This window comes from Corvus hawaiiensis, chromosome 26 (genome assembly GCF_020740725.1).
Source record: "Corvus hawaiiensis isolate bCorHaw1 chromosome 26, bCorHaw1.pri.cur, whole genome shotgun sequence".
NCBI lineage: Eukaryota > Metazoa > Chordata > Aves > Passeriformes > Corvidae > Corvus > Corvus hawaiiensis.
In genome coordinates this window covers 19,714,760-19,858,938 of record NC_063238.1, presented here as the reverse complement: position 1 = coordinate 19,858,938, position 144,179 = coordinate 19,714,760, and the positions used below count along the sequence as shown (strand labels likewise).

The following is a 144,179-nucleotide window of genomic DNA, read 5'->3' as shown; positions in this document are numbered from 1 at the left end:
TCTTGACCACACAACAGGCTTGATGAAATCCTTATTCTTTCTTCTTAAAATTCTGTGCAAACCATGTGAGAAGTATGCTGTGTATAGGATAGCTGGTAGTAAACTGTCACACGCCAATAGAACTTGAAAAGCAACCTCAGAATCCAGAAGGCCAAAATGCTGCCTTCTGTTTGATCACAAAGGCATTACCAAACTGCTTAATATCTCCATGTCCATTCCAGCAACTCTCTAATGCTCAAACCACACATGACACTTTAAAACGAGATTGTTCCCACTCAAAGGAGTTTTCCTAAAACACAATTCATGCAGACCCAGCAAAACCAAACCGCTTCCCTGAGTATCACTGTTGGGGTATTAGGAGCTCTCCTGGCTTTTTTTCTGTTAAAGGAATTTTCCCCATACATGTTGCTAGGGGGACAAATTGCTGGGTAATTAAGAAAAACAAAAGACCTAGCCACTGCAGTGGGGTGCATCGGGCTACTCTTTTGCTTCACTTGGGTGTGTGGGCAGTTGGTCCCCAGCGTTTGGACAGAGAGGGAGGCTGCTTTCTTTGGCTGATTTTCCTTCTGCCAGAGAAACCCCGGGATCCCAAGCCCGCCTTCCCTGCCCCGCTGGGAGCTGGGCCATGGCCATCCTGCCCCCGCCACTGCTTCGAGCCTTCGCTGCGTTGTAGCCGTGCTCGTCCTGCCTGCCCAGACCTCTGGGGGTTCCCACTGCAGCTCTGCAGTTCGGATACACCTTGTCTGCCACCCAGGATTCGTGCTCGTCCCTGCCGTTCCAGCCTGCTGTTCCAGACGGTCTGGCCGGACACCAGGACCGGCTGCCCAGGGGTTTGTGAAGCCTTTGTCCCATCCCTTCCCGGGATCCCGGGGCACCGGTGCCGCGTGCTCCCCGAGCTCGCTCCGGAGCGCCCCCTGCAGCCGCGGGGGAACCATCGCACCTGCCCTGCTCACCGGGAGCCGCCAGCGCCCCTGCCGGCTGCGAGCGGAACTGCACCCGAGGGGAAAGGGCCTGACAGCCGAGAAGGCTGGCACTGGGTTTGTGATTGTTTGCTGTTACTGCCAGAGTTATTGTTGTTTGTTTGACTGGTTATACACATATAGATATATAATAGTAAAGAACTGTTATTCCTATTTCCCACATCTTTGCCTAAAAGCCCCTTGATTTCAAAATTATAATAACTCAGAGGGAAGGGGGTCGCATCTGCCATTCCGATGGATGGCTCCTGCCTTCCTCAGCAGACACCTGTCTTTCAAACCAAGACAATCACAAACCCTCCTAATAGCATTGATGTGATGAGAAAGGCAACATGAATCTAAATATTCATAGAAGTTTGTAGAGGGCACAGTTTAAACAGCTGTGAAGAGGCTTATGCTGTATATGCATCAAATCAATACCAGTCTTCGGTGTGTGAAACAGGAACATCTTCACTCAAACCCAAACTACATAACACATCAAATTCATTCTGCTTCCTGATAAGTCATATATTTTCAGATCTGTCTCTCATAACATTTTAGAAGTACTCTTTGGTGAACATGCAATAAATAAGGATTGTACACTACTGTGCATGTGCGTGTATGTGTTCAAAGCAACAGTATATTAGTTCCAGGAAAAGATTTGACTCTTATGCATCCCTCCTGATTCCTTCATGGTTGATATGGACATATCAATGCTATTTCTTGGAACAGTTTATTCTAAGCTCCTCTTTCATTGCAGCCAACAGGCTATTTATGAGTAATTCACTGTAACAACAATGACAATCTTCTTATGAGTCTATTATGAGTCTAAGGTGATCCTGCACACACCTTTTTAATGTCTTTTTTTTTTTTTTTGCTAATAGGTAGATAAAGGAAATCATAATCCAACAGAGATTAATGTTATTTTTACCACAGAAGACATCCATTTTATTCAGCAGTTTCACTCGGACTAGGACAAGCAATACATAGAAACTAATGAGGGTGGCACAATGCAAAGACTGACAAAAAAAGCCATGGGGAATTTTCTGGGACATTTTAAAGCCTCTAGATGCTCACAGTCATCTGCCAGCAGTTATCACCCCACAGCAGAGATGGCAGAAGTGTGTGCCAGTGAACACCCCCAAGCGCTACCCTCAGACACAGCACAGTCACCTTTGCTGACCAGCTGTAGGAACGGTGGCCCTGAGGCTCAGGCACGTGTTCCCTCCCACTGCACACAGCAGCCCCGGCAGAAAAGAACTGACATGGGGGAACATGGGGGATTTTTAAATCAGCACAGCAGCCTTCTGCTCATGTTGACCAGCACATATTCATCATTGCATCCACGGGACAGAGGCAGCTGGAGGAACAGAAACTCAGCAAGAGGGCAGGTAAAGGTAATTACCTTCTGGGCTTCCCAGCGAGATTCAGCAGAAGACCTGTATGATAATCCTTGGAGACATTTGATACAATGTCTGTGACTGTTTGTTTTCTTCGGGATCAGCTCTGGACCCCAGATATTATGTAGCTCTAAGGAGGACTATAATGACTATGTATAGAGCCGAGAGAATTATTCACATCCTGATGTGGCTGGCAAATACTCAGCTATTCTGGCCTTCCCTTCCAAATGAGTACAAGTGTGGGATGTTTCACCTATTAAAGTTATGGCAACAGCTTCCATGATATGCACAGGTCTGGCTGCAGCATTTAGTCTAGACATGCCATCATCAAGGATCTCACATTGTTTCTTCCTTAGCACTTTCTATGTCAGACAATTGCTCGGAATATAACTATATCTTATAAAGAATCTCCCAGTAGGTAAAGTTGCTCAGCCACTGGAGGTACTGAAGGAGAGAAAATGAGAGGATGTAGCTCATCCTGACAAAGTGTCATCCTGACACTTTCAAAACAAATAGCACATTGTTGTAAATGTGTTGGGGAACAACAGAGTGAGTGATTCATGTTGAGTCATTTCTTGTTGCCTCTTTAGGAGAGAAAGGCAAAGTGTTTTCTTGTTTGCTGAGCCTAGCTAGATTAAACAGGTCAGTTATGGCAGCACCATCTTGTGGTTCCCAGTTAATACAGCCTGACCCAGGGCAGCCATTAGCTGACAATTTCTATTTGCACACTAAAAGTTACAATACCATTTAACTGGTGTTCTTTCCAATTTGTTAGATTTCAGATCTTGTTCAAAATAAATCAATCTGGAGTATGCAAACTCTGTAAAATCAGGAGGCATTGGTTCAAGACAGAGTGAAATATGGAGAATCTAATTTTTGGTCAGAAATCCAAATGTCTTCTAAGAAGGTTTGGTTTATTGTCTGCTATGCAACAGTTACAGAGAATTTTACTCTGAGTAAGGAGAAATTAAAGGATATTAGTGCTATCAGAAGGCACAGGGTGAGAATAGATGGCAAACTTCAAAATGGACTGACAAAGAGCTGGATTTCCTCTACTTTTGAGCAGAGATGGGGACAAAACATGATCAGTACCATTACAGTTAAAAAGTCCTGACTGTGTGAAGGGCCTTTGCCCTTGCAAGTATTTATATTATTTCTGATGTTCAATTAACACAAGTTTTCACCAGCCACTTCCAGATAGATTTAAATTTCAGAGCACAAACAAATACTTATTATAAAAGTAAACCAATAACTGCATGCTGCAGAAAAACCAGAAAAATGTTTCTGTTATCAAAGCTCATGTAAGAATTCTTCATGGACAAGCTTACAAGGAGTATACCATCTCTTGAAACAACCTGAAACAGATGCTGAACTACTTGAGGCTTAGTTCCTTGAGGCAATTTTTGTACTGTAAAGTAGCACAACCAGATGTCACTACCTGGAAGGCCTTCAACATCCATTGTACTTAACATAATGTGAAGATGACCAAACATTATTCAGAGCTGAAGAGTAAATGCAGCAGAAAATATAATTCACCGTTAGTTCAGCATGGTCTTCTCTGCAGAATCAGTAATGTTTGGAAGCTGACCATTAAAACATGTGTGAGTGATACGGCTGAAAAGTAAAGCGTGGCTCCATAATGCTCCATAATCAGAAAGGAAAATACTGGAGCAGAAGACTTCACTGGGAAAAGTGTTAAGCCTAAGCGCTGGAGAACTGTGAGCTCCAAAGTTATTCCTCCTGCACTGATACTATAGTGTCATTGTCCAATAACATTTTCACTCCCTTCTAAGAAGAGGATGCAAGATCTTCCATCATGTTCCAAAAAGGGCATATCTATACATACTGCTTTCACAGTACCTTTTGGGTTTTTCTCAGTTGCATTTTCCAATAATTGAGGTGAAGGAGGGTCTTTTCACTCCAATCCTGTTCAGAGTCTGATGAAACTTCACAACAACATGCTTCTTTCACAGATCAAACTTCAGTATTTAAAGGAACTGCAGAAAAATGAGATTTCCTGTGAAAAATTCTCCTCTTGGAATTTCATCTCCAATCTAATTCTTATTTCAAGTAATAGCAAATCATGGGAAAAAATAGCTTCATTATACAAATCACTGACTTGAAATTATTCCAAAAGCAGCCCTAGATGCTCTTCTATCATCTTGATACAAATCAGAAAAAAAAAATGGAAGAGGCACAAAAAAAAGTTTTGATATTCTAAAATCTTATTAAAGAAAATAGACAGTCCATTTATTTCTCTCCTTGCTGATTGAAGTTCAGGGGTTATCTATATTCATATACCACCTATTCAAATTGATTTTATTTTAATTTAAAGAAAAATTGAAAAGCATTCACTTTTTTCTAAGCTAATCACATCAGGAGAGTTTGTCAGACTTTCCAAGAAGTATCTGCTTTGCAAAACCCGAGCACAATTCAAGATTGCAGGACCTCAGAAGAAACCCACAGATAATGAGTTGCCTATTGTAAGGACACCAAGGTTATTTTGTTTGTCAGAACAGTGGCTTGAAGTATAACCTAATTCCCACATAAAACAGTAGAGTGTGTGGTGTTGTACCCCCTGCAAGTCACAGCAAGTCTACGCATTGGTCATTTCCTCAGAACTTATTTTTTCTAAACTGTAAAAAATGCTCCCAAATCAAACCCATGCCAAAGGCTCAGAACTGAGATGCAGTAATACATACAGCAGAAATCAGGGTTAATATTAGAGGAGCATATACCACCTTAACTGTAGCAGTGTTTAATAAATGACACTTCTGAAATACGGCAACTGAATTCTACCGGTGCTATTAGTAAGCTGTCTCCTGTACTGAAGGAGTGAACAAGGACAATATTGTTACTTATAATTCAGAGCTAGCTTGTATGAAAAAGACATGTGGCATCAGGAAAATGTAATTAATTTGGTGGTGTAAGCCTTCATAAATTATCAAGTATTCCCAATAGCAGTCCTGCAAAACTTACAGAGAACATGAGCTGCCTTTAAATTACTTAGTTTGCTTGCTACCAGAATTCTTTTAAGGTGGTTAGATACTGACACAGTATTAAAAATGCTCAAATTATTGCAATGGCTGACATATTGAACCACCTTTAATTAAGACCATAATGTTCCTTTGGGCCATACCTAAGACAGTAATCTGTGTCCAGAGGCTGTCACTCTCTTCTCTAATGGACTACAGCACACAAAAATTAATTATAGGGGAAAGGTTGCTGCTCCAACTGGGACTGGAGATTCAAAGGCAAACGTTTTGCTGTTGATCAAAATGAGTAGCTCCTTTTGCAACAGCTAATACAGTTTCTGTCACACAGCACTTAACCCTCTCTTCCAGCATTAATATGAGCAAATTTGTTGCCCAAGGGGAAATTTTTACATTTTTATGTATTCATTATTTTTTTCATTATGATGCCATCACAATTTCACCTGTCCAAAAGTCAGGAACAAAACTTGATTTGAAAAATTCAAAAGGAAACATCAGATCACCGAGCCACAAGATTCTTGTAAGCCTATGTCAATAGAAACAGACTACAGCTAAACAAAGATTTCAAAATATTTTTAACTCTCAGTTGTTTAAATTTTTAAACATATTAATATAGAACTTGATAATGCTTTTTGTGTTTGTTTTCAGCAAATATTCAATGGTAAATCATTTTATAGGAGGGGTTGCTTGTAGACACAGTAGATTTTAAGCAAACAATATAATGTATTGGTTAAGAGAGAATTTCAAATCATGGATAGTACCACCCATTGCCCAAGACTGTTAACTTTTCGACTCTCTGAACCAGAGAAAGGAAAGTTGCAGGAAACAGAAAGAAAAACATTCCCTGACAAAGATACCTTCATGGTAAACTCCAGTTACTTGTGTTTATCAAAGAATCCTCTTCTGTTGTGAGCCAACCACAAAGATTTAATAACTCACCATCAAACTCACCAAAATATTCTGCTGGGTTAAAACACATCTGCACAGTGTTGACACTGTGTTTGTTCCTGCCTACAAGAGGAATGAGGGAGAGGGAAATGTGAGTTATTGCAAATATTTAAGCTGAAGCAAGGGGTTAGGGATGGAGGAGAAAAAGGCATAACCTAAGTAGTAAGCTTGAAGACAAATTGCTGGCTAAAAGGAGGAGACAGCAATGATTGTCTTGACACAGGATAGCCCCTGCAATTTTTCAACAGATGATCATCAAAATTCAGAGCAGCAACTGCCAGAACATATCTGCAGGCCCCCTCCTCCAGCCTCAGGATACAGGCAGCTCCCATGAACCTCAGGGGAAATCATTCAAGCACCAGTGTACCGTATTTCAGTAACACCTGAGATGATTAAATGAACAATGAAACTCAGCTGTAAATTTGCAGCAAGGTTGTAGTCTGCAATCTGAATAGTATTAAGAGGAATGAAATAAAAATGAAATCAATGCTCATAGGATAATGTAAATCAGATGCAAATAAGCTTCCATTTTATTTGTCTTTTCTTTGTTTCTTTCTAATAGAGGCATATTTAGCTCACAAAGTGTTCAACATTTATTTTAAAACCCAGTGACTCTATTATTTTGGAGATTTCTTGGAGGATAGGAACAGAGTAAGTTCCCATTCCCCTGAATAAAATGAACCCATATCTTTTCCTGTGAATAAGTTCAAAATGCAAGTCAGAATCAAATATATGAATATGACATGACAAAAATACAATTCTTATTGCCAAAAAATCACAGACATTTGTCTCTCAGGGTCTTCTTCACAAAAGCAATGCCAGCGTGGGCAGCATGGTAGCATGCTGTAACACCCTTTTTTATCAGCTCTTTGCCTGTTATTTCCACCTCACACAAACACAGATGTGTCATATATGTATCAGTGATACATGCACCATGGATCCTCATTTTGCCTGATCAAAGTGCCTGAAAAAGTATCCTAATTATTATCCTTTAAAAAGCAATCTAAACATGCAGAGCGTGTCTCTAGGACCTTAAGGGTGCAGGTTTCAGGTTTGGTGCTGCCATCAAACTATAGTACGGATTTAGTCAGATTCCTCAATGTCAATAAACCAGCTTCCCACTCTGCTGTATGGAAATATTCCACAGTTCATTTTTTTTCTGAGCTGCAGTTTAATTTGCCTCTCTAACGTAAGCCCAGCCCTCATGAAAGTTACCTATTCATCAACCCAGATATCTGACCTGTAACCCTGAAGATAATGGTTAGCAAAAAAATCAAAGATCAAAATACCTACAGAATTTCCTAATGTCTCTGTAGCATCACGTAAGTACTTCAGTCCTAGTAAAACTGTTTTGAAGCTAGCACTCATTCTTCAACCTGCTCCAGGCCAGCCTGACACAAACCACTGTCAGTTGCCAGAAGCTGGCTGGAAAGTGTTGATGAGAGTTTGTGTTTTGGTAGATCTACTGCTACAGCAGAGGCAATCTTTCTCATATTTCCTTAATTTCCAAAATTAACCCCTCCTTTGATTGACCTTAAAGCAATAATCAATAGCTGAAGAAATCATCATTCAGCAAGATTTCTCTACATTTCTGTTCGTGTTTTCAATGTCTGAGTAACAGACAAGACTACATAACCAGTCCTTCAAGTCCGTCATAGCTCCTGGCTCATGGCATAGGCAGACATGACTGTGGAGCAAACATTGCACCTCTGTCTCAAAATTTCACTTTTTAATCCCAGTTTTAAAACTTTCTTGGTAAGGTGTAATCTGTTCTAGGACAAACACAAAAGCAGGTCCTTGGTCTTCATGGTGGTTTTTTACATTCAAATAGCCTGAGCAGTTTGAGGCCAACACAAGTACTTTAAGAATGCCCTGAAAACCTCTCATGGAGCTTGTCAGATCAATATCAATAACCAGCAGGAAAGATGTTTGAACTGAGAAAATTGGAAGCAAATCTGTTATGATACTGCTTTAGTCTTTGAAGCAAAGTGTACAGCTGAGCTGGAAGCCAGGAGAGAGAATAGGAATTTTAAAGTTCAAAGGAACTTCTCTTTCTTTTCACTACCACTCCTTGCTCAGCTACGTGTTTCTGCCAGAACAGATTGTTCTGATACCTTGAAATAAACAATGGCATCATCATATGCAGAACTGGTCTCTGTCAACTGTACACACCAATAAGTACCAAAATAAATCAAAAATCTCAGAAAAGATAGGCTGTCAGAAAAAATAATCCCAGACACAAAAAATACTTCCAGACTTCTCTGTATCAAATGTTTTGGGATTTGTATTTTCACCTATTATCCCCAATCGAGGAAATAAGGTAATGAATGGAAAAGACCACTAATCTATTTCATTAATGTCCCAGGTGTATGAATACACTTTAAAATTGCTTTGTTCCTAGAGCCAAATAGCTGAAAATCCTACTTTGGTTAATCTTTGCCTAAAGGATTGCTCAAACTCATCCTTTTTGATTAGCCCCCACTATGGGAGAATAGCAAGGTGAAGTGTGAGCAGAGACACTGGGAAAGAGCATGTGCAACAGCAGCCCAGGTAGCTGGCATCAGCAGGGAGGCATTCCTGCCGCCTAGCCCTTGGGGAGACTGCATGGCTGAAGAGCTTTGGTCAGGAGCAGAAACAGATCAGCTCGGGCCAGCCCCTACTGGACTGCCAGGAGCACTGGAGCAGCAAACAGGCAGCTCCTCCTGCTGGGTTATTCCCCATGCAGACCTGCTTTTCTTCGTGCCACCTGTACATCCTGCTATTCCAAAACCTTTGCATCACCTGATCCTCTCTTTTTCACAGTCTTGAATTCTTCCTCCAGACTTTTTCACTTTTATTGAGTTATTCAAAGAGCATGGATAAAAGGGCCCTTTCAAAACTCAGAAGGTTGCTGTGAGATTTAATGCAGGCAGAGAGTTTGGGCTGTTCTAGATAGTGAAGCTGGAGTGAAAGAGGGATCTACCACCCATTATCACTAACATCCTATTTCTTTGTCATTATCACTTAATTATCTTGTCTTGTTTATTTAAACAACAAGGCAATTAAGAGGCATTGTCAATGGAACAGAACCCTGGCACAGGCGAATGGTCTCTGCTGTGAGATAAATGCCAAGATATTTAACAGGCAGCAGCATAACAGGAGAGAAATTGTTTCTAAAGCACTGGGCAGTGATTGCTGTAAAATGTGTGCCATTGCTACTGCAGGATACCTTACAGTCCTCCTAATAGTCATTAATTGTCTACTGCAGGGAAGTCCCTTGGTACTTTCTCCAGATATGGCTATACCTTGTGAATATACCTAAAATACTCTACTGGAGTCTGGCATTACCATAAGAATGCTGTAAATACCAAACACCACTAACCAGAAAAAACTCAGAAAATAACAACTGGAAGTATCAGTGACTTACAAGAAGTAGCTAAATATAATTTTATTAGGAGATTACTTATGGGACCCACGGGATGGAGTAAAGGCATTGTTCTATCTCATCAGACCAACAATTCATCTAATCCAGTGGCTGTTCTCTGACAGCACCAAACAGCAAATTGCTCAAGGTTCATAATATCTTTGCACCAGGTCATGATACAAAAATATACCTGTAGGAGAAGTTTCTGCCCAAGATGTAGAACTAGTGGTATTTTCCATCCTGAAGTAGCAAGAATGATTTGTCATTTCGTTGTTTATTCTAATGTAATCCTGCTAACCACTTGAACAGCTTAATGTGTTTTGAATGCTTTTCATTTTGTCTAGATTTGCATCAAATCAGAGGGGAAATTTGCACCTAGTAGATGTGAAAGGAGAACCAACCACCTTTGGTAAGCACAGAATGCTTATGGGAGAGGAGCTGGTGGGAGTGAAGACACTTTGCATGGGCTGGTGGGAAGGAAAGGAGTAGGTCTGAGGTTTGAGGAACTTTGGAAGAGAAGCAGTTGGGAGCAGGTGAGATGAGCATTCCATGGGGAGCATTTCAGATACACACACTGAAGCCTACCTTCCACCCTTGCACCAGCCTCACTGTCTGCTTTGTTGATGGAAAGGTGGTCTTTGCAGGAAATGGTTTTCATTAGTCTAGTGGAAAAATGTATATCTGTGGCAATGATTGACAAGAATGCCCTGAAAATTTCTTTTTCAGTTGTTCTTAAGGGTAAAAAATTAATGTTTTGGGTTTATGTTCATTTCTGTATGACCGTTTAATACAACAGAAATAATAGCAGACTACTCTGTGGGTTAGTGCTTTAAAAATGAATGTATTTATTTATTGATATTTTGAAGTGCTTACTTTTTCCTTGTTGCTCTCTAGGGCCAAAGGTCCATCTCTGGCAGAAACACAGTACTTAGGAGTCCAGTTTTGAGCCTAGAAAATACAATTGCAGAAATGGTGTACACTTTGGGATAGAAACAGAGAATAAGAAATGGAATGAAGGGATGGAAGGAACTGGGAGCTACCAACAAAGAAGCATAGTTTGTTCTTTAATACTGTTTTGATATTCTACCAGTAGTTTTATATTTTATTCTTTTTTCATCACCTTTTCTCAGTGATTCCAAACACTGGAGAAATACTGGTGCTGATGTTGCATAGATTATTATGACAAATGCCACCACCACTTCTTCCTGCTCTCTCAGATGAGCGAGCTCCATTGCTTGATTATCTAAAGATCATGTCCAACTCCAATTAGCATTACTTATTAAATCAAGTTTAACTCAGAAAAATAATTAAATGTTTAAATTAAGGCATTCTACTTTGTCACACACTTGGGTCAGCTGGCAAGTATATGGAACAGTTGTTAATATTGAAAATGAGATGAAAGATGTTCTAAATTTATCTCCCCAACATTTCCATTAAGCATAATAATGGATGTTTGACAGTAACGCATTGTTGTTGAGCCAGTGAGAATCATTTGTGAAATGAAGTGATCACACACCTTTGAAAGTAGTCTCACAGAAACCTGGAATCATTCAGGGTGGAATAGATAAATTTTCATTCACCTGGGAGCTGTATTTTAGCTGCCTTATGGCTCAAATAAAAATGAACAATTTTCAAATGAATATAAAAATCATACTTAAAAGACTTCAAATGCAAAGTATATATGTATTTTTCAGCATCCGTATATGGACTAATATGTACCATCTGGGTTACATCTGGTGATATTAAAGTGTTGTCTCATGAGCAGAATAGGTGTGAGAACCATGAAGCAAAGCTTAGCAGTGCTGGCACTTACTGCAAAGGAGACAACATTCATATGTAACTCCAAAAGTACACTGCCTTGTCCCTTCACTGCTGCTGCTTTTAAATCTCTATCTCCCTGCTTTTGTCCCATATTTTTCCCTTAATTTTCATTTTATTTTTCCTAAGGATGTCCAACAGCATCCATGATGCAGACTGCCATTTTCTCTAGGTCCTGGGTTCAGCTTTTGCAGCAGGCCTTCAGTCAGGGCTGCAGTCACGCTGTAAGTGAAATCCATGGGTCTTCCATTCTCCATGGTGTTCCCACAATGACCCTCATCCTCTTCTCACCATTCTCTGAAAATTCTGCTCAGAAAAGCATACACCTTGCATTCCTCTGGTTGTCTTCAGCTTCTCAGTAAACATTTCCAGTGGCTTGACTTTCTGTATTCCATCCTTTTCTTTAAAGACTGTTACCCATATGGACCTTTCCTCACCTTCACCTCCCTCTCTTTTGCCTCAAATTACCATCTTCCCCAAACCATATGTGTAGCTGCTTCATTTCTTTCCCTGGTCTATCTGGACCCTTAATCACGAGGGCTCTGAGGGTTCCCAAAGAGCAGTTGTCTGGCAATTTTGGTTGTCTCCTAAAGCACAAAGACCTTTATTCTCTGGCCCCTAATAATGCCAAGAAATCTCCAGGTACTTTATGAAAGTCTGTACTATGAACTCAGCACACATTCTATAATCTCAAAGTGAAAACTGAAGACAAAATAAAACAAATCTTCATTACTGATTGTAAGAGTAATCTACATATGACCTTGGATAAGATGGTCCACAGTGTAGAACGTGCAAGATGGAAACACGGAAAGATGAAAGGGTTACCTGATGTCTTGCTACAGACCTCAGATCCTGAGGGATGGTGGACTGTACTGCCTCTCAGAAGTCAGTTCTGCAGTTCAAAGAGAAAAATTTTTATCATCCTTACACATAGCTATTTTTTGTTTTCAGAGGGAGTCAGATGAGGTGTAATTTGCTAACATTGCTCTTCCCATGAAACAAAGGAGTGGTTTAGATGGCCTTGCCTGCTTTTTTTCAGAACTATTTTCTTTGCTTCTGTGGGCTACATAATCACACTGTAAGAATGGCCTTTTGCCATGTGCTACAGATCAATCCACCCAGTTCAAGAACCTGCACGTTTCAGAAGAAATGTATGTAAAAGCTCTATATACAAATAAAATCTCAGCCACTCTGTATTGAGCAAAGTGCAGGAGAAGATGCCCAACTTCTGATTTACCATGTGTGAAATTAAAGTACTTCAGCACAAGTCCTCATACAAGCAGGGGAGAACAGCACACAGTTACTCACCTGAAGAGATTAATCTCTTTCTGCACATAAACAAAAAAGTATATCTGTTCCTCTGGCTTTTCATACAGAGTATGTTCATCTGTAGGATCTGATCTCACCAATGGATCTTCAGGTTCCACACTCAAGAATTCAACATGTCAAAAACGTGCCTAGAAATGTGGAGAGAAAGCCTCATTTATCTCTGACTCACCAGACGCCAAGTTATAGACAAGTCTGGCATGTGTCTCTCCCTTTGCAATGCATGTAGCAGGCCCTGGGCTTTCCTAACATGCTGAAGCTTTTGGGAGATCCTGTTTGCTTTCTTTAGGTCCTCTCCTAAAAACCACTTAGAGAGGGAAACTGTTTGCTTTTAACAGTTCAAGATATTATTCCCTTTAACTTATTTGATTAAGCAGATGGACACATTTTAACCTTCAGAAGTAGATTTTCAGACTGGCATCAACTGCCTTGAATTATGTCAAAAGGTAGGTAACTCTGAAGGTTTCTCTGCAAAAAGCATTATATAAAGACACAGTGGCAGCCCAAATTACTTCCCAACGCACCTAAAGGAATCAGATAGAAAAAAGAACATTTTCACTGCATTTTAAGTGCAAGAAACTGAGGCTTGCAGTTGAACAAAGAGACTCATCATTGTTATGGACCAAGGACTGGCCCCAGTGCCTTTGCTGTTGTTCTCAGCCCAGAGCTGGCACTTTCTTTACACAAGACAAGTTGTCTTGAGTTTGGGCTCATTGCAGCAGAGAGGGATGAAATGAAAGGTGTTTCTTTCACTTGGATGAACTATGGTACAGGTGGAAAAGTTACAATATTTTTTATTTTACTTTTAAATGAAGCGTTAAAAAATCTGCCAGGCAGAATATTTTTTCAGCTTTCTTTCCTAACCCTAGAGTGGCTGTAAAACCTCAGCAGTTAAATATGTTTTCTCTGGCTCCAAGTCTAATGCATCCATAAAAATTACATTTTAAATAAAGAAAACATGTTTTGTTCCAGCTACAGAGTGGCTCTACAACACTACGTATTTTCTAAAAATGCATTTAATTCTCATTTAAAAAATCCTTCAATACACCGTGACTGAATAATTTGTTGAAAACCCTATATATGTTCTAATCTTCAATTTATCAACCTTAAACCAGCATTTTGGGATCTGGTAGAAGAAAAGCCTTAGATTAAAAACCTTTCATATTTTCCCCTGACCACATTTAGGTCATGGCCTCTCTGGGGGTTTCTGGGGCTGGATTTTGTGTTCTGTGAGAAGCAGAGCTCCCCTTGTTTTTACGTCAAGTCCAGATATTTTTCAGACAGCCTGAAGAGGTTTGAGACCTCAGGACTAAGAGAAATGTCACCAAACAATTCTACGTCTTTGAGTAAAACTGTGATTGTCCTTCTCTGAGCAGAAGAGAGGGTCTCATGAGATGTGTGGCTCTTTCAGAAAGGATCCATCCTAAGAAACGAACTGCATGATTTCCATTGTTCCTTCCAAGCTCCGGTAAAGGCTCCCTCTTCAATCTTGAGCAAGTCGCTTAACCATTTTCATTTCATTTCCTTCTTTGCAGAATGGGAAAACTAATTTTTACTGGCCTTAAGGCATATCGTGAAGAGAGATCAATTCTCTTGCTTTCAGCAGGCAGCATTTTGCAAATGCCTGTTTTAATGGAGCTGTTCTGAGTGAGGACAGGGGAGGTGAATAGACGCTCAGATTGCCCATGAAGACAGGTTGTCAGGGTTTGCAGTGCACAGAGCCTGTGCCCTCTCTCCCTGCTGGTCCCTGAGCTTTACTGTGTCCCACTGGAGGCAAGGGACAAAGATGAAATTCAGGGTTAGAGGGGAAGAGCTCCCTCCAAGAATGGATATGACTGTATAAAGTTGTTTTCTGCATTGTTCTCCATTCCTAACTCTTCTATGAGCCTCCAAAACATATTCCCTGAGAGATTACATACAGTATGGGTTATTTTTCCCTTGTTCTCCCTCCTTGTTCTTGCCAACATGTTCTGCAAAATTCTCCCACAAAACATCACAGGCAGCTTGGGTCTTGCTTATCACTCAAAATTATGTATGACGAGGTAACTGTCACCCCACTCTTCATTCCTCAGATAAAATACATCCCAACCAGAACAGGCTGTGGTACATATCAGGTTCATGTGGGGCTTTGAAACAAAAATTTGGGAAGGGAGTGATGAGAAGAGTCACTCAAAAGAGTACAAGAAATCATCTGGATGTCTTTAGGTTCAACCAGCCCCTTCCCACTGAAGCTGACTGGGAGTACTTTGCCCCCGTGGAGTACAGGTTCCAGCCCCAACTTATCTTCCTGACTCACAGCATAAGTCAGTGAGAGCCGTGGGATAAAAACTACTGCCTCACAAGAGGTAGCTCCGTCACTAGCTCCTGTGAGCTCAGAGCACAGCAAAACTGTGCCCAGGCAGCCTCTGTCTCTCCACGACCAAAACACAGGGCACACAGGGCCTGCAGTGCCCTTCTTTCAAAGGTAGACTTGCTGCCCACCTCCCACAGAGCTCAGCCAGTTCCCTGCTGTTGGAGCTCTTCCGGGGACTCCTGGAGATGGTCTGCATTTGTATGCAAAACTTCTTAATAAGCCTTTTTAAATATTGAAAATAAAAAGCTGCCAGCAAGAGCAAATGGACTGCAGTCAACTACAATTGGAATATAGTGAAAGGTATACATCTTCTTTATTTTTTTACATAAAGTGATTTTAATTTAATGCCTGGAAGAGTCTGCTGTTGTCTTCTAAGATTCTCAGTTCTGCTTAGTATGAAGTGTTATAAACATGTTTAAGCAGAATCTGTTCATGTTGGAAGTCTAAGGCAATAAAAATATTTTTACAGGTTTGCTAAAATAATGCCATGGTCAGCTCTGTCTCATGCTAAAGAGCACTGATCTTAGGGCTGGCCATAAAAGCCACAGTCTCTTTAGCAGAGAGGAGCTGGAATACTTATTTCTTCCCTGAACAAAGGACTGTCACATTCTCTCTAAAATAATGAGCATTGTTTATTCATATACAAATAATTTTAGTTAAGTGCTGAATGAAGCCATCACAAGCACTGTCTACTAGTCAAAGACCAGGGAGATAGGTCTCAGTTACCACAGAGCTGTTTTGTTAGATTCCTGATTCCTGCATCCTAACCAGAAGCAGCACTTTGTCACCTTTTTGCTAGAGGTGACTGCGAAAGCTGAAGGAGTGAAAGACCAGAGTGGTTTTGTGAACTGTGTACAGGGGACCCTGCATTTGCTGCTTCACCTGACTGGTTGTTTACGAGATCTCAGCAATACCCCCACTGCCGTGGGGCAGGGTGTCTGTGACGTGAACACAACCAACGGCAGTACCAAATGTTGCCACTGAGAATTAATTGTCTTTTGCTACATCAGTTTAATGAACTGTTTTCGGGGACATCTGGCTTCCCTGCCTGAGGGTGGGGGAAAAGGTGGACTACCAGGAAGGCAGGAAAATGCTGCTCTTCAGCACATTTTGTCTCCAAATATTCCTGTAGTTATTGCTTGCTGATATGGCCCTGCTCTCCTGCATGATTGATCCACGCTGCTACGTGCTCTCTTCCAAACACCTCCATGCACAATCTCCTCCCACGTTCCTGACATTTACACTAAATTACGCTGCAGAGTCCACTCAAGGCTTTTCCATTGGTTTTCATGGTCTCTGCTAAGCTCTTTTCTCCTCCAAGAAGACCTCACTACAGCACACAGGAAGCACAGGCACTGACCAGGGCAGAGTGATTCTTGCCACCATTTCCTGCATTAGCACAGAGGATCAGTGTCTCTCTAGGAGAAGTGGGACCTTATTTTTACTAAATGGCCTGTGAAGCATTTCCATTAAAGATGGTTTGGTGTATTATAACTAAGTGGACGGAACAGAGTGAGCATATATTTTCCCAAGAAAGTTTGGATCACACCACACATCTGGTTTTCATTGAAATTCTCAACTTTAGCAAAAAAAAAAAAAGAGTCCAGCTGAGTTAATAAAGACTCAAGGAAGGCAGGTGGTTGACGTGATTGCAAGAGAGTTGAAACAGGATCAAAACATGAGCATCCTCCAAAGTTTTGGTTCAGATCATTCCTGGAAAGCATTTTAGCATCCAGTTTGTAGGCCTGAATGAGTGAAAGGATTGCTTATAAGTGCTGAGTGCACAAATAATCATATTTTTTCCCTGAAATGTTTTTGTTTTCTTTCCTTTCTTTGTAAATCTTACTATCAGGTGGGTCAGCCTGACCATTGCACAAGTCTGAAAAAATACATGAGCCATTTCCAGTGGGTAACACTACCACACTCAGCTTTGTAGCAGCCATGCCAGATAGACCAACTGCTACTTGTTCAGAGGCACAGGACATCCAACTTAGCTGTCAGTGCTTGGGAAGAGTTTCGAGAAGGATGAATAATGCTAGGATTCAAGCCTGGCTGAAAGCTTTGTTCTGAAAGCAGTCACAATATGGAGCACCTGCTGCTACAGCTTCAGGAAATAATGGTGATGAATAAAGAATTTTTCCCTCAGTCTGTTAGTGCTCACCACTGTCCCCAGTGATATGACATCCCAGGACAACGAAGTCCTTCCATTTCTAACAAGGTTAAACCTCCTTCGTAATGTGGGAGATGTGTCCTGCATAGCAGGCACAGTAGGCCCTCTGGCAGTTTGTCCTGGCTATCGCAATAAATCTGGAAAAAATTTATTGAGGAAACAGAGATGCTGCCATAGGAAAAAAATATTGTGACTAACAGGGACTGTTGAACATTTTTCTCAGACACCAGGTGCTTTGAAATGGTGTTTTGCACTTTCTAATGGTAGACTTATGTCTTGGCACTGTGCTTATGTGAGAAATAATGTAAAGAGGTGCCCTGTTTATATATGGGCGTATGTGCCTCCTTTGCTGGCTGTGCTGGGCTGTTAGCCTGGCCCTGACACTGTGGGACAGGACCAAGTAGTACCTTTTTGTGATTGGTACCATCAAACTAATATTTCAGTTAATACTTTTCACATCAGCTAAAGATTCAATGAAAGACTCAAAGAGAGAACTAAGGCCCCTTGATCCTCAGTCCCTGTTCTAATAAAGTAGTGATTAACGTTACAGTTCATTATTACTTTCAATTTCAACTCCCATATGAAGCTAGAGGAGCTGCAGTACTAGCCAGAATCCTATTTTCTGTCTGTCAGTTAAGCAAATGAAGTCCCAAGACAGTTTGACTCACCTTCATATATGAAAGAAAATTCTTTATTCCAACACACCTGTGTCTTTCTTAAAATGTGTCTTTATTCTGAAAAGCGACTGTTAAAAAGTCTCATCCTTTCACTCAATTGATCTATTCCCTGTCTGTATATTTATCCAATGTATTTAGTACTAAAATTAATTTTTACAACTTTTTTTTCTTTCACTTCTTAGTGTTGACAAAGCTATGAGAAAAAAGCTGGTTTCCATCCTGACTCATGTGTCACCAAAAGAGTTGTTAAATATTTTTCATTTCCAGGACCAAAATGCTGCCTCCTCAACTATTCCTTTGCAAACTCAGAGGAAAATTTATTTGCAAAGGTTTAATTGTGAGTAGAATTTGATGTAACGAAGCTTTAATGGCAAAGCTGCATGAGCCAGAAAATGCACAGCTTGACTTTCAGATCCCAAGCTGAGTCTGCAAGTGGAGATGCTTCTAAACTGAGAAAATGTCATTCAAGTCACTCAGGCACAATAAATGTGAATCCCTTACCACCTTTTTTATAGTAAAGAACAGGCTCATATGAACACTAATGGAGGACTAAGACACTGATGGCTACTTCTGCATAACCAGGGTAGTATTTAACAAGAAGACTCAAAGAAGCATTGTGTAAAAACTGTCAAGCTCAATACACACAAATGGCCAAATGTGTTTTCTTCAGAGCAGAACAACTGTGGTGCACCAAAAATGCCCTATTTTTCCAGCTCTACCAGTTTTTCTAAAGAAAAATGACTCCCTAGAAATCTTCCCCTGGGTTGTCATGGCTGCAGTGACATTTCCACTTTTGCTCAAGAACTCATCTGGAGAGGCAAGTTCTAAGAAAGCCTCAGGGAGTGATGGCCATAAAAATCTCTGATTTCCTATGAAGGATAGTGAAATGTGCCAACCAACCAGGAGTTCAATCTGGGTGACTGTTCTAGGTGAAAATAATAAGTACAGTTCATTGGAGAAAATGACAAAAAAGAAATTTTATCAGCTAAAAGTGCTCAACAACCTTTCCCATTCCTCATTCACTTTACCAGTGTGGTCTGAATATTATTTTTGTAGAAAATTTGTATTTAGAGTCTGCTTACTCAGTTTACCTGCCTTAGGTTCTTCCTCCAGGCAAAACCAGCCCAAATAAAGTAGCTGACAAAGTCCTTGCTTACATAGGCAAGTACTGAGTATCTTGAGTCTCTTGGCCCCCGGGAATGCTTCCAGGCAAAGCCAAGCTGGTTAAACAGCCGTCTGAAGTGCCGGAGATGGAAGGTAAGAAGGTAAGGGCAGACTTTGATAACTGGGTACCTCTAATTGTTGGGAGAACATTTTGTTCTGCAATTATTTGTTGTTCACTGCTGTTACATTGTTGCCGAGGACTGAGTTCTGGCTGTAGGTTTGTAATTTCTTGTGTGCTGTGAGTCAAATCATAGAAGAGTTTGGGTTGGCAGGGACCTGGACATTTTCAACCAGTTCATGTTGCTCAGAGCTGCATACAGCCTGGCCTTGAATGTTTCCAGGGGTGGAGCATCTATCACCCCTTTCGGCAACCTGTTATAGTGTTTCATCGCTCATCACAAAGGATTAATCCCTCTCATCTTCCTTATATCTACTCTGAGTCTACCCTCTTTTTAGTTTTAAACCAATACCCCTTGTCCAATCTCAACAGGCCCTACTAAAAAGTCTGTCTTCACCTTTCTTATAAGCCCTGTGTAGGTACTGAAAGGCTGCAGTAAGGCCTCCCTGGAGCTTTCTCTTCCTCAGACTGAACAACCCCTACTGTCTCAGCCTGTCCTCACAGGAGAGGTGCTCCATCCCTCTGATCATTGCTCTCCTCTGGACTGCTTCAATAGGTCCATGTCCTCTACTGAGGACTCCAGAGCTGGGTGCAGCACTCCAGCTGGAGTCTCATGAAAGCAGAGCAGAGGGGCAGAATCACCTCCTTGATTTGCTGGCCATACTGCTTTAGATGTAGCCCAGTATAAAGTTGGCTTTTCTAGGCTGTGAGCACACATCGCTGGCTCAAGTCCAGAATGAATATCAAAGTGCACTTCATACAGGTGCTTTCTAATGCCATATTTTTAAACAAGCACATTAAATAAAAGGAATTAGAGGCCAGCTCTGAATCTTGTTAAATTTATTTTCATCTTGCAAATTGATGAAGATATCTTCAAAACTGTCCCATAGTAGCTCAATTCAGCTGTCATGTAGTCAGTTATAACTTGCCCTATTTTTGCATAATTAATTTCCCCTAATATTTTGATTTATTTGGCTAAACATACCAGTGTTACTGTATTTCTGACATATTTACTTGTTTCAAAAACTATACATAGTTCCTGGCTGGTTTATCAGTCATTTCAACAGAATAAGAGATACCCCTGTATCTTCAAAGTGCTGCATGAGGTTTTAGCACTAATCTCTCCTTAAATTCAATGATACTCAGGCTGAAAGCATGAATAGTTCCCTCTCTTTACTTCCCTCTTACCTACAGCTAAAAGACAGGCAAGCCTGTGATCATTCTTTTCTTCAGGTGCCCCATGTTAACCTGAAACTCAGTAAATACAGTTTTTATAACCCTGTCTTTTCGAACGCTAGTTCATGCAGCACAATGCTCTTTGTTCAGCTTCCACATACACTGAGAGAAGTACTCTGATGGGTTTGTTCATAGTCTCTACATGGTTGTCAGTCATTCAGTGGTGATCTGTTATATATGCTATGAGTAGTGCCTAACAGACACTTTACTGTATATGGATGCACGTAACTAGCACTATTTAAGTGGAACCTCAAATTTCTCAGCATTTTCTAAATGGCCACACTTTATTTAAAAGAATTCCAATGTATCAATATTGTATAATAAAGAAAGAATATCTATTAGCATAAAAATAGTTTCTCCCTGAGGAGTTTGTTTGGTTTGTTTTAGGGTTTTTTTATTCCTTATATAGAAAGGGATCCCAGAGCAGTAATTATCAATCTTCACCTGACAGAAAACTACATGCACCTTTAGCCGTTTTTTACTGCCCTCTTAACCCAAGGTCTTCCCTTTCCAACGATGCTTTTACACCCACCTAGGAGTGGTCCCATTTTTCCTTGTGTTGTGCTACTGAACGAGTGGACACAGAGGCTCAGAGGGATGAGCTCTTGCTCAGAGCAGCCTGTTAGGCCCCTCTAAGAAAAGATAAGCAGTGACTTTGCCAGCTGTTGTTGGAAGCAGCTCTGACCTATGCTTCTCCCAGCCTGCTTACCCAAGACTATAGGGAATAAAACCTGAGCTCTGTGTGTCACCTACTTGCCTTGTGTGCCAAAAGAACATCTCAAAGTGAAGTGCAGTCTCATCTAATCAAGCGGTTTCCCTCTTTCTCTCCCCTTTTCAAAAAGCAGAAACATTATTCTGTTCGTGGCTGTATTTAAAATCTGTTTTGCTAATTTTGTGGCCAAACTATAAAAGAGTGAATGACACTGTGTGAATTAGAGCTGAATTATGCTAGTGCAAAAGTACAGGTAAAGCCTCTGGTTTTCTGTGAAAACTGAGCGGGAAACCCAGAACAGGAACACAGAAGGCAAGTTCTCATCCTAAATCCAAAATACAACACTATACCAGCTACTGTGAAGAAAATTCACTCTATCCCAGCCAAAACCAGACAACAATCATTTCTAAAACATAGAGAGGTGATGCTATTCCCAGCAATTAAATATTTCATCACTGGAAACCTTAATAAAAATGTGCTAATTTCAGTTCAGAGTAGATGCTCAAAGGCAATAAATTATAATTCTCTATCCCACTCACATCCCTTTCATGATTACTGTATGCTATGGAACTAATGCTAAGGCTAAATGTTTTCTGTTACCACAACCTTATACAAAACATTCTTAAACCTAAAAGAAATTAACTGTTGGTTATGACATGTGATTTTCTGGATTCTGTTAGATAATCTCCAAAAATATTGATGGTAAACAAACAAGAGACTCGCATCAAGGAATTACAGCAATAAACAGGAACACATTTCATTTACCATTTTTTCCTCCTGATGGTAAGAGCAAAAAATTCCAAAACTAAGGAGGAAATATTTGTCATGAATATCATCTTTCACGTGCCTGACTGCTTCTGAACTGATCTAGAGTAGAGCCCCATTGACCCACTGCTTTTTAGAGAAAGGGAATCCTGGTTGCCCTGAAAGCAACCTAACAGATGTTAGCAAGACTGATGCAAACACCAGAGGAAAAGCACTTTCTGTTCAGGTTCTTTTCTTGGCATTTTTGCTCTCCCAAACACTTTTCCACAAGTCCATACCCACAGACCATTATCACCCAGAATACATTAAACGATTGGATGTTGATGTGCTTGTCTTCCCTGTTCCCCCTCCTTTAGTCCTTCCCTTCACTCAAATATCTCATATCATTGAATTAGAAATCAGTTGAAGGCAAGCTGTTGTCTTGCCTTTCTATATCCTTTTTAAATGGATAGCACAAGAAGCACTCTAGTCCTCTCACCTTATAGAAAATATATTGTTCCTTCCAACTTTTCAACTTGGTGTCATTGCAGATTCATTTCCCATACATTGTCACAGTGAGGGGTAACTTGTATATAAATCCATGGCTCTTGAGCCTTATTTTTACCTTAAAGTACCTGCAATGTATCCTCCAGATTGCTGACAGAACTGGAAGCAGATGCTTTGGAAACCATTTGGATTGCAATAAAGGAAGGATCCTTTATTTGGTTAATAGATTATGCACAGATTTCAGCGGTTGAATTGGAGTCATAAACCATAGAACTTGAGGTGACAAAATTCAGCTTCTTCTTCATTCAGAGGCTTTCTGAAAGATCTAGAGCAAGCAGTTTAGTCTGATATAGAATGTAAGCATTTCCAGTATCTTTAAGGAAGTGTGTCTAGCTTTTTCTGTTTTTTGGGGAGTAGACTCATCTCACAGCAGTGTTCATAATTAAATTCTCTAAAGGTCCAGAAGTGCCCAGATACTATACTGACATTCCAGCAATTCTTTTGTTGGAGCCTCCTTTCCTTTTCTGTGACAGTATGTGTAGGATAAGGAAACTTGTTTTTTCTTCCTGGCTTCACCTGGCTAACCATAGCACCCATTTGGCCACTTTCTTCAGAGAGGTTTTCGATAGCCACCTGCAGGAATCTGTGTTCTAAAAACTCTGAAGTACTTAGGGCTTATTGTTGCAATGCCTAAAAATCATTTGACCAACTCAGCTTGCCACTAATGCCTTTTGCAGATGGAGAGGGACAGGCAGAAAATACAAATCAAGTCTTACGACTAACAATCATTAAATAGCTTAAAAACACCCGAGTTTCTAAGATGTTTACAAATTGCAAGAGGAACATTTTGCAGAATAAAACTGCAGTCCTGGAGCTTAATACTCACTCTACTATTTCATTACTGCTCCTGTTTTATATTAGCGCACTGAGCAATTTGTATGCGTCTGTGGACCTTTTAGTAACACAGACCCAAAGCTATTGCCAAATGTTATTCAGGGCTGCTAATACGTAATAGTTCTAATGAATAATGTTTTTGTTAAGAATGTGGCAAACTGCTATTTATTCAGATGAATTCCAACCAACCATAATGCCTGGGTCTTACTTCTGAGGTATGAATGCAATAATTACCAAACACAGTTCTAAAATACAATTTGTTAACTTAGAGGAGATTGTGATATCATGACATACATTTATAGTGTCCCCAAAGGTGCTTTTGGTTGGGTTTTTTTTCCCCTTGAGTCTTCATTTATGTAAGCAGGATCTACACTTACTGAATCCACCAGCTGAGTGTCTCCACATGCTTTTCTGCTGCATGCATCAAGATTCAATGACTGAACATGAAGCAAGCACTAAGGTTACACAGAAGATAAAGGAGGAAAGGAATTTTCGAAACTGTCAAACTCTTTTTCGTTTTTAGGTTTAGGCTCCGAAGTAACTAACGCTGATTTTGAAAATGTCCTCAGAATATGTCCCAGAACCAGCAGTACGGTTAAGTTAGCAAGAAGTAGCAGCACAAGCAAAAGTTGTGTATTGGAACTGAAAGCCACACAATTTGCTTGTGGGCCCAGGGACAGAGCTACACAGAGCTGTCAGAATCAAACAGAACCAAGAGCAGCATGCTGAGCCTGTGGGGATGCAAGGAGAACAAGAACAGTGTTGAGGGGTGTCGTCGACTAGACAGAATCAAACCAAATACAAAATCCAGCAATTATGTATTTATTAATTTTAAATAAGCATATTCAAGGTTGATGTCTTAGTGTGGCACAGTAGATTGAAAATTAATTCAAAATGTTATAAAATTATGATTAAATATTTTTATTGGAGATTAAACTAGAACTAGCACTGACAAATTAGATATAGAACAAAGTAAGTAAACACAAAAAAAGAATAACTGAAACTAACATATTACCATGGAACTAACATTGTATGAGCATAAAAATATGTTGGAGACTGGCCTAAAACATTTTAAATCACATGGTTTTAAATCTAAATCTAATCATGCGAATCCGAATAACTTGTATGATGTTTTATGAATTTCCCATCAGTCAGGACTGTTCCGGCCATACACTTTCTCCTGTCTCTCTGCAGAGTTTCTGCTGAGCTTGCAGAGTTGCAGACATGTTTTTTTTCTGGCAGAGACTTATAAGCATTTTAACTTGTGCACTGATAAGTGCAGAAATTTGCAGCCTCATAGCTGGGAGACAGATGATACTGCAGGTGCATTAGTACGAATATAAATGCCACACTATTTTTATCATGACTCATCTGGGAATTTAAAGAAGAGGCAGTCTTCCCTTCTGCAGCTGAGAAAGGCCAGGAAAAAAACCTCTGGAGAATTCAAGCAGCTGGGCTGGAGAAACACTTTGGTTTTGTGCAACTTGTGACTTCTAGCATTTGAAAAGTACAGTAAATACAGAGACAAGGGAGGAAGAAGACTTGGGCATACAACTAGTTAGTAAAGGAAGAGTGTTCCAAAAGAAAGGATGGTAGTACTTCTCTGTCTTACTGCTCTGAAAGTTGTGTATAGCCCTGATCTTTCCCATTATTACTGTAGAGTTTTTTAACACTAGATGAAGTGTTAAAAATAGATTGGAGTAGCTTGTCACATACACAACCACAAGAAGGCAATTAACAGTTGAGGTTGGCAGAATCTACTTCATGGCAATACAGACGACAACATCTCTGTAGCTGTGACCCTGATTATGCTGAAGCCAGCTCTCCCGTCTTGGGATCCACAGGAAGAATTTGAGTTCAAAAAATCTGAAAAATGTTTTAGCAAAGTCGTGTGTGTCTGAATCCTTCTCCTGATTGTTTGACATTGCTCTCTCACAACCCATTAAATCAGCACAAGTGAGGGCAAGCAGGCAGACAGATGCTGATGAGAGGCTGGTGGGAAAAAAGTGGAAACTTTTAAAACTAGTCGTGCCTCTTTAAAAATACTGTGTTAAATGGCACCAGGGAAGACCTGATCTGGAGAAAGGAGACCTCTGCATCCCCCTTCAGGAAAAGGACAGTGATCTAGGCTTAACTTGAAAAGTCTGTGGCTCAACTGATCCTTGTTGCACTGTCATGAACCTTTGTGGCAATCCACTGAGTTAGAGAGCACTGTCCTCACCAAGAGAATAAATGGTCTCATGATCTCCAGCCTTGCAAACCAGAGTTCACCTGGATACAGCTGTGGTCAGGAGAGCAGAGTAGAAAAAAACGTTATTTTATTAGCAAAGGTCAACTTTTGTGCCCTGGTTTTGTATATGGGTGCAGAAAATTGTTTTCTCCATCACATTTAACTTCAAATTGTACATTATATATACTGGTATAAACTTGTCAGAACATTTGCATGCCGGTATTTTAAAATGGAAATTAATTTTAGAAAAATCAAAAGAAATTATGAGCAAGCAACTTCTGATGAAATTTTTCTCTCTCCCTGTAAATACACTGCATGGGCTGGGGGCTCTCTCACAGCCTGCCATGCCCCACTGCCCCAGCCAGGGACAGGGCAGGACAGGGGACAGACTGGGCAGACCCAGCCCTGGGCGTCAGCCAGTTCCCTGGGGCAAGTGGTGGCCAAGGCTGGAGCAAGAGCTTAGGCTGTCTGGGACCATCTTCCCATGTCTCCAAAGGAATGGACCACCCAAGGCTGCCCTGTCTCTAAGCCAGCCCTGGTCTGGCAGCCCAGAGGGGGATGCTCCCCCTCAGAGCCCTCTCAGAGACAGGTAAGGATTCCTGGGAATGCATTTCTTTTGCTGAAAGGAGAGGAAGGAAAAGCCCTTTTTGATGCCTGTGTGATATTTGCTGTTGTGATCCATGCCATCTCAAAAGAAGAGTGGGAAGACTGGAGGGTGGTAATCAACAGAGCAGAAAACATGGAAGGAAATGAGAAACTGATTAATTGCCAAAATTATGCTGCCATGAGCCATGGAACCATTAGTGTACTGCACCTCCCAGTAGAGCTCAATCCCTCATTGCAGTACCATGTGCTGCTTTCCAAAAGATTATGGAGTGATGTGATTGGCCTGTGTCATATATGTGACATTCTCTTACCTCAGAAGGATTAATTTAGTAATGCCTTAGATACTCCCTAACATAACAAAGGCCAGGTGAATTTGGGGTGTAGATCTTGCCGAGGGAAACACTAAGGATGTCTATCTTGCCCATGAAGGTGTGACACTCCCCTCTGCACACCCACTGCACGGGTTTAGCACTCTAATGAAGCCACCACATTGTTTTCATCCTAGAGGATCCCACTCAGTACCTTCTTCAGTGTTCCCCATTCAGCACACAGCCCACAACTCCCACAACAGCTTTAGCAGACATCATTTAAATTAAATACTGATCACATCTTCAATTGTCACAGAGCTCTTCTTTCTGGTTCTTCCATGGACATTAAAAATATCAGTTGTATGGCATTCCTGCCACCCCTACAATTTAACCTCTGAGGAACTGAGTCACAGGTAAGTGCAAGCTCCTTCCTTTGGACGAACACTGGAGGTGATGAGGTCCTGATTCTTCAGATTTTTAGCCCATAACCCATTCTCTCATGGCTCCAATCCATCAGTTCTACCTTTGTGAGCACCTTGCATCTCTGTTAGCCTGGTCTTAAGGAACTTGCACTAGGAGACCAGAAAACAAGGAGCAGACAGGTTAGTGAGCCTCAGAGGAAAAAAAGGTTTTATGTGGTTTTTCTAGCATCACAGAGGAATATTAGGCCATAGATCCAGCTCTCTAAATTTGCATTTCTTTGAACTGGCATGAAATAATTTCTTTGCTACAACACATCCAATCAGATTCCCAAATTCTTTAACAAGGGTTTTCCAGGTAATGGCACCCTCCTTCACTGCAGCATCATAACACCAGAGCACCTGAAACCTCTTGAAAGTGCACACACAGTGCAACAAAATAATCTTAGACGCAATCTTAATATAGCAATTTTTTAAACTTTTGAATGCTAAAATTGAAACTTATTTTTTGAATTTTGAAAGGCCTAGCATATTTTTAATGTCTCGTCCAACAATTTCAAGTTGTTAAATCCTTGTAAAATATGCTTTATTTGGTAATATGCATGCTGTTATTATGTTCCACAAGAAAACTGAATGTGAAGGACCAATTATACACTGCCTTTTATATTAGGTAAGTAGTTTTCAAGTGTGGGAAGTGTAATAAATACATTTCTTTCTGAGAGGGGAGTTCTAAGTAGTAGTTTTTTACATCCACTCCATACTTATATTTCCTTAGTGGCGATGACTGTGAGGAGCTCAGATGAGAAGAATCAGGACCTATAATCTCAAAGACAGATTTTGCAACCTTCACCCACTTGAATGTTCTTTCCTCAGTTGTGTCCAGTAAGACAAGAAACCTGAATTTGGGAGGTACTGAAGTGAAAGCCATCTGATGAGTGAGAGAAATTTGGCATAAGAGAATTCAGGGCTTCTTGATACCATCCACACCAACAAGAATTTAAGACTCATAATGTGAGTCTGGTCAGGACTAATAAACTGATGGAGAGCCCTGGGTGGGCTCAGTCCCTTTGCAAACAAGGGAGATAAACAGCTGATGCCTGCAGAAACAGCAGGAGGCAGTTGCAGTAGGCTGGAGGCAGGACAAAGAGCCTGCCCTGCAGGGATGTCCCTGGCACCCTGCACACAGCATGCGTGACTTGGGAGCCACGGGGAGCTGTTCAGCTCCTGACACTTCATCTGCCAGCAGCATGGTGGGCCTGCAGGGTGAAGGAGGTACCTCCTCCTAACATGCCAGGTGTGAGTCAACACCTGCATCCTCTTTGAAACAGTTCCTACTTCTCCATGCCATGGAAAAGTTGTACACAACATGGGATATGCAGAGTGACAGCAGTTGGCAGCAGCTTAAGCCCAGGCAACTATTTCATCATTAGTCTGAGTGCACAGTCATGCAAACTGATCACGTTTATTGCTGATTTTGTTTATACTTCTCTATACTAAGGGGTTTTCAGCCAAGAGTAACTCCCTTGTTCAGACCCAACTCATTTGCAGCAGAAGTGATCCTCAACCCTGCTGCATCTGTGCGCACCCTTGCGAAAACAGAGGCTGGGTGGCAACAGGATTGGGAGCAGTGCCAATCTTGCCTTGCCAACATGGATGTATACTCTAAAATACCCAGAGCTACTGTACATGAGGAACTGTGGTAAAAAGGACAAGCAGATGTGATTTACCTAATTGATGGCCTAATTAAGATCTGAAGAAGAGGTGGGTGATTTAGTGCTGTTGGAAAACAAGTTATTGAAAGGATTGAAAATTGATATAAAAGGTCTCAATGGTGTTTAATAAACAGAATTCACTCAAAAATGTTTTTAAGTGTTCCAGACCTCATTTTCTACTGCAGCTCTGCCAGACTATGATCTCCATGTGCAGTACAGAGCCAAGAGAGCACAGCTGGGGTGAGTGGGGGTTGCCACTGAGTTTTCTTGCGCTCTGCTGATGTGATGCCTGTCCCTTAGACTGTGGCATTAGTCAGTAGATAAAATACTGTGCAACATGTCTCTCACTTCAGTGAAACTCCCATGTTCATTACAATGTGTTTTGTTCAGCAATTTCCACTCAATTGCATTTTTAAGTGCTTCAAAACAAGTCACTCTGGGCTGGATGTGGTTTAAAGAGCAGAGAATCACTATGCTCAGTCCTGAGGTGATCCTCCTGGAGTTTACCTCCTCCTTCTATTTGCTCCTTTGCCACTTTTCCAATTTTTTTCCTGTTTCCCATAAAAAGAAATAAACTGCTGGATCTCCCACTGTGTTGTCAAATTCTAGCCATCAGTCATAAGGTGGTGCTGCACCACAAAGGAAGACAGATGTCTCTAGGCCAACCTTGCTCTTAGATTTGTAAAACAGATATTTGGGCAGGGGAGGCTGGGAAGAGAAAACTTCTGCTTGATTGTTTGGAAATTCAGTAGTTTGTTTAATAAAGACGGTCTTGAGATGAGTGAGGAGCAAAGGCAACGTGTAGGTGACAAGGAAGGATCTTGCACAGTCTGAGTCACTTAGCAGTTTACCCCACAGGAAAGGAAACCATTCAGTCCAGGGAATCACTGGTGATGGGATTGCTGACAGAGCTACCTTTGAAGTCAGCTTTGGTGCCACAACAGGGCAAAGGGAGTGAATGTGAGTGACAGCAAATCTGGCTTCCTGTGTAAAATGATCCTACTTGCAAGTCACCTCTCATTGTGTATCTGGATAGCTCATCAAGCTATGTCATGTTCATACCACACTTGTGTAGAGGAGGGATCCCACACCTGTGGGATACTGCCTTAGCCACCATCAGCAAAGAATGGTCATCTCTTATCACTTAGAAAGGGAGATTATTAAAGAATCTGGGTTTCTAAAAATAGAGTCTGCAGGTGTTTTGCAAATCCAGCTTTCCACACAGACACAAAGGATTTGATCCTTCTGGACTGATTCAAACAAATTTGACACAGATGCAGGGATTCAAAGGTAATTAACATCTTTAAAAAATATGAGAAGTTAAGGAGAGACTCCCTATGAGACAGCCACGTGAAAACAACCAAAGAATCTATTCTGGAGAGAGACTTCATTATTCTATCGTTGGGGGGGGTGGGGATAAAACCCCAACAAGCAAGAAACAATTTTCCCCAAAATGTCGATCAAAATAGCACCTTCTCAGATACCAAATTCAATCATAAGACATAGTTTAATAGAAACTCTTACTCCAGTAGCTCAGATGTTCACAGGATAGTTTGTTCTCTGTGGGAAGCCTTCTTCTTTGAACCTGTTTCTTCCACTTGGTCAAAAAAAAGTTCTAATGATCTTCCCAGTGCCTTTAAAGACTTGAGGATTGTTACAGGAAAGGCCTTGAAAGAGTAAATGAAATATATGTTTTGCTGATGGTTGAAATTAGTTGTGGTTTAGATTGATTTTATTTTAGTTTTATGACAAAGAAATCTGGATGACAAAGAAATCTGGATGTATTTTCTTGTATATTTGTACTGGAAAATGAAATATAATAAATTCTGAATAAGCATCACCCAGTCCTTGTTTCATAAGCCTATAGAGATCTAGACCATAAAATAAATGAGCACAATATCACTGAAAGCTGGACTTAGTTCAGAGTTAGCTGAAAGATGCAAAATCATAATGAGACCTGCTAGCTTAAGCAAGAAGGACATTAGTATCCAACCACAAGTATTATTCCCTTCTCTTCTGCACCCTGTTTATTTCAGGAAGCCTGTGAAGTTTTGATCTTCAAAAATGTGGCCTATGTACTTCTGAGTGGAGAGAAACATGCAAAACTGTTGATGTGGCTTCATCATGGGTTTTGAAGTGAACCAAGGTGTTTATTTTTTTCTCTTGCTATTTGTACCCAGTTGAGAACTGATCTCATTCAGCACAATACAAATGTCACTTTTCAGCTGATCAGAAAGATTTACACATGAATCAGGGTTGTTTTTCTTTTTTTTTTTTTTTTTAAGACATCAGTTACTGTTCCAACATAGTCTTGATATTGGAGAAAAAGGAGCTGGGAAAAATTATTTATGAATTTTTCAGGTATAGGTAGAGTCAGGAGGGGACTTGGCAGCTATGTCCATTCCCCTCACTTGCTGCTTTATCTTGGAGGTGCCTGAGGTACTGAGGATACTAAGTCTCTGACACTGGGAACTGCTGACATGCCATCAAGCACCAAACAAATTTTCTGTCTCTCAAGTACTGGCAGAAGTCCCCAAGGAGGCCAAAATCAAGCTCCTGTGGCCTCCATGGCTTGGTAACAATGCTCCAGCTGCAAAAAATGGAGTTTGGCCCATTTTCTGCCACTTAAAACTCCATGAAATGTTTCTTTTCAGCCATCACTCTTGGCTAGACTATGAGTCAAATTTAGGATTTTCCATGCAAGTTCTTAATTTGCTTCCCCACCGGAACAATTTGTGAACAACATTGAAAGCACAATGTGTTTTGGATACTCCCTTACTGACTAAGACCTCGTTATCATCTGACACATTGTACAGCTGGGGACACATCTCCAATGGGATCTTCTAGTCCAGCCATAACATATCAAAAAAATCTATGGTAATTTTCTCTTCAAACCAGAACGGCTTTCCACACATCCCTAAGATCAGCAAAACCAGAACTCATTGGATCTGAAAGCCCTCAGAGTGCTCATTTGCTCAGATTTGGAGAGATTTTGACTGGTGTAGGTCATAATGACTGAAGCTGTGACTGTCTGGACAACAGAGGATTGAGAAGACATTAAAGGGAACAGCCTTATATAAAAAGAGGTAACATTTCAAAAATACCTTATTTCTGCTGGAAGTCAAGCACATTTCCTCCACGCTCATCTCCAGTGAGAAATACCCTGGAATTTCCCCCCCTGGAGTGCTAACTAGTCTGCTATGAGAGAAAGCCCAGTTGACTTTGAAGTGGTAAGTATGCTTAAATTTGCTGCAGGCTTCAGTACCCCTGAGGGTCCTAAGGACTACAAATTATTTTTATTCATTTAAAATGAAATAGAAATTAAAAAAAAAATCAATACAGCTGAAAAAAAGACGCTGCAGAGTTGTCTTTTTTTCAGCCCCCTCAGTCTCCCTATGGTGTTTTGTCTTCAATCTAATGGGATCTCCCTTGTCTTTTCTTCTGGAGAAAATTCTGCTTTCATTCAAAGCAAAGTAAAATTTGACACATGGTCTGGAAAAAGCAAAAAATATTGCTGCCGTAACTGTGTCTGTTGTGAAATTAGGACTGTTGGTGTGTTTATTTGCATATTCTGCCAGCAGTGTATGTGGAGAAAAGCTCCAGTGAAAGTGCTGTCACAGAACAACTTATTACTGCACCACAGGGTATGACTGCAGCAAAGATGCCATGTTTCACCAGCCCCAGGAATGCTGCAGTGGAGACCATGAGTTACACTTTGTCACACAAGAGGAGTGTTTAGCTGGTAGCCTATGTTGATATCTGTGCTTCCACATCTTCCATTCTGCTACTTCTATTTTAGCCTTGATGAGGCTACTGAAGATGCATCTGTCACATTGCTGTCAGACACCCAGTTACTCTGCAGGAGTAGCATGGGCTGACCCATGGGAGCACAGATTTAGTGTTTGGAGGCAATTTTCCTTGCAGTTTGTGGAAACAGGAAGCTCAAGGAGCAAATGTGTCATCCAGCCAACTTGCATCAGTAGATTAAATGCTGTATCCCTGTTGTCCAGCCTATGGTTACCTCTGTGCAATTCAGCTAAATATTCCCCAAAATATTGAAATATTTCTAGGAAATGCTTGTAACCGCATATTTAGTTTAGGTCCTACAAACCCTTTTAATCTTCATGCATTTTCTCCACACTTCAAGTACATTAGCTCCTATGGCAATGAGGTGTCATTGGCATGGCAGAGTTCAATGCCATTCATAATAACCTCTATTTAGGGGGAATTATAGAGTCCATTTATAAAATAAAAAGTCGTATATAATACAGTTTGTCAAATAAAGAATGTATTTATGGGCCAGGTTTGGATCTGGTGGTGTGGGTGGGAATTTTGCTACTGCCTTGAGTTGTATCCAGTATGGTCCTTATGTTGCACACCATATGTCTTGCCAACCACCACACAATCCCTCACCCCAAACTGCTACCTCCTCTATTTTTTTGGAAGAATATCTACGAAGACAGATTCATGTGAAGTACCCTCATTGTTTACAATGAAGGTTAAAAGCGTAATTATTTTTAGGAGTTCCTCAGTGATAGGAAAATCTAGAATTCAGACAGAGATGCCAGATGATCTAGTCTTGACTAGGAAAAAAAATGACTTCAGAAAAAAGATTTCTGCAGGTACTGCACTCTCTTCTATTTCATGTCTCTGCACCCGCCTCTCACTGACTCCTGGCTGCCATTTTAAAGAATAGTATGGAAATTATTTCAGACATGTAGAAGATGGGGTGTGATTCAGTTCGAGATCTCAGTGGGCTGCAGGGATGAAATTGGCGATTGTGAAAAGTCTTCCTACACATTTTCCATATATTTTACATGTCATCCCACAAAAGGAATGAAAATAGAAGAGTCCATTTTACCGAAGCTGTGAGGAGTATAGAAACCAGAAAAGTGAGTAAAACATGCCAGAATGCCTCCATTTTACACAAGCCATTCCAGAAAAACCAGGGAGCAGTCATCTTCCACACAGAATATTTCTTAAAATCTCTGACACTAATCCAATTCCTTCATCGTGTATCTTGTGCAATCAATGTGCTTGGGATAGAGAAATAATTCAGAAAGAACAAGATAACTCCCTAAGAAAATGCAGGAAATCTAAAAGTGGAATCAATAGCCAATAGTAATTGAAAAAACTGGATTTGGGCTTGTGTAAACTGGCAGATCAATATTACTGGAGTTTTGAACAAGGTAGTTTCAAAGGAGATTTGAAGGGAGTGAGGGAGTCTTCCCATGTACTGTGATAAGAAAAGACCTGGATAAAATAAACCTGATACATTGATTTAAAAGGTAATTTCTTCCTGAGGTCCTTTTGCGCTATGTTGTTTTGGTCATTATGGAATTTCTGATGATCCTGTACTGATAGAAATAGTATCTTTAGACAGACACATGGAAGTGTGTGAAGAAAAGCACCAGGATGACCATGTGAAGAGGACTTTATTCTGCAATGCCCTCAGAGGCTTATGAAAAACACTGCCTGAAGCACACTGACATCCTAAAGCCTCTCTGAGCTAGTTTCCAGCAGCCTACTGGGACATCTAGGATGGGGAACTCTGTATATGAAGGCAACCAAGGATCTTATGGAGGGATCATATTAAACCTCTAGAAGCAGCATGTGTTTGTCAAGATCCAGCTTTGTGGTTGCAAAGGGTGCTAAATTTTAGAAATTCAGTGCTAACTAGGGAAGGCTACAAGAAGTTTTAATGTCTTACACTAACTTTCGCCTGAACTCTATTCAGCTCTGCCTGACTCTTTATGCAATATGGGACATATTGATATGTGTCAGTTCTGTCTGGAGGGATGTACCAAAAATATATCAATCTTGGTACATGATGAGACTGAATTGAATATTAAATTGTTATTCTACATAGGCAACACATTGCCTAGATTGACTCACACATACAAAAAGAAATGTCTGACTTAATTTCTGTGCTTTTTATGTCATTTTTGTGCATTTCGGTAATTTTAAGAAGAATCTGGTCTACTTTCACAGCTGAAGTTTGTTTCTTGTGAAAGAGGAACAGTGACATCCTGTGGTTCAACTATAGGAAAAGCATACATTTTATCGCTATCTTTTCTTGGATGTATTTTCTCTTTTTCTATATAACTTAGCAAGAATAGAATCTAAATTTTGGCTCTGAAAAAAAAAAAAAAGGGATAGATAGACCCTAACAGCATTTTACATGGGCAATAATCTTTCTGTATATGTGGGATTACAGGCACAAAGAAATTGAAGATATTTAATAAATGTGATGTTTTAGCTTCATGCTAATTAAAATAGAATTATTTTACATTATATTAATAATAAAAGAAAATAACTTAGAACAAAATTTAAAAATAGGTATGAAAAGTGGCTTTTGAAAAGCAAAGTCCCATCAGGCCTAGTATTTAAGCCTTTCTTTCATAAGCACCTTTGGGCTTACTGTCTTTGGAAATACTTTGATTACCACTTTTGCCAGGATGTATTTGAAGGACTAGACTTTATTCAGAATATGATGGCATATCTCCAGGGTAAGCTGAGAGCACAAGCAAATGTAATAACAGAGCAAAGCATGGCCATATTCACGAAGAAAAAAAAAAATCTGATATATTGATTTAAAAGGTAATTTCCTCATGAGACCCGTTCACACGACGTTATTTTGGTCATTATGGAACTTCTGATGATCCTATACTGATAGAAATAGTATCTCTAGATAGAGCTGAAACACTTTCCAAAAATTGTACTAACAGAACTTTACAAAGGCCTTGCAATAACAACAGAATAATTTTCTGTAGAAGAAAAGAACTTCAGAACTCCTTCCCTTTGGCATAAACTTAGCATCATATACTGGTGACATCCTGAAGAACTTGTCTTAAGGCTCTGTTTTCTTATCAGATATATGAATCAGAAACATTGTTTCTGCAGTTGTCTTCACATCAGGTTCACACTCTAGATTTTCTTCCCAGTATATTTTGCTCTATTTGCATACTTATCAGTTGTGAGGTTGTCCCTTACTTGGTTTGCTTTTATTAAGATTCTCAGTCACTGGAACTGTTACATTACAGCTCTCTATGACGGTGGCAGCAACACAAAGAGCAAACGTTCTCCTGTCCCCTGACTTCTCAAACACAAATGGCCAAGTGGATGGGTGACAGTGATGAAGAATGAAGTTGGAATAGAAAACAAACCTGTTCAGACAGAAAGGCTGAAATGTGTTTCTTGAGCATAAGTGATTTTCTCCACAGCTTCAATTTCATGACTTTCTTCCCCTTCGATGCAAACAACCTCCAAAGGCAGAAATGTGTTTATAGGAAAGGGGACACCTCAGCATGATGTCGATGCTGTGCATGATGCAGACATTCATGATGGAAGAAAGGAATGCCAAGCCTTAAGCTGTAAAGACAGCATTGTTGACAATAGATTATTTCTTACCTTTCTTATCATTCAAAAGGTATGTACTCAGATAGGCACTTCTTTAAATATAAAGAAAAAAAATAGAAAATCTCCACATACAGCACAGAAATTGTTCACTGAAATTGTTAATTTCAGAGACAAAAGAATACACCATCTAACATTTGCATGTATTTCATTATGTTTGACTGGCATATGGTGATCCATAAGCTTGCTGCTAATATAGAGCCTGTGTTTTTTAATTAAATTGATGGTCTTAAAAAAGGTACCTAGTCTCCTGAGTAAGGTATAATCTTTTCAATTTTGAATATTGCATGGTCTCACAGCAGCGCTGCAGTAGCCTTAAAATTGCTTCAGCCTCTAGAAGTTGCTTCAGAATAATTTTTAAATATAGGCTTGTAAAATTATAGTAAAGGACAAAGCAAAACTATAAGCAGGGATTTCCCCAAAGAAAAATGAAACAAAGAACAGCGCAGGCTATAATTCAAATTGTCAATTAGATTTGACTCAGAGGAGTTTGAAAATTAGGTTTTTAATTTCTATGTATTCCTTCCACTAATCTGTTTGTGAACTTTAGACTGTCAGCTGAGAAACAAAAAGAGAGGAAAACTAGACTCTTTTGAACCAGAGATTTAATAACTCCCCCAGGTCACAGTGCTCATTATAAAGGGAATGAAGTGCTGGTTCTTGGGCAACAGAGCAAACATCTGCATCCTGAAACAAGCCAGGTGCTCTAAATCAGGGCAAAACCAAGGCAGCCCAAGCAGCAAAATCTGAGCATGTCCTCTGTCTCTCCTGAGTGCCTGTTATGATTGTGTCTGCAGCTGGAGCGACCTCCCAACCAAATAAGCACACCTGGAAGCACTGATGGGCAGCAGCTGTCTGGCACCCACAGCGAAATTCCCAGCAGGCATCAGGTGTTTGCCTGACTTTTCCTAGGGGAGCTGGATGCATGTGCACTGTGCAAGCTTTAAAATGTCATTGTTAGTTTGTGTGTCAGTGAATAACATTTAGGTCTTGAATTGAAATGACAAGGGAAAGAAACATTCTGAAAGAGGTTCTGCTTTTGGCAAAAATGCTCACTGCATTTTTATTGTGAATTTTCTTCCAGTAAATCTTTCAAGCCTCTCTCCTTGTGAACAATAAAATGTTACCTTACAAACAGCTGAAAACTGTGCACACGTATCCCTATAAGCAATGCATTGTCTCCTTTATATTCCCTTTCCCAGACAGTGCTTTACCAAAGTACAGAATTTTCACACATTTCTTCAAATATTTCTGTATAATGGCAGTTTACATGAACTGATTATCTGCTCTGTTCTTCCAAGTCTGCCTTTGCTCATCAAAACCATATATTACCTGCTTCCTGACTCCTAAAATGAAGAGATGCATTCAAGAGAATCACTACAGGAGATGCCTATTTACACACAGGTTTGTATACCTACATAATTTTTAATATCAGCAGTGCATGTGTAGGAGTATTCACAGCCCTGCAGATATACTCATGAACAAAAGCTTTCACACTTGAATGTTTGCAAGTCAAAGGCAGAGCAAATGCCACCAAAGGCTGGTTTTATGAATGGGGATCATGTGGTTTTATTTTACTCCAAAGGTTTATGCATCTGGGAGCTGTTTTGCATTGCTTGAATGGTGCATTTTTGCTTTGATATGATTTCATTCTCAGTTTGGTCCAGGAGTCATGTATTAAACACTTTCTTTCTTTCATTGGGTGAAAAATGCATTGCTTTAGCTCATACAATACTGTCTGTTTTGAAGTCCATAAATGTACAACAGGTTTTTTACAACTTCTACAAAATCACCTTTTGGGTAAATCATACGTAAGAAAGAACATTCCCCATGTGTCTGGGTTGTCCCAGGCATGTCGTCTTTTTACCTCCATAATGAATCTTAGGATGCAGGAAGCCCAAAAGCAAGCAGAAATCCTACGCTGTGTACATGTGTCATTTGCTTGATTCCCCCAGTAGTTTATAGACTGTACAGATGACAGTGTAAACGCAGCGTGCACTGGATCCATCTGACTGACTGTGTGTGCACAGCTGCACAGCACATGCAGAGCACATCAGACATGCTGAGGTTGGGATGCACTTCCAGTTCATATGTAGGCCACCTGGGTGGTTCATGCACACATACTTCTGGCCAGGAAACCCTTGTCACAAATACAGCAGTCCTAATCTAATCCAGGAGCAGATCTGGAAACAAGTGCCAATCACCACAATTCTTCTGCTTCCTCCCTTAGACATGTCTTTGGCATTGCAGATCAGAGATGAACTCCTACCTGTACACACTGAACTCTTATGTTTATCTGTTTTGTAACATTGCTATTCAAAAGGTTTCCTGTCTTTCCCAATTTTAATTTATTGTGACTTCAAAATTTATTAGCTCTGTATCATATTTTAAAGGTGCCTATATGAAAGGAAATATTTAATGCGTTTATTTTCTAGAGACTGTATTTGGCATTCCCAAAAGGGGTTTCCAACTCCATGTTCCTAACCATCTGAGAGATAGCAGCAGCCAGAAACCTAATACTTTTACACAGGCAGACATGGTTCTAGTCCTGCATGCAGAGCCCAGGATCAGTCACGAAGAATCAGTTAATTGCAACATCTCCAGCAGAGCTTAGCCGTGTACTGGCAAAGCCACTCTGAAACCCTCTTCCACACTGAAATCCTCCTGTAAATGATTTGGCTTGTCTTTGACCATTTCACTGGATTATTTGCTATAAACACTATGCATTTTTTGCTTGCTGTTACACAGTCATCTCCAATTAGTCATCCACAAATTAGTGGTCAAAGTAAACTAATGCTTTGTTGGTCTTTTCCTCTGGTTTTGTGTTCACTGATGAGAAGAACCTGCTTGTTATGGATGGATGAGTTTTTCTCAGAATTTCTGCTTTTTCTCAGGATGTTGTCTACAGAATTGGATTGTGGTTTTAATGTGACCTCAGCTCTGCATTTCTGTACTGCAAAAGACATTCAGATTTGATTTAACCTTTGTCTACATTTGCACACGACTTTTGGATGAGATATTTTTTTCTTAAATGGTATTTAACACCAGATTATAAAGACATCTTTCAGGCTTAGAGTCACCAAAGCAAATATATTTGCCAGAATTACCATTATTCATTAGCCTTTCCGGGAAGTAAGTACCATAAAGTGTATGGCACTGCACCTAGATTTATAACAGTTGCTCATGTTGCAAATTTAATTTTAGAAAACTGTATATGCACATACATATAAATATGCAATGATTTTCAAGAAAAATCATGCAGTTTGATGCAGCTTAATAAGCACTAAGCCAGACGATATTACAGCAACATTGGTACAACTCATCCTACAAACTTAAAAGCATTGAAAAGCTAGAGCTACCAAGGCAATCTTGACTGTGATCCGTATCTCCTTAAGTCACCTGGTATTGCAATAGACCATCTGATCACTGTCTGTAAGTTAAAAGGTGTGTCCTACAGAGATGTGGGTTTTCTCTCAGAGACGGTACATTGGGCTCTCAGCATGGGCAGCAATGGTAGTAAGTCAAAAGATAAAAATCAAGATGTTTTCTTTCTTCTCTTGGCAGCAGAGATCTGCAAGCTTTGGTAATGTTATTTCAGAGTTAAGAATGGCCTCAATAGCTCCACCTCTTTAGATTTTCTTCATTGCTAAAGCACATGGTCAATATCATGGATATTTTCTGGAAAAGGCCAATCTGGTATGGCTCTGATTGATAGTGCTGCTGGTGAATACATAAACAGTAAGTGTTGATAAAAGATCAGAATGATTCTACTTAAATTATCCACTCTATTTTAATGTAATTTGTGTCTGAATAGCAAAGATTATTATCAGGTAACACCTAGTTTTATAAGGAAGTCCTCATGAAGTTCAGCAAGGGCTTATCAATGTCTATAGGAACTTTTCAGCAGTGCCCAGTGACAGGAACAGAGGAAACAGGCACAAAGTGAAGCATCAGAGGTTCCCTCTGAATACCAGGAAATACTTTTTTACTGTCAGGATGACCAAGCACTAACACAGGTTGCCCAGAGAGGCTGTGAAGTCTCCCTCTTTGGAGACATTCAAAAACTATCTAGACATTGTCCTGGGCAACTGGCTCTGAGTGGCCCTGCTTGAGTGGGGTGAACTGAACCAGATGACCTCCAGAGGTCCTGCCAACTTCAGCCAATCTGTGAATCTGTGATTTTGAAAAGAGATGGATTTTTCAGCAGCAAAACTTTGCCGTTTGTAGTGTCCCGCCATTCATTTTAATCATCAAGTGCGGCTGTTCATAAGAGCTGTAACTTCAGGAAGGGACATATCCATGGAGAAGAATTTTAAGAAAGCTCAGGTCTCCAATCCCTGCAGCTCATGACCCAGCAGTTAGTCAGGCACACACAAGGACCACTGCAGTGTTTCCCTCGTTGTTTCTAGCCCTCACACTGCTGGCGTGTCTGCTTGCTCAGAGGAAAGAGCAGCACTTATGTGCTGTGAGCATGAGGAGAATAACCCGAGGGAATGGGACCCCAGGATAAAGAACATGCTGTTTCACTTAGACACTTTTTCAAGAAAATGAAAAAAACTTAAAACAACATGTATGCAATCGAAGCAGTTTCCTTTGGATTAAAAACAGAACATTAGACACATATTTAATCAGTTTTCCTGTCCCTGGGGGTGTTAATATTTGGCACTCTCCCCCTTTCAATTAAGAGCTGGTTCTCTAGTTCTTAAATAAAACTAGTCAGGAAATTTCCACAAATGCTTTCTCATATAAAATGCATTTTCTGCAAAACTGAACTTTACTGCAAGGAAACAATAATATTCCTTGAAGTTTCTGAATCTTCACTGGGAAACACTGACTCCAAGAAAAATATTTTGGCTAGTTAAAACACTTCAGACCAGATCAGTTAGACCATACCTCATGGTCACAAAAGTCAAAGAAATGTCTCATGGCAGTTTAGTTCAGATAATACATGCCCCAGTTCTTTTTTGCAAAAGCTTCTTTGTCTGAGTTACACCACAGACATTCCTGAAGCTGAAACACCAGACCAGGTGCAATTGAACTGGGGACCCCAAACCCCAGAAGAAAAATGGGGATGCTGCATTTGAACTACAGTTCCTGTGAGGAATCGAAGTCCCTCTGAGTCCTGAACTAACATTTTTATGATATTTTGATAAATAAAATTAGGCAGTTTTTATTTGGCATTGTTAAGAAATTTAACTTCAGTCAAAGGAATTCAAAGGATCTGCTGAAATGCATTTTAACTAGTTCTGTAAAAATATTGATATTCATTGTTTTCCCCCTTAAAATACAAAGACAAGTAATGTCTTGGGGTTGTTCCACCTTTCTTTGTGAAGCAAGCTGTAACAGAAACCTGGCCTGATCCAGAAAGTCACCTCTCAGTTTGCTAAAGTTTAAGATAAGGATGAGCCAACATCTCTTTCAGTCTGTTCTCCTGAACGTCCCAGAGCACAGCATTTTATTCAGTGTCCATGCAGTGAGTGAACTCAGTAATATGTATGACTAAAGTAAAACTTGTGTGAACACAGGTCTCCCAGAAAAGCATTCAGACCTGTTTAGGCAGTATCGCTGGGCTTTTTCAGTATTGTGTTGCAGTAGCTCCTTGCCATTGCTGCTCAGGGCCTGTTTCACATTTTCTTCCGATTTCATCTGGCCAGAGCTTCCAGCCATAACTCTTGCTGTAGCCATATCTGTTTGATTAAAGATTACTTAAACATCCACCTTTTCACTTGAATAAACACACTCTGCTTCCGGTCCGTGAAGGGAAAGTAACTTCTCGAGCTTTCAGAAAATTTTGTTTACTCTTTTTCCTAATTTTCCTTAACTCTTTCTTTTCTAATTGCTCAACACATTGTTTAAATAGCTAACTCTAGTCCTATGTGTCATGTTCTCATGCTAGTCTTAAAATGCACACACAGGAGAAAAGTTACTCCTGATTTCTACTTATCACTGACCTGGTTGTATACCTGGGGACTTCATAAGTCATCTGGCCTCAATATCATGGCAGTAAATTGTCATGAACTTTAATGAGTCTCCATGTCCTTTGCCTTGTGTTCCCTGCCTTATAGCTACAGTTGCTTTCCAATACTTTCTAACCTTACTAGGGCACTCTAACTTTTTATAGAGTACTACAATTCTCCCTTGATGAATTTACCACACAGGAATAAATTTAATATATTCTGTGATCCAAAAAGTAATCTGAACTTTGACTTTTTCTTTCATAAAATATACAACTCTCTTGAGAAAAGGATTTTTATGAAGAAGTGCTGATATATCCATTCTTTCTTCCCTCTCCTTCCCCTGCCTTTTTTTTTTTTTGATAGAACAACACAAAAAAAAAGCAAAACAGAATACATTCAGATTAAATGGCAGTGAACATAAGTGTTCAAGTTCTTCTATCTTTTTCCCCTTTTTCCCCTCTTTTCCCCCTTTTTTTCCCTAATCAAATTTTCGTCCCCCTTTTTTTAAAATTTTCATTTCTAGAAATTTATGTAATCTGAAACTATGGTCAATTCTGAAAGAAATGAAAGAAGCAAAAAAGTCTGGCATTGCTTTCCATAGGGAAAGTAGAACCTGTGAACTTTCTACTTTGTTGAAAGACAGAATAAAAAGGAGTAAGTACAAAATACATAGGACCTCACCAAGAGACAGACTGGGGAGGCTAATAAGAAAAAGAGATCTGTAAACTCAGAACTACTCAGTTCAAAGAAAGGCCTATGTATATTCTCAGAAAAAACTGCATTGCAGTCAGTAAAGGTAAAGGAATGGGATGCACTGGAGTCCTGGTGTGGCCTTGCAGGTTGAGGTGGGAGCAGAAGGGAGCACTGTGAATTCTTTCCAGATGGAGACAGTGTCTAGAAGGTCTCAAAGATAGCACGAGGACAGGAACTCTCCCTGAACTAACCTTTGAAGAATAAACACCAGTGGCTGGGCTTGCAGAGTGGCTTTTGGGAAGAGGATCTAAACCTATGGCAACCCCTGATTGCACCACCGTGACCCCCAGAGCAATCCTGACTTAATTTACTGAGAGCAAGTACTCCTTCCATGCACTTGCTAACCTTGCAATCCAAGCCACCTCTGCTTCCAAACTTTGTTCCTTAAAGCCTGGGCTCTAATAAAGCCACCAAGAAAATTCCCATAGATTTCAGTAAATACAAAATTTTACCCATTGTGCATTTGTGCTGTACCACCATTAATAAAAATTCTATGAGCACATTCAGTAACAGATGAAAAGAACCCAGTCTCCTTCTATTGTCCTTTGTTCTGCATCTGGCAGTGATCAAAACCAGCAGCAGGGTCTCACTAGTCAGGGGGAGAAACAAACACTGTGTGATGAAATATACCCATGCAAGGCAGTGTTCTTGCCCACCTCCTTTTCAGCTGAGGCAATGCAAAGTTGATAGACAGGTAAGAGTGACACTCCTCAGCTTTCAGTGATCAAAGTATTTGAAGGGCAGGCAAATAAGAGAAGGTGATGTTCCCAAATCTTTTCATGCCATGCACAAACAAGGACCTATCCCTCTTCACCTAGTGTCATCAGGAAGTGGCTCTCCAGAATTTATTAGACCAGTTCTCTAGTACATCAGCTGGGAATCAAGCTTCTTTTGTTTGCACTTCTGAATTTTAAAGGAGGAGCATACGGTTTATGTGTTGACTTCATGTGCGTCTGCATCTGTGTGTAAATCTATGTAGAAAAGCTTAGTGTAAAAGCTTGGAATAATCATTATAATATTAGGCAATAGAAGCAAAAAATCTACTCACTTCCTTCACTTCACTGACAGAAAAGTATGACAGGGAGCAAAATCCAAAGCAATACTTGACCCTGGTTTTTGGATGCTGGCTCTGAACTGTCAGTGGCCATTAAATCAGATAAGCCACGAGCCTAAGCCAAAGTCTAAAGCATTATAAGGCCAGGAAGGTAAAAAGAATCAGGGCCAGTGCAAGCTTTAAAAGTCAGTAAAGAATTTTAAAGCCATATGCTGCTTAACAGGCACCAGGGTAGAGGGAACGTGAGACTGGAGAAATATGATCTGCAGATCAAGTCCTAGTAACAATTCTGGCAGCAGCAACATTCAAAACCATCTGCAGCCAGTTTAGCAAACAATCTGGAACACCACCAGGAACAAATTAAAATAGTCAATCCTGGAAGTCATGTAAGTCTGTATGAACAAGAGCCTGAGCAAATGAAATGGTGTTTTCATGAGAATATCTTGCAGTATTCTCAAAAAACATCAAAAGATTTTTTTTTTTTGCCCTCTCTTTCATGTGAAGACAAAAAGCTGAAAAGAGAGTCACATGGGTAGGCAGAAAGAAACGTGTTTCAGCACTGGAGCTCCAAAGCAATCAAAATGCCACAGATTTCACTGGCAGCAATATTAATACAAGTCAGGAAGAGTCCTCCTGTACACTGTAGGACCTTAGACCCGGATATTCCACTACACTTTGCAGCACATGTTGAGTGCAGGAGCTGGGAAGCAAATGTGCTGAGAAATCCCACGGAGAGGGGTGTGGGTGAGAAAACTGGCTAGCATATGCCGTGCTCCGACATGTAGCAATTGAACTCTCACTACATGGATCTCATTGTGCAGCACCTCCCCCAGCAAGAGAAAAAAAACAGTGCATGTGTGTAAGAGGTTAGGAGCTTAGGATGCGGCGCCAAGAGGAAACGGAAAAGGGGAGACAAGTAGAAAAACAGACAGTTGTGGAAAATGCAAGGAAACACAAGTCCATTAATGCTATCCACTGAGCATCGTGAATTGTCTGGGGTGAGAGAAACAGCAAGAGAGAAAGTGCTTTCACAAAGGCCCACACACTGGACACAGCACCATCAGGGACCTCTGTTGTGGACTAGATCCCCTCTTTTGGGGGAACTTCTGTCTGCTAAGTCACTCCAGGCATGAGAGGCATCTCTCCCCCTTGCTGCTCCAGCACCATGACCTGCTCTGCTCCAGCAGAGAAAGCAAAGGCTTTCCCACATACTCCTCCAACTCACTCTCCTTTTTAACCTGGGAAAGACAGGAAGGTTTTCAGTTGGGAGTTTGTCTGGATTTTTTTGAGGCAAAAGGAAAGCTGAATTCAATCCAAATCCCTGGCACTTCAGATTCTCACTAGTTTAGCTGAATACCAGGAGCTACTGGAGAGCTCTTTTCACAGAGCAGTTTGACCCACCAGCACAGATGGAGACGCAGAACATACGATCTGGGCCAGGTTCTTGTTCAGATACTGCAGGGTGTGAACAGGCAAGTTTCATGCAGTGTCTATTAAAAGGAACATTAACATGATATTAGCTTGTTTTTGAGTAGCCAGGAGGACAACATGAGAACAAAAAATTAATTTCAGATTAATAGTGCTGTGACTTTTGTTTTAGTCACTCTACTCTTAGCTTTATTACTCCAGAGTTAATAGATATTAAAGCAGAATTGTGTCCACTTTAATTGCAAGTATAAGTCCTATCCTCTTTGGCTTTGACAGGCAAGGTGAGACTGAACCCTTGGTCCCAGACCTGAGGAGGGTTATGTCCCAGGGTTTCTGGCATAATAACAGAGCTGTGATGGAGCTGGCTCATTCCCAAGCCCTGCTGCTCCTTTACTTTGCCCAGGAGAAGGGTGGTTAAGCTCACAGCAAGTCAGGGCTGATCTCACACTAGGTGACCATTGCCAATGAGTCCAATTGACCAATGAGACCATTGCCATTCTCTTTCTGTTGGTTATGCCATGATTATTTTCAATCCAGCCCTAAATCTACAGTCAGAGTAAAATAAAACAAAATATAAAATAAAATAAAATAAAATAAAATAAAATAAAATAAAATAAAATATGATGATAAAATAAAATAGTGATTTATATCCAAGAAAACATTTGCTGACAGTCTGGGGCAGAGGAGGGGAAGCCAAGAAGGCATCTATAAAATACCATTGCAATTTGTGCATCGAGGCTTTTTTTTAGTGAAGGGGATGGCAGGCAGCACTCCGGGCTGATGAAGCTCACAATAAAAAAACATAGAGACCATTCCCTGGCTTTTTAATTGTCCTTTCTAAATCACCCACGGTATGGATTTGGGAATTAAGTGGTTTAATAGCTGACTCAGCCCAATGGTTTTGATGCCGGCTTTATTCAAACGGGGGCGCGGCGCGGGGCCGGGCGGGGAGCGAGGGCGGGCCGGCCGCGCCGGGGGCTCGGGGCTCCGGAAGGGCCCGTGCCCCGCAGAGCCCGCCGGGGCCGCGGCCGGGACAGTAGCTGGGCAGCCGGGCCCGGGCCCCAGGGCAGCCGGAGAGCCGAGAGGGCCCGTCCCGGCACCCTCGCACACAGCCGTGCGCCTGGGAGCAGCCGGACAAGGCTGGTCACCGCGGCCTTTCGGGGCTGGGCAGCTGCCCTAGCCCCTCAGCAGGAGCCCCGTCTCTGCGCTGCTGAGGGATGGCCCGCAGACCCGGGCGAGGGGAGAGCTCGCTCCTGCCTCTCCACGGGGCCCCGAAACACCGACGTGGCCCCGAAACACCGACGTGGCCGATCCTACCGAGCAAGGCAGCAAAGACAGGTTTAAAAATAGAAGGCAAGTTCCATTTTCATTCTTATCTGCGTCCCAGCTCCTCATTTCATGCCCAAACTTCAGTCCATCCCTATACCCCACGGTAGCAAAGCTACTAACAACACAAGTCCACACTTGCTGGGGTTGATACCAGAGTAGAACCAAGAGAGCAAGATGTGAGCCAAGAAAATGCCTAGTGAAAGCCAAAAGTCCAGCTCATGCTCCCTGTCTCTGCCCTTGTCCTCCGCTCCTTACAGCAGGAGCAAGAGGGATGCAGGATTCGGGCAAGGGGGTCACCAAAGATGGTGATGTATAATCAGTAGGAAACCCCAGATTCCCCCTCAAGCCCTCAGAGAGGAGGTCATTAGATACCTCAACCTGCCAGAAAAGACCTGCCTCTGGAGGTCTTCAAAGCCCCTTATCCTTCTTGGTCACCTGCTTAGGGAATATTAGCGCTGAGTTTAGCAGGACTGTTTCATTAGGTACCCACAGCATAAATCTACATTTGGCAGACAGTGCCAGACCTATCATGCACCCTATTTTGCATAATATTTTTTCCAAATATAAAAATGCTTAGTTTATTTTTACATCTGTTTTTCTTTGAAGGACTTGAAGTCAACCAAATAAACTTGTGAAAATAGATATGAGTATAATTTCTTGTTTTCTGTAAGGCTCTCAATTCACCATAATATAGGCCACAGGAAAAAAATATTTTTCCACAGCTTCTAAATCCCGAGTAAATTAATTAAAGAAGTAGAAATAAAGATAAAAATGCTTAATCACTTTTACCCATATTATTGTATCATTTTTTTCAGGGTAGAAAGGCCCAGAACTTTGTAAAGCTAATAGACCACAATATTTAGAGCAGATCTGTTGCAGTGGGGATACTGCAACACGCATATATCAAACCAGGAGTCCCGTGGAAAGGAAATATATACGGACAGACAGATTCTTGATAGCTGTTTCAGAGAGATGTTTATTTCTCCAGCCGCATGGCCGGAGCTCTGCCGAGGAACTGTTCCAGTCACAGGACCAAGGGTCCTTCTGCCCGCGCAGGGAACACAAACCAACCAACGGGAACGAGGCTGAGCAGGGGCAGGGTAGCCCCGTGTCTGTGCCCTCAGGGCCCCTCTCCCAGGGCTACACGGCAGGGGAGGGACCCCAACACCTCACCCGTTTTATTTTAATAAAAGGAGAATGAAAACAACTGGATAAACATAACAAGAACAGTTTCAAAACAAAACAAGCCACTCTCCTGAGTCTTTAAATGTCCAAACAGATTCTGTGGAACATCTTAGGGCTGACAGAAGGGAGACAGAACTCTGAGCATGCTTTGTGGGGAAACTGAGGCAGGAGAGGGTTTAACTTCTTCCCTCCCCCTTTTCATCCCCCACTCGGCATTGGAAAGGGATTTTTGGGGACACAATTGGCAAAAGCATGGTTTTGTGAGGGAAACCATGGATGAAAAAGCGGATTGGGAATACACTGGGGGTAATAGGACATAGGGTAAAAGGGAAAGGTGGGATTAGGAAAGGGAAACTGTAGGGGGGACTTACAATGGAGATACTGTCTAACACGACTACGATTTTTTGCATATATACTGCCTTTTACAGGAACACCATCAGGCCCAGTGACCTGCGATGCTTGTAACCCTTTTCTCCCTAGTACAATATTAAATTCCACCACCTCTCCATCTCCCAAGCTTGGGATGCATTTTTCAGGGTTATTCTTTTTAATAGCAGTTCTATGCACGAATATGTCTTGCTGGTTGTCACACCTTGTTATAAAACCATAATTTTGCTTAACATTATACCATTTTACTACCCCTAAGGTCTTAGTTACTATGATCTTTTCATTTTTCCGAGTGGCTGCTGTTTTCTGTCTCGCTGCGTCTTTGCTCTCTCCTTCGGTCGCTCCCGTGTTGGAATTCTCGGAGCTGCTGGTGCCTGCGCGCTCTTCCCGGGGTCGCGTTCGGGGCTGCGCGGGCCGGGCCGGGCCACGCCGCTCAGTTCTCCGTGCGTCGCCTCCTCTGGTCGCAGCTTCGCTGCCGCTGCCGGGCGCTGCACCCACGTCTCGGCCGGGCCCCCGAGCGACGACTCCCCCGCGCCCCGCTCCAGCGCGCGTCTCGGCTGGGCGCGGCTCCGTTCCACCGCCACCGCCTCCAGCCGCCGCCTGCGTGCCGCCCCTCTCGGTCGGGCGTTCACGGGGCTCGCTCCACCACGCGCTGCACGGGGCCATTCGGGCACCGCCGGGTCCCGCTGCTCCCGCCGCGCCTCGCTCCGCCACCGACACTGCGGCTCGCCTGGCTCCGCCCGCGCGCGGGAACTGCCTCGCTGCTGCTCGCAGGGCGCTCGGTGCACGTGGCCTGGGCCGCACGGTCCCTGCGCCACGCTTCCCTTCACCAGGACACAGCTGACATTGCTCAACAGTCTCAGTAACTAAATAATATTCACGAAAATATTCTTCCATCGGCATATATTTTGACTCCAGTATTAACTGTGTCCAAACGGTTTTCCAAAAGCCCTTGGTAAGAATTAAATCCCAAGAAATATAGAAAAAGTTCTTAAAGAACCATGCCAGGAAGTGTTTCAGTTCTTTTTGAGCTTGAATCAAGCTAAAATTTACAAATCGTTGTTCAAGAATCATTTTAAGTTTAAGATAAATGTCCATATGCGGCTCTGAGAGCCAAGAGTCTTCCCACGGTTCCTCCATAGTTCAGATATGGAATAGCAAAGCAAAACCAAGAAGAGGAATCCAAAGTTTCCAGGGTTTACTCACACAAATCAGTCGCTTAGGGATCGGGGATCGTTCTGCTCTCAAATCTCCACCATTTGTTGCTGCAACACGCATATATCAAACCAGGAGTCCCGTGGAAAGGAAATATATACGGACAGACAGATTCTTGATAGCTGTTTCAGAGATGTTTATTTCTCCAGCCGCATGGCCGGAGCTCTGCCGAGGAACTGTTCCAGTCACAGGACCAAGGGTCCTTCTGCCCGCGCAGGGAACACAAACCAACCAACGGGAACGAGGCTGAGCAGGGGCAGGGTAGCCCCGTGTCTGTGCCCTCAGGGCCCCTCTCCCAGGGCTACACGGCAGGGGAGGGACCCCAACACAGATCGCATGATTTGTGAGGTATAACAAGTCCTCAGGAGCGAGACATAAAATGAAGTGAAAAAAAAAGATGAAAAGGAGTAAGGAAGCCATAGCTAGAGTTCTTACCATTTTTGTTGAATAGGATATCCTGCCTACAACTTTCAGAACAAAATTGCCAGCATAAAAGAAACCTGGGTTTTCTCACTTCTCTTTAAAGAATTGTATTTTCATATACTTTCTTTATATGTTGAGAAAGGATGAACGAACTGTGGATGTTTTTAAAGAGCAAATGGATGACCAAGTTGGGTTAGGCAGAGCTGTACGCCAAGAAGTGATTACGGAGATCCCACACCTCTTAGATACACACAGAATTCCTCACTGATCTTAAGAGATAATTGAGGTTCTCATATCCACAGGAGAGGAAAACCTGAACTCCCGGTAGGTAATTTGTGGATGAATGAAGTCAACACCCAAAAAGGCACAAGCAGGTGATTGCAGCAGGACTACTTTGTTCATAGAAACACTTCATGAATCCTGGGTGAAACTCTGAGGCTGAATGTAAAAAAAAAAAAGTATTCTTTATTCTCTATTATACTTTACTAGTGAAATAGTTTTATTTCTGGGGAAAAAAAGTTGAAATAATTTAAAATTATTGTAATTAAGTACTTATGAGCCTATGGATTAAGAAATAGACTAATCATGGTATTTCAAATGGAAAATTTGTTCAATGGAAGAAATATCCATTATTTTCTCATTTCAAAATTGTCCTAGTTTTCTGGCCCCCAGAAGGGGCAATTATGACTTGAACTGTTCAGAGGTCTGCTGTTGAAAAAATGCATTAAACCACTGTTTCTCTTGTGTACTGGCATCCATCAATCAAGATCATTGCTTCACCATCAGTCACCTGGTAAAAGAAATAGTGCTGTGATTGTAATAGCATATGATCGATACCTTCTGCTTTGAAGATAAATCTCATTCCAGTAAACGCCTTGTCTGCCACCAGCAAGAGACTATTACTCTACAAAAATATGCTGTTTCTTTCAGATTACCTCTTAATTAAAAGTTTATGGCTCTTCTATTAAAAGTATGGTCAGGAAGGCAATTTCATATGTAAAGCCAAAGCTAACTAGGTCTGTGGTACAAACGGAAGGAAGACAGAAAAGCTGCTTCCCCTGGTTCTTGACTCCAGATGTTGCCTCCTGGTTATACTCACACTCCATTCCCAGGAATGATGCTTCACACAGGCTATCTAAAATAGCTTCTGATAGCTTCTGACCTGTACCTATATCTTCCAGCCAGATACGTCTTTAAAAGTGGATTTTCCACTCTAGCCTGACTTTATTTCAATTGGAATTAAAGTTGTTAAAACCAAGAAAACACTTCTATTTAAACAATGAAACTAATATCTCAGAAATTACTTCAGAAAAAATATTTTGCAATTAATTTGAAGTATTTTGTACAATGGTGTCATTATTTTTGATGGAAAGTAGAGATAATTTGGAATTTAAAAAGTCAGAATAAGCAACATGCTTATCAGTGTTTCTATGGACTCTTGAAATAATATTTTGCAAGAAATTTCCATTTCATTTTTTTTCCTCACATGCTCTAAAGATTCCACTGGCAAGAGAGAAGTCCCAGACCTTGAACAGAGTGAAATTTTGTCCAGCACAAAAATCAGTGACAAAAAAATCTATTGACTTGGATTGGGGTAAGCACTAGTCTGGAACAACTGGAATTTCCATCACTGTAGTAATTTTCCTTCTAAATACTTCTCTGGTTAATACCATAGCCTTGCTGTTTTCTTATAAAGTCTGTTTTGTTTTAAAACATTCCCCATAATGTTGTAGAGTAAAAATACTTTGTATGAGAGTAGACAGTTAAGAACTAAGTTTTTTTTCCCATAGTCCTTCCTTTCTTGGCAGGAAGACCATGTAAAGCTCACAAAAAAGAGAGGATTAGCACCATGAAATTGAAGTAATTTATACAAATGGAGATGTAGAGAGAAGCTGTGGTTCTGAAAATTTACAGGAAGTGAAAAGCTGTGTATCAAGTATCCAAACTCTCCTTCCAGATAGTGAACTGGGGACAATTCATCTTTCCATTAGTCAATTCACATGATATATGTCCAATTACTTCCAAGATATAAATGGATATAAAGCTTAGGGTACTCTGAGATTTCAAGACAGCTTTAATTGATTTCGGTGGGAATTGCATTTATGTATCTAAGGGGAGAATTCAGCTGTTCATATTTAAAATGTAGAATCTCAACATCCTAAAAAAATGTTGCAAGAATCTGAAAGAGTGGTCAGCTTAGGTTTTTTTCTCAAGAGAGATAAGAATGCTGCAACTTACATGACATATATAACAATAATTTGAAAAGATGGATACTCACATCAACAAGGATGTGGTTTTTTAAGTGCAGTGATGCAATTCAGATAGGAGGCCTGAATCTCAGATCAGAAAGAATTCCTGCGTTTATGCCAGTTTCATTTCAGACAGATTTCTGAAAGAAATAACAAAGCACACTTGGGAGAGCTAAGGGTTAAGGACTGCTGCTTATTTATTTTTCTTTGGAGCACTTTGTTAGGCTGACTTGTAATGCCCTCATGCCCCTCTGCAAGGAATGGACCTGCTTATCTGGTTATAACCCTTTAGAGTCAGGCGACTTCAGCCAGCTCTGAGAAGAGTATTGTGCTGTCCACCAGTACTGCAGTTGATTTAGTTTGGGAATGGAGAACCTGTGCCTCCTTCAGTCCCAGATACTCTCTCCACTTTTTCCTCAGTAGGAGGAGGGGAGGAGCAGCAGCAGTGTGGACCGTCAGGGATTTACAAAGCCCTGCGCTTTCTGGCTTTGGAAGGATGGCTGCAGGTCGTGCACAAACTGCGTGGAGGGGAGAGCTCAGCAGCTGAACTGTGTGAGAGCCAGCGAGATTAGCACTTCTTAGCATACGCGTTTGTGCGTCTTACTCTCAGCAGATGCCAAGTCAATGGGCACCAGGACAGGAACCAGTAGTTACTATTTTCTGCTGATATTTGTTTCTCAGTGTAATGTACAGTTAGTAGAATTACTCATTTCTGTCAGTATGGTTGTGTCTGGTGGAAGCAAGTGCACCCTGCTTAATTTCAGACTTGCGAAGGACCTTTATTTCATGGTATGTTTTTCTTGCAAGAAAATCCAGACAATATATTAGAAGGAAAGCTTTTCTGTCCCGTTTCACCCTCTTGCATTTAGTCACTTGACTCTCTTTAGCTCACTTGTGTCTCACAAAATCTCCTTTGGGCAGTGGTAGCATAGCTAAAAGCTCAAAGATTTATGACTTCAATTGTTTAGCTTGCTGGCAATAATGCATCATGATAGAAGCAATTGTTGGAACAGGCAGCTATGATACCATTCTTTTATGAAAAATTATAGCTGGAGATAAGGAAGGCAAAAGAAGTCTCTTGTGAATATTATTATCCTCTGGAAATTATCCTAAAAAGATTTGCAGTTTCTCTATAGACTGTGGCTAGAATTCATTGATCCACAGACTATCATCCTGAATAAAGATTAAAAACAGATGGCCGTAGATCTCGGCTTGGCTACAAATCTCAAAAGAAGTAAGAGGGAGTACAGTGGTGACTGACCACAAATGAAAGCATTGAAGGGATTCGTCTTTTTTTTCTTTAATTCCCTATTTCATTCCTCTGTAGTTTTATACAAAGTCTATTGTACTTAAAACTCAAATAATATCAACACAGAGAAGGTATGCAAAGTATACTGAAGTAGATCAAAATTATACAAAGTATCTTAAAAATACACTACAAAGTCTTTTATGTGGGGCCTTTGTGAGGTTATTGTGCTGGAGCAGTGCATTGTCAGTGAAAAGGATCTTTGTATAAACTGACTTGAACTGATGGTAATCCATTTGCTTTAGTGGCTCAAGTCAAGTGAAGAGTAGTTATAAATTATGTGCCCTCATAAAAGTGATAAATATACTCAAGTTAAGACAATACAGATTATGAACCCCCGAATATTTTAACTGTCAGGCCCAAATCCTTGGTTTTATTTAACATATGCACATATGCAGATTTGTTAATATAATAAGAAATATCAGTCTTCATGCAACCTTATAGACCAAGATTTCACAACATTACATCTTTTTTCATAGTTTTAAATTTCCATTATTACACAGTGCCATTCAAATTTTTGAGTAATAATTTCTTCCTTTTTTTCTCCTTTGAATTAAATTAAGGGGAGAGATGAAATTCTGGTATTTCTCATTAAATGAAAATTCCAGAAGTCTGTAGTACATGCTGGTTGAAGCAATCTATATTGGCAATCTGTCTAGTGCTATTGTATTCTAATCTCAGTAATACCATTCTAGCAAAATAAAAATCACTCTGTTTCAAATTGTAAAAGTTCTTGAGAATCCAGTTATAATTCTAGATATTTTGTTTGGACTTTATGTTATGTTAAGTCTCCCTTACATATAGCGTGATATTCAATGCATTTGAATAAGGTAGTAAATAAAACCAATTAAAGAATAAATCAATTTTGTTTTTACTTTTTTCATGGTACATTTGCTCAAAATCAATAGATTGAGTATTTTGAGAGTAATGAAATTGCAATTTTATCAGGAAGCTGTTTCATAAAATTGTCTTCTGTTTCTCTCAGATAGACAGTCACAAGTCTGGTTAGTCAGTGAAATACCCATAGAGTTCATTATTCAGTTTTAGTTCAGCTTTTTAAAACATTTTCAAACACAAATTGAGTGCAAGGAGTTTTCAGCAGGAATCTCCTTAAATACCAACAAATTATTGGAATAAATAATTTAGTCATGATTACATAATCAATGTTATTGTTATAAGCATCTAGTGTAAATAGAGCATTGTTTCTGTTCTTAGATTTAGGAGCATTTTTATTTTGCATTTCATTCCTGGTAATAGAGTTCAAGCATAGCTGTGCATTCTTCAAAGTCACTATCAAAGAAGTAGAGAAACTTTACAGGTCTGTTGTTCAAGTGTTAGTAAGAATTAGGTGCAAAATACTGACCAAAACTCACCTTTTTTCAACATTGACAGTCCATGAAATACATGGATTAATTAACCGAGTTGCTGTTTATCATTAATGGATGATGAAAAAAACAAAAAAATAGCTCAGCTTGGTTTAAGTTCATGGAACAGCATCAAAGTGTTAAAAGGGTGTCAGCCATTCACAGTCTGCCTGTGTTAGCAGAATGGGAAATTCCGTCTCCTGGAATGGGAAACGACTTGGAAACACAGCACCACAGAAGCTTTGGTCAAGACAGCTCCATCTTCTGAATTAAAATCTGGGTCTTGTAGCATCGGATGCAACTCAGACTGAGCCTTTGGAAGGATGTTAAGGGTTTTCAACTGAACAGTTCTTATCTTATGAGGCTCTTATCTCCTGTAAATTAAACTTACTTTTCCCTGGTAGATTATAATTTCATTTACATCATTTTTAATCTCTAGCAGCATGGAAGGATTTAATTCTCATTTACATTAGGTTAAATTGGTAACATTCTATCAAGATATTTTCCCCAGTGAAAAATTATTTTGCAATTAACATGAAATTTTACTAAAAGAATTTAAAACTGTTCATCCTTTTAATTAGTACAAAATTTCAAATAAAAACTAAATATTTTTTCTGTTACTGGTGGACAAAAAGCACTTCACTTTCATGTTTCAGGTACCAAACCAGTATAACTGGTGGAACAAGGGGCTTTTAAAATCAAAACAGTTTCTTTCCCCTGCCCAATCCCTTCTCAAAGAATGAAAATAAAGGTTTTTTTCCAGAATAAAATATAAGAATTAATTTGTTCAGACATACTTACCCTCTCTTTAACCAGCTCTGATTTGGGATGCTGTTGGGTACTGTCAGAATTCACCTACGAGGGCAGGGCAGGGAATATCTCAGGCACATCAACTCTTCGTAAGATTTAATCCATAAATCCAGCTCCTTTTTGATGATGTTTTTTGATGGCCAGTGAACTGATCTCGGGGATGCTCTGCCTTTTCTGCCATGGTAAGACCTAGTTCCCCTCAAATCTCGGATTGGAGAAGACAGCATTACTGCCTTTTTTCCAGATTTGACTCCACAAAAAAATTACAAAAATTATGACAATTTTGAAAACACTACCTCTGATAGTAAATATTCCTTATTTTCTCTCCTTTGTGATTGAATTCTAAGTTAGACAAACTAAACTTTTTAAGAACCTTAGCAGAGAAAAACGTAAATGGATATATCAGTTTTAAAATTATAATCCAATATGTAACTTATTTTTCAGACTATAAAAGGAGACCAAGAGACTGCCTGTTTCTAGAATATTGTACACGTGTATGTGTAGGTTTCTACTTAGATGACAATAGAGAGGTTCCTCCAAAATATGAGCAGTGCTTCTATATTTAGGAAATTGGAATGTTTTGAAATGAGTATATAAGGGAAGTTACTGCTCTGGTTCAGTAAGTTTGTACAAAGAATGCTAAATTTGATGTGGTAATCCTATAGCAAAATTAATTCCCTTTTCATCCTCATGAACTAACATAGCTCTACAAGTCTGCGATTGTAAGCAAGAGATCACCTACACTGGCTGAACAGAGTTTGAAAAATGGGAATGCATAATCCATTGCATTATTGACAAAAAAAGTTCAGACCTTCAAGACAAAATACCAGACAATTTAGAGTTCAGCTACACAGTTCTGAACTCTGTGGAGGAGCTGGAGAAAAATGAAAGTCTTTCATTAAAGCAAATGTCAGCCAAGTTTCCAGTGCCTCTTTGATTAGCAAAAATGACTTTGCATGTTATGCCTTAGAGTGCTTCCTTAAGGTCCCATTTCCCTAATTTTCTAAATGTGGTCTTATTAACTCTTCATGTACTGACTTGTTGTCTCTGGTGCAATAATGAGCACTCTTCCTCCCTAGCTGTATTGGTTACCAGCTGCAAAACACATTCATGATTCTCAACTGCCAAAGCAAATTACTTTTTTATTCATTCTCCTTTCTTACAACATTTCCTTGTCCATTTGATACGTCATTAAAAAAAAAAAAATGAAAACGCCAGATCCCTTATCATGCCTAGTGCTGTTTTCTTAGTGAGTATTTTTCCCATTTGTATTTCCATGCTCAGGAAGAACAGCACATGAAATTTCCATGGAGATCTCAGGTGGGAGTCCGAATAGTCTCCTGTCGGGGTCCCTTCCCCCCTGCCATGTGGTCCTGGGAGAGGGGCCCTGGGTGGGAGACACGGGGTTTCCCTAGCTCCTGGTCAGCCTCGTTCCCCATTGGTTGTTTTGTGTTCCCCTGCGCGGGCAAGGACCCTCGGGTCCCGTGATTGCAGCAGTTCCTCGGCAGAGCTCTGGCCATGCGGTTGGAGAAATAAACATCTCTGAAACATCTATCAAGAATCGGTCCATAGATATTTCTTTTCCATGGGCCTCGTTGTTTGATACACGTGTTGCAGTATCCCCACTGTAACAAATGGTAGAGAATTGCAAGCAGAATGATCCCCGATCCCTTCGGACAGCAACTGATTTGTGAGTAAACTCTGGATTTCTCTTCTTGTTTTGTTTTGCTGTTCCATCTCTAAACTATGGAGGAACCGTGGAAAGACTCTTGGCTCTCAGAGCCACATATGGACATTTATCTTAAACTTTAAAAGATTCTTGAACACAATTTGTAAATTTTAGCTTAATTCAAGCTCAAAAGGAACTGAAACATTTCCTTTCCTGGTTGTTTAAGAACTTTTTCTACGTTTCTTGGGATTTGATTCTTACCAAAGACTTTTGGAACACCATTTGGACACAGTTAATTTCTGAGTCAAAATATATGCCGATGGAAGAATATTTTCGTGAATATTATTTAATTACTGAGACTGTTGAGCAATGTCAGCTGTGTCTTGGTGAAGGGAAGCCTGCCTCAGAGTCCGTGCGACCCAGGCCACGTGGACCGAGCGCTCTCCGAGCAGCAGCGAGGCATTTCCCGCGCACAGGCGGAGCCACACGAGCCGTAGCGTCGTCGGCGGAGCGAGGCGCGGCAGGAGCAGCGTGACCCGGCAGTGCCCGCCCGGCCCCGCACCATGCGTGTGGAGTGAGCCCCGTGAACGCCCGACCGAGAGGGGCGGCGCGCGGGCGGTGGCTGGCGGCGGTGGAGAGAAGCTGCCCCCAGCCGAAACGCGCGCTGGAGCAGGGCGCAGGGGGGCTGCCACTCAGGGGCCTGGTCGAGACATGGGTGCGGCCCCAGGCAGCGGCAGCGCAGCTGAAAGCAGAGGAGACAGCGGCACGTGGGGAGCTGAGCGGCGCGGTGTGGCCCAGCCCAGCCTGCGTGGCCCCGAATGCAACCCTGGGAAGAGTGCGCAGGCATGAGCAGCCCCGGCAGCACTGACAATCCTGGCAGTTTCAACATGGAAGCAAGCAAAAACGAAAGAGAAAGCAAAAATGCAGCGAGACAGAAAACAGCAGCCACTTGGAAAAAGGAAAAAATCATCGTAGCTAAGGTTTTAGGAATAGTAAAATGGTATAATGTTAAACAAAATTATGGTTTTATAACAAGATGTGACAACCAAGAAGACACATTCGTTCATAGAACTGCTGTTAAAAAGAATAACCCTGAAAATTACATCCCAAGCTTGGGAGATGGAGAGGTGGTGGAGTTCAAAACTGTGCAAGGTAGAAAAGGGTTACAAGCGTCAGAGGTCACTGGGCCTGGTGGTGTTCCTGTAAAAGGCAGTATATATGCTAAAAATCATAGTCATGTTAGACAATATCTCCATTATAAGCCCCCCTACAGTCTCCCTTTCCTAATCCCACCTTTCCCTTTTACTCTATATCCTATTACCCCCAGTGTATTCCCAATCTGTTTTTTCACCCATGGTTTCCCTCACAAAACCATGCTTTTGCCAATTGTTTCCCCCAAAATCCCTTTTCAATGCTGAGTGAGGGATGAAAAGGGGGAGGGAAGAAATTAACTATTGTTTAGAGTTCCAACAGCTACAAATGGAAGAAACCCTCTCCTGCCTCAGTTTCCCCACAAAGCATGCTCAGAGAGTCCTGTCTCCCTTCTGTCAGCCTTAAGATGTTCCAGAGAATCTGTTTGGACATTTAAAGACTCAGGAGGGTGGCTTGTTTTGTTTTGAAACTGTTCTTGTTATGTTTATCCAGTTGTTTTCAATGTTAAGTTTTAAATCTCTTTTTGTTAAAAATAAACGGGTGAAATGTTGAGGCCCTCCCCACTGCCATGTAGCCCTGGGAGAGGGGCCCTGGGGGGAGGCACGGGGTTTCCCTGCCCCTGCTCAGCCTCGTTCCCCATTGGTTGTTTTGTGTTCCCCTGTGCGGGCAAGGACCCTCGGGTCCCGTGATTGCAGCAGTTCCTCAGCAGATCCCGGCCACGCGGCTGGAGAAATAAACATCTCTGAAACATCTATCAGTCCACATCTATTTCTTTTCCATGGGCCTCGTTGTTTGATACACGTGTTGCAGTATCCTCACTGTAACAGTCTCCCAAGACTCCACACCTTTCTGATCAAATGTCTGCCTCAGAATACCATTGGTACAGTGGTTAAGAATTATTTTGCACAAAGAAACCCCTCTTCAATAGCCCAGACTCAAATTCTGAAGTGTTGTTTATGTGAACAGTGAATGTGAACAATGAATCAAAATATCCTGCTGTTAAAATGACTGTTGTATCACCATATTTTTGAAGATAGGCGCTATTTTGCTGTAATTTACAATGTCTTACATGCCGCAGTGCCAGGCAGCTGTTCAGCCAAGAGCAGCAAGGAAGGTTAACTAACAGTTCCTGTCTCCAGAAGTCAGATGATGTTATTGATTACACTGTTGTATAAAGAAGGAAAGAAGAGAGCCACATTAATTTTAATTTTGTTGAATAGCCATCATACTGAAGGGTCAAAGAAGAAGGAATGCCTTATGAAAACAAGTGGAAACATTTGAAAGGAATAATTATTCACAAGATCAGAATGGAAAAAAATACAAAAGGAGTTGTGTATTTGTGTGTGCTGTAAATGATATTACAGACTACAAATTCTAGGATGGAGTGAGATGTATTCAGAATATCTGCTTTGCTTCAGAATAGAGACATAGATGCTTATATTTAAAAAAAAGGCAAAAAAATTGACAGTAGAATCAGTCTTACTAGCCAGAGACGGTAAGTCATGGCAACATATATCTTCTATGGGAATGACACACTGGGAAATGTAAACTATCTAAATAGGACTCCTGTTTCATTCTATGGACTACCCAGGGAGCTGGGTAACCTTTACTTCACTCTCTGACAGGTCTTTTGAATTTAAACATCTGTTGGACATGCAAGTCCATTTTAAGCACTATAGTAGCTGGTTAGAACATGTCTTGTTACTCCTAACCAGTTGTGTGACCAGCTTGAAGGAGAATGTTCCCTGCAGAGTCCATTGGCAAAACTAGTATAAAATAATCCACTGCAATCTCTGTATGCAGATATAGGCCTGCCCAGATACAGTGAATTAATTCTTTCTGGGACTGGGACAAATGCTGGCAAAATAGAGAGAAGTTTGCAGCAACTTTTTTTTTCTTTTGTTGTGTTTTTGTAGGAGGCAGTCTAGATGTGGACTGACATGCAATAATCATTGAATTCATCCTTTTTGAACAAATGCAAAAAAGCTAAACTTGGTGAATTTATAATATTTTTGCATTTATTGCATTGTAGGAGAAATCGGATGACACCACAAATGAAATAATTAGAAAGTCATCCACAAGGATTTTAGGGGATGGAAGCATTTTCAATAATAGAACATTTGTTTAAAGGCTTTTAGCAAAACCTCTTCCCCCTTCTTTTGGCTTTACATCTATTTTGAATCACAACATGGCTGGTTTACCCTTCTACCCTTCTACTGTCACTGTTTTTATCTGGAAATATTTTTCGTTGGATAGGAGTGTTCTATACAGCAGGGAAAGAAAACATTTTTGCCCGTTCAAAAAAAAAAATCCAAAGGTTTCACTGTGGAATGAGAAAGGGTTTGATGACATTTTCTAGCAGCTAGCAAATCGTGCTGTCATGCATAGGGAAAAAGCCACTAAAATATCCCCAGCTAAAATATCGCAAAATTATGTAGAATTCAATCCTAGGGAGCCATCTGCCATGTGAAAGCTTCACTGATTTCTAAAGGCGTTCATTGCAGGCAGGTTTGCAGAACTGGACGCATAATTTGTCCCTTCTAGGAACCATAGCTGTTGAAAAGAAATCCTCATCAAAAACACGGGTGGCAGAGGATGAAAAAAAATTCTGCACAATTGGGTAAAAAATCCGCACCCTCAAAAAGAGCTCATGTGCTGGTTGAAAATGCACCCCAGCTACAGGTACGAAATGAGCTACTCATGGAAGGTCTGATCCTGCCATGTATGTGCATGAACATCTGACTGCTGTCAGGGAGCTGTCTGTTCTGAAAGTGTTCAGGTAAGGTTCTTCCTCAGTAATTGCTCTTTTCTGAATTACTGGCCCTTTAAAAACTAAATAGTAACAACCGATAGGGAAGAAATTTTGATGTACACTACACATATATGAAGGGATGTATATATGTATAAATGTACAGTATTTTAGTATTGCCTTCTATTTTGTAAGAAAAAACTGTTGGAAATGGTTTAGTGGGTCCTGCCTTGGGACAGGGAGACAGAGAAGCAGCTTCTCAGGGCCTTCTCCCAGCTCTGTTTCTGGAAGCACTGAACCTCAAAGTGGAGGAAACAATCTGCAGAGAGGCAGAAGGAGATGTGTTTTACAAATTGCAGCCTGATGAGCTCTTCAACAACATTAAACACCCACGGAGAATTACTTTAACACAAATACTAAATGAAAAATCTTTTATGGCAGTAGTGAAAGCAAAGCCTTTGATACATATATATATAAAATAGATAAAATTCCATTAATTTTCAACTTGGGACAGACGTTTTATTTGAATTTACAGACATGCCAAATGGTAATTTTGGCTTCCAATCCTTGAGATGTGGCTGATCTATTATGGGTGATAACAGCATATGCTATGTTCTGAGTCAATTTCTATTATGTCATAAGAAGCAACACAGCTAGTAATAGAAGGCATTTTTGCATTAGCTAAAATAGCAAATGAGGTCCATAACACAGAAAATAGGTGGGTTCCAATAGTAGATTCAATATTTGAGATGGTTGTCAAATTCAATACTGAGTAAATAAGTCAACAAAAGCAAATCTCACATGAAAAATGAACATGGCATGTAGTACAGATTTTTTTTCTTTCATGATGTCAAAGGGTTGCATATCTTGACAACTTTCTTTAGCTGGTTATGCCTGGGAGAATTGATGGAGACATTTGGCCTTTGTGGGTCTGTGTCCAGACTTGTATGTCCCGAGGAGGTAAGTGCTGCTTGAGATGCTGTGGAGCAGGGGTGAACAGCCGAGAAACGGGAGCATCTGAGTGCAATTTGATGGAGCAGATGTTTCATCCCAGTACTCCACAGCTGCCTCAAGGCTTTATCTGGTGTCAGCCCTTTCCTAAATGAGTTTTCATAATGAATTCATCTGTTAATTGACACATAAAAATCTATGTTAATATAACATTAAGGACCTATCATAGATTTGCAAATGCCAGGAAATCAAAGGGGGAAAAAAAAAAGCTTAAGCTTGACTGTCACCAAGACTTACCTGCTGTGTTCCATGGGGGAGGAATCACTGATGCAGAAATGCTTTACATGCTGCAGAGTTAAACATTGCCTTTTTTTTTTTTTCCTTTTTGACAGCTGTGGGGGCAGAGGGAGTACCTCCAACACCTAATAAAAGGTTTTGGCAGTTGCTTATGAGTTTAGGTATTAGAACACTTTATGTGCTTTTACTTATTGTCCAGACTTGTGGCTCTTGTGGCACCAGAGTTGTCCACAGCTGACCAGACCAAGCAGTGAGGCATTTCCCTTACCCCTTGCAGAAATACAGAGATAATTCTCATGGATTTTTCCAGTGTGTCCATTGTGTTGACAGCAGAGAGCTAACATATTGCTAGTCCTCATTTCATGCATAAGATAGGGCAGCTCCTTCAATACAATAGCCCAGGTTCTGCCATATGAGTTGAGAAATCCAGAAACAACTTCCTTCTCAGGCTGACAAAATTCACGTCTACCATTTTACCTTCAGGGCAATAACCTTCCTAGTGGTGGGTGAGGATACCTTACAACAAAACTGTGCCAAAAAGAGTTTAAGCCTTAACTGGCCTGCCTGGCAAAAGGAGACACTGTATTTTAGTGCCTGGGGAAGTCATAGGAGTGAGGAACTTCAGGGTACCATTCCCTCTTCCCAGGACAATATATATATATTTAATGTTAAACCACCATTATGAAGATCAGATTCCAGGAACTTCTATCACCAGCTCATGCCGTCTGCTGTCTTTGCCCTTGTCACCAGTGAATCTTGTTGTCCTCTTTTCTATGCAGCCAGATAATGTCCACAGGAAGGAGAAAGCATAGAAGAGTTAAGGTACCTTCCTGAGTTAAGTCCAGACTTGGGCACAGTAGATTTTGGCGATCTGGAAATACTCGGTTCAAGTTCTCAGACCACACCTTGATGCACACAGCCCAGGCAGGATGATGCCATTCTAAGCTGAGGACCATGTTAATAAAGACAGATTCAGCAGCTATCCAAGCCCACATGGATGTCTCTCTCCTGATAAAAGGTGCAACAGTGTCTCTGCCTACCCTAATGCTTGGTTGCCCGGTGCTAAGTGGATCACAGTTGTCCTCTGTATAGTGCCTGCACATCTCCAGGGCAAGTGCATCTCAGTGCAGCTCCGAAGAGTACTGAGGGTGCTGAAGACTCTACTGCACTACCTGGTTCGGCCTTTCCCTGCACAGACAGAGTGGTGGCACACACCAAGGCACAGGGTACCATGTTCCCATGAAACTCAGCATTGCCCATAACTAACTGTTGATTAGTCCTAATGGACTGGTTGTTCTAAAACTGTTATCCTAGCTTGGAATTAATCTTTTAACTGAAAGTGTTTCCCCTTTAACTTTCTTTCTTTTTGTTGCCCACTTCTAGTCCTGTGCTAAATTTTCTTTGATGCACTGCATGAATGGAGCTGCCACTACTCCAGGTGGATCCTGGAGAAGTATCTGAGTGGTGACAATGATGGAGAAATGACTGAAGTGCTTTGAGCACAGTGTTTGCAAGGGCTGCTCATAACATGGAGGTGGCAATACTTGGGGTACACCTGTTACTCCTTATGGACCACCTGTCTCACTGAAAAGGTATAGTCTGTGAGGCTGAAAAGAGGCAGATGTGAGCTTTTTTATACGTGTACTTCATGCTTACATGAATGAAACACCTATAAATGCTGCATTTTGTCTGAAAAAGTTGTCTGACTCCAGGAAAAAAAACCAAACAACTCTTATTGATATTAAGTAATTGAAATGCTGCTAAAACCACATTAACAGGAGCAATGGCAGTGTGGGGAAGTTATCTTTGTGTGAGACAAACTTCACTTCGGAAGAAAATGACCTTGTATGGTGATCAAGGGCCTGCCAATAGGAATTGGTTCAAATTTTTGTGGTCTGCTTCCCCTTCATCCAATACCTTCATGCAGCCTGACATCCCAGCTGCACCTTTGCTCTTCAGCTTTTTCATTCATGCACAATATCACAGTCTTGTTCCCTTGAGTCTTTTTCTCCTGTATAGCCTCTGCCCATATCCTGCTGTCCACACCAGCACCCTTCTCCTCCCAGTCCCATGCATGACAGACTCACAGCCCACCAGCATCATAGCCCTGGTTTCCAGCTCTGCATCTGCAGCATCTCACTTGTGTTTTGATCAGTACTGCAGCCACTAGTGCTCTGCAGTCTGCAGAGCAGGTTGTCTCCTGCTAGGAGAGAGGAAGAAGGAAGGAGCAAAGCGAGCAGTCCCCAGGTCTGCAGAGCATCACGGGTCACCTACAAGTCACTGTCTCTGTTTCATGGGGTTGGGAACTGAAGACAAGAGGTATACTGGAGACCTATGAAATCGGGGCAACAGTGGAGCCAGGCCAGCACCAAACCTGAGCTGTGATCAGCAGATTTAAACACAATTTTATTACTAAAAATAAGATTAAAATGATCACAAATTGTAGATTGCAAAGGTAATATTCCAAAACATGTTTCAAATCTGGAAGCACTCCAGAACCAAAAAAGCGTATTTTTTTCCCTAACTGATAAGGATTGCTCTTGTTCTTTCAAAACGTATCTTCCTTTATGGAGGTATTCTGAATTAAGAATTTGGCAGTAGGAGCCAAGCTAAATCAGAAAGTAATGAAATTCCTGAGATTTAAAAACAGTCACAGAGAGAGAGAAGAGAAAAAGGAACTTGAAGCAAAATGCTGGGAGTTTTTGAAATTATTAATTTATGCTGGAGTATACTACTCTGGAGAATCAACTCACAATTTCAGTGACTGTTGCCTGTGAACTGAGAGAGACCTCCTTTCCTGATCCAATGAGCAGCAGCCATTTTTGACTATACTACCTGAGCCTACAAATGAGAGCAAATGTGCAAAAAGCACCTTCCCCAAAATCTTACAACTATTAGTTGCAAGTAACAATTAAGGGTGCAGATAATTTTGCCTCTCAAATGGAATATAAAACAATATGTCCAAATTAGTGAGATATATTTTGTGGTATTTAAGTGAATGTACAGGGTACAGATTAATTCAGCATTGTGGAGTTTTCAAGAGTTCCTAAGATTTTGTGCATTTTTAAACTACAACAGTATCACAATCAAAGCACAATGGGAATGAGAAATACTTATCATCAAGTCAGTCAGAGCAACAACATGAGCCACTTTCTTGGTTCTTAATTTTTAACCACCTGAATGTATCCAGCACAAAAGACCTCTTTATTGGAAAACACATGAGAAAAAAATTAACCAAGCAGCCATTTCTCTGCTTTTGCTTGTCATGCTCTCCAGAACTGCTGTGGAACTAGAGGATTCTCAGTAGGGAAGGAATTGCACTTCAAGTTATCTTTCAAGTTCCTGGTGAGAGCCGATCTTGGGCTTCTACATGCCCATTCTGGGAATAAAAATAATGGCATTTTCTGTTATCTCACTCCAAATTGAGATAACTTGGAGGCTTCCTTGCTATTGTGTGAGTGCAATTGGGAAGAAAAGCTCTAGAAAATATCCTGTGTCATTAACATTAAGAGTATTTAGCTGTCTAGCATCTAGTAGTTGATGGCACTGTAAATTGTTTATACTTCTGCAAGCCACTGTAAATTCAAAAAAATGTAGAGGTTGCATTCCTTTTGGTAGAAGCAAATTCTTTCATAAATTACCAGGCTTGAAAAATTAAGCTGCTACTTTCAAGGCCAAATTTTTAAAGATATGTCAATCCATTTTTCATTAATGTCATCACAGTTATTGGGAGGTGGTGGGAAGGTTTGCCCATCATTTCGTCTCTACTGGGATAAGCCACAGACTGTATATAAGTAGTGCCATCAGTATGTGCCAGTTGGATATGAGGTGCACCATCTGTAGATGCAAATGACAATTAAAGACGTATTCAAATGACTGTGCATGCAAAGAGCCAATACTGGAGGAATTGGACCAAGATTTCTGTATTTCTTATAGAGGTAAAAATGTCTGTTATATGCCATACTCCTGTAAGAGCTGTGAAGAAATAAAACTTCTGAATGTAAGGCAATTTCTCTTTGTTCATTGTTAAGATTTAATACATTTTGAGGTTGAAGAAGGCAAAATATCTCATTACAAACTGGCTAGTACAGAATGTAAAAAAAAAACCCAAATAATGAGGGCATTTTCCTCCTTCTACATGCAAATTGTCTCATATTCAAATTTATTTAAGTATAAATTTATTCTTGCATATCTTAATACACAGAATTGAAAAAAGAAAAATAATTAAATGCATTATAAAACATATGGAAACATACAGATTATGTGATCTTTACTAAAAATCTATCTTAATGATGAATGCACCATTTATTATGCACTCTGGAACTGTGCTCCTTCATTTATTTATGAGTTTCTGTAGACAAAGAAAGTATCTTCCAAAAATAGGAATACCATATTTTCAAGGCATACTGTGTGTTTTATTTTTGAAACTAGTAAATGTCAAACAGTATTCATACGCAGTATTGACACATTAATGTTTTCATTCAACAGTGAAGATACCTTTCCTTGTTACATTATATATTTATGACACACAGAGCTGTCAAATAAATTATGTCAAAGCCAGACCTTGTGACACTTGAATCATAGAATCAGGGCAAATAACCTTTAAAATGAAAGACATATGACAAGAATTAGAAACATTTAATTTGCATAAATATAATGTTAACAGTCTTTTCCTTATTACATATTTTATGCCTAATTTTTAATTGCCATTATACTCATTCTTTAACATCAGTTTGCTCCCTAGTTTTTTCCTCATTGCTTCCTTTGTTTTGGAATGTGTGAAACAAATTCTGTAAGAAGCATATGATCAGATCACCATTTTAATATACTCTGGTTAGCAAATCTTAAGTATTGATAAAAATTCTTCACTCACATGATGTACTATTAAAAATGTAGAACAAGTTCCTAAAAATAGCTAAAAATTCCTAAACACATCAAGCAAATATGTTATGTCATCTCTGATAACATTGGACCATCTCTAGAAAACAATCTTGTATTAAAGTTCTCCTCCGAAGTGCAGAATACACCAAATGAACAAAATTGAAGCACTGATTTGCAAAAGCTAGGTGACTCACACATACTGAATTTTGCAGTATAAAATCTGAGCATCTAAGTGTACACACAGGAATCAAAGTGAATGGTTAGATTTTCAGAATTGCTTGCTCAGAGTAGTAAATTCATTGGTTTCATTACTTGGAACCTCTTTGTAAATGAGAGACTTCCTCGAGCCTCTGCTGGCAGGTGCAGTATCTCTCTTGCACCTTTAGGAATCACTTAGGAGAGAGAGAGCTCCACACTTTGCTCTTATTGCTAACACTGCACAAGCTCACAGACATAACCACAGCTAGTAAAACTTTGCATTATTCTGAAAAGTCCCTAGGGATGTTCCAGTAAGTAAGGCTGAAGGTACAAAGATGAATGTCTGCCTCAGCAGGGCACAAATAACTAAGCCCCTTACTGTTCCTGACTGTAATTCACCTCCACTGGGATAGTGAGGCCAGAGCCTGCACAGCCATAAGGACACACAGACTTGGTGCAGGCTCTTTGGTACAGGATGAGTTTGGTTCCCTTTGCCCTTCTGGATGAGAAGAATAAGTATGGCTTATTCTAATTATGATATTCTTCTATAATTATGGCATTTGGACTAGGTGATCACTGTTGGTTTCTTTCAAATGTTACTCTACTGTATTCTATTTTATTCCATTCCATTCTATTCCAGTGAAGCGAATTGTGATGTTTTGGGTTGGGCTTCCATATATTTACATAATAATTCTTTCTGAGAGCCAGAGGAAAGCCAGTGGCCAGTCTGCATAAAAAAGCATTGAGGGAAGGGTTAAAATTAATAGTGGGAATTGCCTCCAAAACTTAATCCAGTATTAGGGTGTTTCCTTAAATCTTCACCAAAGAATTAAGCAGTTGTTTGTTAGTTGACTCTGAGTGGCACAAACACACCAGCGTCAGGGATTCGCAGAGAGCAACTCAGGGAGGACATGAAGCAACTCCCATGCCACCAGCAGAGTAGCCAGTGATCTGGTGATCCATGAGGTCTGATGCCATGGTATCCCGGCCTTTTGAAGACAGGCAATGCACAATAACATGTTTTAGGAAACATCAATAGCTCAGAAGGGTAGGTGGTGGAGAAATGGAAACTGAATCAGTAGTGAAGTCATTTGCAATTTGCTCTACTAAGTCAGTGGTAAAAAAAAAATGACACTCCCTCACTCACTGCCCATAGTTCTGTAGAGCAGTTCTGGTTTGACAGAGCTTAAACTCAATACAGGTATTTTAGAAGAAATTGAAAGGGCAGCTACCTTCATATGTCCCTTAAACACTCTGTTCTGCTGAGAAACAACTATCTTGAGTGATGCCACTTGTCAGACAGGGAATATAATTAACTCAGAAATGGAAAGTTATTTAGACTTATTATATGCAGCAAAAGAGATTACAGAAATATTACAACTATCCCAAAGCCCAGTGTTGGAAGATTGGAACTAATGGGAGATAAATGTTCATCCCTAAAACAGCCATTTAACTGGGCAAAAATTATTCCGATTGAAAGCAGTAAAAATTGGAAGCAATTTTCATAAGCACTACAAAATTGATCATTAAATGCAGAAGGTTTCATTAAAGGCTAATACTACATGGAATTTTAAAAGTATCTGTGTTGTTCCATTTACAAGATCATTCAGAACAAAAGTGAAAGTCTCCTGGTAGATGTTATCTTTGCTAATGACCCTATTTTTGACAATTTCGTTAATCAACTTATCTGTAAATTTTCAGAAAAAACATTTAGCTGACAAAGAACAAATGCTGAACCTAGTAGAAAAGATACCATTTATTCATTTATTCAGTTTGCAGTTAAGTAGAAATCTCCATTCAGCTGTGACATAAAATTGATGCTTCTATGATTAAAGTACATTGTAAATAGTTTCTAAAGTGTTAATAAATTACTAAAACTGTTTGAGGAAATTATTAATCAAATGTTATAGCCTGTTACTGAGTCCAGTGATGTAATGAGCCATTTGCAATCAACTACAGCATCTGAAATTAATGTGCTTGAGATAGTACACAGAATTTATTTCTCCTGTGTATAATGAGTTTCTCACAGTTACTTATCAACCTTTTGCATAGTAATTACCAAAGCAGTCTCAGAAGAACTTGTACAGAACATTTCTGGTTATCTGTGGGACAAAGTAGAGAATAACTACAAGAGTCACTCATAACTGAAAGGGCAAAAAAACCCACGGCTTTCTCCCATTATCATCTAGTAGTGTGGAGTTACCGAGACTTGAGGAAAAGCTTATCAATTTCTTAACTATGTAGAGATGCAAAAGTCACTCCATGAGCCACCTCATCTCCTGCAGGCAGCAGCTTTGGGCAGAGCACACAGATATAATTGCTGCTGAAAACAGAATGCTTAGCACTAGATTTTGCCTATATGTGTCAGCTGCACAAAGCATCCTTGTACTTCCCTCCTCTCTGTAGTGCTAAGATGGCCATTATGGCTGTGCCATATTCATTTACCTTTAGCTTCCATAGATTTTTTTTAAGTTTATGAAAAAAATCCTACTTTCTCATCTTTCTCATTTGTTGATTCCTTTTTGCTCAACTCACATTTTACTGCTGGTGTTCACATAAGGGAACAAAGGCAAGAGAAAAAAGTCATACATAGAATTGTAGAATAACCTGGGTTGGAAAGGACCTTAAAGATCATCTGGTTCCAACACCCTGCCGTGTGCAGGGACACCTTCCACTAGAACAAGTTGCTAAAAGCTCCATCCAACCTCGCCTTGAACAATTCCGGAGTTAGGGCATCCATAACTTCTCTGAGCAACCTGTTCCAGTGCCTCACCATTGTCACAGTAAAGAATTTTTTCTAATATCTAATCTAAACCTACGCTCTTTCAGTTTGAAGCCATTCCCTCTTGTCCTATCGCTACATGCTCTTGTAAATAGTCTCTCTCCATGTTTCTTGTAGGCTCCCTTCAGGTACTGGAAGGCCTCAATATGTTGCCATATAACATGATATTGATGTGATAATATAATCTAACACGATTGCTGAAAACTCATAAATACAAACCAAATACTCAACTTGTGAATTCCTCCACCCACTTTGTGTGCTCACACACAGTACTGCACATCAGGATTGTGGCTGAAATGTGGCCCACACCTTATGTGTCCCTACAATCACCTCTCAGCTACCTCAGCTACAGAATACCTGTGGCTTTGAAAATGTAGCAAACCATAATAGCAGAAGACAACTAATAGAGGGGAAGCAATCCAGGGTTCTTAGTGAACATGCATCTGCCTTCTCTGCATATACTTGCAAGTTCTCCCATTGATCTGGGCAGGCATTAAAAAGCAGACAAAGCCAAAGTAAAAAAAGCGGAAGCATATGATAGCTGTGATATGATGCTGTTACTGAGGCTGGCCTGAACAGAGGAGAGAGTAAGTAAAGCCATTAGAAACAGTATGCATTGGTATATGCCTTCCTGTGGATACTGTATCAATTATAGCATGCTCTTTTAAAGATTCATAATGTCTCTATTCCATACACAAAACTACAAATGCTTATTCCAACTAATGTTACAATAGAAGATATCTAAAAGAATACACCTAACTGGTAAACACAGTTAATACCTCGTGTCTGCTTTCTAATAATTTTTATCTAAATGTATATAAAAATATTATATAAAACCACTGTAGAGCAATTGCATGAACATTCTCTGAGTGATTGCATCTGAAAGATTTTCTTTTTGAAAGGCAGATCTGTCATTACTGAATGTGCTAAATATACATGGCATATAAAAGATCATCTATGAGACCCAGTGGAGAAAAAAGTTAAGAAGGCATGATGTAGTTCATTTTGAATATGAGCAGATGAAACTAGTGATGCTCAATGGGTGGGCATCACACTTCACTCTGTTCACTGAACTTGCTGTAATTCTAAATTGAGAGAAACAGAAAAAAAAGTATTATAATGTTTTCTTAGAATATAATATAAAATTAGGAGATGAAGCTTGAAAATGCCACCATTATAAAAACTAATATTTCAAAAAGTTATTTATTATTAACTGCATAAAGTAATAGTCAAGTTTCTTATCAATTTATAAACGTAAAAATGAGAATGACACAACATTTTCATTGGAGGATGTAGATAAGAACATCTTTGCATTTCTGAACAGCATCAGAGATGAAAGTTAACCACAAAGCCCTCTTGCCTCTACCTTTCTGACAGTGAAAGACTGTTGTATGGGGAAGCTGAAATGTAAATCAGAACAAATCACTTTCTGTTAGTCTCCAGCCCCTTCCTCATATTTTTTCTATCCTATTCTGCCTGTTCTGTCATGTTAACACTCAAAAGTCCTACTGGCCTCAGCAGCTTAAAAAGGTGCAGGAGGAGTACATAGACTGGTAGGTACAGTGTGGTGCTGCTATTGCCATCACCCTGCCTTGTCACTCTTGTCCACCTTATCTTCAGGTGTTAAACACAATGAACACATAAAAATCCCTGAAGCATGTACTACAAATACTCTGAAGAAGAAGCATCAGCAGTATATATATACACTGTTCATAATTATGTTTAAAATTTGAGACTGCATGCAAGCCTTTCAGACTAAACTGCTGAGCCATTATACAGAGGTTTGATTTGCCTAGCAGCTCTGGTAGAAACAAGCAGTCAGTTCCTAAAAAAGTGGACTTTGAGTTTTAGGTACCGCTTTTCATTATGAACGTTTGTCCTGGTCTATCCATGTCCCATTTCCATAAAATGGGAATGCTAGTACATAACTATCTTACAAGAATGTTAGGAAAGTTAATTAATATCAATAAAAAATGCAGACATTTTATAACACAACAATCATTCTAATTCATCTAATCAGACCCAGACAAAATATACAATAGCCAACCCCGTTATTTTTGCCCCGCAGTTACCATTTCAGTAAATTATTTTTGGTAGGACAACATAATGAAAAATGTTGAAAAGCTCTGAAGAGAACATATTTTTCTGGTCAATTCACTAGACCAGCTGTGCCAACTCACCTTAATCTGGATAAATCAATGGAAAGTGGTTTTGTCCATAGGCAACTCTGATTTAATTGGTAAAATACAAAGTGAAGAAAAAAAAGACAACCAACCAAACCACAGACGACGATGAGTTTAACGTCTCTTGGAGAAGGCTCTGAGCCAAACTCTAGCCATGTATGAATCATAAATAAAACCACAGGAAAGCACACTGCTTGTAATGCATGCTCACTTACACTGGCATGACGGTGGAAAAGGATCACATAGTTCAAGAAGAAATGTTTACAATCTTTTTAAAAAAGAATGCAAGTATAATTGAGCAAGTAAATAGATGCTCAAGCCTCCCTTCTCCCTCTAGTTCTTTCTTCCCCTCTTTCCACCAGTGAGCCAACAGAGCATGCTACAGTGCAGGGCAGAGACAAGATTTCTGTCTCAAACCAAACTTGCTGGGAATCCAGAAGCATTTCAGTCAGACCAGTGCGGTGCTGTGTGAAGCAGCTTCAAGCACCACAGGCTGAGAAACAGAAGTGTAGTTTCAGTAATGCAGAGCTGGCTGTGAGTGAATTTGTTTCACCGAGAGACTGTGTTAGGTGTTTCCAGACGACATAAATCTTTCCAGTGGAGAATGAGCCCAGATTAAAGCACCACAACACAGTGCCTCTGTATCTACCATAGAAGATCAAGAAGTTGATGCAAAAAGAGACAGGGTAATGGGAAGAGAGTGCTAGCAGCAAAAAAAATGGAAAACTGCATTCCTGAGGCTGAGGACCAGTTTTAGAGTGCAGACAGATAAAAGATTTCTACACGATGGATTCATTGGGTAAATAAGACTTTCCCAGACTTGAACAAATTGCTGTGAGCATCCAAGAAGCCCTCCAGGCTTCACCTACTCCTGCTTATAAGTCTTACCCTGTGAATATGAATGGCCTCAATTGCTGAAGAAATAGATTCAAAAAATACTGGATTGTCAGATTCAAGATTTCCACCATACTGCATTGCTTTCATCAAGGAAGCTGCAATAAAACAAACACATGAACACTGAGAAGGTAGTGAGGATATATAAACCATCATGTTAAAATTTTTACTCTGATACTTGCCTTTGCAGTGTGCTAGCAACACATCGATGTATCTGTTTTTACAGTCCACGTAAATCTATATGTTTGAAAACAAGAAATTAAAAAAAAAAAAAAAAAAACCAACCATGTTTTAAGTACCAACAGAAAATAAAATACACAGAAATTCCTGCCTACCCATATTCAAGGTAGGCAGAGCCCGGAGTGCTGCTGCAGCAGCTGTACTGCCAGCAGCCACCAGAGTGAGCCCGTCTATAATGCAAACATTACCAAGCCACATTTATTTCCTACCACCTCTTCGCAGTACTTTACAGCTCTGCTGAGAAGTAAAACTGAATGTGATTAACAATTTTGCATTTTCTTACTGTAATTTTTAGGGGTATTATTTCCAGTTCTCTTTTTTCAACGTGTTTTCCCATGTCCTTACCATATGCTTACTACCAGTCCACATAGACAGGAATCAGACCTAGAAAACTGAGACTTTTATCAAAAAAGCACCATAACTATCATGCTACATTCAGAACTAAGTTGTTCTTTATTCTCTCTTTGAAACTGGTCAACTCCACAGAGACAAAATATTAATAAGATAGAAAGCTAAAGAAAAAAAAAAAAAGTGAAAATATCTCCAAAACCAGAGTAGGGCATTTTTCTGCCAAATGGGGAATATCCAAAGCAGTTCCTGCATCAAAAAAAATTTAAATAATCCGTATGAAGTAGAAAAATTCTGAGAGAAGAGATTCAGTGAGGACCCCATCAGAATACTCTATTTTTAAAAATAAACCAAAAGCCTTACTCAGTTCAAAAACCATCCATCTCTGGCATCAGTGATGATATTTTGGGAAGGAGTGTAACAACAAGGACATATTGAGTGTGGTCCTCTCTGAGCAACTTGGTTTTGGACCAACCATTTATCCAGAGGCTGCACTACAAACCTGTGCTCTTCATAGCCCACACCAGACTTACCTCTCAAAAATTTGTCAAACACTTCTTTAAAGTAATTTGTAATTTGGAGGTCTCTAAGACCTTTTGGAAATCATAATTTTTAAAATTAATACTATATTGAATGCCCTATATTTCTAAGGGATAGCTAATAAAGAGTCACTCCCACTAACCTTATTTTTCCAGTTTTCTTTTTCATTATATCCATGCCAATATGTGTAGTTCTAATTTAAACTCTTTTAAGACAACACTTACTTCACTGTGTAATCACTGTGGTAAATTGAGAAAATTGTTAGGGCAAGAAAAACCTGGGCTAAGACCCAAGTTTGAATCTAGTCCTTTATCTTACTCACAAAAATTATGCAAACCAAACCTTCCATACCCACTTAACTCTGTAGTCACTACACAACTTTTAAACTCCAGATCTGATGGAAGTGTAAGAAATAGCTTTTGAACATAATATTTATCCACTCTATAGAACTGCTTATTATGCAGAACCATAGACTCATAGAATTGTTTAGGTTGGAAAGGACCTTTAAGGTCATCGAGTCCAAGCCTTAACTTGGCATTGCCAAGTCCACCACTATCCATGTCTTTCCAGCCACTCTTCCCCCAGCCTGTAGCACTGCACAGGGTTGGTGTGACACAAGAGCAGGACCTGGCACTTTGCCTTGCTGAATTTCTTACCGTCTGCCTCAGCCCATCAATCCAGCCTGTCCAGATCCCTCTGCAGAGCCTTCCTGCCCTCCAGCAGATCAACAGTCCCACCCAGCTTGGTCTCATCTGAAAACTGACTGAAGGCACACACTCAATCCCCTTGTCCAAATCATCAACAAGGGTATTAAAGAGGACTGGCCCCAGGGGAACACCAAGTGAGGCCAGCTGCCACCTGGATTTAGTTCCATTCACCCCAATAACCAGTGATTACTGGGTTTAGTCTTCTGGGAGCATCTTGGAACTCCTGCAATGCCTGAACCCAGTCTGCAAGATATGTTGCCCATGGGAGAAAGGTTGGAGATCTACTTTCTGCTAAGCCAGAGGTCAAAAGATGAACACACAGATAAAAGCACAGAATTAAAGCTGAAACTTTAAAGCAGTAAATTTACACGTGTCCCTACAACTGACACGGCAGGGTCAAATATGACCTAAACAAACTTAAAAAAAAAAAAAAAAAAAGGAGAAGTTCTGAAGCTCATCTTCATTACATGCAGATGTATACATTTGCACTGTTACCCAAAATATTTAGAAATATTTTAATGCAATTTTATATATATACACAGTACAATTTAATACCAAATCTGTGCTTATATTTTCTATGGGTGAAATATTTATCCACTGATATAGGTGAAGTAACTAGTAGTTGGCCCCAATAACTCATATGTGTAATTATAACATATACAGAATGTTTCTGTCATGAATACCTGAAGAAGCACTGAGACTCCAGAGTAGTCAAAAAAATTCAGTCCACTGCAGTCTAATATCAAAACACGTCGCTCACTGTGACATGACTGCACCGACTCGCCTAAACATTTGATAAATGAAAAACTTTAATTAAACGGAGAATACTTAAGAAATGGGTATAAGAATGATGATAGCGCAACAAAATAAGCCCAAACTATCACAGTAAAACTTTTACTGTTATGTGCTAGGGTATCAGGGAAGAAAATACCACATTTTAGAAGCTCAAGTGAAGAACATGTAGGGCAATGGAAAGAAGTGATGACAGACAGAACATACTAATGAGATGTTTTAGGCAGCAATAGTGTCTCAAGAATTAAACAATTGTTTCTTCAAATTTGAATTTCTCAATGAGTCAGCTTGGCTTCTTTGGAAGATTTTTCATGGGATACACAGAAAATATATCTCTTTGTTTTAAGTCCTGATATGACATTGATTTCCATAGTACTTAAACACCTGCCTATGGCTTAACTTAATATTCACACCCATAAGGAAGACATATATGTAAAGTGGAGCATTTCATTTTCCTAAGGTTTTACTATGCTGGTTTTTGTTTGGTTAATTTTTTAATACACTCTGACATATTGATGCTGGAGAAGAAAATTGTGTTGGTAAGATTTGCAAAGGTCTTATTCTTCAACCTCAGGCCATCTTTTGTTTAGTTGAAACATACTCTGCTCTAAATGCATCCTGAACTAGCACATAGATAAATGATCCCTGGCATTCATAATAGAAAAACTAGAAAATAATGCACACTTATTTACGTTTTTCTCTGAGCAAATGTTTGTTATCATAATGCATGCAACTGAAAAAAAAAGAAAAGAAAAATATGAAGGAAAGGAATTCTGATTGTAAAGACGAGTTAAGCTAAATGGCTTTGGCAGAGCAGAGGTAAAGATTTTAAACTATTGAGGGGACTTGGAATTTCCCCATTATGCAAATTTATAATGGTGGTAATTCCTTTCTGACAGTAGTCTGAAAGCCAAAGACTTTTGGACTTGCATCTCCAGACATTTACTCTCTTTGTACTGTCCAACACACATGAATAGATACATACAAACAAAAATATAGAATTTTAAGGGGAACCTCCTGCCTGAAATTACTGTCATAGAAACCCAGAAAGGGTTCATGTGATCTCCCAGGCTCAGTGTAATAATTCCCTGCTGCATCCTGAATTGCAGTAGAGGATGCCTGGCCTCTAAATGAGGGGGTAGGCAAAGACCTGCAACCTCTTTGTATCAGTGGCATGAGCAAGAGCAGTTGTTTCATTTGGTGCTGATACAGACAGTATTCCCCAAAGGGAGAAAGGAAAGATTCTGACAAAGGCATAAATTTCCATGCTTTCCTGGACAACTGCCATAAGGCTTAAGGATTGTGTCCTCATGCTCCCTTCCTTCTTGAAAATGTAAGTTCCACATTTTGCTTTTCTCTTTATAGGGATTTTTCTTTTTTCTCTCTGTTTGTTGTTTTAAAGACCCCATGAAGAATCACCATAGACTGGTTGATCCAAGTAAACAGCACTTCAGTCCTCAAGGCAGGACTTAGGCTCTCAGAAAAGAGGTCTTGTGTCTTCTGTCACTTTTTGTAATATGAGAAACCAGTTCATCTTCAAGATGACTGAAATATGTACTGGTAAGACCTTCTCAGACATAGTATTTTACAATATAGTCAATAAAATACAATATAATCTTCAGTAGCCATTTTCATAGGTTGCTATGCTACAGCAAAGCACTCTGTCACCCCCAAGAAAACTAAATTGTAGTTTCATAAAAATGTCCTGAGTCTAGTTAACAAACACGAACAATCAGACAACAACCTCCAAATCAGATTTTCTACTGTGGCCTTAATGCTTATAAGTGCTTTAAATAAACACTGTTTTAATTCTAGCCACAATGAAGTCATCAGTATAAAGTGTCTACTGCAAAAGGTTGCTGCAGCTCTCCCATGGGAATGTATGCGCTCTGATTTCGTTTAAATGTTACAAAATGTGAAAAGAGTGGAGTTATCCACCTTAATTGAAAAAAAAACCTCTGGGTTTTTTTATTATATGTTGTATTGATATACTGTATAATATTGGTGGTTATGGCATCACTGAAAATTGAGTTGGCATTTTCTGAGGTTTTGTGTTATGTGGCTTTAAAGATCACAAAGATTTGGCATGATTCTAATCTTACTTTTACTTTTTCATACTAATTGTGAACGCCAAAAATACCCAAGACCAGAGCTTAGTAAAACAGTCTCTTCAGCCTGGTCTGAGGATGAGTCCAGGCAACAACACGGGAAGTGTTTCCCCCACTACGTACATGTCTCTTTACACACACCGTCATTCCAGTGCAACAAGCAGGGACAGAATCAGCAAATGGTTTGGGTTGGAAGGGACCTTAAAGACCATCTAGTTCCAACCCCCCTGTGATGGGCCATAAGGCGTCCACGAACCTTCCACTCCTGTAGAAAAGGCATTTTTTGTGGGGTTCCCTGCTTTTGAAATCTTAAAATGTCAGTCTAAAACAGAATGAAAACCAGGACTTGTTAGGCCAAGGTTAACATAGTTTAAGATAGTTTAGCATTCATGCTTCATTGAATGTTTGGTCTAACTGAAAATATTTGTTTCCATAAAACTTGTGTGCACCTAGAAATATATAGAAAAATGTGGAGCCGTTTTTTGCACACTTACATCCATTTTGGTTTTAATATGATTTGTAGATATAAACTCACCATGACAACTTCCATTGGAAAATGAACAGAGCAATGTGTTCTGCTCACACTGAAATAAAAGCAACAAATGATTTACATACCAAGGAAAACTAGCCCATTGCACAGTAACAAGAGAAAATCAATGCAATACATAAGAATTCTGTTTCTCAGTATCAAAGTTAACTCATTCTCTCCAAAATCATGTGCTATGCAACAGCCTGTTGGATGTATAATATTTTCTGGTATAACTTTAGAAGAATACAGAGGCACCCTCTCAAACTGATACTTTGCACTTCATTTCAAACATGACGCAACCTCTGTCATGTTTGGATTCACTAGAAAGCATATTTTGGATACAGTGATTTTGTGGTTAAGAAGTGGTCAAAACATGGGAGAGATGTTCTTGAAAAGAAAAATTCTAGGCAGTGATTTTATAAGATTAACTTTTGATTAATTTTCTACTTGCTGCAATCTCATCTGCTACACTAATATTTTAGTAAGAACATTTTTGATGTGTAAATTTATTTAAAAATTAAATTTATCTGGAGAATTTTTATAATAATTATTTCAACATGCAAGTTCTCAGTAGAAACATGAATAAAAACCAGAAACAAAGCACAGAAAAAAAAAATTGAAACTGCATTTTTTTCACACCCATTATGTGCTACAGAAAGACATTTATTAAACAAAAGAAAAATTTAAAAAGAAGCACAGTATTTCAGGCAGCTGTACTGCTGAGTACCTTACAGAAGAGACAAAGGATAAAATCTCCCTTATAAGTAATGTATAAATTAACTTATTAAATTAACTTCTTGAATTGACTCTAATTAATTCCATGCAAATCCTCAGTAATTTCTCTCTGTTTGGAGGTTTTTTATCATACTAATCCAAATCACTCAGCCTAGTAAAACCAAGGGAAAAAAGCATCACATTTTCTGAGCTGAATTTCCACCCATCCACGTGCATATGGCTAGCACAACTCTTTGTCAAGGGACAGCAGAGGTAGTAGACACATGTTGCTGTCTTAACAACCCATCTAAGGCATGGCTGTGATTTTCTCAGCCCAGTTTGCCAAACTGGATGAAATTGTCTACAGTAAGCATTGTATAGTATTGGAATGTCTTCACGGTACTGAAAGAAAAATGATAATTTATTTTTTGCCTTTTAGGAAGTGTTGCAGGAAGTTGCAGTAGTTATGTGCCGATAAACTTGGAAAATACTATGCTTATGGGAATATTCTCCAAAAACGTGTTATATGTAATTTGTATGCTGTTTATTTTTCTAATACAATCAGTGCAAAAGAGGAAAAAGAAACAGTACTTTTGAAAAAAAATGTAGCCACTTTCTTCCTAATTCTCCCAAAATTACTTATAGTTCAAAATGAAGCGTCCATCTCTCATGGCCTTATTTTCAGAAAAAAAGAAAAATCACATTTTATTCAAGAATATTTGTTGAAATATGAAAGCTACTCATTGTCTAAATCCCAGTCTTACATTAGCTGAGGTTATGTAAGTTCTTGCAGAAATTTTGGAGTTTTGGGTCAGTGCTTTAATGTATCTTACAGGATCACAAGCAGAAATAGTAGAGATACTGTTTTCAAGTAGTAATATGAGAATAGTCCATATTGAATCTGATTAAGATTAGGATTAGCTTTACTCTAAATGAATCATTTCTAATGTTACTTTTTTATACTTGTTTCAGTATCTGATTGCATTCTCTAGGAAATGCAAGGAGAGCAAACACGATCTTCAACCCAATCATGGTGATTACTGAAGCATAAAGCACATCCCACCTCATTTACAATATCACATACCTGGCTGCTCATGCCATCCTTCTGGATTATCTTTAACAGGTCAGCATGAAATTTTCTGGCATTCAAAAAGACTAACGGGCTGTTGACTGAAACTATTTTTACCTGTTTTAATGATTCCTGTGGAATGAAATAAACATAATGCTGAAAAGGTCATCTTGGATTTGGAGACCAAACCCCAGACTAATTTCTCTAAAAAGCCTAAAAATACCTTTAAATTAACCCAGGAGGAGCTTTGGATTGTGAGACTAATTTAACAGATAATTCTATTGATCAGTCTTCCCACATAAATTAAGAATGGAAATATAATATATAATGAAAATTTTCTATCATTTTAGTTAGCATGAGAAAAAGCATGCATGTTATAAAGCATAATACTAAGAACTATGAGCTAACAATTATAATAGCACTATTTCAGTTGATGCGATCCTCAAGCATAGACAAGGTAACATTTGCAGACAGGTAGTATATTTTATTAGACAAACACGTCTTGAAATAAGTACACAAGGATTTAGGGCAAACACTGCAGGTGATTTGGGGAAAGCTGGCAATATTCATCTTGGTCATCTGAAGATGACCTTAGTACAGATAGTTCTCTATGAAAATACTTGGTGGATCCAGATCAACCTTGAGTGACACATTTAAAGCTTTACCAGCAAATATCTGCAACCAACACAATAATCTACATGAGAACTATCAGTTGCCCTTGATCCTGTCTCTGCATTTCACTGAATAAGCTACAAGCAGCTTACCAGTACCTTCAGTCAGACTGTGTAGCTCAAAACACAAGTGTTACACAGCAGAACAATTTTGAAAGGACACCAGATAATGTTCAGAAACCCCCATGTACAAGTGGGAGACATTTTGCTCAAAACAAGAGCTGTTTCTCTCACTCTCAAGGTGTACTTATAAAACACCTTCAAAAGCCAGTAAGAAAATTAGTATTTATATATAAATATATTGGACAGCAGGAAGACATGCTTAAATCCTGGTTTTGTAGGAGGCAGAATTAAGGTAATTCTACTGAACTCCCAATTTTCCACAGGTTGTGTGACAATGGAAGTAAAAATCAAGAATTTGCAAGAGAAAATAGGTCAAAAAAGTCTCTCTTCTTCCTAACAAAAGTCATGTAACAAGGTCACAGTCAAACACAAGTAAGTGGAGCTGGCACAGACCATTTTTTAAGTAGTATTGCTTGGGATTGCATTGAAGATATGCAGTTTTCCCAACAGACTTTCAAGCAAAACAAGAATGGAAATCTTCACCACAAACCACCTAAACTATCTCCTTATTGTAGACTGCTGTTCAGACTTCTGGGAATGAGATGACCTATCAGACACCACCACAGTGACCATCAAATAAAGGAAACATTTCAAACATCCCAAACTGAGGCAAAGAACCCCAGAGTACGCATAGAGACTTTGCGCAATTTACCTATGAGTGTGATTGTGGTAAATACCACATCGCTGACATGCCAGTCAGACAAGTGGCAAAGCTCAACTGGCTGTTAAAATGTCTCTGTTTATATGGAATAAAGCTCTAAAGGGCAAAACAGAGGACAGTATATGCTTGAACAGAGAAATACTCTGACATCCCACAAATTCCCATAAAAACTATGTTATACACAGCTTGGTGTGGAGACAAGTGGACACCAGTGCCATAGCAGCACTGGCAAAGTAGAAGATAAAAACTAAGAAAAAAAAGGAAGACTGATGTGCAAAGATCAAATCCAGTGATGATCAAGCTTCCAAAAGTACAAGGTACAGAACTTGAAAGGGTCAAACCATAAGGCCAGATCAAACAGATAGCAGTCTTAGGTATAATTTTTTCATCCAGAATGGACAAGGCCAATTGTGCCTAAAATTGACCAGCCAGTTATTCCTGGGTCTGGTTTGATTCTTTGTTAACAAGAACTGCTCAGAGAAAAATGAACTTCCTCTTTGTTGAGTCCTTGCAAAGAAAGTAGGAAATTTATCTCACGTGTCAGTCCCTGCCAACACTTAGAAGGCCCCAGGCGATTGCCCTGCGCACTCAGCACAGCACTGGCTCTGCTTGGGTACGAGTTCAGTGCCAGTGAATGCCTGGGATGAAATGTGTTTCACATAAGCTTCTAAACACCCTTTGATTTTTTTTCCACATTAAAGTGTCTTTTCTCTTATTGATGAAATAACCCCTATAAATTCACAGACCTTAATGGCAGGGTAGATCATTAAGCTTGCATATTTTCATGTTTAAATGTCCTGTTGTTTATGTCTAATCTGTTACTTACCAGGGAAACTTGGACCAGTCTAACATTCATACATTAAAAATTACCCTAAATGCCTGCTGCAACCCAGTGACTAAATTCAATTAAAGGCATATTTTCCTTCTTTGTTTTGTGTAATAAGCTCTTGAGCAATTTTCTTCTCTAACATAATGTTATTTTCCCCACTGTCTGCAGACACTAGTTTGTTATTACTAGGTTACTGGCGTTAATCTTACTGAATAAGGGGGAAAAAAATAGCAGGGGAGCAGATAGCTTAAAAAAAAAAAAACGTATAGGCATTTTTACAAAGTGCTTCATGATATGAACCGATATGAAAAATAGCAGGCAAATCAAATTTTGGTTACCCATCTCTGACAAAGTTACTCCAACATTTTTATTAAGAATGAAAAGTGATATAATAATTGACAGCTGGGCCAGCCTCAACAACAGTGTTTTTAATTCACATTTCAGAGTCCTCCCCATTCTTATGTACCTTTCACATTCCAACATTGCTCAGCATGCCAAAACAGTAAATGCCCTTGAGCCCTTGGAAGTTCAGATTTTGAGCCCAAGTTAGCTCTGATGGAAGACATTTGCCAGAAATAATAAATTCTTTAAAGAAGAGCTGCTTAATGGTGAAGCAATAACTGCTGAGCATGTGGCTTACTGATACATAAGATCTTTCATAAGCGCTAGGAAAGGAAAAAGGACGTAAGAGAAACTGCCACGGTGGAGAAGGCAGGATGTCCCAGTGATGGGGCTCTGTGCTCAAAGGACACATGGTTCTACTTCTCTCTTGGCTGCTGACCTACCATTTCATCTTGGAGGTGGGAGTTCACCTCTGTGGGTCATTACCCTTCTCTTCTTGCCATAGACCTTAGCAAAAGCAACTTTGATGATAATTGCAATGAAAACAACCAAAAGAATCTGAGTGGTTGCTTTAGGTTTGTAAGAAGCCAAATTTTAAAGGCACAGTCTTTGGGAGAGATTCTTCCATCCATTTTTCATGTGCAAAGGGTGATGAGATGTGTGAAGCAGTCTGTGACAACTTTGTGGTGCTGCCCCTCTTTGCCCAGCCATATGGTGTCCTCTGAAACAGTCTGGTCAGGAGGGGTTGGTGGCAGAAATGGTCTCAGAAAAGAGATTGGGGATGATGAGAATACCAGAGGACTTTTAGGAAATATGATAAGAATATGGAGACTGCTATTGTCTGCTCAGATTGCCCTTGCCATTCCTGGCAAGATATTTCCTTAAATTTAGGAATTAGGAAACTTTTAGAAAGAGCAATTCATAACTAAAAATGACAAATAAACTAAGGTGGATAGATCTAAGCGGACTTGCCTAACTTCACTTTGCAGACAAGCAGCAGAACCTTGAAAAAATTCCAGTTTCTGATGGGCAACTAGTTTTGTTTTTATTATATTATACTGGCTTTAGATTTCAAGTGGTCATATCATAAACACATTCCCTTGATTCCCTGATTACAATCTGGTAACTAACTAGAGAAAGCAAACAAATCTGAATTAGTGAAACACACACACACAAAAAAGGTTAAAAAAAATTAACTTACACTATTATCTTCTGCCTTGTATTTATATTCCACCTCTTTCGTATTTTTCAAATTGAGTGTCTTTGCTCTGTAATCAATACATAGAGAAAAATCTGTACAGTAAATCATTAGAAGCCTTGAACAGAAACAAAAAGACACACACTCCAAACTACAGCATAGCAGTTTAAAGGTCTGACAAAGTAATCTGCATATTTTTGTGATTACAGACCTTATCTTTTCTGATAACCATCCACTTAAAGAGTAAAAATTTTAGAATTATATCATTTTGAAAATATGAATAATGAAATTCTCTGGTGAAGAAAATCTTAATTTTCATTAGCTGGCAAGAGAGCTATTTTCAAGTCAAGGTAGCTCATATATAACCTATAGCTTCAAAAGTTAAGAAGTTTAATATTTTTTAACTGCAAAATCATATTGTAATGAAAGGGAAAATAAATATGTAGAATAGCTGTGGGTCACGAAAAATAAAGATATTTTATTTGTCATTGAAATGGACACGTCTTTAAGAAGCAGAACATTGCACTCTAGCCATCAAAATGGGGGACTTACTGGAAAGGGCCAGTATTCCTGTGCTCTCTACACAGTGAAAAGAGAAAGTTGCCTTGGAAAGGGTGCTCAGCATAGGACCTTCTGATTCAATACATCCTTTGCAGGAACACATTTAACTGCAGAAGACTGTGAAACTAGCTAGCCTGCGAGACAGATGCACCAATATACAAGGAGTATTTGCAGGTATTGGGGCCAGATAAACAAGCCTTTCAAATATCAGCTGTTCTCTCATCTTTGCATAAATGGAGCTGTGGCTGCTGCTGGTTTTAATACATTCTGATACATAATATTTACCACATCCAATGGTCTGTCATCTGAACAGAAATTTTACAATAAATAATCCATGGTATTTTCCTTGCTTCACTCCTGCTAACGCTTTTGCTCATGACTGTATGGCTTACTACAGGTTATCTTGTTAACCCTATCTGTGCCATACCAGTTTTAAGGCTGCTACCATGTTCAATGCGTTTAGATGGCATGGACAAGTGTGTGCAGCTTCACTGAAGAGCAGAGAGATCACTGGAAAGAGTCTTATTTACATTAATTAGTGCAGGTTCAGACTGAGGTCTCCACTAGATCAGGCTCTTTTGTGTTAGATATCCATCCCTTTCTGCTGTTGGAGAACCTCTAACATCCAGGCTCAGGGTAAAAACAACACGAAAACTTGCCTTTTGTTTTACTACCAGAATATATCAAAATTTTAGTTTGCTGAGTAGCACAATGTTATCACAAAGGTACTGATTGATTCAAGCAGAAACTATCTCCCATCATTTTTAACTGCCTTGAAATTTTGAACTATTTTCATGCTGGTTCTGCAACTTATTCTGTGAGAACAGAGCTGTGCACAAATGTCTAACACCATTAACTTTAACAAGCATTTAATCGAGCTGTCTATATTGTGCTTAATTTCAGTGGGATTCAATGATCATGCAAACAACTGCATGCAAGCAGCAAGTAATTTCCAGGACTGGTGAGCTGTGAGTTATTTCTGTAGCACAAATCAATCATGAACTTCAGCTATATTTCCCTTTACTCATGATCCAAAGTAGCAACTGTAATATATTAAAAAAAAAAAAAGAAGAATTTCTGATTGCTCTAGTTTATTTATCCTGACTTTTCTAATTGATACACAGAACTTACACTTTTTGTTAGACATTAGAATAGCTGTACAGTTATGTTTCATTAATCTATATTAGCAGTGCAATTGTCAACTACCAACTCCTGTGCAACATAGTACCTAGGGGTTTATAAAGGCTCTTAGTTACTAAAGCTTCCCAGACATACTTTCTCCTTAAGGAGCAAATAAATATCTAATGGAAAAAAATATTATTAATCTTCCTGTTGATTTTATGCTACCTTCACATAATGAATCATACAGAAGTGTAATAATAACAGAAATTACAAAATAATACCATTTTATAAAATGTTTTAGAGATCCTTAGTCTACAGTAAATGCACAGATGTGACTTTTCCTTTTGAATTGTCTTATCTTGCAATTTTCTGCAACTAAAATCTGAAGTTGAGTTGTTAAATTTAGTATACCGTATGTCTATCCTGACTGTGAAGCAATATGCAGAAAGAATACATAATGATGTGCTAGTAGAACATTTCAATGAATTGTCTCTTACCTGGGAAAGCGAAAAATCACGATTAATATAGTGCAGACAACGCCATACAACAGTCCCACATTAGCAGCAAAGCATATTGTAAACACATAGGTACTAACCCATATGCTCTTTAAGGAGGGGAGCAAAAAGAAGTGATTAGTTTTAAATTTTATAATAATGTGCGCTTTATGAATCAGAAATAAAGATTTTTAAAACTAAGATAGTTTCTCAGATGTGAACATTTGGATCTTTGAACTGGCAAATACTGAAGATTGAATTAGCAATTAAAATAATACCTCCCCGTGGGAGGCCACATACAGCATGGCACAGCTCATCCCAGTGCTCACAGAGGTTCCTTCCAGGGTTACTTAAAATAGCATTTGTGCTTGTGCTAACAGCTTAATTCACAATGAATTCAGTTGTTTGGAAAACCTGTATTTAATTTTTCACATTGCAAATTCTCGTCACCTTCTTCACTGCACAGATTTTAAATCCTCCTTTCCTTTCACATAATGAGGTGCCCTAATGAGGTCACATACAGAGAGCTTTTCTCCCACTAACCATATAAGTGGGAATTATAATTTGCAAGGAGGCTGATTAAAAGTGGCGTTTATCAGAGTACAGCTGACTAAAACAACTCTATAATAAATAAAAATTACTGGGGAATTAATTTCTTCCAGTGGAAATGGTAAGATTTCATATTACTTCCCCATCTTTCAATATTTGATTACTAAAACTTTGGACTCATTTTAAATACAAGTTTAAAAAATACACAGAAGCATATCTGAAACTAAAGTCACTTTGAGAAGAAATTTAAAATGTTAAAAAAACTTTTAAAAACTTTCACATTTCAGTTTTTCCTTTATTATTTTCTAACCAGAAATGATCACTTTTATTTCCATACTACAATGATGTGTACAGCTAAGAGACATGCAGATTTTACAATTAAAAGAAAAGTACAAATTACTTGATTTCTTATACCAACCCAATTGTTATAATAAAGTACATATTTCTTTCCTTGAGGGAGCCTTAAGCAAGGACTGCTATCTAATATTTCTATAAAAGGTGTTAAAGAAGAATGGAAAGTATTTTCACTCCTCTGGATATACAGATCCCCACAGGTGCCTGTTTCAAGAATTGCAGTGCTTCTTGTTCATGTTTGCAGAATAACAGATCACATTACAATGGCACAATCAGTATTAAGATTATCCTTTCTCATGCTTTCACTTAACTCACAAAAGCCAGAGACAATAGAATACTTTCAGCCTAACCACAAGAATTTTGCTCGAGCAGATCCCAGAACTGTTATTTTATGAATTATAAAATGTAAGTCATACCGTACTAACTTGTGCTTCACAGAGGACAGAGTGTTACGTGAGTCTATCGAGAAGCCTTTTTCATCTTCAAGATTCCTAACTACTGCAAAAGAGTTCTCATTTCTTCAACAGGATGGCTGCTAGGCAAACAGGTAAACTTAAACTGTCCTCAATCGCCAGTTGTATTTTAACATGACATCTTACACAAATTGTTGTGCATATATTTGCAAAGACTACCTTTATGAGCAACAGATATTGAGTTCTGATTCATGAATAAGAAAGTAATGCTAAGATTTATAAATCCAATATACATTTATAAAGAAACTCACCTGGACATGGAAAAGCTAACAAAACTACTAAAAACCTGAGAGATCAAGAATTAGCCTATCTTAATAAGACTGAACCCTTGACAACACCTGAATCCACTTCAGTGCAATCCAGTTAAGCTGCAGACCTGAACCTCATCACATCTAACTAAATCACTGCTGCAGACCTGCAAAATTCTTATGTGTCAGAAGAAAACAGAAAGCATAAAACCCCAATACAAAGTCTGCATAGGAAGAATCAAAGCCAGAAATGTTTAAGTACTGCTGAGTACTGAGAAAGCTAGTTAAGTGCCTCTCCAGCAGTCTAGTATCTTACATCTTAACTGTAATCAGAGACTGCCATTGTTGTAGAGCCTGAGCCAAAACAATCATATGCTCATTAGTCAATCACCTTTTCAGTGCTTTGTATTGGCCTGGAGTCAGTACTTCTTTAATTAGGGTAGCACCAAACCTGTAGAAAGAAGTTATGTTGATCTGATAGACTTTTTTTTTTTTTAAATTCATGGGTTATTGCAAAGTTCAATAAAGAAGTCATAAAAATACCAAAGTTTTCCTTGGCAATTTACTTCAAGAGGGTTACTGCATACTCCACAACAGATAGAATCTAATCATTCTTCAAATCTTAGCAATAATATATTATAGGCACATGTTAATTTCAAAAATAAAAAAAAATCCACCTTCTAAGTATCCTTGTACTGTACTAATTTGGAGAAAAACTCTAAAGAGGGAGAAAAGAAACAAGCAGAAGAAATGGATTTATGTCAACTGCTGTATATATTAGAAAGTATCAGAAGCACTGAGAGGTACAATGACTGTGTACAGCAGCTGCCTCCATTTAGACTTTCCATTCCATAGGGTCTAATCATCCACCATTGATGACAGTCTAAAACTGGCACTTGGTAGGAAAAAGCATATAAATAAATTGCAGAATACTTTCTGAACCTAGGGCTAACAATGCAATGCTAAGGTATGGTGATAAGAAATGTTTCTGTATGAGTTTGAAACCAGATTGCGCACTTCCCTTTTTCTCTGCAAACTGAGGATATGGTCAGCTATCACCTGAATGGGTAGGGTTCCTTGCACTTAACTATCTGCAACACAGCTGTCTGATTTCCAACCATAATAAATGGATTTGGTTATGAGGATGAAGAAAATTCAAGGCGCAGTTCATTTAACTCCTACCTGATTATGGTGTTGCTTAATGGAGGAAGAGATGAACATGACTCAACTGACCAGTTCTGCACTATCTGTAATGCGAGGCTGTGATGAGTTGCTCAGACAGAGGCCCATGCTGCAGCCACCACCATATAGCCAGAAGGAGAATCCCATTAAAGCCTGCTTATTCAGGAGCTTTCTCAGCAGGGAAGATGCTGGAATCCTGGTTCTGGCTCTAAGGACTGAGTGACACGGCCATGCTCCCACATCTTTCTGCAAACAAATGACTAATGTGTGCATTCATCCACAGCACACCCTTCATCAAAACTTAGGATTCAAGTGAAAACCACCACAGCCATAGAGCAGGAACTGCTTAATGCACTTTGGGACATGGTTTAGGGGTAGACTTGGCAGTGTTGGGTTAACAGTTGGACCAGGTGGTCTTTAAAGGTCTTTTCCAACCTAAATGATCCTATGATAATAAAGTGGTATGGTAGTTCTTTAATATAATTTTTCACAGGCATTCCATCCACAATGGTTGAGACAGTATTTGTTTGCAAACAGCCCTGGAAACAGAGGGACTGATACAAATATTACTCTTTAAAAATAATTTATATAGTAATCATACTTTCAATGGATTAAGCATTTGCAAATTCCTTCCCACCCCACTGAGATCAACTACAGCACAAGTAATATAACTCATAGTAGCATATTCACTAATGCAGGAAGAATAGAAAATCTCCCTAGGATGTCGTAAGCTAGAGGCATTGATGTAAAATTATTCTCACAGAAGAGATGGTTTCCTACTTCGTAGAAAATTGTCTTTATAGCAGAGCCCTGAGAGCTCTCAGAGCCCTCTCATGATTCAGGACCCATGTGTGATGAACAAATTTAAAAGGCCATCTTCCTCCTGATGATAATATGTGAAGAAGTTCTAAAAAACCCCAAGAAATTGCACTAATGAGCTCCAAAATTTTCAAGGAAGACCGTTTCCAGGCCCTCTCCTCTAAATATTTTGACAAAATAGATTGGCAGGGTGTTTTATGCATGTCTCAGAAATTCGCAATGGCAAGATCCTGGAGGATACTGGTCAAAAATGAGACCCTCATTCTTGGATCTACTTTAATCACTGAATTAGTAAAATTCCTTACATCCTTTAATATTAATATATGTACATACAATTACAATTCATGCATCCATAACTACCTGTCATCCCAATGCCGTGTTGGGAATGTGTAATTTTTACCACAAATTCTTGCCATTCTTCCTGCCTTACAAGTCAGGCATGCAACCTGGCTTTGTCTCAGCTGTGGTAATTTTCTGGTCAAGACATATGTGCAACTTTAAAACATTTTTTTCTCTTTAAATGCCAAAGTATTCCATTGCTGGACTTCCCAAATCCCTGCTATATAATTAACTCATGAAAATGATCCTTATTTTATTATAATGTTTCACTTAGAACATCACCTTCTGAAATACTTTTCCTCCATCTTACTTTCAAGTCCAACTGTTAACAGCAAAGAGAACATTTTTCTTCAGCAGTCCATTGCCAGGCAGTAGTTTTATCTGACTTAAAAGGCAGTTTATCTGTGATGCTGAGCCTTAAAATCAAGAGTTAACAAGAGCTTCACTGGCCTTTTTAGTGATACTAGGAAAGTGCACTGTCAAGCTGGAGAATAAAAACGGCAAATTAGTCAAGTGGGCCTGCATAAGAAATTAGGCTTATAGAAAGGACAAGGAAATCAAGTTTTGACCTGAGGACCTGACAAATGGGATATATTTACAGACTAATGCCAGATTAGCTTTCTGGCGGTTCCCAGAAAAAGAGGGAAAAAAATAAGACAAATCACTCTCAGTTATGCATATAACATATATAGTGGAATAGTGCAATTATTAATCTGAGATTGTTGAAGTCCTCCAACCAAGGTGTAGGGACTGACAGAAGACCTTAAGTGAAGCAGGAGACATTTGAAGTTCATATGGATGCTATGAACAGCAGGAAAGAGATCTCTGGAATAAGGACAGTGGGGTAGTAGCTAAAAAGCAGTCGAATGTCATTTGAGAGGCAGGATGTAAATCTGAAAGAAAAAGCCACCCATGGCTGAAAGAAGAGATTTCATAGAAACCCAGAATATCCTGTGATAGAATGAAGCAATGAAGATCCTCAAGTCCAACTCCTGAACATTATCTTACCTTCCACATGTAAAAGGATTATGTTTATAAAGAACTAATCAACAAATAAATATTATTCATACCACTTGTGTTTAATGAGATGCTTAAAGAAGGAGCAAGGTAACAAACTCCATAATACTCTGCTTCCATGTGCTATCATTTGCCAGACTTATAAGCAAAACAAACCTGACTTCAATGCTACATGACACACACCCTTCAAAGAATCAGTTCCAGAAAGGACAACTGCTAATTATTTCCAAATGTTTTGTTAGGGTTTATATCTTCAAAACACTTTGGATAACCTGGGTGATGGAATGATTCATTTCCAGTGTTCTGTCAATTTCTGGGGTGAATCTTTTCAGGCCAAAATAACACCAGTGTAGTTACACAAATCACTGGCCTTGGTGGAGCTCCTCATAGCAGGCAGCAATGCAAGATCAATGTTTATAGGCTTACTTTAAACTATGCTATTTTGAGCAAGATGATTTATCCTGTCAAGCTAAGGACTGATGGTAAAACTACTCGAAGATAAATCATTGCTCGAGTATGTTTAGTCAGAAAGATGAACCCAGCAAACTCCCCCATTCTATAACCTCTCCTAGAAATGATGACAGATGTCAGAGATGTAGTAACGAACCACTCACACAACCTTTTCTGCCAAAACCAGAAAAGCGAAAATCAGTCAGGCTAGTCTATCTGTGAAGATGTGTCAAATCTAGTGAGATTCCAGAATATCCTGCTGGAAAACATAATGACTTATTATCTCAATGAACTGATGGAGAAGATATATCTCTCTGCCATAACTATCAACATTTTAAGTCCATTGTTCCCAGAATAATTCTTGATCTGCATCATCCACCAGTTCTGTCACTGACATTATGGGTTAAGCTGAAGATCAAATACAATACAAGAGACAGAAAATATTTTCAGAATTTTACTGCTTGAGGAAGAAAAGATTTAATGAAAGATAGAGCTTTTTTTCTGGATAATACAAAAGAAACCCCTAAAACCAAGTTTTTTGCACCTCTAGTTTTCTGCAACTAAGTGCAAAAAATCTCACAGTCAAACTTGGTGTTGTTTACTCAGCTCTGTTTCCCATAGTTAATCCAGTACTCTATTAAAAAAATTTTTATTCAGTCTAGACTTAACCATTACTGCTGTAGAATACTAAGTCACTGGTGAAGTCAACAAAGTTCATTATTAACGCCAATTACTTGTATATCCCACCACAGAAAAGGCCTATATGGCCAAAATACCTTTCTGAGTACTGTTAACTCAAACATATGGGACGTCAGCATGTATGTATTTATGTAAGTGCATAGAAATTTTGGTTCCACTAATTGGCCATTACATCCAAAATCTCCCACAGAAGAGAAATCCAGGAGTGTCCTTACATATGGATTCATCTTTAATTTGCTAGGCGTTCTGTGCAAAATCTCTCAGACTATTTAGATTTTGCATTAAATTAGATTTTCATACTATATCTCTTTTCACCTATCTTGTCTTTCTGATGTATTCCTCCTCTCATAGAGCAGAATCTTTCACTATGTTCAGACAGTAGATATTCTGCTTGCAAAATCTGAAAGAGTTAAGGCAATTTACCTACAGCACCCCTCAATATGCATATTTCTGCATCACTATTTTTCCAGTTCTGTTTGACCTGTATGGTCATTCCGTATTCCCAGAGGATGAAGATACCAAAATCTGTTCAATAATGCTACAGTAGCAAAAGCATGTTAAACAGATAGAGAAGACATAAAAATTAGACACGTATTTGCTGACATTAAGTTGATCTGTCTGTATACACATCTGTAGCATTAGGTTTGATTCTTTATCATTTACTAAAATGTCATTTTTTTAATACAAGTGATATTACAGATGCTGTTCTTCTGAGCTGACAGTGCGCAAAAAGTACTACTAAATACCTTGCACTTGTCTCTTCTAGGGCCACAGAACTATTAAAGTTTAGCTAACAGGTGTTTGCCAAACAGTCTCAGGAAAACCTCCTTAGATTAAGTTTTACTTACCCAGTCTATTTTATCCACTTTCCAATATTTTTTTAAGTCACGGAACTGCATTAGCATCCCCTTCAAGCCCACAACTATAATGCTTGCTAACACACACTGCAAAGACATAAAAACAAAAGCCATTTGCAGAATTGCTAGTGAAAACAATTTTTCTACTTTTTCTTTAATTTAGCAGTCGATATCATAATTAAATTGTAGAAAAACTGGTAGGTGTTTAGAAAATGACATAAGCACAGGCGTCCTTGTGACAGATGCTAACAGCATCAACCCCCCTATCTCTCTTTTTTTTGTGAAGGCAATCTACAGGCTACCTAATTGTGAGAAAAATGACAGAAGCCTCAGGACCACCCAAGACTCTTCCATGCATCAGCAGACCAGATACATTCTGCCACAGTCTGGAGGACAAAAGCAAATCAGCACTCAACTTCTACGCAGTGAAGAATTTTTATTCCCCTTCCTCACTTCCTTCCCTTCTGCTAGAGAAGGCCTCTAGGGCAAAAGTCCATTAATTTTGAAGCAAACAAAATAATTTTTTGTTCTTTGAATCAGGAAGGAGGAGAAGATGGATGAAAAAATCATCTAGAGCCAAAAAGAACAGAGTACAAACTGATGGACTTGCAGTGTATAGATGGGCTGAAAAAGCATATTAGAAGAGAAATAAATTATCAAGAAAGCAAAAACCAAAAAGTATTTTTAAAATATGGGGGAAAAGCCTACAGGAAACCAGTCAAAATTCACATACAATCCATATAAAAACAAATGAAAGTAGGGAAGAAGTATAGCAAAAAATCAGGACATATTGAGCACCCCTCTTCAAGCGTCCTTACTTCGCATGGTTAAAATAAGCTATAAAAGGATCTGTGTTTGAAAAGTGAGAACTTTCATGACACCATGTAAACAATAGCACAAAGTAATTTTTAAACATGGTTGAGTTAAAACTTCATGTACATACATGGCAGAATTGTGGATAATTTTAGAGCTGTATTTTGCAGCTTTGACATGCCTCTAGTTAAAATTAACTATTAATTTGTAATACCAAAAGCTAGATATAGCTTATGTGAAAAGATGCCACCCTGCTTCATAGAGTCATAATGTAGATGTATTCCATGACAGAGATATAGGAATACTTCATAATCTTTCTGTAAGCTTATATCACTATCTAAAATAATTTGTGTCAAATTTATTTGAAATGCAAAGTTGTGTATCATATGCATATCTTGGAGAAATATAATGAATCTTCATTAATTTCTACCACACTTTGTCAGTTTACAAGTTCACAACAACCTGGATGTATATTTTTCATAAACTACCTGCCAAAACTATGTAGAAGAGAAATTCACTTCTATATGCTTACATGATAGCCTATATATAACTATATATGTATAAAATCTATATGTCTTATGCTGTCACCTCCGTATTTTATGATTTCGAGATTTGTAGTGCCCTGACTATTCTTTCAGCCACTGAAATTAAATAGAGCTGTTTTAGAGGTTGCACTATCTTTCCCTGAAAGAAACTATTAGAAAATGTTTGACATCTTAATCTTTAAAAAGGATAAGTACCATACCATAGGAAGCCAGTAGAGCAGAGGTCCAATTGCATAGATCACCACAAGAATTAATACACAAGAGATAAGGCAAGCCACCTAAAACGATAAACAAGAATTGCAGATCAGTCAGTCCAACAACAACAACAACAACAAAAGAAATTGTGAAAAGGATAAATTATAAAATATTGTAGACAAAGTCAAGAATCAGATGTTGAAGGTGTTAGCTGTTAATGTATCTGTGCATTGAAGATGCATATAATTTCAATTTTAATCTCTGATTATTACCTTTAATCAACTACAGTGAAAACGTAATGAGAGATCTCAGTATCTGTGCTTGACCCTGCTGCCAGCCCACTGATATAGATCAGAGCATCACTTACACACTTGGTTATTCAATGGAACGTGTGTGTGCAATATCTCATCCCAGAAGTTTCTCAGCACCTACTGTCATTCTGCAACTTATTTATAGCCATGCACCCTATATTGTACTAAATAACAGATTTGTCACAGCACTAAGCAAGAATTATGTATGCTATCATTTTTTCCACAAGACAAGACTTCTAACTTATTTTATTGGGATTAACACTAAAAGAAAACTATTGTTAAACCAGAAACCACTAACAATTTCATGTTAATATCGGTTTATTTACTTAAGAAAATGTAGGCACAGTTTAAAAATATATATTAAAGATTATAATTAATGCAAGTAATATAAATTCAGAAAAGTATATGGTGTAATAATTATGCATTTCTTCACAGTATTTATGGTATTAATCTGATGGAAAACTACAGTAAAATTGCACTGTCCTATTCCGTTCTGAGTGCTCACTGAGTACTTCTGGTCTTATACAGTTGAGATTCACAGAAGGTTTTTGACGGTAAGTAGACAGATGCTCACTTTATTTTTATATTGATAATATGTTTCTTTACTAAAATAATTAGGTTTCATTTTAAGAGACAAGTTGTTAAAAACAAAACCAGACAAGTTGTTAAAACACTAGAAAATTAAAGTCATGGTGTACTTAAAAATACCATCAAGAAGGATAGACAAAGTGTTTACAGAAAAAGGGACAGAAAATCTGCTGGTAAAGTCACAAGGAACTTTTCCCTCTTTCTGCCTTCATGAAGAGCAAGAAAAAAAAGTGTTGATTCTATTTGAAGGACACTTCTAGTCCATGATAGAGTTCCTCACTTCTGTTTTTTCTCAGGAAAATATACCACTGAGGAACAAATGGCAAAACTGCATCTCAGGTATAGCCATTTGAGAAAAAAAGAGCTGCTCTGTGCCCCTGAAAGGCTCTCTGCATTTCTTCCATGCCCTGTGCCAAACTGACTTCCCTCTATGTAATTAAAGCAAGGCTTCTTTTTGCCTATGACCTCACCAATATTTATAAGTGATGATCTTCTCGTGTCTTCATTCTGCCTAGACAGCCACAAAGGAGAGGATTAAGCTGATGTGTTGCTTTCCAAGAAGGCAGGGGAGAAATTGTTATGCCTATTAAAATGCTCTCATAGTGCTAACTCAGCCATACTCTGACTTTTAGAGCCAGGCACTGCTATGCTGTGAAACCAATGGATAAGCCAAGCAGACTTTTACCATGTGTTTGCTATCTTGAAATCAAATTATAGTGGTTTCTTTTCCATTTCATGTATTGAATAACCTTTTATCGGGGTCTTTGTCTACATGAACCAGAGCCAAAGTACTCAAATACCCTATGAGCCTTCTTCACGTTATAGGTCTGCAGGTTACCTCAAATCTTCCATGGAAAAGCTAGTACAACATGATGCAGTACAACTGCAAATTGTAAAATGAGTACATTAACAGGTTACAGAAGAGAATGTCTGTGAGATGATGGCACATGGTGTGACATCAAATTCAACTAAAATATATGAAATAACTAATAGCCAAGTGGTAGCTAAAATATTTGCATATAAATACTTTTCCAGATTATTATTTGTTAGATTGTTCATTATGATTAAGTGAGTTCGGAGTACTCTGTAGGCTAATTAGCAAGTATTTGACATGTAGAGTATTGAAGTAAAGCCCTGTATAATTCCTTAATATTGTGGCATCTGCATGAGAAATAATTGCAGGAGATGGTTGAGGAGAAACAGTACCTATGGATTGCACTTAGTCTTGTACCTCATGAACCTTTTCCTTGCAGCTAATGTCCTTTTTACAGGCAACACCAGCTATAAAATGACAATGGAATCATTGAATCATAGAATTGTTAAGGTTAGAAGAGACCTTTTAGGTCATCAAGTCCAACCATCAGCCCAGCACCACCACCATGGTGGTTCACCGTTAAACCAGGTCCTCAAATGCCATATTCACACAATTTTTGAAAACTCCCCAGGATGGTGACTCTGTCAGCAGTCTGTTCTAGTGCTTTACAACCCTTTCTGTGAAAAAAAAAAATTCCTGATCTCTAATCTAAACCTTCCCTGGCTCAACTTGGTGGTGTTTCCTCTTGTTCTGTCACTTGTTACCTGGGAGAATAGCAGTGAACTCCAAAGGGCATAGCATTGATGGCAGGTTGCCACTGAAGGCCCTTGAGTTTCAGAGGAAGAGGCAATGCTGTGGGGCTGCCCCAGGTGGCTTGCCACCTCTCTTGTTCGCAAGCACGATTCAGACAGATGACGGGCTCACAGGGTCACAGTTACCATTTTCAGCAATTACAGTCTCCTCTTTCCTCAGTGACTGTAATAAGAACTTGTGGGTTTAGTTTCCTACAGCAGAAAATAGGCAAAAAAAATCCTCAAAAATCTAAATGTCATCTCTCTGGGCTCAGTGTACACTGAGGGATAGGACAAGTACACCATGTCACAAGGCAGAAGCTGGGAGATTACTTGTGGTTTTTTAACAAACAGCTCTAAAGGTTACTTTCATTTTATTTTGGAAATCAGATAGAAGCACTAAATTAAACGTGATTTTTTCCTAAAACTTCGGTTTAGACAGTGCCATTAAATCCATTAAACACCATTAGAGGGCACTTTTGTTACAATGCTAACAAATTCACATTAACTGAAAGGGCTTTTATGTAGTTTTCTGCAGTCTGAAAACACAACTCCTAACTTCCTTGCTGCCACAGACCTTACAGTTTATATTGAATGAAACATAAAAATTAATAAGAGGGACCATTGTCTTTCCTAGGAAGACATCGCTGATTGAATGCAATTTAATGCAGATTGTTAAAAATGACAGGGCAGAGTCATTCTCAGGACAGAGGAAAAGGGAGACAGGGGAAATACAATGGATAAATCAGTACAAATTCCAGTGAGCAGAATCACAGCTTTAATTCTCCGACGTACTTTACTCTAAGCTGTTACCTGTGTTTTGGCTCCTGTACTGTATAAAAGCGCCGTCCGTCCCATCGCTGCAGCACTTGGTATGCAAAAGAAAAATGAAGGAATCACGTTGCTGAGGCCATGAGCCAAAAATTCCTGCAAAGTCGTTAAATAGAAGATGGTTTTTTCCTATTGTTCTGTCATTTCAATGCCTCTCGCCAACATAGGAGTCCCCTATGTAAATATTAGCAATGATAAAGGATGGACACATTTTTGAGGGAAGAAAATCCCACAGGTGCATGAAAAAGGATTTCCCAACAGAATATATCTTCTCACAACTTAGAACGATAGAATGATAGAGCTGTTGAACCAGATTCATCAAAAGCAGAAGGGACATTTTGTTCACAGAATAAATGCTATTGCTACGTTTTGAAGATGAAGTTCAACCAAAATATTTACATTTTGATCCATGTCTGCTTTTTAACTGGCCAGGGCCCCAAGTACTGGTATCTGGAAACTGTCCAGATTGTTTCTGGTTTATGACTCACTGGAAAAAGACAGCCACTGATTTCTCTTTTTTTAGAGCACGTTTTAGTGAGAGTGAAGTGTGGTAGCCACATTATAGGCATGCTGTGTTTCATCACAAATATATTTGGTGTTTGTTCACAGTCAAAATGCAGACATGTCTGAACAAAGATTTGTAGAAGAAAAAGTGGAGAAGCCACCTTGAAGAAGCCAGTCTAAGAAGAACAGTGTTTTTTAAGGAAGTGTTCCAACATGGCCACCCAGCATCACAGAATTTAAGGAGCATATTGGTCTGATGAGGAAAACATGTAGGAAAAGACCTCAGAGTGCTTAGGACACAAACGATGCTGTATCCAGCCAGGAAAACACCAGCTCATGAGTTTGTGTTCACAGCACAGAACAGCACCCCCGTAAAGCTGGCCCAGCAGTCTCACACACGCACGAGCCCCCATGCCAAGCGCTGTGCCTGGCCCCTGAGGGCACCACAGCCACACCCCCTCACTGCTCTCCTGTCATGGAGGTTTTGCTCTTTTGCTCCATTATTTGATGCAGACATACACAGAGTTTCCAAGACTTCAGTAATGAAGCTGAGTAAGGTACAAGACTTCCAAAGGTGCAGAAAGATCTACAGGTTGCTGTGTTCCATGGACTGCCTTGAAACATAGCAGCATGTCACCCTGGAGTCTGTTCTGCACTAAGTTCAAAGCATTCTCCCTCTGCTCCATAGAAATGTGGCTCTGAGGCATCAACAGAAATTCATGGCCCAATGTATTCAAACTGAAAAATATTATAGAGAACTGAATAGACAAGAATGTTTTCACTGTGTTTTCCAATGACATAAGAGTTGTGAAGGTCAGGAACAGATGTAGCAAGACCAACCTGTCTAGATAGTGTGTCCAAATAGACCTCCAGCTGAAAAACAGTTCTTCATTCAACCCTATGTCATTTATCTCAAACCACTTAACAGAAAGGTGGAGGCAGCATTTTCAGCTCACAGTACTAGTGCCAGCTCTCTGAAATTGAGCCTTTCTTACCACAGTGCTTGAATTACCGTCTCCATGGATTTCCAGCTGGCTTGGAGTTACCCACCCACCATGACAAGCAATGTAGTAGTGTAGAGATGTTCCACTTTTATTTAAGCATGTCTTCTGCAAAGTGGAACTCAGAACAGAAAGCTCCTATGGCTGTAAATTTGGCAGCACCCTCTGAACTCACACAGCTTCTTATATACAAATAAACCTTCATTTTGGGTGAGACTTCCACTTTGCAGAAGTATAAATAATTTCCTCTCACAACATCAGATAAGTCCTGGGGCTATAAGTACCTGGTTTTGTTTTACAGTTGCTTTGTTTTATTAATTGGTGACTGATTTAACATCATAACTTGTCTATAAGAGCTCAACTGCCAGAGGAGAAGTTGTCTCATCTGAGAGCAGTGGAAAATGCACTAATATCCAAATGCTGCACTGAATGTAGCCCTACAAGATTATCCTGAAGGATGAGCTTCCCCAAAAGGAGCAGTTCAGCCAATGAGGGCATTCTGCAGAGACAATTTGAACAAGTTTTGGGTGTTACAGTAAGCACTAGAAGGTGTCAGGATGCTATATGGAAAATAGCTTATCCTACTGGGCGTTCATCTATGATACTTTCCCCAAATGGTGAAGTGATTTCAAGGCTCAGTGACACTAAGGAGAAAGAGCTTTACCTGGTTGTCATCCACAGTGTATTTAAACTTTTTAGCAGAGCCTTGAGCAAGAGCTAGTGAGGCTACATAACCAACCAGTGCCACTCCAAAAGCTTCAGTGACTACTTCAGGCAGGACACTCATGGGTGGTGCTTTTGGTGATGGCAACCTATAAAAAAAAGACAGTAATTTTTGCAAAACTTGATACATAGTTTCTATATACCTGCAATTCATGCAAATACCAGAGAAACAATCTCTACAGGAACAGCTTATTTTTGTGTTACTTGTAAGGTGACATTTTTCAATATTTTAGGTTATTAAAATCTCCGTCTGTTGGGAAGAGCAGAATAGAATTTGTAGAAGATGAAACAGTTTCAGATGGACTATTCAATTTGAAAACTTTAATTTGAGAAATTATAAAGAGATGTTGATAAATTAAGTTCATGACTGACAAATAAAATTAGCAACCATTTACTAATTCTGTAATGTTCAGTAGAAGAGACTACTGTATATTTTCTCTTTTTTTTGATATAGTTGACTTTCCTGTAAAGTTAAATTTAAATCTTTAAAAAATTTTGTATTCCTGTTGGTTACTGACAGTACGGACATTTATTCCATCTAATGGGGGTTGCAATGAAACAAGTTATGAACCAAACCACCCCAGATTGTCTCTGAACTCTTCAAAAAGACTTTGGTCTTTCCAGAGCACAAATCACACCGACTGAAAACCAAATTGTGCTCTTAAGGTTTCTGATGTTCTCCACTGACAAGGCAGTTAGGTATTTCAGGTAAATGTCTAAAAATGCTCAGGAATGATCCAGGCTCTGCTTCTATTTTTTCAACACTACTTGTATGAGGTTAGACAAAATAAATTCCTGATTAAAGCTGCAAATACATTTTACCTATTCATTACATACAGAAGGGGCACACTTAGCCCTGTTTTAGTCTCAGATTCATAGCATGCTCTGAATACTTAAAAAGCATTTTCTTTCGCAGAAATGTCCCTTACTTTATTTCTTTCAGTGCAAGCTGCCACACATGCATTCCTGCTGTACTTTGTGACATTTAGGGAAACACTGCTATATCCAAGCAGGAGATTACACAAAAGCTGCTCTCTTCCATACCAACCTGTAGAGTCTGAACATTTTGTCTGACAACTAATCTAATTTCTCTTTCCAGTTAATTATACTGGATTTTTTTTTGCCTTCTTTTTGAGGTCATGGAGAAAAATGTATCCCTAACTACAGTAAAAATGTTCTTTTCTAGATTTAGCATAATTAAATCTTTCACATATCCTCAGAAACCACATTTTCTAAAATTTCTATATGGGTGGAGAGGAATGAAGTGTAGTGATCTACAAATCTTACCTCATTGTTAAACCTTTCTTCTACCATAACCCAAGGAAACCCTCAAAAAGGAGGTTGCAATAATCTTGTAAAGACTGTCCTGCCCTCCTGTCATACATCATCGGGCACTTAGTACCTACTTTTTATTCCACAAAGCAATAAAAACTAATGAAATGTACAAGAATGCATTTTTGTGATGATATCTATGCACATATAACTTGTTAATACGAGATGGAATTGTGAAAGAGTATTTGAGGAGACGGGGAACAAACAAAATAGTTTTTTACCAATTCTTATTTCAGAAACTACTTTGACCTTTTCAGAGACTTTCTCAGAAATAAAGATATTTAAAAGCCACAAGCTAATAAAACCAACATTACCCTTTAGGAATATTTCCCACAACTTCTATCCCGTAGATGTATTCCATATCAGCATAGTAGCAAGCAATGGATGTAGCAATTATCTATTGATTCAAACAGAAAAAGATGTTATATTTCTGTTGCTTCTGACATGGTCGCTATTGTTGCTGTACCTAAGTACATGGCACATACATTTATCCTTAAATCAGTCCAGTAAAACAGGAAAGTATTATAATGATTTATTTTTTGCATATGTGGAAGAGTCAAAAGAAACTAAGATTTGGACACAGTAATGAAGTGACACTATAGTGCAGTTTGTACATTCCGTGTTAATGAAAGAGATTTGTATGACTCTCTGTAAAGCCTCAGGAACCTTGGCAATCAGTGTCCGAAATCCCTCTATTCAGCATGTGCCCCAGAGCACTGCCATTCATGTGAGCAGCTTAAAGTAGCTCATAATTGAGGTGTTCCTGATTCAGCTGATGCTCTCTGAGCACATCTGATCCAGACTGGCAGTGTTGACTTCAGCACAAAACACAGCAGATATGTCTGCCTCTTATGTTCTAGCAGGTATGAATCTTGCAGAGGGAGTGGAAAGTTTGACCCCGAGGAGATTCAAACTCATTTCCTCATATTTCAGATGAGATGAATACACAAATCACAATAGAACAGGTATGAGTTCCAGTCTGCAATCCTTAGTACCTGCAAACCTTGCTGGTACATTTTATCCAATATTTTTAAAAGGTAACACTGAGACCGGGACCACACTTCCTCCTTTTCCAGAATTTTGTCCTTGTAAATTTTTCCAGTAAAAGAGTAATTGCGATGATACACCCTAAAAGACAACTATCCTTCATACTTTGTATTTTCTTTTAGAGGTCTAAAGAAAAACAGAAACCTTCTGATGGTGATCTGTTGCCGATCATTTGACTACAACTTAATCCTTAAATCAGGGGTTTATAAAGCAATTGCTAATTTCAATTTTGTCTATACCATGTTAAAGGAAAACTGTTAGTAAAATGATAGAAAGCAATGGCATAGCTATTTAACTTTGTTGTAGATAAATAACAAGCAACATCTAAGTCACAACTACTCAGAACAAGACTTGCCTGGAGTTATAATGTGCCAGTTACTTTTAATTTTCTATTTCAAACTCCTTACACTTCAACATTCTAGGCTTCATGTTCTTGTGATTATGTAAAAAGTACTGAACATATGAAAAATATTATACAAATTGGGACTGTATGTCATTTCTTCCTTAATTATTTAGCCATACTGTTTCCTGTTCTTACAATTAACTTACAGCCATGACAATCAGCTGTCCATTTAATAAGTGGCAGGTGTGGGTGTGGGTAACTATAGACAGCACAGTAAACTTCAGCAGATTGAGCTACTGAAAGCTTTGTAAGAAAAAGCCTGATATATAATTTTGTGCTTACCAAAAGTAGATCGATGGGAAGGACAACTTTAATGTTTCTCTGAAATTTCTCATTCAGTTCTTTAACCAGAACAAGCACGACAATGCTCAGCAAGGAGAGAAGTAATGCCTCCAACTGAACTGATCTGATATTCTCAAACACATAGGCATAAATCTACAGTGAACAGCAAATAACAATCACACGTCAAAAAAAATATATTCTGGATCACATGCTATGGCATCTTCTCACAGCTTCAGACAAATAATCAGTAACAGCTGAATCAATACTGCAGGAGCTGAGTCATTGGTCAACTTTTTGGCCTGTACTTTAGATTTTACAAGGAAGGAAATCCACAAATTTACTACTCCTATGGATTTTTGAAAACACACCAAAAAAAAAAAAAAAAAGCAGCGAATATTTGTATAAATTAATTTTAACATTTCTATTGGTAGAAGAAAGTGATAAAATTCCAATAAATGTGATATGTTTCCTTTTCTTATTCAGTCTCATTAAGTTCAGTGAGATAAATGAGTGCCACATAAAAATTTTGAGAAAAGTTTCTTGCACAAAGGTTTATTTGTAGTGGACATAGCATAAAACATCCACCAATTCTAGTAGTAAAAGTTATTTCTGAGAAAAAAAAAATTAAAAGACAGAAAAGAGGGGGAAAGAGAAGAAGAGAAAAAAAGAAAAGGGAATGAAAAATGCGGTAGTGGCTGGATGGGAAGAGATGCAACAGGAATCTTCCAAGATGAGCATCCTCTTCAGGGCATCCTCTGCAATCTGTGTGTCGTTTTTCCAGAGTAATTTCAGCAGGCCATCCTCAGTCTCCCCGCTGGTTGCTCTTGCCCCTTTCACAGTGCTCCGTGGAGCATGCTTTGACCAGGTCCAGGGGCTGCACACACTAAATGGCTGCCAAGCTTGCATACATATGTTATTGGTGATTTAAATAACTAAAGTTATCTGTTTAGCCCAGTTTGTTTCCTTTTCTGCTGACTGCAGAGCTAAAAGGGAAAGAGGACACCAGGCCAGAGCTATGGAGCTGTGAATGGGAGGCCTTCAGCTTTTCAGCAGTTAATAAGTGCTGCAATAACCTGTAAAACAAGTTAGAAAAGTATAGTTGGATCTGTGATGAAGAAAGGAAATATGGTGCTGAATTGTAAGGAACATGGGGAATAGAAATATGGAACAGGCGTAGAATGAACAACAGTGATGAGCAACGGGGTATTTGATGATGAATACAATGTTGTAAGTAACAGACTCGGAAGAATGCAGTTGCCTTCAAACCAGCACAGATGACACAGTGAACTATAATTTTGCCTCTATGCTGAATTTGTGGGTTCAGGAAATAAGGCATAAATCAGTATGATAGCAGATTAACAGAAAGTAATGAAAAAAATTAGAAGTTTGCTGAAACAGTTAGAAGGGGGAAGAAAGAGAGAATATCTATCCTGATAAATAAAGAAATAATGAGATCTCTATCACAACTTATTTTCAGGACTCCTGAAGAAAAGCAACAGTCTATTGCCTGGAACAACAGCAAGCCATAAATATGGATACAATACATATGCTTACTAAAGCTGTAGGGGAAAAAAAAAAGGTAGGCTCAATCCCCTGACTTCTGCATTTAAATTCTGGGAACTACTGTGCATCCTGAAATATAAACCATAGAGATAACAGAAGTTAAGATGTAGGATGTAGATTTAGACATCATCACAAGTAACTTTTTTTTTAAAACCCCGACATTAAGGATAATAAAATCAAGCAACTGGGGCTTGAAATAATAATAATGATATATAAAAAAAGGTGTTTTCTCCGGCAATGATTAAGAAGACCACTAAAAAAATCAAAAGTGACACTTGTAATTTTATCAAAATAAAGATTAATAATTTTCTGCTTCAGAGAACTTATATTCAAATACATGTATAATACTAACAAGTTTTGACAGTCTGGAGCTTAAATACATATATTTATATTGGACAGGAAAAAGTACTAGAGAATTATCTTAGGAAAAAACCCTGTTCTAGCAGAAAGGTAGTCAATATGATGATAAAATTTATTTCTATTGTTCTGATTCTGGCACTCATTGAAGAGGTGATGCTCATATTGAAGAATGAGTAAATTAAAATAACTTCCTGATTTTTTCTCTCTGAGAATATTTTCAAAATCTAGAAATGGAAAAAAACCCAATCTAAATTTCGTTACAGAAAAGTAACGTCCTCATAAAGAGGAAAAAGTAGTCCAGTCCTTTGAAATTTAGCCCTTAGAGTTTCAATTAAGAATGCACAATAAAACCCAGCAGAAACATTTCTCAGAAACCAGGAAAATATTTTAAAATCAACTTGTTAAGCAATGTGATCTAGAAATGTCTTAAATCTGAAGAATGGCAATTAAACCACAGTTTTTAACCACATATTGCCCTACTGTAATCAGACAATATGTGGATTGTATCTTGAGTGGCTTGGAACTAGGCTCTGTACCCATAATTTTCCAAGAATGCATTTTCAAGAAAGGACAGGACTTGGCTCAGTGCCCAAGCAGAAGCTGTGATTAATTATGACAAAAGGAGGCAATCTGGAAAACTGCCCACAAACTCAACAAAGAGTGAGCTAGATCTAAGGTGAAGTGGCAAGAAAAGGGAAGAAATGGGTTGATTCCCACTTGCTGAAGTGAGAGAGATGTGATTTGTTTTGAAATGAATGCTGTCTATTAAAGTGTCAGCATTAGCTATCTGTGTTCATGGCATTAAACCTAATTTTCCTAGACAAAGTGAGACAAAAGACTGAGTAAATAAATACAATTTTAGTGAAGAAATATGCACAAGCTATAATTTCCATCTTTCAAATTGACTAAAAAACTTCTATTGACACATTGACACTTCCATTTAATTTTAAAAATATATATCCAAATCTTGTAAACCTTTGCCATAGGTTTTTCAGACTTTGCAACAGAATCTTTATATGAACTGCCTAGTACATCCTTTGGTGTTTCTTTTGAAATCGTACCCTTCTGTATTTAGTCTACATCAGTCAATAAATGAAAAATAATGGAACTACCAAAACTTTGTACCTCATTCGAATTCAGTAGCCCAAACAGCCCTATGCCCAAAGCGTCTGTAGTACACTAAAACAATTCTGGCAGTAATACATTAATATGAAATTAATTACTGCATTAGACTAAAGGGCTTTGACTGACTAGTTGATTCCTGGGTAACCATTTTCTGAAAACCTAAAACCACTCAATTCATGATATGACCAGTAAAGCAAGGAGACCCTTTCACAAGAAAGAAAGAGCATGTGGCTCTTAACATGAATGCAATTACCATATATAATAGACATTTCTTTAAACTATAGATTTTACATGGTACTCTGTCCAGTCAGTTACTGTACTTAGCCAAGATCAAACTATAAATCCTAAGTACATAAAGCTAAAACTTGCAGTAGCATCTGCATCTGATTCAAAAGAAGTATTTACAAATGTTTTAATCAAAAACATAATTATAAATTCAGAATTTACCATATTTTGATAATGCACTTACTGAAATAATTTGGAAATTATCCAGCAGAATTTAGCTTGATATTACAGTGTACGAAGCAATCTTTTTCATTATATAATTTTAAAAGTTTTTAAAATCAGCAATAATATATTAATTGAGCTGTTTGCCTCTTGTGCTTTTAGTTTTACTGCTAGTTTTGTGTAAAGATTCTTAATGGAACCTATCTGACAATATCATAAGCAATCAGTGGACTTTTTGGTAATCAGTGCAAATTTGGACCTAAGTGAAACAAGAAGTATTCCAGCTTTGCACATATATATACAGACATTGAATGTTCCTTTTCTCGTGGGAAACCAGCAGTTTCGAGTTCCACCATATTTTCACATACTTTCATAGGGTGATATTGAATGTTGTAGTGGTTTATATTCTAGAAAGGATGTGTATTTGGATATAAGAATGAAATGCTCTGAGTTGGGTTTTTTAGTGTATACATGAAACCCCAAAAGATTAGCCCTAAAATAAGTATAGAGGCTGAAGCAAACAAAAGAATTAAAGGAACATGCTATTTAACAAAATGCATTTTAAGAGTGAAACCTCATTTCATTTTAAAAAATATTTCATTCTGATTTTTTTTAAATATGTCACACTGGAGGGAAAATGTACAGGCAAATATTGTAAACTGTATAAGTAACTGGGTAAAAAAGGGGTGAAAAAAAAGGACTGATAGCAGAACATGAAAGTTTGGGATTTTTTTCAGATAATTTCAGCAAAACCACACAAGGATTTTGCAACAAACTTGCAGCATGGCCACAAAAGACGCCGTTTTGCAAAGCAAGTTTCTTACATTGCAGTTCATTTTGCAGTATTGTATTTTCTCAGAAACGTGGGGAAAGAGAAACATATCTATACATAAATAAAGAGCAAATACATGTATGTTCTTCTGTTTTCAGATGCTGAGTAAAACTTGACACTTTTCTTGTCCCTTGTAAAGTTTGCTCTCACGCAGTATTCCCTCATTATTTTTCTTCACCTTCACTTTTCCCTTTCCATTTGCAAAGTACCAAGTGGTGCTGCACTGTGCAGCTCAACTGAATTGTGACAAATTATGTACAGGGAAAACAAAATTTAATAAGTTACGTGAACTATGTGTAAACACAAAAATACCACAGGCTCAAGGCCAGTGTACTAGATTTGTTCTCCATATGCATAGTCCCTTTCTACGTATTTAACCATGATCTCACATGCTATAAAGAATTCATTTCACTGGCTTGCTATACTTGCAACTCTCCTATCACACTTTATTAAACATTCTTATTCTTGCTTTGCCAACCCAAAGGCTGCCTGAGGCAAAACTTGGCTTTGTGAGTGGGAGGTGTTTTGGAGTGGACAAAGAAAAAAAATGTAAGCAAAAGTACCAGTCTTTGGATTTCAAGGATTTGAAGTAAAGAACATGTCCAGAGAGATGCCAAAGTTGCCTTTCACTCTCTAGATACATGTGCAAACTACTTTATATCTAATTCATATAATTTTCACATAAAACTACAATGACAGAAGAAAATTATTGTTAAAGTCTAGCTCTGGTGTTTCTGACTGAGATACTGTACCTTCTTAAGGAAACTCATAAGTCTGAATAGATACCAGAAACATTTTAAAACATTTATGTAGTAAAATTGCCCCTTTTTTATTATTCTTTCAAGTTGTACAGAGCAAATTTTTTTTGGTAATTTATTTTCACACAATTTACAGAGCAATTCAGAACCTTAAAAAAAATCAGGAAAATTTTTCTTTGGAATGTGTTCAAAGGGGTTTGATTTCAAAAGAGAAGTGAAAGGCAAAGAACTTGTTTCAAATACATTAAAAATACAAGGGATAAGGGAATAGATTTCTTTCAAAGCATTTGAATGACCTCATTTATGATATCATGAGCACACCAACGTGGAAATATTTCTTCATATCACTGCAGTTCTTTATTATTGCTCATAATGTATATTCTGATTATGCCTTGGCTGCAGTACTTAACACCAGTCATCTCTACAAGATGACAATATTCCTATATGTAAGTACAGTCTCCATGGAAACACCATGAAAAAGAGGCTATTCACATTTTATATTAAGAATCATTTATGAAAAGGTTTTTAAATAATAAAAAAAATTAATATATGAAGAATCATTTTTAATAGTCTCATAAGCCAACTGGCTATTCATAGAAATGGCTATGACACTTTTAGGTATGTCTCTGCAAGATAAATGGATAAATTAATTGTGTTTATTACATGCCCCTAATTTTCATTAATAAATTGGTCCTGTAAAAAACTTACCAATTTACTATCCATATGAAAAACTGCCAAATTTATAAAATACTATGGAAAAAAAAACATTCTAAAAAGCAATATCTTCTAATCAAAGAGTTCACATTAGCAAATTTCCCAAAATAATAAGAAAAAATAAAGGACACAAAGACAGTCAGTGCTTTTAAATAAGGTGTCCTAATTTAGTGGCTGACTGGATGAAGTCTCACTATCAGTGCAACTTAAATATCACCTCAGCAAGTAAATACAGTTTTACTATGAGCAATGTATTATTTTGGCAGGGAGTGTTGTAATACGAATAATGCCAAGAGATTGTGCTCACAGCACCTAAACTCAGGGCTTGCTGGAATAAGTAACCATCAAGAATATATTCATGTCTTTTGTGTAATAAGATTATACAACTTTGCTCTTTAAGGTTTCAGCCAAAAGTATGTACTTTCTGAGGGCTGTAACCATGACAGTGGTGGTGGTGCATCACCCCCTGCCCTTGACCAAACAGCCGGGCGGTGACATGTCCTTGAGCGTACCAGGTGCTCTCCCGTGATACAGGTGGGAGCAACACTGTAACAGCAACATCCGCTGTCCGGCCCAGGTGGGGAACAAAGGGTGATCAGTCATCCCCTGACAGCCTTAGAACATTCCCTACCTGACCTGGAGCCCAAGCAGAACGGCACCATTGTTGCTGAAGTTTTGGAAACAATTTCCAAGTGTTTTGGAAACTCCAGTAGTTGCCAGCGTGGGTTATGGCCAGGATGGAAACTAACTCATTACTAAAGCAAATCACCTTGTGACACAGGAGTCCTAAGTGAGTCCCTCTGAGCTATTCTGGGCCACAGTGGGCTGTGCCATCACCTCCCTCAGTGGGGCACCTCTCAGAGCTCATGAACCCTCAAGTCTGCGATTCTCAGAAGACCATCACTTACAGCGAGGCCTGGGCTGATACACAGACATGCACATACTCTTCGAGGTGCAACACCTGCCTGTTGAGAAACACTCAGGCATTTGCCATGAGTATTTCACTGAAGCCAGGGGGAATTTTTGATAAGCACCTTTACACTCACAGACTGACATGTATACATCTCTGCCTCTGTGTGTGAGTGTAAATTTACTATGGTGTGAATGTTGTTATCATGGAACTGTAATTAAGTCTGTTATATTTATTAAAAATCCCATTTAATCACTTCATAAATGTTAAATTACTCAGTGAAGAAAATCTGTTAAACCCTTTGGCTCACCTGATCTTTTTGTATCCATACCCTTTGCACCCTTACCCTTTTCAACCTCGGTCTCCATGCAATCCATTCTAAGTTGATACTAATGCAATTTTCCTATGAATGCTTCATCCTTGGAGTAAGTGAGTGAACCTTGCCACTGAACTCTGTTAGAGTCGCACTTTCATAAGTTCGTATTAAGCTCATACCTGCTTTTGCCAATGGTGATTCTTTAAGCAGCCTAACTGCTCATTTGCAACAATACTGCATGAAATGCTGCATGCATTTTATAAAAATTACCTTAAAGCTGTCCATTTGCTGTGTTTATGGCAAAGTAGTATCATGTCATAAAGTAATAAACAACATATCTAGAGTAATTTTTGCATAGGAGATGCACAAATCATGGGTCATTTTCCTTTTACCACAATCATGGTCAGATTTCATTCAGCAGCATATGAAGAAACTATGTTGAAATTTATGTTTATATTCCTTCCACGTGCTGATCCAGAAAGAGATTACCCTCCCTGTATGAGTGTATAATGGCTCAGAATAATAAATGGAATTATTGATGCCCTAACACATCTATTTTAAATTAATTACTGCGCCCATTCCTGCTAGTTCTCTATCAAGTTTTTCCAAATCTTTTCTTACTAACAATCAAAGCAAGATGAAGGCTCATCTTCTGTTCATTCACACATGTGTATAACAAATTCCTTACTCTTACACAGAGACAAATAGCGTTGTTATTTAATAAAACGATAGCTAATGAAGTAACCCATCTCTTCCAATGAACTCACATGAAAAAATGCCAGTGGTCCCGATATATATGGCATTTTCATTCCCAGCAGATACTTCACTTGTGAAGTCACAACATGTGTAGCTGCTCCTGTTGTCATCGCACTTATCACGGGTTCTGTTAACAAGAAAGTGGCACTGCCCAACTGCAGCATAAACATCGCTACCTAGAAGGCAAAGGCAGGAGGATCAGCAATTATAAATGCAGCTTCTTGGTGATAGGACAATGAGCCAGAGTCCTTTTAATAAATTATAAGATAAATGAGCTAAAGGTACAAAGCAAAAGTCCTTTGAAGGACAAATGTAGCTGAAAATGGAACCCACTGAAGTTTTGTGGGTTTACCTGCACTATTTTACTCACTAGTTTACCAGACTCTAACGCTGGTTTGGTAACAAAAGCAGATTCAAAGAAACTCTTAGTATTCTCTCCTGCTCAAATACGTGAGCACGATAAACACCATAAAAACATCAACTCGACACTGCAACACGAAGTACAGCAACTCAAAAGTGAGACTGGTTCTAAGTCTCATTCCTGCTCCACTGCTATCCAACCTCAATGGGCCAAGGGCCATATCTTGCCCCAGCTTACTGGTTGCCATCATGTCACTATCAGGATTCCCAACATTAGTAATTTCAACAGATACCAAATTTATGAGGTGCTATGGAGAGTCTTGTGGTGAGACCTCTAATCCAGGAATTTAAACTACAGTGGAATCTACAATTATTGTAGGTACTTTGTAGGCGTACAGGACAAAGTATTATTGTGTTCAACTGTTTTCTCCCCTTATCCTGGACTTCAAAGAGCCTTTCCCTCCGAAGTATGAGATTTGACAACTCTGAATTCTTTCAACAAAGTTGTCACATGACTACAGTTGCTGCTGTGGTTTACGTAACGCTTAATGCTTTTCTGATCCACATTAAGTTACACTGACATTATCTCCCCTTACAATGAGTTTTGCAGTTTCTTATTTCTATGGTCTTTTGCATTTGCTGTTCTTCTGCCTGAAAAGTTGCATGCTCTTGGCACAGAGTTGTTTGTTACCATATTTTCTAAGAGGTTAATTTTGTGTTTATCATACTAAATATCATAATTTTGGAATATAATACAGTCTCTCTTGCTTTTTTGTTTTGTTTTGTTCTGAAGCTAAAAGTATCATTTTCAGATGATATCATTCTTTATGTCTGAACACCATTCATTTTTTTCACCATAAAACTCACCTGTATGCAGTGAGCTTTGAGCATAGTACCACAAAAGAAACAAAAATACCAAAATAAGTGGCTTTTAATTTACTACAAAATCTCTAGTGAGCAATTTCCTCTTCCATTTGAGAGATTAAATCTGAGATTTTTCTTCTATTTCCCACTAATAGCATGCAAATTTCTCTGTACTATGAGCAATTGGAACATTGATTGTCATTCAAGATTGGACTCCAATAATGATAATTACTGTATACCCTCAGTGGGTAGTAATTTATTTAGTCAGGCCTAAAACTGATAATTACAAATTTCAGATATTTTGTTTAGCTGTTTGTTCTAACAGTGTGCCTACTAATATATTTAAAACATTGCTCACAGTAGCAAAGTTCAATAAGAATTAAATTCTCCCTTCCCAAGTGAATTTTTGTTTGTTTTCTAAGATCAGTTTCTATTGTCTCAATGTGAAATTTCTAACTGTGTAATAGCTTAGCTTCCAGAAAATTGGATGTTTATTTAGCTTTGGAATCTAAACTGCAGAGACAATTCTGTGTACTGCATAATGTCACAAAGAAGTATTAGTTACTATTAGCATTTCAGAGAAAGTTTTTACTGTGAGTTACAGGAAAATGATTGCTGAACTTAGAAACTTCAGCATCACTCTCAGATTTACTTATTTATTTTTACTTTTTTTTTAAATCATCATTTTAAGAGGATGCTTCACAGGTACTAACTAAAAGATCACATTTCAAATATAGATTTTATTGGTTGCTTGTAACCGTAGGCTATGTAAAATACATGCAAACCATGAGTATGGTTTCAGTTAGACAATTTCTGTAGCCACTCAGTTAAACAAGCAACAGACTACACTTGGTCCCCTCTCCTTATTGCAGAAGGTAGCTCAGGACTTCCAGAAGTAAAGACAGTTCTTCTTCATCATGAACATCCTACTCTTTATTTACATGATGGCTAAATAAATATGATGTGCACCCATACATCTTCCATGGAGAAGGTCTAACAGTGAAGCAACCAGAACAGAAAACATCCTGGGTGGAGGGTGTACTTTTCAGCATAAGCTGGTATGGGAACCTCCTGTAGTCCTTGCAACAAGAGTAACGCACAGAAACTGATTAGATCATGAGGAGGCAAAAAGTTTTGAAACAAGCCTCCCAAATCTAGTTCCATGTGAGTTTTCTTGACAGATATACTTAAAATTACGCAAGCCCAGCTTGATTCTACAATTAACCCTCCATGCTGGGCAACAGCCATGTAAGTTTGGCTGCCACTGCATTTTGAATAAACACCATTTGAAACTGAGTTAAGCTGACACCACACAATTGCATTACATTGCACTATGTCATAAAATCTTTCACCCAGTAACACTGACCAAAATGTAGAAAGTTCAATATTCTTAAAGAAATGTCTAACAATCTGCTTTGTCTTGGCTACAGTTGTGATGCTCATTTTTGCAGGTCTTCGACTTTATTTTCTGGTATATTGTATGATTTCTCTTCCTTCCTGATGCAGACAAATTACAGAGAAAAGTGACAGTGAAGTGCTAGAACAGAAAATTAAAAAAGAAAAAAAAGGCAAATATTTTTCTCTCTTCCTTATTTGTAGTAATACTGGGATTTTCTTGAAGTGTAAAAGAAACAAAATTTTCACATATTTTAGAATTGTATTCAGAATTTTTAATTTTTAAAAACTTGGTTCCTAGAGAAGAAAAGCATATTTCAGGGAAAGGACATGCACAATATAAAAATGGTTTGAAAGGCACTTGGCTATTGGTTATTTGTGTGGCATTTTCAGTACATAACAGCATAAAAAAAGGCTCATTAAGAAGTAACTTTCTTGAGATTAATTTTGCTTTCACCAGCTATACATTCTTGAATAAACTCACATAAATTGAATCAAGACTTTTCAGGGAAAGGAGAAAAAATAAAGAGAAAATGAGGGAAAGCAGGCTTGAGTTAATGCACAGTAAAGGAGAAAAGATCACAGAAACAAGGTATACAATGAAGTGATTAGACATAACTGGTGGAAGGTGTGATTTCTAAAAAAAATAAATAGAAAAAAAGAAGTACATTTCAAATTGGAAGAAAGATAATACTAAGGGAACCTTTTCTTGCAGCTGTCTTTACTGTTCCATAATTTTACACTGAGAAGTAGAAGAGAATGGGAATTCAGCCAGTAGAAGAAAAATGAGCAATTGCAAAAAGCAAAGCCCTCTATGTTCATTAATTCAGAACCTTTGGTTCTTGTCCACTTTCAATACTTTCTTCCCATGACAACATGCTCAGTTTATTATTATTATTAAAATTCCATTCAACATGTAGTCAATTTAACTTCATGGCCAGTAAAAATTTTTATCACTTAACAGTTCTTTGGAAATCACTAACGTCAAACTTTCTATCCACAGAAATCGAAAGACTGATATCATTTTACCTTCTGCACAGATTCAGTTTTGGAGAATGAATTTTAAGCCCCTCAAAATGTCACTGTGCTGGAAGGGGTTTTTTCACTATTACAGCGAACAAAAGTGGTGGTGCCCTTTCTGATCATTTGCTGCATGGGGTGGGTAGATGAGGTCAGACATGGGGAACATCTCTTGGAGGGAAACTGTACAGACAGTGAGCCTCTCAGTTAGTACATTTTATTCGTTATCTCAAAATCAAAGGTTGCAAAAGTGAAGACATCTGTGGACCCTCCAGAAAAAACAGACAGACATAGTTCAGCCTGACTGAGTTGCCAATTTAAAACTCTCCCTGGCCTGTTTCAATAGACATCTAACTGGTAGATCAGGAGGTTTTGGTCTTCTGAGTTGAAGCTCTTATGTTCATTCTGGGTGTCTTGAGGGTGTCTGGTAGCTTCTGATGGTGTGCAGAGTGGACTTTCCTCATTCCAGGACCTGAAAAAGTATTTTCTATATTCTTTCTGTACTAACACATGGTATGCTCGACCATAATTGTGGGAACCAGAGCATCCACCCAGCCCACTTGTAGTTTTCAAGATACAGAATATGAGCCTGCAAGAAGGTATTTCCACTTTAAAAGAAAAATGAACTTTTTTCTTGGTTATCACTGTACAATAGACTCATGTTTTTACCTCCAGAACTATGTGTAACATAGAATAGTGCAGCATCATTTTTCCCACAGGGAAATAGAGATTTGGACAAGAATATTGCCTAACAAAAACACCCTTCTTATTCAAATGTGCTCCTTCGTTATTAAGCAAATTGATAATAGACTGTGTAAATTTGATCTCCTGAAAACCAGAAACATTTTTATTTCCAACACGGTATATCAGAAACTAATTACATTAGTTTTTAAAATACAATAGATGAAAGAATTACTGATAAAAATGTCTCAAGACTGGAATGCAATAGGCATCTATTTCCCATTTACAGAAGAGTAGCCCAACTGAAGTCTATAACACTGTGGTCTTAAGAGAATAAAGCTTTTTTCCTAGGGTAAACTTTTTTTTCTCAATTTGATCTGCAAGGAGCTTTCCTCTATTAATTCAGCAAATCTTAATCTTGAATTTCAATTTAGTACGCTAATATTTTTTTAGAGACACATATATTTATGCGAGTATTCTTGCACATATAATATATTACTAGGGAAAAAAAATCTTACCCAAAAGCTCTTTTGAAGATTTTTTTAATGTTATAAAGGGACTATCCAATTTAATTACAAAATTACTCTACAGGTATCTGTTATGTTCCATCATTTTCTCTCCCCATCAGTACCTCTGAGGTATTTAATATCAGGGAAGAATTCTATTAAGTTGATTTGTTTTCCATACCCTGTTTTTCCTTATAGAGTAGCAGCTACGCAAACATTAAAAAAAATCTTCATTATGCCTTCCATTATGCCTGCTTTTAAAAATGAGATAATGAAAGCATTATATTAAATGGTTTTGGTAATTACAGGTTTTATTTTACGTTTAATTCTTTTCTATTTTAATACTATTTTATCTTCATCAGAATGCCTCTTAATATAACTAAATATCTTTCCTCTTTTATGAACACTTCCTCAACATTAGATTTCAGAATCACTTTAGGACTCTGAAATTTATTACTTAAGAAAAACTTAATCAGCTAAGCCCCAAATTTCAATTCTGATAAGCTCTACCTGTTCTTGTCTTATGACCAGAAAACAGTTCTAATTTATTTCATGTCTGGATGGCGCTGAGATTCACAGAGCCTGCTCAGAGTTTGCCTCACACATAAATGCACAGTTGTGGTCTGTACTAAACACAAAGTAGCCAACAGCAGTTCATCTCAAAAACATCTCCCTCCATGCCTTCCCTCCATTACTCACTATTTTGTATGTTTTCCCTTGTTTTATAACATTATTTGCTGTTTAGAGTACTTAGCCAGGCTACTGGAAAAAAAGTATCAAATTGCTTTTTAGGCCGAGGGTGTTCAGCTCTTTACCTACTCTTCTCAAGAACAAAACAGCTGCTTTGGCAAGGACTTTTCATCCTTCATGTGGAGGCTGCCCAAGGTATGGATTAGTCACAGCATCCATTGTTTTGTGCAATTAGTGGCTGGTTAGAGAGCTGCATTTTGACTGTTTTTCAGAAAAATTTAAGTCTTATAGTAGATAACATAACCCAGGTCTGCTCCCTTCCCGGAGCAGTACCATCCCAAATAACAACTACACTGAAAATACAACTTCTTTTTGTATTTCAGGATGTCTTCAATGAAAAGCTGTTGCCTCAAATGCTTCCTGTCCAGAATATACATTAACTCCAGGCTATTAATTAATTTCTAATCTAATCTGATAAATAGAAGAAGGTGACTGATTTAGCTCTCCATTAAGAGCACAATGTGCCCTGTCACCTTCTCTGGGGTTTGCAGCAACTGTTAGTTGGGAGACTGGAATCATGATGAGAAACATAGATTCCCACACTTAACAGCACCTGAGAAGATGGCAAAGTTTAATCTCAGCCTTGATCCAGACTTTCACTTGCGTATCACAGTATTAATAGCTTCAAGGCACTTCTTTAGGAAATAAGTATTTTACTCTGGTCTCCAACCATTAAACACACAGAAAGGACTAGTGCCAGCACAACAAGCACCACCTGTGTTAATATGATTCTATTGCAAGTGACATTGTTGACCTGAGAGAGGAGTCCATGCACATGGCACAGTTCCCTACCAGACCTGCTCTGAAGATGCAGGGAGGATTTTGTAGTTCTTCTCATTCCAGTCAGGATTAAACAGGACATAGGCTGAGATAAATCAGCTGATGCAATTGAAGTCATATGAAAAAGCAGAACTTTTCAGGATGAAAGAGTAAGAGGTCTAGAGAACTTACACATCTAATGGGATTCTACAGCCACCAAGCAAAATAATTTCTGCACTGGATTTTGAAGTGAGATCAAATGAATGCAGGCACCAACTTCCTGTGTGAGGCATTTTGGCCTCTCTGAGGATGATGTAGGAGATTTCCAACCTGTGAGCACAGGTCTCTTGCATGAAGATCTGCATTCATGCTCTGCTGTTGCAAGCACCCTGCATAAGATGCAGTGCTGTGGTTCACATAGTGGTGCACTGGGACAGCACGTGCAGGCACAGCCACGCACAATCTGCATCAGCTCTGCTTTCCGTGTTGTCTGTAGGCTGTCCCTCATGTTCCCACCCCAAGCCATAATCCACTAAAAGAATCCTGGTCATAAACCAATAAAAGAGTTATAAAAATGCAACAGAAATAACAATGCTTCTTGATATTTCCTGGTGACTAACATTAAGTATGCACCCCAGTTCCTGCCAAGCACACAGGCTACTGAAGATCCCATTATGGGCTCCTTTGCTCCTCCTCTGCACGGTAGAGGCATCCAAAGCACCAAGTGGAGGGGTCTGGGTTTCTTTCAGGAGCCCAGGTACCCAGGAGTTGTTGCAATATTGCAAGCTGGAACATTTCTTCTATTTTAATATTTACAAGAAAAGAGGGAAGCTTTCTTTGAAGACCTAAGCAACTGGCAATGGATAAAGGAACTTGGCCCTTGTGGCCAGAATAAGAAAAAAGAAGAAATTTAAAAGACCTCTGATCATTTGAATAAACTTTAGAGAATCATTTGAAGACATCTGTTTTACTATTTCACTTTAATGATGGGTGTGTGAACTCCAAAGAGAATTTAAAGTTTTCCCTACTGTTTTTAATTATTGGATATTGTATAGTATTTCTTTTCAAGCCAAGGGCAACAGAAAGCCTCAAGAATATGTCAGTGCTTACCAGGAGCTGATTCATGTTTGTTTCTGAAGGAGAAGGAAAGGGGACACCAGCTGCAAGTGAGCGTTATATTAGAGCTGACTGAATGTGGTTTTTGCTTCATATTGTAACACATTAGGAGCATGTATACAGATAATTACTACATCTCAACAAAGGAGTAGCAAATTCTTAAAGCACATTAATTTCATCATTTATGACCATTGAACCAGATGTTTCCATTAGTTCTTCTCAGAGAAGTAAAAAAAGTATTATGAATGTCACAGCTGTTGCAAAGGCAGAACATCAGTAGCATACAGAAAATGCGATCACCACCAACCTGAATGATTCCTCCTAAAAATGAAACTGCTGCTGCAACTCCAATCCTCTGCATTTCAAATTCCGACAAACCCAGAATTCCGGAATCATTGTTTGCAGTGAAATTAGCTCTGACTGAAGGAACAAGGCGCTCAACTGCATTGGCAGATATTAAGGAAGTTAAAGCAAAAGTTCCTGCAAAAAAAGCCACACATTAATCACCAATAATTGTATATCTGTCTGTATCCATCACTCATGGTCTCTTTTTCAAAATAGCCATTATAAGTAAAAGTGCCATTTTGTATATTCCTGTCATCATAAGAACAATTTTTAAGGTAATTTTTCTATGTAACACATTTCTTCCCATAAAATACCATTTATACAGGCAAATTAAATATAAATCCTCTTTTTTTTAGCACATTCGTTTAGACAGGTTTACAAAAGAGATTCAAATACAACAATTTACAATGATTTCAAGTTATCAGAAATGCTTTTAACTCACCCTGGATGTGATCAAGCAGCTATTTGTCTTAGAATCCCAAGTGTTCACCACTCAAATTTCTAGGGCAATTAATTCCCACTATATATAGCACCTAGCCCATTAAATAGTACCTAGCACTCTAATAAATGGAGGCAAATTATGAGAAAAACATTTATTTGCTGAGAGAGGTATAGCATTTTTAATAACACAAAGATAAATGAGGATGACAATTCAACATTGAAAGACGCAAACATGCAGAGGTATTAGAGCGTAAGAAATATCTTGCTATGTCAGAACAATGGCCCATCTTGCCCAGTACTCTGCCTCCAGCTGTGACAATCAGAGCTGTTACCCGGGGAAAGCACACAGGCCTGGCTGTTTTCTGCAGGCCATTGCCCTTATTGCCAGCATCCATAGCTGTTGTGATAGAGAAGTACTTCCTTAGCTGGCCTTTTTTGATTTTGTTTGTGGACTAGAATTCATGAATTTGTCAAAGGCTTGTCTGAGCCAGCTTGTATATCTCCCACCATAGTGTCCTCTGAGAGCAGGTTCCAGAAGTTCACCATCTGCTGTACTGTTTTCTTTAATCAATACTTTAGAAGTCTTTTAAAGCGAATTCTCTTTGAACTCGCCTTTTTTCTACCGCTGCAGGACCTGGTGAACACAGTCCTACCCTCACCTTGGCCTTCATAGAGTAAACCTCACAGCATGAATTCCTTGGGAACCCACCAGGGATACTGCCACCCTGAAAAATGACCATGAGGTCCAGCCTTTTGCTTCATATCCTTCAACCAATTCATAAAAGGACTTTCCTTCTATCACAAGGGCAACTTAGTTTCTTTAGTAACCTTTGGTATGGAACCTTATCAGTAGCTGTTTGACCATTCTGATATCTTATAGTCAAAGTATATCCCTTCTCCATGTGCTTGTTGACATTCATACAGTAGTCTAGGAGGTAGTGAGGTAGGATTTTCCTTTACAGAAGTCACGTTAATTCCTTTCCAGCAGGGTCTGATTATACATATCTTTTTTTGTCCCATCCCTGGGAGTGTTCAAAGCCGGGTTGGAAGGGGCTCTGAGCAACTTGATCTAGTGGAAGGTGTCCCTGACCATGGCAGAGGGGTTGTATCTTTAAGGCTCCTTCCAACCCTGGCCATTCTATGGTTGTAAGATTCTATGATTCAGTATTTTTATTTCTGTTATCAACAGGTCTGCAGTTCCCAGGACTCCCTGCAGAGACCTTCTAACTACCCTGCAAAATTATACTGACAACTTGATAATCCTGTGGCCTTGCCACAGAATGTCCCTGTTACCCCTTTGTCAGAAAGGTGTCCTATCGGTGTACTTCTCATTGTCCTGATTTTGGTGTATTTATAGAACTTCTAACTATCAGTTTGATCATACTCTCTGTAGAATTCTTCAAATTCTTTTAGCCTTTTAATACTCCTGCACAAGTTTGACCCGTCACATTTCATGGCTTTCCCACCCACCTCATTTAGCCAAGCTTTCAATTTTTCAAGTGCCATTACACACTGTTACCCATTACAGTCCCCTTAATTTGCCCTTGAACCATGAAGGGGTGGTTTTTTTGATCACATTCCCTTTTTTTATCTAGGCCTAAAATACATTTTCTTCAAGAAACACTCAGGATAGTTTTAAATATTTTGCTTTTCAGATTGCTTTTTTTTCCTTTTGGCTGTTCTCTTATTTTTACCTAACCCCCCTTCCCCCCCCCCCAAAAAAAAAAAAAAAATAGTTTACATAAAATTAAATTTGAAAAGAGCTTACATAAAATTCTATCTTAAATCAAAGACTTGTATGTGTTACTATGACAGACAAAGCTGTCTGACAGGATGGTTCAAAATCAATTATATTTTAAAAAGTCATGAAAAAGGTGTAGGTGTTTGTTGCTCAGGTGGGAAATCTTTTGAAGTAGATCAGCTATTTCAAAGAAGAGGCATTTCAAATGAATAAAAGTTGACAGAACAGGGCCATTGATGGATTTTCCATTTCATATTAACATGACTGCCTTCACTAACAAAGGGCACTTTTACAGCCGGTGTACATATGGAGAGCAGCACAGATCTTACCGAAAATTCTGGTAAGTGATTGTCTCCAACGTACCTAAGGAATTACAGAGCATTTGAGGCAGGCAGTATACCTCCTACACACTCAGCTACACACCATGATGCCTTAACTGAGGCTGGAGGAACAAGTGCACGAGACCTTTCTACCGAAAGGATCAACAATATATGTCACACAAATATATTAATTAAAAAAAAAAAAAAATCAATGCAAGGAAACTGTTTTGTTACCTTTTTTTGAATGAGGTTAAATTTTGAAGTAGAGACCTATGAATGGAATAGGTTTCCACACCAAGGACCATGCAGAAATCTGCAGACATGAAGCTGTGGAACTCAGTAAGTTATTTTCTGAACAGTATTCCCTCCCAAGGATAAAACGTCAGACTTAAGAGCTTCTGCTTACATATTCTATCACCTGTTTTCATTACTAGAATTTATGTCAGCCAGATGCTTACTTATCTACTTTCCTACATATGATGGATTCTTGTCTTCCTAATAATCTTACACCAACAAACTTCTGACAATACACTGCTAAATTTTTCGTTTTGAAACAGCTTTTTAAAATAGGCTAAAATTTTAATGAGTGTACTAATCTGTCTCTATTCAAGAGTAAAATTCATTTCCCAGATTCTAAATTTTCGCCTTTTTTTGGAATGCTTCCTTTTTAACATGAGTTGAGTATAGTCCCTTACTCATACATATTAAGACACTAACACATCCACAGATCCTTTTTGCATATCAAAAGGCTTAAATACTTTCTGTGCATCAAGGGAATACAAACTTTCAGCTTTCCTTTTTATCTAAGAGAATTTATAGCTGTTCAGAATTTTATTTTTTTATAATTTAACTGAATATTTTAGATAAAAAAGGGTACTCAAAATGTGTTGCTATCTTCTTACTAAAACATTGCATACACTTGTACAATCAGACTCTGCGGAGTTCATTTTGAGTGTGATTACCCAGAACTATCTTTCCTCCTTTCAGGAGATTTTCTCCTCTTCAAGGAAGAGATACCTCCTCCCTGCTTAATTCTTCTGACAGCCACAGGTTCCCTTTACCCAGACATGCTGTGTGTTGCTACTGGGCCTATCTCATCCTTCTTGCAAACTTCAGGGGCCATCAAGTGCCCACTTCTGCACAGCAAAGAATTTGGGGTTCAATCTAATGAGTAGTATTTCCAGCTTCCCTCCATAATTTGATTTCTTTGGGCTCAGAAACAGAGCATTCATCTACCTATTAGGAGAACAAAACCATTCAATTCTCCAGCTGCTGAGGCTCTGCTGAGGGTAAACCTGTAACTCATAACTACCAGCAGATCAGCCAGGCAGCACCTTTCACTATCTACCTAACTACTCTGGCAGAGGACAAGAGTCCTCATTGGGAGAGTCTCTAGCTTTAATACAATGGCAGGTAATGGGCTCAGAAAGTAGTTTTTTGGGGTATTTTTCCCCTGAGAAATGCAGAATTTGTGTTTTAGACAGGTAAGAAGCAATGTGTGTTTTCTGTGGTTTAAGATGCACTCAAACATTTTTCATTTCCATTTGCATACATCTTGTTGGCAGAGGCCTTTGTTAAACTCTTAGCCTGAAGCAGATTTCTAAAGCAGAGTTAAAATACAAAAGCTCTTAGTAAATTACATTTACAAAGGAAGTGTCAGTGCAATATTAAATTATAATGGCAGGAGTAACTCCAATATATGGAGTAACTCCAATATATTCTTAATGAGGCTCTTTAAAGTATTTAAAGTGAAGGAAAAAAAAGTTGTAAAGAGAAGCACAAAAACATCTTATTTCTGTTTAATCATAGATAATTGTCCTTCCATTGACCTTTAAACAAAAATAAATTTCAGCATCCGGCTCCTTATTTTTGAAAATTATTTTAACAAACAGACACTTACCTGTTGCAACATGACGTCCCATTCCAAATATGGCATAGACAATGACAGGGAAGAAAGATCCATATAAACCAAAAACTGGATGGACTGAAGACAGAATAGCAAAGGCCAGCCCTGTAGAAAGTTAAATAGAATTACTTCACTGTATGAAGATAAAACTGTTCTGTTCACTTTGTTGTTTTTTATTTTTATGAGGAAATGTCTACAGTTTTATTAAGAGCAGAAAAAAAATCATCTTCATTTATTAAAACCTAGATTACAAGTGAACTACTGTAAAATAAGGATCAGAAAGAACTGTGGAAGGTTTTTCATTTCATCATCAAAATCCCCATATCCTACCATGTGTCCAAGTTGCCTCCATCAGTGGTTCCAAACCTCTTTTAATAGCCAGGCCTCACAGGAGGAGGCAGCATTGTTTCACCCCCACCTTCACAAACATGGGTTTGAGATTGCCAGTTCTCCAGGCAATGGGATGGTTATTTCTTACAAATACTTCAAAACCTGTAATTTTGGTTTGGATGGAGCCCCTTCAGTCTGCTTTCTTCTAATTTCTTAAACAAAAAAATATTCCAGAGTTCATCCTCTTTAGGTGCCTGGGGTTTTTAAGCCTTTAAATATTAACATTTCTTTCATCGTGTAAAGCTGTCAGTTCAGAAACAGAAAGTATTTGACTTTCATGTTGAGATGGAGAACAAACTGAATTGGTTAGGGTTTAACTTTATAGACTTACTAATTACCTTCACCACTTAGCTATAGAGGACAGCATCCATCCTTTTCCTAGAAAATCTCGGAATACGACAAGAACTCATCTTTCAACAGAGACACTCCTGCAAAGCAGCAGATTTGGTTGCTGTTCAACTCAGGATACCTAAGATAGCAAGTCAGACTGCACTGACTTCTTGCAAGTCATCAGAAGGAGACTCCCCAGACTGTGCTTCAGATCTGCAGGCTCTACTGCCATTTCACAGCTCTTACTACTGGAAACTAAGAAGGAGAACTTGCCCTGCACAGTTGCTCCATTAATTTTGGGGAATCATGCAGTCTGGAAGAAAGGACTGGCCTGTGTAACACACAAGATGCCTTTCTGAAATTCCCCTTCAACCTGAGTGTTCTCACAAGCCTAGGACAGACGTGTGTGCACTGGGAGAATGACCATGTGCAGTCTGGGACAGAGGTGATTCAGATCTGTGGAATGGAGTTGCCTTCTGTGTTCATTTGAGATCTCCAAAGAAAACTAAATGTGTAGGATTAATTGTTCTCACCAAGCTTTCCTAACTGCTCCAGAAAGCATTCTTTACCTGAAATGTTGGTGTTATGGGGCTTTAACAATATGGAGAGTGCCAAAGAATGTCTTTGTTTATGGGCTTTCAGAGGCAGTTCTGAATATTTTTATTCAAAATCTCCTTCTTAAATTTTCATTTGAGTCTGTAACAAAGTGCACATGGTGGGGGGAGGCAAGAAAATGCCAAAAGATCAGAAGTGTCAAGTTCTCAGTGAAGCAGTTCATCTGTTCTTAGAAAAACCTCACTATGCAGATTTTGCTGATATGAATCCTACATGAATCATTTTCATCCACATTGTGCTCAGCAAAGTAGCACTATCAATTATGACTTGGAAATGAGATATTTTAATGTGTTTAAACTTCTTTTAAACAGAAATGGACTTGGTTGCTTTTCAGCCAATTCATCTAGTGCAATTAGTGCATCTACTGATAGCCACTTCTGCATTTTTCTCTTAGCACAGCATTATCATAAACCAGAAAGATCTTTGAAATTGTAGTGTGATATCTATGTTCACATGATCAATAGAGGTAGAAGGAGCTTCTGACCCAAGAGCAACACAGAAGGGTGTGCCTGAGGAGAATAAAAACAGCACAGGAGAGAACTGCATGACCCTGTCCAGACAAAATTGAGCATGGAGGAGGGGAGGGGGGAAAAGAGAATAGGAGAAAGAATGTTTTAAAGCTTGTTTAACGCTGGAAAGCTCTTCCATTATAACCATTTTATGAACAAAACCAAAAGGAAACAAAAAATTTGGAACTAATTCATTAGTTGAATACTACTCACACAGATATTCCAACATTTCAACAAAGCATTATGCAAGGCTAATTTATTTCACTCTCCAAAAAGTAAAGGAATCGGAAGAATCAGTATAACTTCAGCCTCATTTTAGTTATAGCAACATAATTGAAATGAATTTACCTGTCTGTGTGGACAAGCATAAGGGAAATACACAAGTTTCAGTACTGAATGCTGAGCAAGCTATGTACTTTAGAAGGTTTTTGGGAAGGGCCTGTAAATCCTGGTTGTGGTTATAAATCTAGATTATCTGCTGTTGATAAATATCACTTGTTTACAGGCAGATAATCTGAACTTAAATTCAGCTCTTGTTTTTCTCCATTTCTCACTTAGACCTTTCACATTCTTTTATATTAAATTTCTAGAAGCAGTGTGTCATTGTTCTCATAGAGAGGTCATTGCAATCAGGACAGAGCTAAAATTACCAATCTTTGACTTGAGTCCTGGCTCTGTTTGTTAGGTTTTTACTCCCATTACTGAAGCATGTCACTTACCGAAGTGTGTAAGAACAGACAGCCATTATAAAATAGAATTAGTAAAGACTTCAGGTTTTCTGATTAGGCATCAAATGTTCTAAAGGTTAAAATACTTTTTCAAGATGTAATCAGTAGTATATTTCAGCTTATTTCATTAATTTTCATATTAAACTTCACTGCAGTGCATTCCATGTGCTCAAGAGCTTTCCTGTCAAAAGACAGGAAACATTATTTTTTCATTCCAAACAGTAATACTTAAAAGAAATAGATCATAAAGTAAGGATCTCACATAATCTTCATTGGTAACATGGAGAAGCCCCCATGGCAGTGACATTAAGGTTTTCATATAAGAATACAAATTCCATGAAAAGAAATGCAAACAAATATTGAACAGTAAGTTTGGATACAGTACATTAATATTGCTTGTTTTAACTACCTCCTTATCATAAGATACCATTGTGGGACACACTTTCACTGAAAACCATAACCTGTGACTAGCACCAGGTGCTTAACAATCCTCTGGCACGCCACTCTGAAAAGCAAGCGATGTTCCCCACTGTTAATCAGTGTCAAATGCAAGTTACTACAAAATAACAAGCTTGATACAAAGAGAAACAAGGCCATCTCTGACCACAGGAGAAGCGTCTCAGTTTAAGTTGGTAGTTCCTGCTGATTAGACTAGTGCCAAAAGTACAGCAATAAAAAAATAATTCGCATAGGAAAAAGAGCTGTGAATCACCAGAGTATGGTCAACTTGTTAACAATTTTCTGCATCTGGAAATATGCTCCTGACACATACATCTATTCTGAGGAAAGCTCTACCATGTCTTTTGGAAATACTAGGTACAAACCAGAAATTAACTGAAGAAGCAGGAAAAGTATTAAGCCTATAATTAATTTGAGGAATATCAACATTAGTAGCATTTAGTATTTACTGTAAAAAGCTATATATTTTAAAAGTCTTTCTGATAGAGTGTATATTCAAATAACTTTCTGTAATTGTAACCTTTTACTCTTAAATGTGACTATACTAAGCTGGTCAGACCCAGGTTTATGGAACCCTAAATGACACTAATTCATCTTATCCCACTCAAAAATGCTATCTGCAGTTGTGGTCACTCTCTGATGCTTCAGAAAAATACAATTTCTATATTTTTTCATTAAGCTGAACTATGAAGTAAAAAAGGTATTTCTGAGGATGCCCTAAAATGTAGAATTGACACATATTTAATGATGCTCCTATCAATGCTTCTTGGAGAACTAACAAATTAGACAACCAATGAGTCGTATCCCAGGCTTTAATTTCTAACTCCAGGATAGCTAATTTCTATTGAAGAAAAAAACAACCCACCACAGGAAAAAAAAAATTTATATCATATTTCATAACAGTTTTCCTACACAAACCTGCAGTTCTGGAGGGTTCTTTGACAATGGCTATTTTGTAAAAGCTTTTAACACAAAATGATCCTTTGGAAATAGTGTCATTTACCTCCAAAAACTGGGAAGCTCAGTATCAGTTCTCTCAATGCACATTCATGCTTGCAAGACCTCTGTTACATAATGGCCCCATTTGCTGGGCCTACACAAGTGGATTGTACCTTCTGTCTGACTTACTTTGTGACAAAGTACCCAGAGCTTAAAATCATTCCTTGGTTCTTCTGTCATTTCAAGCCTGAGGCAAATGAAGATGTAAAGACAAAATGGAAGGACAGATCCTCAAAAATGAACCATAAATCTTTCAGAGACCGCACAATGTTGATTTGGCAACCACCCTTTTTTTTGGAGGATGCTTCAGTGCAGTTCCTTCCCATGCAACTGACTCCTTCAGCCTGGTGAGAGTTAAGCACCTCAGCTCTGTTAGCCATAGTACCTGAATTCACAGTATTTCAGACTCTAAAATGCAGCTCTCTCAATGTACCACCTGACAACTACATCCAAGGTAGGTTTGAGAAAACACTGTTCTATTCTGCCACTTTACAGGTCTCCAGATCCTGACATTTGCATCTTAAATGTTCAAAAGGAAAATATGCAAGCATTATGGTACAAGAAACAAGTTGATGGCAGGACCCACTTATGATTTCACTATTCAAGACAGCTTGACCCTTCTGTACATAATAGAGTTTAGATACATACAAAACCGACATTAAAAATTTCTAGTGTTTTCTTTTAATAGAGCTCCTCAAGAAAAGCTATCAGTCTTGACATTAAGACCTCTTTAGGACGAATTTGACACAATATCTGAACACCACAGAGATTCTTTAAATTGTTTTACAGTGAGTTCTATGAGCTATTATCCACCAGTCAGACATAATACCTGAAGAATTCGGCCACCTCCAGAATCAACAAAGCATTTTGAAAGTGGATTATAGGTAAATCTCTCTGTATTTCAGTAAGAATAAACAGAAAATGAAGCATAAGGAGTTTCTGGCAAGCAAGTAACTATGAGGTAATATTTTGAGAAGCGTCAATGCTGTGGAGAAACAAAAACCTACCATGAGAGATTACAGGCCTTAATCCAGATGAACTGGACTTTCTGAAATCCATGAAAAGGGCATTCATTTTGGCACATTGGTGGCCAAGGATCTGAACACTAACAGTTTTATGATCTGGAAGATTATATGTGGTGTCATTTCTTCCTTCAAGAATCAACATCTCCTGGGTTTCTCAGTCTCTGTCCATGGTGCTCAGGCACCCCAAGGCACAGGGATCCGCGCAGCTCATCTGGTCATACAAAGATGTATGTACACCAGAGTGTACCTGGACATGAGGCCCCAGAGGAGTCAGAGGTCATCCAGAAACTGAATTCACATTTCTAGCAGTCTGTTAGACAGGTCTGTATTAGCACATGTGTAACTTGGAAGAATTTTATAGGCACTAGAAATAAAACATTGCATGCACAGCAGCCTAAGTGCCTTTCTCCTCTCCTGGAAAACTGTAAAGTATGAAACATTGTCCCACATTTACTCACTAACATGTCAAATTTCATATTCAGCTTACATCATTATTCTTTGCATAGGAGAACTATAACAGAGTTCAACTGGACACTCTTCTACAAATCATGGACTACATGGATTCTCCAATGCATTCTGCAGGAGGTTTTTCTGGCTCTGTTTCCAAATGTGCTTATTTGATTTCATCTACACATGTTATTTGTAAGCCAGATGTATATTTACAAGGCAGCTTTACCCCTTAATAAAATTATTAGCTCCAGTTAGTCAGCTCAGAGTATATTTATGTCTACATTTATGATCAGAGCCTGAAATAAACCCCCGGCAACTATCACCCTTGAGAAGACACAGCTGGGGTTCCTCCATGAAAAGCTAAGAAAAAAAAATTATATAAGTTTTTGGCATCATGCCTTCCAAAACACTGGGCACCCATTCTGGAATGAAGAAAAGCAGTATAGTTAATTTTTTTTAATGTCAAGGTCTCCAGCCAGTGTTAAGGAATTAGTTGTTCAGCAATAAATCCAGCTCCAGATTAAATTAACTTTAATTAAAACATACAAACCACACCAAGACTCAGTGAGTTATTGTTGGGCTTGAAGAATGAAAAAAAAAAGAAGTTGGCAGAAATAACAATACTGATTTCATCAAATGCCATCTACATATTTAACTTTTAGAGGAAATATGTCTCAAGGGCCCTCCACCCTCCAAAAAAACAGCCCACCAAAATCCGCTTGAGCCAAAGCATTTCTTGTTCATGACAGGTCATAGGAAAGGCAGCAAATGTATATATAAATTCTATATGAAGCATATCCCTGAACTAGCTGCCTGCAAAAAAAATATTGTTTTTTAGACTACAAACACTGACATCACTGCAATCTGATAAATTTGAAAGTCCAAACTTTACACCCTCATGCTTCCAATAGGCAGCTTTTGAGTACATGCAATATAGCACACAGACAAATGTTTATTTCAAAAGAAACAGAATAATGTTTATGAATCCACAAACTTAGCAAGAAAAGATAGAATCAGAAATACAGTGGCAGTATTTTAGTTTTGAAACTCCCACACATTTGTCTTAACTTTCTAATAGATACACACAAGTTCAAAACTTCAATTTTTTTTTGAGCAGCAGCAGATATTGGAAGGGAGCATAAACTTATGAAGACCCTCCCTTGTGGTCTGCTCCCCCTCAGCCAAACATGTAATTTAGCACATCTGTGAATGGAATTATGTGATAAGGAGATCCATCTTCTTACCCCAGTATTTGAATGCAATATTTTTAGAACTACTTCCAGTTTTAAATCTAAACATATTCATGTTACTTTGTTTTCATTTCTCCATGTGCTGCAACCGTCTTTTAATTTAAAAGCCTTTCCTGATAAGGAAAAAACCTTCCAGGTTTTAATTAACCTGTCTGAGCCATTTAAGTTTTCTCCCAAATATAATCTCTGTTTTTCTGCTCCTTCTCCTAGCCTTTTATTCTGCTGAGATCATCTTCCATGAACAGAGGCAACCGAAACAACACACTATATTTGTGATAATGGATCAACAGACAGCACTACCAGTGGTCATCACCTTCTTTGCACCTCCTAACTCACACAGCAGCCCATGTTTTTTTCAAATAGGATAATCATTTTCCAACACATCATTAAAACCACCTCTAACTGAGAGCAGCAGCAGATTTGTCTTTAGAATCCATACATAAATCTGAAACAAAACCCACCAGCTGTCCTAGAGTCCTGCTTCAGAATTGCATAGCTGAATTAATCACTCTGGTATCCCTTATTGCTCTACATGTATATATTTTTTTCATTAGCATTATTATTCTTATAATTATAATTACTATTACTAAAGAGATATACAACTCTATGGCTTGCATCTGGTCCAGTCCCTCATCTGCAATACAGACTTGTAACTGGGGTACAACGCTAAGCTCACTAGCAATCACAGAATATAATTCCAAATTGGACAGAATCATCTAGGGCACGTCTTACCAGATCCACAATGAAACCCATCTAGTTTTTCAGAATCCTGAGACGGCGATTACCCATCTCAGCCTTCAGTCTGAATGTGTTTCATTTTCTCTGTTTGCTATCAGTTATATATCCATGTGCTTGACCACTTCCCACATGGCAAAGTCATCATCCTTCAGGAAGCTGAAGTTTCAAAGTTCTAATTTTGCACTGAGGCTTCCATTCAGATCAAATACTTCAGTAGAATGTATCATGCCTTTGTTTTGTACTCATCTTTTTGAAGGCTGGAAAAACATTTGTAGGTTTGGGGTTTTTTGGAAGGGTCTAACTCAATTGCAATGTTGGACATTCATATCAGTAGCAAACTACTGAAACCTGAATTCTTCGCACCCTAAACTCTCAATGTAGTATTGCATAAGTCATTTCTCTGTTTCAAGCAAAAGTATTTTTGTGTGTTTAATTTCCCTACCCATATATTTTTCTATTATTGGACAGGAGCTCTAAATTGTTATAATGAAAAGTAAGTAGGATGTAAGTATTATCATCACCCAGAAAATTACCAAAAAATAGAATTTAAGTCATATATTTGTGTAAGCAGGACCCTCTCTGGTCATTAATGGCTTGAAGATGAGGTTTATAATTATCAAAACCTCAGGAGAGATCTTGGAAAAAGCTTGGGGAGAAGGGTTGACGTCGTCTGAAGTTAGGTACCTACATTAGGCATTTACATCCAGAAAGAGTAAGGCAACTTCAGATGTTATGCAGAGCACTTAATTTTCACAGCATGTCATGACCAAAATGCTTCAGACACATTTGTGTCCCCTACCTGTATAGAGAACATAAATAAGTTACATACACTAAAATATATATCCAAGCAGACTAACTTGGGGAATAATTCCTCTGGCAATTAACTCAGCTGCATGACAGAGGGTCTGTTTTATAAACTTTTTCATGAAAACTTGGCTTTACTTCTGTTACATTCAGGGACATTCAGGGAAGCTTATTGATGGGTCATGGTACTAACTACTTGCTTTCTATATGCTAGCCTTTGTGAGCAGTGTGCAGTTCTGCCCAGGAAAAAAAACCAAACAAATGAGCAAAAAACAAACCACAAACCCCACATTCTAAATAGCAAAATACTGAGGTATGACTGCCAACCAATATACACTGCAAAATTTAAATCCTGAGGCACAAAGCTATTTGTTTGAAAAGACAAGACTGAATGAAGAAGGATAACAAAGTGGATTAATGATAGATGGACCAAGAGCTTGGTAATGAATAAATAATGTCAGGAAAGATCACCTATGAAAGGCCTTGAAAGTAAAGATGATTTTATTGCTTGGTGCAATAAAAGTTACCACTGTGAAAATAGGCTAAGCAGCTGCACTCTGAAGAGATATGATGGGACTATAGCACATATTCAGAAGGCTACAGAAAAAACATGATGACAGTTATATGAGATTTAGCTACATGGAAAGACTGCATCAAAATGCACCTTAATTTTACCATGTAAGGAAACCAAGAAAAATTCAGACCCAGGCTGAACAAAGTATTCTTCTTATATGAGTATGGGGTGACCATGTCACATGAAAAAAACACAAATAACTCTGTTATTATTGTGACAGGTCAATGGATGAATTACAGAAAAGACAACAGTAAGACCTGCCTTTAGCCATGTTAAACATGAATTGTTTATTACCCACAATGCCACGGATATCATGGTTAAGACACCTAAACTTTGATGTCTGCCTCATCAGTGTCTACATCTGAGCCAATCCCGTTACACTCAGAGGAAATCTTATTAATATAATTAATCAACCTTAACAAAGCAGATGGTTAGATTTAGTCAGATGAATCACGCCTGTGGTGGGTTGATTCTAGCCAGCAGTTAAGTACCCAGTCAGCCACTCACTCACTCACTTACTCCTCCTCAAAGGATGGGGGAGAGAATCAAAAAAGCAAAAGTGAGAAAACTTGTCAGTCAAGATAGACAACTTAATAAGTGAATGAAAGAAAAGAAAAAAAGTGATGTAAACACAGTCATTCACCACCTCTCACAAGCATAGAATCACAGAATAAGCTGAGTGGGAAGGGATCCATAAAGATTGTCCAGTCCAACTCCTGGCCCTGCACAGGACACCCCAAGAGTCACACCATGTGCCTGAGAGTGTTGTCCAAATGCTTCTTGAATGCTGTCAGGCTTAGTGCTGTGACCACTGCCCTGGGGAGCCTGTTCCATTCCCAACCACTCCCTGGGTGAAGAATCTTTCCCTGATATCCAACCTAAACCCCTCCTCAGTTTCCTCAAGTCCTGTCACTGGTCACCAGAGAGAAGAGATCAGTACCTGCCTCTCCACCTCCCCTCATGAGGATGTTGAGGTCTCCTCTTCTCCAGGCTGAACAGACCAAGTGACCTCAGCTGCTCCTCATTCAGCTTCCCATCAAGACTCTTCACCATCCTTGTTACCCTCCTTTGGATGTTCTCTAATTTAATGTTCATTAACTCTTACAAACTAAGTCTTCATTGACCAGTGAAGAATACAAAAGCAGCTTGCTGAGAAGTACTTACCTGCACTGCAGACCTTTTGTTTTCCATTTCAATTTGGAAAGGAAAAAAAAGATTAGGCATTTATGGGACATCTACAGGGATCTACGAATTGAATTTGTTTGCAAGGATGAGGGATACAGAATTAAGTGGAAAGAAGACTCTTCATAGAATCACTGTTGATGGGGTATTAATAAGTTTTAAAGGGAAATGGAAGAGAGCAATGAATGCTAATCCAAAAAGAAAATTAGGGATTTATTTTGTTAATTTAGAGACATCTTGTTCTGGTCCATCAATAACAGATTTTTGAGAAATTTTTGAGACAAATTATGTAGTGATTACCAAAACATAAAAGTTCAAATTTCTTAACTTCCTATTACAGCATATAGCAAAATTCAAGACTGGATCATGATGTTCATTTTAGATGCAAAGATTATTTTTTCAACCTTAGGTATCAAAGCAAGAATAAGGATTCTATGTCAGCATTATTGAATTATAGTTGGAACTAATATTAAATAGCTGGAACTGATGAAGCCTGATTTCCTTTACTGGTTTTGACTTGTGGCTGACTGACTTTGCAGTCTGAGACTGCAAGTCCAGCTGAGCCTTTCCACCAACTGGTGTATTTGAAAGGGTTTTGGTTTTTTTTTTGTTAGAACTTGTAGGGTCTTGTTCCTATGTGATATTTTCATAAAATTTTTAGAAACATAACTATCTGTGACACTTCTTTCTCCATATTCTGTGGGAGTAGATAAAGGACTCTAAAACTAGAGGAAACATACAGAGACAATAAAAGTATTGTCTCAATAGGTAAACAGGACATAAGAGTTCAGCAGTGAATTTTGGGGCTCCTGAATTAATATTTATTTGTCATTTTTAGCAAATAATGAAACAACTGTAGGAACACTGCAGGATGACTCTTTGGTTTCAGCAATGACTCTTTCATCACAAATGCCAAGCAGCACATCATGATAATCCCATGTCTTTCCTTCCCATCACGCTATACTCCTTGGTCTCCTCTCCCCCAGCCCAGTTTTGTTGCTTTCACTATGACACAGTAAGGACAGTGACTTTCATCTTTTCTTCCTCACTATACAAAGGGAAACCAGCAATTTTATCTAAAATTTAGATTAGAAGATGGAAGACAAACACATTACACCAGATTGGAGCAGCTGCCAACCTGAATAGTCTGAATATGACCAATGCCAGATGAGTAAGAAATCCCACAGAAGGAAATTGTGAAAAATGCAGCTCATTTGGAAGGCCTTTCTTAATTATTTTCAGCCTACTGGACTGCTCTCTACTCTGGAGTTTGCAGCTTTCATCACTCAGAAAACTGTTGCATACAAATACAGCTGTACATTTTTCCAAATACCTTCGTAACTCAAGTTTATTTCCTTATACTTGAATTTGCTTAAACCTGTTGCTGAGGTTGACACTATGCTCAACAAGTCAATTATCACTGGTTGCCTTTTTTTCCTGCTATTATTAGAATTTCTGCCTTTCATTTCATTACAAAATTTCTTGGTTTATCTTGTGGGTAGAAGGAAACAGTCACAATAGGACCTCTAAAATATGTGGGTTTTTTGCTTTGTGCTATATAACAAATGGAACATTTTTTCATGCATGAAATCTTTCTGTGGAAATATCAGGATAGTTCTGGTAACTGGAATGCTTACAACACTAGGGAAAGAGCTAATACCTTGCATTCAAATTAAAGCACCACAAACATGATGAAATGCTTCTGTCTCTAACTCTCCTCCTATTTCATCCCCTAAAATAATTCTGAAATCTTGAGAAGCAGCAAGCAGAGAAAGAAAAAACAGATCAGCAGGAGGAAAGGGTTTCAATCAATTTCTTTTTAAACAGCATAAAATAAGGATAATATTGTTTCTAGAGAATTTAAAAATAATCTAGAAAACACAAACCTGTATTTTTTGTCTTCACTGGATCTTTGTAAATTTATCTGTTACATTAAACGACTTCTTGGTACAAGACTCAAACACGAAAATCCTGGCTAAAACTATCAACACTGCAGAAATGCTGTTTAATGTAGCATTTTTTATGAATTTCAACATAGTGTTATTAGCACCATTTTAATTACAATTGTTGTATACACACATACCAGTGAAATTAGGTACTTTGCAGTATTAAGGTTCTTAAAGTTAAATCATGCCAATGCAGATGTTCCTAATTACTTTAAAAGCACAAATACTGACACAAATAATTTGTTTCCAGCTCCAGCATAACTCAATTAAAGGAGTGTTTATAATTTAACATGAATGATAGTTAAGCATACCTAATATGGAAGATTGTTAAGAAATAATACATGTCATTCAAATGAAGGAAGGTGCTAAAGTTCATCTGAGATAAGAAGCTGTGATTTGTCTGAGATAAATATAAGATAATGTCATAAGAAGGTGACACTATCAAAGACACAGCAGAAACTGACAAAAGCATTTATTTCCTAGTACCAATCACTTTACTAAGCAAGATGACTGGAACTTAAGCTTTCTGCAGGTCATTGTGCAGGGTTTGAAGAGTTTTTCCTTTTCCTTCTTTTTTTTTCCTTTCTTATTTTTTTTAAGCTGTAAAATGGAGTCTAGCTCCACCCCTACTTTGTATTGCTTCTTGAAAAGAGGTGTGGTAGGTAATGCAACACAGCATTAAATCAGCACACAAGCTATGGATGCCGCAGATCCTCTCCCTGGATAATGTCTCTGGCAGGAACATTCTTTATGTACAGAAAGTTGTGAATTTTTCCTGTTGTGTTTTGGAATTTTGCAGGTAATAGTATCATGCATTTGTTTCTTCCAGAATAGCATATCTTACAGTGCAATTATCATTTAGTTATATTTTGTTTTCCATGTGAAATAGAGAAAAAAGTGGTCATTTAACTGATAAAACATTGTATATTACCATATCCTGTATGAATAGAGTTACTGCTCTCTCACCTTCCATATTAAATGTTTGAAAAATTGTCAAAGGTATGGGATAAATAGTAAAGTTCCCCAGAATTTAACTACAGTAACACAATGCATTTCTATCCACATTTGCACATCCATTCTATACATGAGTTAAGACTATATATTTTGCCTTATATTTTTATTTAGATCCAATCAACATTAGATATGACCAGAAAAACTTAAAATACTAATCTGAAATGAGTTAACTGTACCTTGAGTCACCTGTTGGATGGCTAACATCATCCCAGACACTGTATCAGGAACCAAATTTTCCTTCCAGTTGTAGACAGGCACCCATTTCAAGATAGGCAGCCTTCTCATACACCAGGTTTTGATATCTTCAAAGCGAACAGCCTGGATCTTCCTCCAGACTGTGCTTCTTTTCCTTTTTCCCCCTGTCATCATTTCTACCCCACAAAAGCAGTGCCTCTGTCAGGAGAGTGCACAGTTGAGGAATCACCCTGATCTGTGTCAGCCTCCAGTTTTCTTCTGAGATTTTTCAGTTCCAAAACTACAGAGAAAAAAAAATGAACAGAAGCACTTAAGATTTCTGCAGCTGTTCTGTAACTATACTCAATGAAAACACTTATTAAGCGCTTCAATCATATAAACAGCTACATTAAATGCAAGAACTCTCTACAAAAAAAGATCACATTTTCTGCTGTTTGCAAAAATTTGGTCTAGTCTCACGTTAGTTTGTGATTCTTTCCAGTAACTTCCCGCTTTATATCCCTGTAATGCTTGTGCTTTTGGCCTCATTCCAGTGGCAAAATGAGGTATTACTGGGTGTGTGTGTGATATAGGCTGGGCTATGCTAATCTGAGCAAGAAGTGCCCAGCAGAGCAGGCATCTCCCTGCCAAGCCCGGGAGAGCAGCCTTGTCTCTCCTGGGGGGAGCTGTTCTGGCCGCAGGCGGAAGGCATTAAGACCTCAGCAAAGCTTGTGCTAGAAGACTTGTCTTAGTCCACCAACATTTTGTCTTCTAAATTACAGTAAAGAGCTTATTTATGTAGTAAATGCAGAACATCAGGTAGCAATAAGTCCTACTGGAAACATACACAGACTCTCTCTGTAGGCTGAAACCTCAAACTTAAGACTAATAATCTCAAAGTGCAGTGAGGGACTGCAGGGTATCGGCTTCACATGGGAAGTGCCAAAAATTCTTGTGACAATCATTCTTCTTCAAAGCTAGTCCTTTCTGCTCTTGGCTGTCCACTCAGCAAAGGCTCTCTCAGCACAGACAGTTCACCAAGTAACATTTGTTCTGGTAATAACATCATGCACCTTGTGTATGATACAAAGTGCTCAGACACAAAGAGATAAGGGCATGAAAGAGCTTCACATGTGCAGGCATTTAAATGCCTTGACTGATATGGAACAAGGACACAGTAAGCTTTCCTCTAAGTTTTCTGTATCTCTGGATGGCAAAGAAATTTAAGTTGAAATGCAAGATCCATCATATGGGTGAAGTGTCTTCCACTGTTCTGCAGTAAGCAATAAAAATAAATATATTTTTTAATATTTCCATTTTTTAAAATAGAAATTAATTTACATTTTATTGTTTAGACTAAGGCAACTAAAACTGAAGCATTTTCCATCCAAAACAGCTTTAGAAAAATGAGATTGCTTCCAAATGCAACAGGTAGACTGGCACAAGGACAAATGCATCACAGTTAATTCTACTGAGTGACATTCAGCTGATGTCCATAACTGTGTCCCATAGCAGTGCAAAGGCAAAAAAGAAACAAGAAAGAGAAGGAAAGAATGTCTTAGTTTGAGACAGACCCTTACTTATAAGTATTCCTGGCATACTTATTCTTTGCCCTGTCCACTCATTAAAAACATACACTTTTTAAAGACAGGTAATCTTACTTCTGTTCATTAGATTAAACCTCTAAACATAATTTATTTTTTCTTTTTGTGGTTTGTGTTTTTGGTTATCTCTGTTTTTTAACTTCGAAGTACAGTTCAAGGACATCATAACTGAGGTGTTTATGTCTGCCAAGTGTTTCACAACACAGATCTTTCCTTACTTTCAGTAGTCAGAAGTGGACAGGAATCCTTACAGCTACAGTGAGAGCTACTCAGCAGTCAGGTGCTGCTTAGTTTTGATGAAATGTTCAGTACCTCTAACTATAACAGTATTTACCGTGGAATAAAAATCAAAATACATTTATACACATAAATATGCATGTGCAAAAACATACCCAAATATAGATACTTGTGTAAAAGAGCCTAGCCTCTTTTTTTTTTTAATCATGTTTTGCTAGAAGCTCTGAGTATTCTGAAACAGGCAAAAAAAAACCGCTTTAGGAAACCAAAGAACCATTGCTAAACACACAAGAACATATTATCCTTTCCTCAACCTTCATGCACCAAAATGCTGAAGATGTTTGAAAAAGTCTGTAATTGAGATTTCCCCACCTCCTCATTGAAGATTCAGTAAAACTGGACCGTTTTCATCAATCCCAGATTAGTACCTGAACTCCTAGGATTAGCATTTGTCCCCCCACCGACAACAAAGTATGGTATCTCTCTGTGGTGTGTGCATGCATGAGTGCAAACATCTTACAGCTGATGTGGAATTTGTGTGGAAATTTTGTTTTACTCCAACAATTATTTTGATAAGTAAAAAACTGCATTATCCATAAATCTGAAGTTGATAATGCTGTCACTATTGAAAAATATTGTTCATTGTAACTCTGAAATTAATAAAGTACTCTTAGCAATGACACAAAGCAACATTTCATTCACAAACCCCCAAAGAAATCAAGGTTTTTAAGGAAAACTAATGCCTAGGTATGTATGACAACAAGCCTATACCTCACTACACAATATTGCAACCTTCAAATCTTAAAGAAACATAAAAACCCGTCTACTTTCCTAGAACACATCAGTATCCTAATGGAAACACATTGTATCACACACACAATGTTGAAACTTTTTCCCATCAGCTGGATTTTGTTAGTTATAAATCTTTAATCTATGCACTCCCAGACTCTGCAGGGTTTTCATAGGCTCAATTGTATAATGATGTACCTGAGCTATCAGAATTATGCGACCCTCTCCTGCTCTGAAACAAGTGCATAAAGCTTCATTTTCTGGAACACCAAAGGATAAGCATGAGGAAAATTTGGTTCTACATTTAAGTCAGTGTATTCATACACACTGTTGTAATATTAGATGTTTCACAATTAGCTTTTTTGATAATCTTATAGAAGTAAAATCTGTTTATAAGTGATTACATAGTTGTTTGTTTGTTTGATCTGGAAATGCATAAAAATATAATTCTAGTAGAATATTTATGTACAATGCTAAAAAGCTAATTACCATAAGTCAAAAATTTAGAATACAGGTAGTATAGAGAAGGAGATATTTATTGCATCATAGATCAGATATGGTGGGCTTTTAAAACCTGGTTTACAACAGGTTCCAAAAATAAATAGGGCAAGCTCTGTGGGGACAGACTATATTTTCATCAGCTCCTCTAACGTTTGCATATATGGAAAGTTTGCATACATGGTGGATATGTGAGGAAAGGAGTTTTGATTCTCTAGCTCTGGCCTCAAGGCATTAAAAAAAAAGCCAAACTACCACCTTACTCCAACTTAGACCTCAAATGGAAAAATTTCTGGCAAACTCTGACAGAGAAGCCCTAAACCCCACTTCACATGGAAGCAGATTTTGTAGGAAATCTTTGGATTCTTGGATGAGAACTGCTTTTAGATTTCACATAAACTGGCAAGCAATTTCAAAAACTATACTTATGTTTACACATGCTCATAGAACCTAAATGAAGTTATTAACACCTAAGACAGGCATAGATGGAAATAATGGAACATACTGTGAGGTCTCCCTCACTGGAGATAATCAAGAACCATCTGGACACAATCCTGTGCCATGTTCTCTGTGACAACCCTGCTCGAGCAGGGAGGCTGGACTGGGGGATCCACTGTGGTCCCTTCCAACCTTAAACACTGTGATTCTGCAGTGTGACTTGCTCTTTGTAAGTTTTCTCAGGAAGACAGATCACTTAACTAAATACCTGCAAATATCCAGTATTAAACCAGTGTGAAATAACTAAACCTGTATTCCTGCTGATGTGCATCATTTGCTCTCCAGGAACATCCAGAGCATCCAAGTCACTTCCTCAAGTTCTCCCTTCCCTTCCTTAAAGGGAAGTAAGCACTATCATTAATCCAAAGCTACACACACCTTTCTGGCTGGCCACTGGCTAAAACATATACATGATTTAGATCTTAATATATAATGAATATATAATGATTGAGCTTTCCTCCCCTTTTTATTCTGTGCAGAAATTATTTCCTGTTCATCCTTGTCCTCTATTCTGACCAACAATTTTTATGAACTCAGTTTTGGTACTGCTCTGTCAAATAAGTTAAGTATGGCTAAAGGATTTAGGTGATACTAAATGAAAGACTTAAGAAAATAAGACAGGCAAAAATCTTGGTCACATAAAGCTGGTGTCTTTAGGAACTATGGCTAAAATTCCTGGACAGATCCTATGAAAAATTTTAAGTAGTTTGACAAAGCACAACTGGACAGGAATGAAAGTCAAATTTTAAAAATGGGGTGATAGGAACTAATTTAGAGAGACCAAATTGTGCAGTTCATACATTGCAGAACACAGCATATGGGAATATTATACAAGCTAATGAAATAATAAGAGAGTGGTGACAAATACAACGCCACAAAGACAGTGATAAAAATCCACACAGTTCAAACAGCATTCCTGAATTTTGAGAATTTTTTAAAAAGTAGGTTATCAACCACATGTATTACGTAAACCTGGGTTAAACAACAACACTAGGCAGAGAAGAAGCATATGTGTAAGTATGCAAATCATTTATTTCTGATATTTAAATAACTTCCCCCTCTGAAATTCTGCTGCATCAAAGCCAGACAAAATTCACAAATTCCAAAGCTTGCCAGTTTATCTCCCACAGTTGGATCCAATGCATTTTCAGTAATAATTAACTTTAAAAGTACTCCTGATTTCAGTCACCAAATACTTGAATGTGGACCTAAACTGACAAAGATGTGATTCTTACCCTTCACGAAACAGACAAAGCTATAATCTCCATCCCTTCATCATACAGAATATTTAGGAGACTATGGGGACAGTAACATCTAGGCAACACAGAAGCTAGACGTGCCTCAAAAGGCTTGGACTCTACTTAAACATCTCTGTAAACGGGCTTTTCAGCGCTTTTAAGGATGCTGCGCTAGGCAAAACTCGGTGAAGCAACACTGACATCGAGTGGCTTCTCTTGGTATTTTCCTTTGATTATTGCAGGACGCAAAAACACTGCTCCGATCTGATGCTGTGTCGCGACATGACGGGTTTTGAACTGGATAATATTAACTACATAGTTTATTAACACAGTTAATTGAAAAACAGGTATCTGTAGCATCAAAAAAGGTTTACTCACTACATTTCAAATGTGTTCACTAGTCAGAATATTAAGACAGGAGGTCAACTGATAGATTGGCAAGGAACTGAACCATGGGAGCTCATAATGCTCAGGCACAGTCTGCTCTGAGCACATCTAATGAATGACAAAGGGAGTGTAGAACGGGAAAAATAATAGTGTAATAATGCAACCATCCTCTTAAACTCTGTTTCTGATGAGATCCTTACAGCTGTCTCCTAATAAATTGCCATACTAATTGCCATGCTAATGAAATTTTTTAAAAATAAATTATTAGCAAGTTGTATTAGATATTTTTAGCATATCTAAAATGAGAATAAGAAATGCAGTAGTGTCCATTTCTTATGGAAAATATCTGTGAAGAAAATGCAATTTTTCATTTCCTTTTAAGGTTGTTTCTAGCAGCTGTTTGAAGATTACCTTCAAATTAGTAAAAGAGACCTTATATTTTTCCTTTTTAAACTGGGTTAAATGTCAAAGAATAGACTAGAAACAGATTTAAGCACGCTTACATTTGAGAACACATCTTAATAGCGAAAATACATAAATCTATCTACACATGCACTGGCATTTAACAGAAATATTTTGTGGCAATCCCTTACCCTTGACACAGATTTGTCAGTGCAAGAGAGATGCTGTTTAAGGTTTCAACATAAAAAATGCATGTTGAAAAAATATTTAAATCACGGGCATCGGTTTCTTCATATTATTTCACTTAACCAAATGTTACGACAGAGAGAGTAAACCAGATTTTCTGATTATTGAGTGCACAAACCAGCCCACGAGCCACACAAATAAGGGAGAACTTTTCAACTTAGGAAACCAAAAAATTCAAACTCAAGTGACCCCTTCCCTTGCATATCTTACTGACTAGTCGGTGCTCAGCAGCCTGTGGAATGGAGCAGCCGCACCACAGAAGCAGATCTTCACTGATTTCAGTTCTAGCCTCGACCTCCAGAGAATGAGATTCAAAGTCTCTGCTCACTCCAGCTATCCTTTCATTTCAAATCAGTGGGTACTGAGCACTTAAGCACATCTTGAAGAATATCCATCCTAATGTCTGCTACCTAATCTGTAAGCGATGGTGCTGAGACCTGGCCCACCAGAGGCTGTGGGACACTGAGGCACAGAGGCAGCTGGGAGGGCCAGACCTGAGATCCTGTTGAAGAATAGTCAGTGCAGGTAGCTCGGGGTGCAGTGCCAGCTGAGCTCTGGGTGGCAAGAGGCCATGAACTGCAGAGGGCAGGGGACCTGTGACACCAGCCAGGTGACCTGACACTGAGAGACACAGCAGGAGCCAATGCACTGACAGGAAGATCCCAGACTATTGCACACCTAAGGTAAGGGTAAAATAGCCCCAGGTAGTCCTTTATTCAGGCTCCACTTCTTGGCACAAGCTGTTATTCTGTTGTTGCACCATGATTAAACTATTTTAAGGATCCAGAGGTCTAAGATTCTGATATGGGAAACCTGGGGTTGAGCCAGTAAGAAAACCTTGACTGAGTGTGCGTGTAGGGAGTCATGCAGGGCACCCATCAGACCGCTGGGGCCTTCCTCTGTGAAGAGCTCTCAGTCCCAGCTCAGATGGTGGGACTGTGACTGCTTGAGTGGCTCCTGGATGGTCAGGGGAAAGTTTCCTTGACACCTCCCATGACAGGGCTCTATTTTCCCTGGAACTCCAGTGCAACAGTCTTGTAAGTTAGACAAACAGCAGATAAGCCTAAAATGTTACTATGTTCAAGAAGTGCAACCCAACAAGTTACCATTTACTTGAGTGAACACAATGTTATCAACCACGGAACATTTAGGTGCTGATTTGTTATGGTTTGTCTCATGAGAGAACTCTTTGGGAACTAGTATAATGAAACAAGCATTCCTGAAGGACTTTATCTCCAGATATCCTTAGAAGCATAGAATAATTTAAGAGGGGAGGGACACCTGAAGGCCATCTCATCCAAACACTTCCTCAAAGAATGGATAACTTCAAAGCCAGATCAAGTTGCTCAGGACCTTGCTCAGGAGGGACAAACTGTTCTTGTGCTTAACCCCCTCACTGCACTCCTCTCTGTTGAGGGTTACATCATCTTATGGCACTGGAATGAATACAAAATCACAGATTACCCGAAAATACATAACCTTTCTTCAACAGTAAGTTCTGACACTCTAAAGAGAGAGGATGTCACTATCTGAATAATCAGCAATACCTTGCCTCCAGACCCTTCCC

The 144,179-nt window shown here is 38.7% G+C and overlaps 1 protein-coding gene and 1 long non-coding RNA gene across 3 annotated transcripts; both read right to left on the bottom strand.

The window, feature by feature from the left end:
• Positions 1–747: 747 nt before the first annotated feature.
• On the bottom strand, positions 748–16,831 carry LOC125316833. The gene is made up of 4 exons (XR_007199861.1): positions 16,821–16,831; positions 14,898–14,903; positions 3,696–3,700; positions 748–841 (listed from the first exon to the last, which is right to left on the bottom strand). It is a non-coding gene; the product is annotated as an uncharacterized LOC125316833 (long non-coding RNA).
• Positions 16,832–67,016: 50,185 nt separating this feature from the next.
• On the bottom strand, positions 67,017–137,207 carry SLC26A7 (solute carrier family 26 member 7). 2 transcript variants are annotated; one of them, XM_048287031.1, is made up of 18 exons: positions 136,716–137,207; positions 123,521–123,631; positions 119,081–119,253; positions 111,334–111,498; positions 103,542–103,694; positions 102,124–102,206; positions 100,419–100,566; positions 98,232–98,345; positions 94,920–94,997; positions 93,353–93,448; positions 86,378–86,484; positions 84,201–84,267; positions 80,389–80,505; positions 78,597–78,645; positions 75,845–75,945; positions 73,509–73,563; positions 73,321–73,424; positions 67,017–71,334 (listed from the first exon to the last, which is right to left on the bottom strand). In XM_048287031.1, the coding sequence occupies exons 1-18, from the start codon at positions 136,906–136,908 to the stop codon at positions 71,299–71,301; spliced, it is 1,950 nt and encodes a 649-aa protein (XP_048142988.1). In that variant the 5' UTR covers positions 136,909–137,207; the 3' UTR covers positions 67,017–71,298. The 2 variants fall into 2 exon arrangements, with proteins under 2 accessions (XP_048142988.1, XP_048142989.1); XM_048287032.1 differs by lacking the exons at positions 67,017–71,334; positions 73,509–73,563 and having other exon boundaries at positions 73,332–73,424.
• Positions 137,208–144,179: the final 6,972 nt, after the last annotated feature.

What these genes read in the sequence shown, in the direction of transcription:
- SLC26A7 (XM_048287031.1), bottom strand. Translation starts at nt 136,908, where the DNA reads ATGATGACAGGGGGAAAAAGGAAAAGAAGCACAGTCTGGAGGAAGATC. An exon ending in ACACTGTGGATGACAACCAG is followed by an intron (nt 98,346 to 100,418) that starts GTAAAGCTCTTT and finishes ACGACTTTGCAG; the next exon opens with GAATTTTTGGCTCATGGCCT. An exon ending in TTCCAATGGAAGTTGTCATG is followed by an intron (nt 75,946 to 78,596) that starts GTGAGTTTATAT and finishes TCAAATGTTTAG; the next exon opens with GCGAGTCGGTGCAGTCATGT.